Source organism: Desmodus rotundus, chromosome 5 (assembly GCF_022682495.2).
Source record: "Desmodus rotundus isolate HL8 chromosome 5, HLdesRot8A.1, whole genome shotgun sequence".
NCBI lineage: Eukaryota > Metazoa > Chordata > Mammalia > Chiroptera > Phyllostomidae > Desmodus > Desmodus rotundus.
This window is the reverse complement of record NC_071391.1, coordinates 81,897,463-82,020,095: the sequence shown is the minus strand read 5'-3', so window position 1 is coordinate 82,020,095 and position 122,633 is coordinate 81,897,463. Positions and strand designations below refer to the sequence as shown.

The following is a 122,633-nucleotide window of genomic DNA, read 5'->3' as shown; positions in this document are numbered from 1 at the left end:
GATGGCAGTTCCCAAGACAGCAAGAGTGTGCAAAGCCTCTTGAGACCTAGGTTTCGAGTTGGCATAAAGTCATTTGTACCATAGTCTCTTGATCACAATAAGTCACATGCCTGAGCTCAGATGCAGAGAAAGGGGAAGTAGACACCATCGCTTAATGGGAGGCTTTGAAAAGTGACATTGTGCCCTGGCTGGTGTGGCTCAATGGATTGAGTGCTGGCCTGCGAACCAAGGGGTTGCCAGTTCAATTCCCAGTCGGGGCACATGCCTGGATTGCGGGCCAGGTCCCTGGTGGGGGGCGCATGAGAGGGAACCACACATCAGTGTTTCTCTCCCTCTCCTTCTCCCTCCCTTCCCCTCTCTAAAAAAAAGAATAAATAAATAAAAATTAAAAAAAAAGAAAAGTGACAATGTAAAGGGGTGTGGATACAGGCAGGGAAATCATTGAGTCCATTTTGCAAACATTGTACCATGTACCGCAAGGTCCATGCACAAGAGGAGTCCCCAGATGGGGATGATTTTCTGGTTGTGACCTCAGTTTCCCTGAGTTCCCATCATAACAATTGGATGACATAGGCAATATTTTACCTCCTCCCCCCATTTCGCAGAAGAATACACTGAGGTCCAGAGAGGTAAAGTGTTTTGCCTGATGTCACACAGCAAGGAAGAAGCAGAGGTAGGATTTGAACCTGGATATATGGTGATTTCATATAGATGTAATATGGACTCTTCATACCTCTGTGAAAATTTTATTTGCTTTCTTGCATAAGGACAATTTTCTCAGTGTTGCTGGAGAAGAGGATGGTCATCCCCTGGACTTTGGTCATGCAGAGCTACCTGATCATGGGCAGGAGGCTGGCCAGGACTGTGTTGAAGATGGCAGTTCCATAGCCCTAGCCCAGCTGGCTCTGTTTACTACAGTACACAGAGGAGGCTCCGCAGGCTTCCTTTGTGAATGGGGAGGCCAGGCTGAAAGGGACAACCAGCAGACCTACAACAGTGGTGGTGGCTGGAGACAGGAAGAAGGAAATCAGTGTGTTGGTCAGGGGGCTCTGGGCTAACCTTCCATCCCAGGACTCACTCATCCATCATCCTGTCCACCACCCATCTATTCACTCACCCACTTATTCACTTATTTATCAACTTATCTATCCTTTTAAAAAGTTTTCATTAAAGTACAGTTAGCATGCAGTATTATATTAATTTATGCCATACTACTTTATTGTGTTTTCAGATTGAACTAGCCCATCAGGTTTGCTTGGATTTTACATGCCGAACATACTTGGATTCCTTCGGTGTGGTATAGGAGACTTTACCAAATTTGTCTTCTGTCATTTTCCATTTTTGCTGCCTCAAGGTGAAGATGTGGAAAAAGTTTTGGGTGATTGGAAGGAATTTAAAATGGGAGTATCAATATATGGTGCAATTATTCTTGATAAGACACTTGAAAATGTACTACTGGCTCAAGGGTACCTAGCAAAATCAGGCTGGGCATTTAAACAAGGAAAAGTAAATGAAGAAGCAGCATCCTCATGATTTTACTGCTATAATAGTCTTTTAAGAAACTAGTCTTTGATAGCAAATATTATATTTGTAACAATGATTACATTGAACTTCAAATAAGTGACCAGCTTGCTCATTTGTACACCATTCCAGGAAATCCAAAGGACACAAAATTTAATCTGAAAACCAGAAGAGAGATTCAGAACTCTATGTGGTTTTCCACATAGAAATGGCCATGTCATAGAAATGAAATGACTCCACAATTCAAACTTGTTTGGCTCCTAACAACTTTTTATGACTATTCCTTTTATCAGCCCATTAGAGGACTGGCTTTCTCAGAGATTTGGAGATTCCTCAGACTGTGACAATGGATTTTCTTCAGCTAGTAGTGTTACTGAATGAAAGTGGGGCTCAGCTGTCTGCCACCACCCACAGGCAAATTCCAGAGGCAGAGGTTTGGTGAAAAAGGAGAGGTCTTTTAATTCAAAAGCTGCACAACCTGGGAGGAAGGCAGACTCCTGTCTCAAAACCCAGCCCCTCCAGAAAACCCAGAGGAAAACCCTGCCACTCCCGGCCGGACCAGTCCCAGGTTGCTGCCAGAGTTCCTTCTCCCATTCAAAACTTCCTTTGGGAACTGCAGGTGACCCTGAGTCATCCTCCAAGCAACTCAGCTTCTCTCATGGCCGCCACCGTCAGGCCCAAGCTCCCTCCTTTTTGGTTCCACCGCTGGACACGTGGCTTCCAGGGCCAGCTGGTTCTGCAGACTCACAGCCCACGTGTCTGCCTGATGGCCTCTAGAGAAAGCCTGTTCCTCCCTTCTCTCACTTTAGAGCAGCTACCACCGTGGGCCAGGGAAGGTGCTCCAGCAACTGTGCACTTAGGGAGCGTGTAGCCCCGCCCCCTCAACCAATCCTGTCTTTCCAATCCTGGTTGGAAGGGTGTAGGAGGGCTTTTCCCGTAGCCAATCACCCTCCTTAGCCTTGCGCATGCTCAGCGCAACTTCCTCGTGCTGGGTTCTGCCTGGGGGTGGGGGAATCTGTCCTCAGGCCCTCGCCTGGTTTCCTGGGCAACATGGCACTTCCCCTGTGGCCCCTCCCGTTCCCTCCCGCCCGGCCTTGCCAGGCCGCCACATTGGCCACGTTAGGGATTTCAGTGTCATGCAAGCTAAACTCATTGTGGAAAAATGGCGTCAAACCACTTTCCAGCACAGTCAGCAGGGTTTTTTGGGGTTTTTTTGAATATTTTTATTTTATTTTATTGTTATTCAATTACAGTTGTATGCCTTTTCTCCCCATGCCTCCACCCCACCCCATGTGAACCCACCTCCCTCCCCCCTCTCCACCCTCCCCCTTGGTTTTGTCCATGTGTCCTTTATAGTAGTTCCTGTAATCCCCTCTACCCACTGTCCCCCGCCGCCACTCCCCACCCCCGCCCTGGCTATTGTTAGATTGTTCTTAACTTCAATGTCTCTGGTTATATTTTGTTTGCTTTTTCCTTCTATTGCTTATGTTCCAGTTAAACGTGATATCATATGGTATTTGTCCCTCACTTCCTGGCTTATTTCACTTAGCATAATGCTCTCCAGTTTCATCCATGCTGTTGCAAAGGGTATAAGCTCCTTCTTTCTCTCTGCTGCGTAGAATTCCATTGTGTAAATATACCATAGTTTTTGGATCCACTCGTTTGCTGATGGGCACTTAGGTTGCTTCCAGTACTTGGCTATTGTAAATTGTGCTGCTATGAACATTGGGGTGCACAGATTCTTTTCGATTGGTGTTTCAGTGTTCTTAGGGTATAATCCCAGCAGCGGGATTACTGGGTCAAAGGGCAGTTCCATTTTCAGTTTTCTGAGGAAATTCCATATTGTTTTCCACAGTGGCCTCACCAGTCTGCATTACCACCAACAGTGCACAAGGGTTCCCTTTTCTCCACATCCTCTCCAACATTTGTTTGTGGATTTGTTTATGTTGGCCATTCTGACTGGTGTGAGATGATACCTCATTGTGGTTTTAATTTGCATCTCTCTGATGGCTAGTGATGCTGAGCATCTTTTCATATGTCTCTGGGCCCTCTGTATGTCTTCCTTGGAGAAGTGTCTGTTCAAGTCCTTTGCCCATTTTTTAATTGGGTTGTTTGTCTTCCTGGAGTGGAGTCGTGTGAGTTCTTTATATATTTTGGAGATCAGGCCCTTGTCTGAGGTATCATTGGCAAATATGTTTTCCCATACTGTTGGTTCTCTTTGTAATTTGGTGCTGTTTTCTTTAGCCCTGCAGAAGCTTTTTATTTTGATGAGGCCCCATTTGTTTATTCTTTCCTTTATGTCCCTTGCTTTAGGGGACGTGTCTGTGAGGATGTTGCTGCGTGGAATGTCTGAGATTTTCCTGCCAATGTTTTCCTCAAGGACTTTTATGGTGTTACGGCTTATATTTAAGTCTTTTATCCATCTTGAGTTTATTTTCCTGTATGGCGTAAGTTGGTGATCGAGTTTCATTTTTTTGCACGTGGCTGTCCAAATCTCCCAACACCATCTGTTGAAGAGACTGTTTTTGCTCCATTTTATGCTCCTGCCTCCTTTGTCAAATATTAATTGATCATATAAATTTGAGTATATTTCTGGGCTCTCTATTCTGTTCCATTGGTCTATGTGCCTGTTTTTATGCCAGTACCAGGCTGTTTTGATTACAGTGGCCTTGTAATACAGTTTGATATCAGGTATTGTGATCCCTCCTGCTTTGTTCTTCTTTCTCAAAATTGCTGCTGCTATTCGAGGTCGTTTATGGTTCCATATGAATTTCTGCAATGTTTGTTCTATATCTGTGAAATATGTCATGGGTACTCTAATAGAGATTGCATTGAATCTATAAATTGCTTTGGGTAGTATGGCCATTTTGATGATGTTAATTCTTCCAATCCATGAACATGGTACATGCTTCCATTTGTTTGTGTCTTCCTTAATTTCTTTCTTCAGTGTTGTGTAGTTTTCTGAGTACAGGTCTTTTACCTCCTTGGTTAGGTTTATTCCTAGGTACTTTATTTTTCTTGTTGCTATATCGAATGGGATTTTTTTCCTGATTTCTGTTTCTGCAGTTTCGTTGTTGGTGTACAGGAATGCCTTTGATTTCTGGGTATTGACTCTGTATCCAGCTATTTTGCCAAATTCATTTATTAGGTCGAGTAGTTTTTGAGTGGAGACTATAGGGTTTTCCATGTACACTATCATGTCGTCTGCAAACAGTGACAGTTTCATTTCCTCCTTTCCAATTTGGATGCCTTTTATTGCTTTTTCTTGTCTGATTGCTGTGGCTAGGACTTCCAATACTATGTTGAATAGGAGTGGTGAGAGAGGGCATCCTTGTCTTTTTCCTGATCTTAGTGGGAAAGCTCTAAGTTTTTGTCCATTGAGTGTGATGTTGGCTGTAGGTCTCTCATATATGGCCTTAATTATATTGAGGACTGCTCCCTTTATTCCCACTTTGCTGAGTGTTTTTATCAGAAATGGATGCTGTATCTTATCGAACGCTTTTTCCGCATCTATTGATATGATCATGTGATTTTTGTCTTTGCTGTTGTTGATGTGATGTATTATGTTTATTGATTTGCGAATATTGTACCATCCTTGCATCCCTGGGATGAATCCCACTTGGTCATGGTGGATGATCTTTTTAATATATTGCTGGATGTGGTTTGCTAATATTTTGTTGAGAATTTTAGCATCTATGTTCATCAGCGATATTGGCCTGAAGTTTTCTTTCTTCATTGTGTCTTTATCTGGTTTTGGGATTAGGATGATGTTGGCTTCATAAAAAGAGTTTGGGAGTCTTCCATCAGTTTGGATTTTTTCGAATAGTCTGTGAAGGATAGGGGTTAGTTCTTCCTTAAATGCTTTGTAGAAATCTCCTGTGAAACCATCTGGTCCAGGGCTTTTGTGTGATGGGAGTTTCTTGATGACTGCTTCAATTTCCTTTGCTGATATTGGTCTGTTCAGGTTTTCTGCTTCTTCTTCAGTCAGTTTTGGAAGATTATATTTTTCTAGAAATGTGTCCATTTCATCTAGGTTTTCAAATTTCTTAGCATACAGGTCTTCATAGTAATTTCTTACGATCCTTTGTATTTCTGTGGTATCAGTTGTAATCTCTCCACTTTCATTTCTAATTCTGTTTATTTGGATCCTCTCTCTTTTCTTCTTGATAAGCCTACTTAAAGGCTTGTCGATTTTGTTTATCTTTTCAAAGAACCAGCTTCTGGATTCATTGATCCTTACAATTGTGCTTTTAGTCTCTATGTCATTTAGTTCTGCTCTGATCTTGGTTATTTCCTTCCTTCTGCTTGCTCTGGGCTGTCTTTGTTGTTGTTCCTCCAGTTCTTGTAGGCATAGGGTTAGGTTGTTTGTTTGAACTGTTTCTAACTTCTTAAGGTAGGCCTGTATTGCTATGAACTTCCCTCTCAGGACTGCCTTTGCTGTGTCCCATAGGTTTTGGGTTGTTGTGAGTTCGTTTTCATTTGTTTCCAGGAAGTTTTTGATTTCTTCCCTAATCTCGTTCTTGACCCATTCATTGTTTAATAGCATGCTATTCAGTCTCCATGATTTTGAGTGTTTTGGGTTTTTACCCTTGGCGTTGGTTTCTAGTTTCATACCCTTGTGGTCAGAGAAGATGCTTGATATGATTTCAATTTTCTTGAATTTGTTGAGGCTTGCTTTGTGTCCTATCATGTGGTCTATCTTTGAAAAAGTTCCATGGACACTTGAAAAGAATGTGTATTTTGCTTCTTTGGGATGAAAAGCTCTGTATATATCAGTTAAGTCCATTTCCTCTAGGGTATTGTTAAGTGACACAATATCTTTGTTGATCTTTTGTTTGGAAGACCTGTCCATTTTTGATAGTGGGGTGTTAAAATCCCCTAATATAATTGTGTTGCTGTCAATATCTTTCTTGAAATCCTCCAAGATTTTCTTTATGTATTTGGGTGCTCCTATGTTGGGTGCATATATATTTATAATGTTTATGTCTTCTTGGTGGATTTTTCCTTTGAGTATTATGAAGTGACCTTCTGGGTCTCTCTTTATGGCCCTTCTTTGGAAGTCTATTTTGTCTGATATGAGTATTGCTACCCCTGCTTTTTTTTTCCTGTCTGTTTGCTTGGAAAATTTGTTTCCAGCCCTTCACTTTCAGTCTGTGTAAGTCTTTTGTCCTGAGATGGGTCTCTTGTAGGCAGCATATGTGTGGGTCATGTTTTCTTATCCATTCAGCTGTTCTATGTCTTTTGATTGGAGCATTTAATCCATTTACATTTAAGGTTATTATTGATAAGTACTTATTCATTGCCATTATTTCCTACCTGTGTTCCTCTGTCTTTCTCTTTTCCTTCCTTTCCTTACAGCAGTCCCTTTAGCATCTCTTGCAGAGCTGGTTTGGTGGAGCTGTATTCTTTTAGACTTCTTTTGTCTGGGAAACTCTTTATTTGGTCTTCTATCTTGATTGAGAGCCTTGCTGGGTAAAGTAGTCTTGGTTTCAGGCCTCTGGTTCTCATTACTTGGAATATTTTGTGCCATTCTCTTCTGGCTTGGAGCGTTTCCATTGAGAAGTCAGTTGCTAAGCTTATTGGGGCTCCCTTGTATGTTACTTCCTTTTTCTCCCTTGCTGCCTTTAAGATCCTCTCTTTGTCTTGGAAATTTGCCATTTTAATTATGATGTGTCTTGAAGTGGGTCTCTTTGGGTTCCTCTTGTTTGGGACTCTCTGTGATTCCTGGATTTGGATGACTTTTTCTCTCCTCAGATTAGGGAAGTTTTCCATCATTACTTTTTCAAACAGGTTTTCTATCCCTTGCTCTTCTTCTTCTCCTTCTGGTATTCCTATTATACGGATATTGTTACGTTTCATGTTGTCCTGCATTTCCCTTATTGCCTCTTCATTCTTTCTGAGCCTCTTTTCCTTTTCTTGCTCCTTCTGGGTGTTTTGTTCTACTTTATCCTCCAGCTCGCTGATCCGATCCTCTGCTTCATCAAGTCTGCTTTTAATTCCTTCTACTGTGTTCTTCAATTCAGAAATTGTATTCTTCATTTCCTCTTGGCTCTTGTTGATATTTTCTATTTCCTTTTTCATGTTGATATAGTTTGCAGTGAGTTCATTGTAGTTTCCCTGTAGTTTCTGGTAGTTCTCTTTGAGCTCAGAGAGCTCAGTGAGCTTCCTGATGACCATTGCTTTGAACTCAGTATCTGATAGTTGACTTGCCTCTTTTTCGGTTAGTATTCTTTCTGAGACTTCCTCCTTTCCTTTCATTTGGGAATTGTTTCTTTGTCTTCCCATTGTTTGTGAGGCTCTTCTTGTTGGCCTCTGCTTCTTAAATTGCTTTGTTCTGACTCCCTGGGTTTATGATATGAACTTCTATGGTAGAATGCCAATGGGATTCAGTGGTGCTGTCTCCTTACTCTCCTGTGCTCACTGGTCTTGAGCTGACGTTTATGTGTTTAACACGGTCTAACTCTAGTCTTTTCAGCACTCCAGGTTTTGTTGTCTCACCTGTGGGAAAAAGAGAAAGGGGGGGAGAAAGAAAAAAAAAAACACAAAAAACCCCCAAAACAAAGATGGGAAGGAGGGAAAAAGGAAATAGGAAAGGAGGAAAGGAAGGAAGGAGGGAAGAAGGAATAAAGAAAGATCGGAGGCAAGATAAGAAGGAATTTTAACAAAAATTAGAACATGGAAATAGATAAAAGAAGGCAGGAAGAAGACATAAAAATGGTAAAGAATGGGAGGAAGAAGGAATGAAAAAAGAGAGAGGAAGAAGGAATTCAGGGGGAAAGGAAAAAAAAAAAGAAAAAAAATCTTCTGTTGGCTTTAAACTGGTTAGGTTATTTCTGCTGGTGTCCTGTCTGTGCAACGGGAGGGGGTGGTTGGAAGGATTGTTTTCACTTTTCTCCCTTCCTGGGTCACACTCTTCGCTGTTTTGTAGGTGTGGTCCCTGGCAGGCAATTAGTCCGTTGATCATCCAATCCAGCCGCTTTGGCTTGGGACGCGTGCTCGCGCAGCAGGGGAATCCAGCTGCTTTGGGTTTGTGACGCTATTTGTGCCCTGAGCGCGCAGGCGGCCGACAGATGGAGCCGCCAGGGCTTGGGACGCTGGCTCGCAGGCGGCGGGTTCAGCCGCCTTGGGGTTAGGACACTCGCCAGCAGCTTTGTGCTTGGAAAACGCGCATCCAGCTGGCCCAGCGCTTGGTGAGCGCGCAGCCCGCCGAGCCAGAGGCTCTATGCTTGGGGGCCCGATCCAGCCGCCCTGGGCTTGAGTCTCCCGGGCGGGCGGGGCCGCCCTGGGACTGAATCACGCGGCACTCGGTTCTGAGGTTTTGGGCCTGTGGGTGGAGCAGCTAGCCTCAGCTCCAAATGATCTCGGAGGTTTCAGGTGTGGGCGCCCCTCCGGGGTTTCATGTATGGGCCCCGTTTGCTAATCTGCGCGCGTGCGACCGGACCTCAGGTGAGCGCTGTGACTCTGGTGCTGTTTATCCCGCGCTCGCAGTCCAGGGGCGGAGGGGGGAGGGGCGCCAGGGGCCTCGGCTACTACCGAGAGTTCTCTAACTAGCCCCTGAGTGTCTCTATTTTCTTTTTCTTTTTGAGAAATTCCTCCTTTTCAAGCCCCCCGGTCCAATCAAGCACCTGGCTGCTCACAGCTCCGCCTGGCCCTCTCCCAAGACTCCTGCAGCAGCCCCTGCGCCAGGGCTGGTGCTTCTGCTGCCCTTGTACCACGCGGTCCCAGGTCCCGGGGACCTTATTGTCCTTGAGCACTCTTCTTACCGTCAGATCTTTCAATGTCCTCTATCTTTGGTCTCTGATCTTCGTATATGCTGGAATACTGTTGGCTGTTCGCTCTGCTCCTCAGATCAGCTAGGTATTTCCCTGGCGTTGAGGGGAAGTGGATTCCGCTCCCACCTATGTTGCCGCCATCTTCCAATCCCCCAGTCAGCAGTTTTTTTCTTAACGTTTCTTTTGGTGACTAGTGGGGAGAGCACAGGCAACCACTGCAGCAAAATCCATGTGATAATTATTCTGAAATGTCTGATCTTTTAAAAGCCAAGAATCAAATTATGAGGGGAAATGCCAGCAAACAGTATCAAGACTCACCTAATCAAAAGAAAAGAACAAATGGGGTCCACAGTCAGCCAGCCAAGCAGAATCCCTTGATAAAATTAAAACAAACAAGAAACTTCATCTATGGAAACTTCAGGATAATTTTGAAACACATGCATATGACTTACGCACCTCTGGTGAAAACCAGTTGCTAGAACATGTCGAGGGACAGTCTGTGGCATGTAATGGACTTGCAAGTTCCCCTTTTCATCCAGAGCCTTTCTGAGTTTCAGGTTCGACCAGAATGCTATAATGAAAATCTGGGATCTCTGACAGTGGTGGGTGCTTTGTGGAAGTCCCGGGATCAGAAACCTGTTGCATTTGAATGGGTGTCTCTCTGAGCCTTGTCCTGCTCAGGTGTTTTAAAGAAATGCAAGGAGTCAATGATGTCTCTGAAGGGATTGTTCTCTGTACAGGAGAGAGAGTAGAAATAAATATGAGTTTGAACTGTAAATGCAGTTATAAACTTTTCTGTAGATATGCCTTTTCAGTGTTTGGCTAATGAATTTAAGTTGCTTTTTACAAGGGTGAAATTCTGCTATTCAAGTATTCAGAATTCATGTATTGCTTCTCTGGTTTTAATTTTATATTGTGATTGAGAAAACAGTATTTGAGTTAACAAGTAGCCAAGTCAATGGGAATGTTTCATCTACCATTTTCAGGGACTGCGATAATAGTTTCCTTATATTGAAACTTTAAAAGAAACTTAAACAACTGTTAAATGAATGGAAGAGCTGAAATGTCATGGAAATCAAGATAGCAGGTCACCTGCTTTGGTGGCATTTTGCACATTACTTTGTTTCTAACCACTTAGGTTCTTTAATCCTCCCCTGATTGGAATTTTGTTGAAAGGTTTTATTGAGAACCAGCACCTGCTATACAATGTTCATGTTCAAAATGAACTCTAAGCACTTCATGAAAGGACACAGTCACCAGCCTGGAGAGGGACTGAGTTGGTTAGATGGGGAGTTGCTGCTCTAATTTTGTGTCATGCTGAATGCTTGGGGAGGGGGTACAGAGGGCATGGAGGCCAGGACCCAGCAACTGCTTTGGTACTGCCTTCACCATCCTGCACCAACCCTTTAGTGTTGTGCAATGGTTCTGTTCTTGTGAAAATTGTTTCTATATTACGGTTGTCTATGGAATACTGACATTATTAGGTTTTACATTGCATCTCAGTGTGTTGATCCCTGGAAACTGATGTCATAGTTGGTTCCCATTCACAGTAGCAAAGACTGACCTGCTTTTATTAGCATGCCAAGGCCCCTGGATGATAGAGCGAGAATGGAAGGGGTGTGCAGCTTACCCAAGTACCTCGAGTAATAAAGTGTCTCTCGAGGGGAGGGTCAGAACATGAAAGTAATATACATAACTCACACCTAGGAATGTGTTTTGCTCTTTCAGGGTTCTTAAACCCAAAAAAGGATGGCAGAGGGTATTTTAAGTAAAAGGTGAAAGATTTATATGATCTGAAGAGAAACCAGAGTATAACAGAGGATATTTTAAGAAGGACTTCACCTATAATGGAGAACAATTACCAGGGCTTTAAGGGGGCATCAGTGTTGGGGCGGCTTCTGACCTCAACAAGGTCCAGTGTGTTTCTTTGTTGGGGGTGGGAAGCGTGAGCACATGTATGCAGATGCACATGTCGTGTGGGTTTTAAAAATCATTTTTGACATGTGGTATCCACAAAATATCCCTCTGCTTGTAAATGTTATTATGGAAGTCTTTATTTTATATAGATAGCCTATTTAATAGGAGTTCTGTGTAACCCCATGAGACTGTCAAAAGAAATGCTATTGTAAGGGATTCACTTGGTATTACTTTGCTTTAGCTTTTAAAGGGTTTGATTTTAAAGGACAAATTATATTTATCAATAAAAGTGTCACCCTCTTGGTGCTAAGCAGAATTCACGAATACAGCATTGCATTTAGAATTAGGATCTTTACAATCCTGCATCTTTAAATGCGACAAGTTTGTGAACCCTTCTGTGTCTTTATATAAATATATATATTTTTTCAATTCCAATTTACATTCAGTATTATTCTGTAGTAGTTTCAGAGGCACAGCAAAGTGGTTAGATAATCACGTACTTTACAGAGTGGTCCCCCTGCTGCCTGAAGCACCCACCTGGCCCCACACATACTAACTATATTCCCCGTGCTCTCATCTGCATCTCCGCAGCCATTCTGTAACTACTGATTTGTGCTGCTTAGTCCTTTTTCACCCAGTCCCCAAGCCCCCTCCCCTCTGACAGCTGTCAGTCTGTTCTTTGTACCTATGAGTCTATTTTTATTTTGTTTGTTCGTTTATTTTGTTCATTAGATTCCACATATAAGTGAAATCATATGGCATTTGTCTTTCTCTGTCTGACTTACTTCACTTAGCTTAAGACCCTCTAGGTCCATCCATGATCTTCCAAAAGCTAAGATTTTTTTAAAAATGCATTACACAACTGTGTTCAGAGGCTCTTAATAGTTCTTTCCAGAAATACAGCTGCTTTGCTTGGGCTTCCTTGAGTCATATTTAAAAAATTTTAAAAACATATATTTACTGATTTTATTTAAAACATTTAAATCATTTTTATTTTCAATTATAATAGACACACATTATTACATTAGTTTCAGGTGTATACCCAGTGATTAGACATTACATAACTTAATAAGTGATTATCTCGATAAATCTCCCACCCATCTGACACTATGCATAGTTATTAGACTATTACTGACTACATTCTCTATGCTGTACTTTACATCATCACGACGACTATTCCGAAATAACCAATGAGAAAGAAGAAGGGGGAGAAAGAGAGACAGACAGAGAGAAACATTGATGTGAGAGAAACATCCACCAATTGCCTCCTATAGGTGCCCTGATGGGGAATCAAACCCACAACCTATGTGCTCTTGTAATAGGGTGCAACCAAGAGGGGGGCCCCAAATAGGGATTTGTAATGGGGTCCAGAAGAGCTTGGAGATAATTGGCTCCACACCACAGGGCCACTCCTGCCCGGAATGCTGGCAGCTGTGGCCAAGTGTGGGAGGAGCTGGAAATGGGGCTGCAGAGGAAGACTGGCGCTGGGATTTACACCCAGGTGCGGCAGCCGTTTGGCGTCTCTTCTTGGGATCAGGTGTCTTCCCGACCACCCGGCTTTGTCAGAGAGTTAGGACCATGCAGCTTTGGGGTGCTCCCTTTTGCCTTGGGGTGGCTTAGGAAGCAGGAGAGACTTTGCCTGGAAGAAAAGGGGTGAAAGGACTCTTGCTGGTGGGCCATGAGAAGGTGCCGCATGGCTTTGGATTAACTGGAGATCGTGGTGGCGACACAGCTGATGGTGCTGAGAGCCTGAACCACAGACTTCTACTTCTTTCCTGAGATACGGTACCCCAGACCCAGCAATGGGGAGAAGGAAGGACTGTGTGTGTCTGTGGGTATTCTAAAGAACTTTAGTGTGTATTATTTCAAATAAATAGTAATTCCTTTCCTTTTCACCAGTCTCTGGCATTGAAAGACGTCTTTCCTCTGGCGGTGGGCAAAGCGAACCTAGTAGGGGGGAGGAACCCCTGGAGAAAAAGCGGGGGTCTTGGGGTCTTTGTATATTGTTCACACTCTCTCCCCATCTGTTCTGTAACACCCTTACCAGAAATCGAACCCACACCCTTTGGGTGCATGGGACAATGCTCCAACCAACTGAGCCACACCAGCCAGGGCTTTGAGTCATATTTGCAGTTGGTCCCGGCATTCCAGACTTTTGTTTGCCTGACAGGTAAATAGTTTTCACTTGTGTACTGTCATCTAGAAACCATTTAATTTTTAGTAATTTTGTATGTTTTTTCTTTTTTAAAAAAGCAAGTACTGTACTATGGTCAGTCTTTCTGGTTCCTAGAGCTGGATTTTCCAGTTCTCAATACTAAAACAAGAGAGATTAGAGTTAGTTTTCAGAAGCATGTCTTCTAATGGTGTTGAGCCTTTTCCAGAACCAACAAAGGATCTGTCTTCAATTACTCTGGGTAACAATAGTTCAATGTCATTGCTGTTGTGCTGCTTTACTTAGTGCACCGAAGAACAAAATAAGGGATTTTGATAACTTCAGATTCTAGCTATCTCAACAGTTTGAGATAAAAAAATGTTAAAAGACATGAGTCAAAGTTTATGTTTGAGACAAAAAGTGTTGAAAGATGCGAGTTAAAGTTTATGTGTGTGATGTGACTTAATCTGCAGAAAATGGGTTCTGACGTCCGACATAAGTCGGACGTTCATGCTTTATGTACATCTGCTATACTTACTCCCTTGGACCCGTGCATTAGTTTCTCAGTGTTCAGGTTTCCTTGAGAAAGTCCATCTTAGCCTTAGAACTGGATTTCTCCTCGGGGAGATTTTAGCATGCTTTGAAAGATCAAGCAATAAAGGAGTGTGCCGAATATGCAATAATGTACTTCTGTGTGCTGCACTTTAAGAAACTAGATGGGAACAGTAGCTGTGTTGGCTTCATGTCTTTGAGAGACAAATAGGTCTTTGAATTTACTCTTCAAATGTTCCTATATTCTAACCTCCCTCATCTGAGGAGTCCAGGCAAGGATACCTGTGCCACTGGAAGCATGGGCCCAGAACTGGCAAGTGTGCAAGGCAAGCCCATCCAGCATGGGAAGGCTGGACACCCGGTCTACAGCCAACTCCCCTTGTAGCCCTGAAGGTCAGGAGAGAGGGCAGAGGAGAGGACGGTAACTGTGAGGGTACTTTTTAAACCTGAACTGCCTGAGAAATCCCAGTGTTTCAGTGGAATATATTTTTCTGTCTTCAGCAGAAAGGAACAATTGAAAGTGAAATTAATGGAATTTATAGGAAAATAAAGTAAGATATGTTTGCATGCTTAGTTTTGTGGTACAGGTAGTCCACGCCTAGTACAAAGTTTCTAATTGTGCTCCTGGAATCATGGAGTCTTGTGGGAGTCAGGGTCCCCCCTGAGTAGAGAGGAGGAGGAAAGACTTTTTAAGAAACAATGTTTTACAATATGTCTCCGTAATCTCTTGCCTTTATTGCTGACATAAACTCCTAAGACGTAAGTGGTCATATTCTTCCCTGGTTTTGTGCTCTTCCAATTTCTTGTGCACACTGCGGCCATGATGAACTTTCTGAAGTACAACTCTGATCATGTGATGCCCCCTTAAGCCCTGAATGTCTGCCCGTAGCCTTCGGGATTTTGTCATTAAGGGTTTTGACAGGAAACAATTTACTCCAGATGGTTCAAAGTACTATTTGCAGAGGCACAGATAGGGTTAAGGAAGCATGCAAGGAATGGGAAGCCACAGAGGTTAGCCACAGGGTGGAAGTTGTTCCACCCTAGGGCTGAGGGAGGAGGGGAAGGAATAGAGTTACTGGCCCTCAGTGAGAGCTGGAGCTTTGCTGAAGAGGGCACAACTGCTACTGCACATAAGACACCAAAGCAGGAAGTGGGGAAGAAATACCATCACCTTTGCTCCCTCCTGTTCGCAGACCACCCTCTGGAGCTTCCCATTATGCAAACTGTGTGAGAAGCCAGCCTGCAATGGTCAGCTTGCTGGGGCACAAAGCAGAGCAGAATAGATGGAAAATGGATTTGGGCAGGAGTGGTGGAGAGATGTGGCCATTGATGGATCATCAGTACAGGGATTATTAAAAATAATATTTAGGTTGCTAAACAGTATTATTGGGTTGGCCAAAAAGAATTTGTTTAGTTGTTTTCTGTATGATGGCTCTAGTAGTGCTTAGTTGCCTTTAACTTCATTAGAAACAATTTTGTTAGATTGTATTCTGACAGCTGTCATATCAATGTGTATTTTTTAAAAAGTTATCAAAATTTGTGAATTTTGTGCAGCCATTTTAATATTGAAGATGGAAGAAAATATGCAACATTTTCAGTGTATTATGTTTTATTATTTCAAGAAAGGTTAAAATGTAACTGAAGCGCAAACAAAGGTTTGTGCAGTGTATGGAGAAGCTGATGTGACTGATTGAATATGTGAAAAGTGGTTTGCGAAGTTTCTTGGTACTATTGACCTGTTGGCTAAATAATTCTTTGCTGTGGGGCTGTTTCATGCATTGAAAGATGTTTAGCTTCACCCATGGCCTCTACCCACTAGAAGCCCATAGCAGGAGATAGCTGACATACTCAAAATATCCAAACCAATAAAACTATTGGTGAAAAATGAAAAAAAATGTGTCTTTTATTTTATGGAAAAAAACCTAAACGGACTTTTTGGCCAACCGAATATTATGAGGACTTAATGAGATGTTCGTGAAAGTACTTGTCACATAGTGGGTGCTGGGTGAGTTAATATCGTTTATCACATCCCAGTCCCTGGTTGAGAGTGTTAGTGAAATGTCGGTTAAAGTAGTTTTAGCGTTCTCTCCATGCCACTTTATTATTATTATTTCCTGTAGCAGAAACAGTGGGGGTTTTAAGCTTCTCTCCCTTACCCCCCAAAAGAAGAACTTCCTTTTTTATATATATATTTATTGATTATGCTATTACAGTTGTCCCATTTCCGCCCCCACTTCACTCTATCCTGCCCACCCCCCTCCCTCCCACATTCCCCCCCCCCCCCATAGTTCATGTCCATGGGTCATACTTATAAGTTCTTTGGCTTCTACATTTCCTACACTATTTTTACCCTCCCCCTGTTTATTTTCCACCTATCATCTATGCTACTTATTCTCTGTACCTTTACCCCTCTCTCCCCCTCGCACTCCCTTATTGACAACCCTCATGTTCTAATTGTTTGCCTAGTTTGCTCTCGTTTTTGTTTTATGTGTGGTCATTAATAACTGTGAGTTTGCTGTCATTTTTACTGTTCCTATTTTTGATCTTCTTTTTCTTAGGTAACTCCCTTTAACATTTCATATAATACGGGCTTGGTGATGATGAGCTTCTTTAACTTGACCTTATCTGAGAAGCACTTTATCTTCCCTTCCATTCTAAATGATAGCTTTGCTGGATACAGTAATCTTGGATGTAGGTCCTTGCGTTTAATCTTGGGTAATGTAATTATGATGTGCCTTGGTGTGTTCCTCCTTGGGTCCAGCTTCTTTGGGACTCTCTGAGCTTCCTGGACTTCCTGGAAGTCTATTTCCTTTGCCAGACTGGGGAAGTTCTCCTTCATTATTTGTTCAAATAAGTTTTCAATTTTTTGTTCTTCCTTTTCTCCTTCTGGCACCCCTATAATTCGGATGTTGGAACGTTTCAAGGTGTCCTGGAGGAAGAACTTCCTTTTTTATTAGGGTTGGAAACCTGTGTATTTTTTCCAACCCTTCCATTCTTTTCATTAAAAAAAAAATTAAATGGAAACTTTCAAATATACATAAAATAAATACAGTGAACTTCTATGTGTTTCTCATTCACTGGTTGATAATCGACAGCTTGCCGATGTTGTTTTAACTCAACCCCTCTGTTTTTTCTTTCCAGTATATTTTTAAACAGATCCCAGAAACCAGGTCATTTTACTGTATTCCTCTTTATCTTTTACAATAGGACCATTTACCTTTGATAAAACCACTGTGTCATTGTCAGTTTTGGTGAAGACAAAGATAAATCGTTAATTTTATCTAATGCTCAGTCCATGTTCAAATTTTCCCAATTGTCTCTAGATGTCTTTTTTGTTTGGTTTGTTCACATCAGCAACCAAACAGTCCCCAAATCTTTAATTCTTTTTAGTTAAAATTCCAGTTCCATCTGAAGGAAAGTTCCATCTGAAGCCCTGGAGGAAAGATGTGGCAATGACATGGGTGTGGGCCATTTGGGGCCACCCTCCAAGGCAACATTCCCTCCTATGTTTTCTTTATCATGCGCACAAAAGAGGCAGCTCCACTCCCCACCCCTCTCTAAACTGCTGACAGCCCTCCAGCCAACCCACGGGGCTGAGTTTCTTCTCTGCATCTCAGAAAGAGATATTTGGGGTGAGTTATCTATGAAGTATGATAACTTGCAGTGCTTTCTGTTCCAGCTCAGTATATTTAAGACTTTTATTCATTGCCTTGTGGAATAGGGTGCAGGATGAAATGGTGAAGAGGTATGTGGCATAGGGTGGGGGCCTGGGGCAATTCCTCAGCTGATCTTCATCTTTAATAAAATTATCTGTTAGAGATTCTAGATCCTATCAAAGAAAAAGAAACATTACCATCAAGCTTCTTTCCCTCCTTTCCTTTTCCAGTTCTTCAGGGTCAAAGGAAATGGCTGCAATTTATGCACTGAAAGAAAGAGGGATGTTACAGGATTTTTAAAGACTACCTTCCAACCAGCAGGAGACCCCTCTGGTAATAAGAACTAACACCTATACAAGCAAGTGGGCAAGTGACTCAAAACTACATCTTGAGGCTCCAAATCCTACTCCCTCTAGGGAGGCATGTGGCCTCTGTGTGCCCTTCTTCAGGGAAGACCTTATAATTCTCGTTTTTAGCAGGCATTCTGTTGCATTTCATCAAAATCCCCCTCTCTCTGTTGGGAATTTTGCCTTCTGTTGCTCCACACAGCATCATGATTTTGGGGAGGGGAGGACATGAATCTATAATAGCTGGAAAATGCACTTTAATTTGTAGTAGAAACAGTGTTGTTGCCTCAGTACAATTAGACTGAAAGTGCACAGAGCTAGCCCTGACTGCTGTGTCTCTGTTGGGCATCGTCCTGCAAGGCGAAGTGTAGCCGGTTCAGTTCTTTGTGCCTGGGTTCTGGGTTTGTTACCTGGTTAGGGTGTATGTGGCAGGCAACTGACCGATGGTTCTCTCTGGCCTTGATGTTTCTCTTCCTCTCTGTCTTCCTCCCTTCCCTTGTCTCTAAAAATAAAATCTTTTAAAAAAAGTATACAGAGTTAATAACTAAAATTAACTAGTACTTATCACGTGTTGTATATTTACCAGGGCTGCTTTAGCAAAGTATCACAGACGGGGTGGTTCCAACAACACAAGTGTATTGCCTCACAGATTTGGAGGCTGGAAGTCTGAGATCAAGGTGCTACCAGGGTTGGTTCCTTCTGAAAGGCTGTGGGGGAGACTCTTTCTGGCTTCTCAGCTAGTTTCCGGTGGGTGGCAGTGATCTTAGGTATTCCTTAGCTTGTGGAAGCATCCTCCCAATCTCTGCCATCTCCTTCACAAGATGTTGTCCCTGTGTGCATGTCTCTGTGTCCTAATCTCTTTTTATAAGGACACCAGTCATATTAGATAGACTAGGGCCCACTGGAATGGCTTCATGTTAACAAATCACACCTGCAATGACCCTATCTCCAAATAAGATGGCAGTTTGAGGTACTGGGGGTCAGGACTTCAACATATGACATGGACTTCAACCCATAATATGTGGCAGTGCCTTGCAAATATTTTGTGATTTTATTCTCACAACAGCACTCTTAGGTAGATAATGTTACCCTCATTTTGAAGATGAAGAAATTGAGGCTTAAGTAATTCAGTAGTTTGTGATTGCACAGCTAGTAAGCGGCAGAAACAGGATTCAGAATCTAGACACTCTAACTCCAGAACCCAAATTTTAAAAAAGACTATTTATTTATTTTAGAGATGAGGAAGGGAAGGAGAAAGAGAGGGAGACAAACATCTACCAGGTGCCTCTGGAATGCGCCCTAACCAGGAATGGAACCAGCAACCTTTTGCTTTGTGGAACGACATCCAACCGAGTCACACCAGTCAAGGCGCGGAATCCAGGATTTTAACGACTTCTTTATACTATCTTATTTGTCCTTATAACATTTTTTACTCCCTACTCCCTTCCGGGCAGGAAGTTACTTGCCAGATGCTAAGGAACAGTAGTAGGAATTTCTATGGTATCCTAACACTGCCACCTGTTGGTGAAAACGAAGCAGTTTCCAACTTTCTGGCAAAAGTTGCATTGCATTGATGGATCTCTGGCCTTTCCCCCTAATTAGACCAACACAGCCAAGCAATTGTAAATTCTGCTTGATCTTGCCTTGAGCCAAACATGTATGTGTTTCATATGTGAAAAAATAAGAACAGAGCAGCACAAATTTTGAGCTGTTTGAAAGGATCTAAATTTTGCTGTCCCTGAAGGGATCTAAATTTTACTAATTAAAAGATGTAACCCACCGTAGAAAACACGAGTAGTTATTTTGTGATACCATATATTGAACAGCTTCATACTTTCAAAACCTATGTGTTTTTAAGACCTAACCTGGTTGTCTTCTATTCTGAAGCACTGGTTTCCCCTGATGCCCTTGTTTGGACTCATTCAGACACCATTTCTTTCTGCTCTTCAAACTCAGGATTTAAAAATAGCTCAAGATTTATTGGCAATTATTAACCATTAACTACTGTTTGAGAGAAAAAAGAAGCTGGCTGTGTTGCTTTTCCATCTCTGGATGTGCAGTTTCCTAGGCCGTCATTTGGCACTTTTCTACAGGGTGCATCCACCATGCGGTGTGTCTTACCACAGGTTTGGGTGTCAAGTGGCATGACACGCTCAACAATAAGCTAGAAAAAAATCATATTGAAATCAACCAGTTTTAGAGACACTTAGACACTTCACACTTAGAAAGTGTCACTTAGAAAGTGCTGAAAGACACTTAGAGCTTATGTAGTCTAGATCACATATTTGTGTTCACAGGGGAACAAGTTGAAATCTTGTTCCCCTGTGAACACAGAGGGATGGCTGAACTGACTTTTGGAGGGTGGTGGTCCTAATCAGAAAGTATTCATCATGGCTCCCTGTACCTTCAAGGACATGAACGATGTGGGGTGTGGGCATTGAGCCTGAGCTGGGGTGCAAGGGGCAGCAGAACACTGATTGAAAGCTTTAACAACGATTCATTTTTGTGTGGATCAAATGCTTTCAACCATAACGTCAGCATACTGCCAGTAATATGTTACTAATACTTACAGTACCACTGTTTGCAAATGTTTTCCCTCAATTTCAAACTAAGTAATAAGTTGCAAGTACAGTACAAAGAACCTTCCCCCTGCAGAACCATCTGAGTGTAAGTTGCCAACCTGATGTTGCATCATCCCTTAACACTCTTATGTGTATTTCCCACAAACAAGGACGTCCTCTGAGATGACCTCAATTCAACCATCAAAATCAAGAAGCTAACACCAATATATGACTGCTATCTAGTCCTCAGACCCCACCCAAGATTTGCCAGATGTTCCAGTAATTTCTGTAATAGAAAAAAGGGCTCTTCAGAATGAAACAGTGCCTTTACTATTTAGCTCTCTGTAGTCTCTTTCACTCTAGAGTAGTTCCTCAGTCTTTTCTGACTTTCGTTACCTTGAGACTCAAAGTAGGCAGTTATTTTATACAATGTTTTTGCATGATGCTTCCTCATAATTAGATTCAGATTATGCATCTTTGGCAGAAATATTACAAATGTGATGTTGTGTTCATTTCTTTGTATCTGAGTAGGTGGTATGAAATTTCAATTTGTCCCATTATTGACATTGTTCATATTGATCATTTGATTTAAGATGGTGTTTGCATGCAGTGTAATGAGTGAGCATTTTGTGGGGGAGATGCAGTGGTACCATGACACTGGTCATGAATTTACCCTGGAATTCCTGACGAGTGCTGAAACCAATGAATACCAAAAGATGAAGCATTTTCTCTCATGGGGCGTATTATGACTCATACAAATTCTAGCAAGTGCCATGAGTCCCGAGCAAGTGTTGACTGCTGAAATAACTTTTTCTCCTCAAAATATGATGAGTACAGGGTTTGATGAGTTTTGAAGTTGACAAGGACCGAGGTATGACTGTGCTTTGAAACCATGTAAATTCCATACCTCATCAAAATGTCAATTTATTCTTTTTTTATTTTTTATTTATTTTATTTTTAAAAATATTTTATTTATTTTTATTCAGTTACAATTGTCTGCATTTTCTCCCCTTTCCTCCACCCCACCCCAGCCAGTCCCACCTCCCTCCCCCACCAATTTATTCTTTTATATCAGTGTGGACTCATGGTTTCCTGTTTACCCAGTAGGTTATAACCCATCACTATAATTATTTATTTCGATGCTCAAATTGTCCCACATTGGGCCAGTGTGGGCCACTACAAGCTGGCCTGTAATACAGGGTCAGGCAGAAGTAATGCCTGCTTGAATGTGATTGGTAGGTTAATAGTATGGATGTAATAATTTATAGTTTTAAGTTGAACATTTCCCCTAAAATGTTTTATGGTGTGCTTGAGTGTGATGTTATGTTACAGAATTACTAATGATTTTGTAATAAAAGATTTTGTAATAAAATGGGGCATTATTTGTGCCAGATGTTGCTGAGCTAATCTGGTATTTTTCCTGTTCCAGCCAGGGAATCAGCTACTTTTTCTAATTCTGGTTTCTTTCCTTTTCTTTTTTTAATTTTTGTTAAGATTTTTTTTGAGCCACGCTGATGACAATTGCTGGGAAGCAAGATCTCAAATGATCCTTAGAAGGGTAGTTTACATTTTTTAATACATTTTTGATTTAAAAATTTTTTCAATTATATTTTATTCATTATGCCATCACAGTTGTCCTGATTTTTCCATTGCTCCCCTCCACCCAGCAATCCCCACTCCCTCAGGTGATCCCCACACCATTGCTCATGTCCATGGGTCATGGGTATAAGTTCTTTGACTGCTCCATTTCCTATACTGTACTTTACATCCCCATGGCTATTCTGTAACTACCTATGTGTACTTCTTAATCTCCTCACTACCTCACCCATTCCCCGACACCTGCCTCCCATCTGGCGACCATCAAAATCCTCTCTGTATCTATGATTCTGTCTCTGTTCTTATTTGCTTAGTTTATTTTTAAATTCAATTGTTAAATATGTATTTATTGGCATTTTATTGCTCATACTTTTGATCTATTTCTTTTTCTTAAATAAGTTCCTTTAACATTTCATATAATAATGGTTTGGTGATCATGAACTCCCTTAGTGTTTTCTTGTCTGGGAAGCTCTTTATCTGCCCTTCGATTCTAAATGATAGCTTTGCTGGGTAGAGCAATCTTGGCTGTAGGTCCCTACTTTTCCTGACTTTGAACATTTCTTGCCAATTCCTTCTAGCCTGCAAAGTATTTTTTAGAGAAATCAGCTGACAGTCTTATGAGAACTCCCTTGTAGGTAACTAACTGCTTTTCTCTTGCTGCTTTTAAGATTCTCTCTTTATCTTTAACCTTTGGCATTTTAATTATGATGTGTCCTGGAGTGGGCCTCTTTGCATCCATCTTGTTTGGGACTCTCTGTGCTTCCTGGACTTGCATGTCTATTTCCTTCACCAAATTAGGGAAGTTTTCTTTCATTATTTTTTCAAATATGTTTCCAGTGACTTGCTCTTTCTCTTCTCCTGCTGGCACCCCTATAATGCAAATGCTGGACCTCTTGAAGTTGTCTCAGAGGCTGCTTATACTATCCTCAATTTTTGGATTCTCTTTTCTTGTTGTTCTGATTGGTTGTTTTTGTTTCCTTATGTTCCAAATCATTGATTTGATTCTCGGCTTCATCCACTTTACTGTTGTTTCCCTGTAAATTGTTCTTTACTTATTACTGTATCCTTCATTTCTGACTGGATCTTATGCTGTGGAGGGCATCACTAACTTCCTTGAGTATCCTTATAACCAGTGTTTTGAACTCTGATAGATTGCTTATCTCCATTTTGTTTAGTTATTTTTCTGGAGTTTTCATATTTGGGCCATGTTTCTTTGTTTCCTCATTTTGGCAGCCTCCCTGTGTTTGTTTCTATGTATTAGGTAGAGCTGCTTTGATTCCGTGTCTTGGTAGTGTGGCCTAACGTACTAGGTGTCCTGTAGGGTCCAGTGGCACAGCCTTTCCTACCCCTCAAGCTAGATACTCAAGGTGTGCCCTTCATGTGGGCTGAGTATACCCTCCTCTTGTAGTTGAACCTTGATTGCTGTTGGAAGATCAATAGGAGGGATTTACCCACCAGTCAGCTGCAAAGTTGGCCACAATGAGATGGCCACACAGTACATATCCTCACCCAACAGCGTCTACTGCCTCCCCTGACTAGTACAGTGAGGTCATCATTATTTACACATGCACATTCCAGTCCACTCTCCTGGGCTGCCAGTTTACACTGATGTTGTGCAAACTATTCTCGTTACATTAACAATGGCTAGACTTTTTCCGGACAGACATCGTATATACTCTGTATTGAAAACTATGAGATCACACCAATATTTCTAATTTTAATCTAATACCATGAATTCCACTCCAGTTTTCTCCCTTTTTGTATCTGCAACTTTTGTCTCTGACAGCAAGACACCTGGCTCTTACCCTTAGTATGCTTACCTATTTTTCCAATTCCCCTTTGTGCAACCAACCCCCCACTGTGACTGCTGCCCCATGCTCTGCATGGATGGCCTCCTCACCTACTCAGGCCACATCTGAGCCAGGTCTGCCCTCTGTATGGATACCTTTTCCACCCTGTTCATGCCTGGCACCCAATCATGAACTACCAAGTCCCTGCACCTCTCTGGAAATGGATGCCCACCTCCCTCTGACCTACCTAATAGCCTTAGGACTGAAGTGTCCAGCAACAGACAGGAAAGAAAGGGAAGGGGAAGGAGAATAGAAAGAGTTGCACACAATTAAAAACAAATTATATCAAATTCTCTTTCACTCATTTATGTTCTGATGTGTCTTCTTTCCTCACTAGAATGTAAGCTCCATGAGATGAGCCTGTGTCTGCCATATTTATCGTCACATGCATAGCATTTAGCGTGTTTCCTGACACAAAGTAGGTATAATTAAAGTTTGTGAATACATGAATGAAGAAATAACATGAGAGGGGGAAAATCTTTCTAGTTAGCATGTTGAGAAAAGTATGTAACCTATTTTACAACTCAACTTATTCAAGCCTTGGCCTGTGTGCCACATCTAACACAGTGTATGGCACAGAGTAGACATTCAATAAATTCTTTTTAAGTGGAGAGACCCAAGGAATTATTTGATAGCTACATTTCATCTCTTGTGTGTATCAGAGTTGGGGGGTGGGGGTGGGGGAAGCCTGGGAACCATGGTTTTTAAATGATGAAACGGGTTTATTAAATTTTTAAGTGATAACTAGATAAACTCAATGTTCAATTTGAACAAAAACATTTGATAAAAGTTTGTTACATAAGTGAAGTGCAATTATTAGAGATAGTAATGGAGTTACTAGCCTGGATAAATTCAGGCTAGTATATCTGAGGAGGAAAAGAAGTTGAATAATTTAAATTCAGGGTAAGGCTGGCTGCATGCAAATCCAGAGGAAGAAATCTGTGGGTTCCAGTGCAGATAACACATGAATGACAAAGAGAAGATGCTGAAAGGGTCACTGAGATTATAACCTTAAGAATGGGTCCTCATTTCAAGTTTAAGTGATATAATTAAAGCAAGTTGTTAACAACTCACTAGCTTTGTTTACTTGTCACTATCCTTCCATCTTCCTCTGTTGGTGGGAGTGCTTTTTGAACTTTAATAACTCAGTTACCACCCTCACCCAGGTGGAGTATGAAAAACAGGTCTTATGAACTTTTGAAATATTTAGGCTATTTTAGATCAGTCTGAAAGATGAATTGTTCATCCATTCAGTGAGTGTTGACTGACTGCTCTGTGCAAGGTGCTGTCTTGGGTGTAGGAGGTACAGTGCTGACAGGGCCAATGGGACCTCTGCCCTCCCGGGGTTCTCAGCTATTAGTGGCCAGAATTGAGGGTCACAGGGGAGGATAAAGGGACAGATCACAGAGCCAAGATGTGTGAAGCAAGATGGGGACTTCAAATTTTTAGAGCAATGAATTAGTCCTTCAGACCACGTGATCACTGTTTTTGCTTGAAATGTTGTAACTCCACCAAATACACTTGCCAGAAGCAGGCATAAATGATGTTTTTTGTGGCCACCCTGTTCCCTGCCCCTGCCCCCTGTCCCCCAGCAGGACAGGTCACTGGGCAGTGGTTACAATCCACTGCATTTGATGCGGCCCTGACCCAGGCTAGTTAATTTATCTCATTTGGGGCTCCGCATGTGAGGCAAAGCTACAGACTCTAAAAATAATATATATGAGGTTAAAATAATATTAAACTGATAGAGAGGTTGCTCATGATTTAAATAATGGCCTTCAGACCTTCAAGTGGTAAATGACTGACATGAGGCCATGAAACCTTTCTCTGGACTTGAGTCCAAAAATATTGGAAATATGTTTCTGAAACAAAAGAGAAGAATCATTATTGTCATTATTATTAGCAACATTGTGTTAATGCTGCACTAAAACAAACACACCAACAGAACAATGTGCAGTGTCAGGGCTGGAACACAAAAAAGCCTAAAAGCCAAATTCAAATTTCATTTTTGCCTCTGAAGTATTTCCAAGTTGGGATGTCAGGAGAAAGAAAAGAGGTCCCATGAGGCCACATGCAGAGGAAGGGCTGCAGACACAGACTGACTAACATTCTGCTTCCTGCTTTTGATTTGATTTGATTCTTTGAAAAAAACAGATACAAGCATTGCTGATGTGCAGGCCAGCCTGATGCTGGCACCAGTAGGCTTCGAAATCTGTTGTAATTTCTGCCTCTTTGTGATTACGTGGGCTGGGAAGAAAAATGGAACCTGGGATGGGTGTCCCAAGTCCCACAGCCACAACCTTATCCGTGCCAATGAAAGCACTGTCCCTTGCATGTCGGCTGTAACCAAACAACTGACATTGATTCTCTACTATGTCCAGATGCTGGGCAAGGTGCTTTCTCATAAGATAGACGGGGGCGAGAGGCCAAGAAAAAGGGATATAGCCACAACTTGGGGATTCAATAGGGACTGTTTGGGATCACATGCTCACCCCCTAGGACTTGGTAACAGCATTTTCATAGGCCTTTTGAGTGTTTTCCTCATAGAAAATAGGAGAATTTTGCTTCTCTTTTCTTTCCCATTCTTGTAAGTTTAAGTGTGTTTCATGTGTCCTAATAACCATATATTTCATTTTCCACCCATCCAGACTCCTTGCTCCTCCCCATTCGGTGGGGAGAAAACTCATAAATGTCATTGGTCACAAAGCCACTCTCTATGCTAGCTAGAGTGATGAATCCACTTTCCGATGGGTTCACAGCTATGTTGTCATAGTCACAAGACATGTCATCGGGAGTGGCTTCTCCCGAACACACTCGGAATGAAATGTTCTTCAGGTCTGGCCGGGTCTCGGCTAAATCAGCTTCGCTTTGTTTTCGTATGACGTTGTAAACCTCCAGGTCCGGTCTATGGTGAGGAGATGGCCAAATGGTGTGCTGTTCCTTTGTGCTGGGGCCGGGCTGCTCCCGATTCCTAGGAAAGAAACCAGGGCTGAGCAGTTTAGACAGGTGGACTGAGAATATCCCTGAGCCTCCTGGTGGGGAGGAGGAGGTCATCCTGGGCAATCACTAGCTGCACTTGTCACCTGGCTAAACTTAACATGTCAGGGCTTCAGGGTGGGGTGGGGTAAAAAACAGGAAATGTTGTTATGTTTAAAGTGATTGTCTGTTCACTGCTGCTAGAGCACAGAACAGAGATACTTATCCTGGGACTCCCAGAGCCCCCAGAGGGTCCGTGAATAGAACTGGGTGGGGGCAAATATCACAGTAAAAAAAAGCTTTTCTCTAAGTAAAATTTAGCATGTCATTCAATTCTAACTATAGGCAATAAACCAGAATAGAATTAATAATATTTTGGACTTGATCAACAAAATATTAATAATATTTTGGATTTTAAAGGACAAAAATCATAAATATTTTCATATCACATCACAGTTATAATAGGTAAATATTTTACTCATCTCTACTTCAAAATTATAATTATACCCATTACTAAATAAAGAAGCATTAATAAAGAAGTACATGTATTACTGTATTACATTAATTTTTTGAAATATTTTGCTAAACTCTGTATTAGTATAATTGTTTCCCTTGTAATCCAATGCATTTTAACTTATGCATTTAAAAATATTCTTCTGGGAAGGAGTCCATAGATTTCACTAGACTGCTACAGGGGTCTGTGGCACAAGAAAAGTGAAATAGACTACAGCTTCAGAGTCACAATTTCCAAATCCTGGTGAGGTGCTAAATACATAGATTAAGGAAGGGAAATCAAGAACCAACTGCAACTTCTGGCCAAGGTGGAGGCATAGGTAGACACATTGTGCCTCCTCCCACAACCAAAAGAAGGACAACAAATTTAAAAACAAAAAATAACCAGAAATGCCAGAAAATTGAACTGTATGGAAGTCTGACAACTAAGGAGTTAAAGGAGAAACATTCACCCGGATTGGTGGGAGGGGTAGAGATGGACAGCGGGGGTGGAGGAGACTCGTGGAAAGGCAGTGGCTGCAGGACTGGGTGAGGTGGTATCTGATAGAGTGTGTGGTCCCACATTTGCTTGGGGATAAACTAGGAGGAACAACTGGGGAGTGAGACAGACCACGCAACCCAGGGTTCCAGTGCAAGGAAATAAAGCCTCAAAACCTCTGACTGAAAAAACCTGTGGGAGAAGCAGTAGCGGGAGAAACTCCCAGACTCACAGGAGAGTTTGTTGGAGAGACCCATAGGGTCCTAAAACATACACAAAACCACCCACCGGGAATTAGCACCAGAAGGGTCCAATTTGCTTGTGGGTGGTAGAGGAAGTGAGTGAAAGCCGGCTGAGAGCTGAGCAAGGGGCACTGTTCTCTCTCAGACCCCTCCCCCACATACAGCTTCACAATGCAGTGAAGTGGGTTGCCCTGCCCTAGTGAACACCTAAGGCTCTACCACTTACTGTGTAACAAGCATGCAGAGACAAAAAAAAAAAAAAAAGCCCAAATGAAGAACAGATCAAAGCTCCAGAAAAAATAGAACTAACATATGAAGAGATAGCCAACCTATCAGATGCACAGTTCAAAACACTGGTAATCAGGATGCTCACAGAATTGGTTGAGTATGGTTGCAAAATAGAGGAAGAAGGGAAGGCTGTGAAAAGTTAAATAAAGGAAAATATATAGGGAGCCAACAGTGATGGGAAGGAAACTGGGATTCAAATCAATGGTTTGGACCAGAAGGAAGAAATAAACATTCAACCAGAACAGAATGAAGAAACAAGAATTCAAAAAAATGAGGAGAGGCTTAGGAACCTCCAGGACAACTTTAAACGTTCCAACATCCAAATTGTAGGGTTGCCAGAAGGAGAAGAGGAAGAGCAAGAAATTGAAAACTTATTTGAATAAATAATGAAGGAAAACTTCTCCAATCTGGCAAAGGAAATAGACTTCCAGGAAGTTCAGGAAGCCCAGAGAGTCCCAAAGAAGTTGGACTCAAGGAAGTACACACCAAGGCACATCATAGTTACATTACCCAAGACTAAAGATAAAGAGAGAATCTGAAAAGCAGCAAGAAAAAAGACAGTTACCTACAAAGGAGTTCCTATAAGACTATCAGCTAATGTCTCAAAAGAAACCTTGCAGGCAAGAAGGGGTTGGGAAGAAGTATTCAAAGTCATGAAAGGCAAAGACCTACATCCAAGATTACTCTAGCCAGCAAAGCTATCATTTAGAATGGATGGGTAGATGAAGTGCTTTCCAGCTAAGGTCAAGTTAAAGGAGTTCATCATCACCAATCCCTTACTATATGAAATGATAAAGGGACTTAACTAAGAAAAAGAAGAAGATCAAAAATATGAAGAGTAAAATGACAACAAACTCACAACTATCAATAACCAAACCTAAAAAACAGAAACAAAAACAAACAAACAACTAGAACAGGAACAGAATCACAGAAATAGAGATCACATGGAGGGTTATCAGCTGGAAGGGGGAGGAGGAATGGGGAAAAAGGTACAGGGAATAAGAAGCATAAATGGTAGGTACCAAATAGACAGGGGGAGGGTAAGAATAGTATGGGAAATGGAGAAGCCAATGAACTTACATGTATGACCCATGGACATGAACTAAGGGGTAGAATGCAGATGGGGGGTGCAGGGTGGAGGGGAATAAAGGGGGGAAATGGGACAACTATAATAGTATAATCAATATATATTTAAAAGAAAAAAATAAAAAATAAAATCCTTTGGAATATCCTAAAAAAATAAAATAAAAGAACCAACTGCAGCATAAGCAGTTATAAAATGCATTTTCATCTGAGTTCTATTTTCAGATTAAAAGGAATCAGCTAGTAACAATAATCATAGTAACAGCTAACATTCTTAAGTGCTTACTATATACCCATTCTGCATATATTAACTGCTTTAATTCTAATAATTCTATAAGGAAGTTGTTATCAAATGAAGTCAATTCTACATGGAATCTTACTAATTATCTTAAATTGGTCATCAAAGGGATGACCAATCTTAAACTGGACCTTGGTTTTCCCATTGTAAAGTGGGCATGCCAGCCTTCTTATGTGTACCGTGACAACGGGGAATGGCAGGGGCACTGAGAAGAGCTCGGGGCATCTCAAAAGTGTGGCACACGATCTGTGAACAGTGTTGCCCTAGGCTATTAATATAGCTGTTTTGTAGCATTCTACAACTGTGTACTCAATTGAAAGAAAAGTCAAATGTGGCTACTTCATTTTGAATAAATTGATTTGGTTTCAGATGTTTGTCAGAATGCTTTGAAAGAGATGTTTTTCATGTGGGTTACTATGCATTCCTTCACTCACCCAGCAAAATTTTTAGAGTGAGAGCATGCATTTATAAGAGTACTTCAATGACTGATGAGTGGTTATAGAATAAGACAGTTTCACCTCTTAAGTCATTAAAAAAAATAAAGAATTCAAGATTACTCTCAATCACAACCAAGCACAAATGCCTAGTACTTGCCAATTAGTTGAGCATGGTCAAGAATTTACTCTCCAATCTGCTGTGGTATCTCTCTTGGAGCTGGCATGGATTTTAATTAAGTAAACAGGGCAATGTTCAAATTGCAGAGTTCAGAAGACGCAAAGGTTTACACGACAAAGGTTTTACTTGCCTCCTCCTCCAGATCCAAACCCAACATACAACTGTGGTGACCGCAAGGAGGAAGACAAGGGAAATGCAGGGGATTAGGATGTAGGCAATGTTCCAGGCAGCTTCTGAAAAGAAAAATGCACTTTATTAGCATTAGTGATGTTTTTATATGGTTCAAAACAGGCTTAAAAAACATAATCAATGTAACCAACATAGAGTACTGCAAAGAGCATCTAGTTTAAAAAAAAATGAGCATTTTCTACCTGTCCTATTATTCTAGATAATAGAGAAGAGAGGTTTAAATTTGGGGGCTTCCTGTACATATCAGAAGGGAAGTTTTAACTAATTTTTTTCCCCATACGAAAGATATTCTCTCTTCTTGTCCTTCCTCTCCCTTAATGAAGAAGAGGCTGCTTGGGCAGCACCGATGTCTTTGACTCTAAAGATGGAAATGGGAAACGGTAGTTCCCACGGTGGGGCGAGGGAGATGGATGGAAAAAGAAGGAAGCCAGAAGTCAGAGTTATTACCAGGAAAGAGCAAGTCCCATGGAGCATATGAATCAGACTGCAGAACCTTCTGTCAGTGAATTATCTTTCAAGGGACTTGGGGAAGAATCAAGGATTTGGGACTGACCCCTTTCCTACCATCCAACCAGAGGCTGTTGCTTTGTTTTTCTATGCAGAAACACACACACACACACATGCCCAAAATAAAACCGACTTTAAATATTACCATAATAACAAAGAGCAATAAAAATGGAACTCATCTCTGCATAGCACTGTGTACTTTTGTACAAATATTTTCACACATGCGTATTACCTGTTGTAGAATAACAAATTTGTCCTGGGTTCCTGGGAGGGGTGCTAAATCTTTGGAATTTGTTAGGTAATAAGAGTGACTGCTACTCATGAGCCCCTCAGACCATATCGGTTTATGCTGACAGAGATGTTTCAGGATGGGGGCTGGTGGGGAGGGACTGAGGCCTAGAGAATGAGTTCAAGTACATGGCCAATGGTGAAATCAACTATGCCCATGTAATGACACCTCAATGACACTTCTGCACACCAAAGCTCAATGGCGCTCTCTGGGTGGTGGACACATTGATGTGTCAGGAGCATGATTCTACAGGGACAGGACCCAGAAGTTCCCCATCTGGGACCCCTCCAGACCTCACCTTATGTGTGTTTGTCATTTGGCCGGTCCTGATTTATATCCTTTATAATAAAATGTAGTCATAAGTACAGCATTTTCTTGTGTTCTTTGAGTCCTTCTACCAAATTAATGAACCTGAGGGGGTTGTGGGCACCCCCTGGATTTAGAGCCAGTTGGTTAGAAGTGCAGTTGTCTTGGAGACCCCGGAACTTGTGGCTGATGTCTGAAGGGCGGGCGACTTGATAGGGTCTGAGACCTTAACCTAGGGTCTGTGCTGACTTGGGGTGGCTAGTGTCAGAACTGAATTGTAGTACTGCAATATCCTGTTTTATTTTATGGACAGTTTCTCAGGCAGGTGAAAAATCTATTATTACTTCCATTATGTAAATGATTAAGTTGAAGCACAGATTTTAAGTGGTTCTTAAAAGTTGTTCAGTGACAAAAACCTAGCTTTTCCTCTTAAAACTCAAGGTTGAAATTCCATTAACATTCCAATTTATCACCCATTTCCTTTTATCTTTTATGATTTAACTTTTAAAATGTTTTTGCCCATTTCTTTTGTTTCATAAATGAGTATTAAACATGGATGTTATGCATCATGGTCTGGGTCTTTCTGCTCTTACTTTTCTACATCCATTTTCTCGGTCTCTGCCCCAAGGCTCTATCTTCATGCAGATAATCTCCCCAATTGCCTTAAAATAGCTCTATTTGCATATTTCACTGATGAAATCTAACATTTAATGCAGTTTTGCAAGGTCACACATGCCCTGTCTAGTTCCATTGTTAAGTAGCTGTGGAAAGAAGAAAGTAGGAAATGTAACTGTGAGTAGTTTGTGATCAGGAGGGTCCCATTATCAATTTTTCCCAAGAGACTTCTCTACATACCTTTGTTTTCTTTAAAGGTTTCTTCGGCATCTTCTTTCTCTGTGTCTTCTGGAAATATGGGTGTGGCTGGCTCTGTTCTTTCACCTGGAAACAGACACATGGACTTGAGAACCTGGAGAAAGGAAGGCATCATAATCCAGATATTCTCTGAGGTCCTACCAGGTTCAAGGTGGGGTGCCAAAAGACAGTAGCAATTTGATCAGTGCCATTTATAAACATAGAAAAGCAAAGGGTAGAATCTGCTGGCATAGAGGCTAATTTGTCTTTACCTTTCTGGTGAGACTCATGTACTGGATCATGTCCTGAAACAACCAGCCGGGTGGCTGGAATCAAGGCACATGCAGTGCCCAGCTGCCTTATAAGGGGAAGAGTCCCTGAGTCACTTCTGGGACCATCGATACTCAGTTTGGCTCACTTGTTTAATTAGATGGAGTTATTCCTTTCATATTGTCAATAATGACAAGTAACATCTCAAATTGAATTTGCAACTATTTCTTTTCAGCTTTGAGAGAAATAGACAATGCTAGACAGTGAGATTAATGAACTATTTATTATGTCTGTATGTGGTATATACCTGTTTAAATGTTTGGTAATCTTTCTGTTGAATAATCTGGTCTAAAGATCATGGTTCTAACCCTGTGAAGAAGGGCTGTGAAATAGCCCCAATTAACCTAAATCTCAAAGGACAGGCTTACCTCCTGGCCCCACGGAAGGAGCTGTTAGTTCCTCTGTAGCAAAAAGAAACAAAAATAAAAACAATAATTAAATTTCCATGCCATCTGAATGAAATTGGCCAGATCGTAGATTCCATTTATTTGCTCATTTGATGGTAGGAATGGAGTTAGTAAATCAAAAGGATTACTTGTGCACAAAGACTAGCCTTCCCCCAAATTTGCTTGGGCACGATTTTCTTTTTTAAAAAGGATTTTGAAATTTTTGAATATGAGAATTTCCAAATATACACAAAAATAGAAAGACTGGTAGTAATGAATCTTTATGTACCATCACTCAGCTGCAACTCTTATCAACATACGGCTACTCTACTTTCAGCAACAATCCCTACTCCCCCCCTACTACGCTCAGGCCAGAGTTTTTTAAAGCAATCCCAAACATTTTAACAATTCCTATCCGGATGTTTCAGAAAGCAACAAACACTGATCTACAAGCTGTGGAAGTAGTTGGGGGGCTAAGTAGACTACTGGCCAGCCCCTCAGTAGAGACCGGTGATCTAGAACCCTGAGTCATTTCAAATATTTCAGAGAGCCTCGGGAAAGTCGGGTTGCACAGCTACCCTGTAACTAATGTTTTCACTTTTGGCTGGGAGTGTGCCAACCTCTTGTATTGGCAGTCACTCTCTCATGCTAATCAGATTAGCATGATTCATAGGGATCATGCTGGGGTTCATAGGGATGAGGGCCTTACTGGCAAGATTTTAGAATTCACAGTCCTAAGGGCAGGATGTCCAAGCTATTCAGAGAGAACACTTTTAATCATCTTCTCATAAGTTCATGAATTTGTAGAGATGATGCTAATCCGTTAGTTTAATAAATGTATATAGTGCATGTTATATGACAGAAACATCATCATGTTCTAAGTGGTTTCTAAAAACAAACACAATTTATCCTGATTACAGCCTTTTGAGATACATGCTATTATTATCCTGATTTTGTACATAAGCAAACTGACCTACATGGAGATTAGCTGACCAAATCTCTCAGCTATTAGGTAGTAGCTGATCTGGGATTTGAATCAAATGGTCCCTGGCTGGGTAGCTAATTAGTTAGAGCATCTTCCCAACACACCAAGGTTGTAGGTTTGATCTCTGGTCAGGGCACATACAAAAATCAATCAATGAATGCATAAATGAGTGGAATAACAAATCAATGTTTCTTTCTCTCTGCCTCTCTCAGATCAATAAATAAAAATTAAAATAAAATAAATTCAAATGAAAATTAAAATCACAAAAAGACAAACTCTGTGCTAGGTAACAGAGATAAAATAGCAAATGAGATATGGTCCCATTCCTCTCAGGCTCTTACACTCTACAGTTTGGCCATAAAAATGGAAATATAGAACAATATTAATATTGATTTTGTGATATTACATTATAATACTAAGTACATTCAATAACATTAAGTGATCTGTTCATTTTCTTGTCCCTCCATGGTTCAGTCTACTGTGTAAACCTGCAGTAATCAGCATGTTAGCACAGCATTCCCTTCAGTCCTGCAGTGCATCTGCAATGCATTGCCTCTGATGACTTGTCTCTGATTTTCACTGAATCTGCCTGTGCTGTTTGCATATGACAGAAGTAATCAAGTGTTCAGATCTGGCTAGCGTGCCACCTACTTACTCTATGTGGTAATAGGGTCAAATCTAGTTTAAGATGTTATTCAACCAGTCCTTTGACGCTCTGGCATAATGGATGGCATACCATCCCGTTTGAGCCACACTGGACGACCTTACCCTAATCGATCAAGTGCAGGGGCTAATTGGTCAAACATGTATGTTTCCAGATCTCACCAACCATGTAGTGAAGGGGACAAACTTGTAAATAAGCAGTGACAGTACTGTGTGTGTGAGGTGCTACAGTCCTCAGAGGAGGAACACATAGTCTAGTTTTGAGGGTCCCTGGAAGGTTACCCAGAGGAAATTTTTAAAAATTTCTTATTTTGATGTAATTTCAGATTTATGAAAATTAGCAAAAATAGTACAAAGAATTCCCATATAATCTCCACCCAAATATTACTGCATTTCATTTATTGAATTACTCTCTTTAATATCTGTCTTTCTGTCACTGCCCTGAAAGATGACCCACTAAGACAGCCTCTGTCTTTGCGATCACCCTGCTTACAGCAACTTTGTATGGCGGGGCGGGCTGGGTCTCTCAAGCATAGCAGTCACTTCAGGGGATGGGAAGAAAGAAACCTTTTAGCAGCAAAAACTGCAGCAAAAGCATAGTCAATTCAAACAATTTAAAAATGATAGAATTATTTAATTACCAACTAGATATAACCAGTCATTGTACTCCTGTCAGGAAAGGATGCAGAATTGGAGCCAAGCAGTTGGCTTCGTGGAGGGGAGGAACATCAGGGACAGAACAAAAATCATGCCGAGTTTAGATTCAAGTCAGTTATAGTGGAGGAGTTTGGGAAACTCCAGCAGAATGTGACTACATTATCATAGACTCTATACTCTTAACAGATCTAGAAGCAAGTGCCAGTTGAACTTGCAAGGTTTGTACAAAGGGTGGCCTGGGAGTTTCAGCTCATCAGCGTGTCTGCTCTTTGCATAATGCCAGTGAAAAAGGTGTGTTTTATCATCTACTGCCTCTGGTCATTATTTGGTTTCCTTAAAGTCCCGGCAAATGATCTCACAGGGCTCTTAGAAGACTTGTAGTAACAATGGCCAGTTCCCTTTCATATTTTTTCTTTATTCCAAGATCCTACAGACAACATCACATGTGGAAAGAGTAAGAATTTGTAATTGTCCACTTAGAGGGCTTTTTATTGCCTGAAGTTCTCATAATTCTTGGTGTATTCTCTATAAATTAGACCCTTTCTTTTCTTCATCCCTTCTCTTAGCATCTGATGCCCCTCTCCTTTGCTGGAATTACTCCTCAATGAGGAAGGGTCATTACACGTCCCTTTACAAGAATTCTCAGAGTTTACCATTGCTGGCATTGGCAACAAGCTTTCTCAGAGACCACATAGCAAATGCTTGGAACTAGCAGCTGCTTATGAAATGAGACAGGAAATTGAGATTCAGCCACATAACTTGGGAGAGGATTCATTACCACTGGAATATTTGCAAATGAAATTGTTCTTCATGTTACATCGGTCGTCATTCCACTGGAACATATAGGGGCCCCCGATGCCGGTGGGTGCTGATGGCTGATGGTACATGACCACGCAGACCTCGCTGCCACAGGAAGGTTCATCCACATACCAGTTCCTGTAGGAAAGGGGCCAACAGTGGAGACAATGGCAGAAGGATACCACCAAACCTCAAAGTCTGTGTTTTCCCATCAAATTCCACGGAGCCATGAACTTAAGATTCTGCTTCAGAACAAGAAACAGAGAGGGAGGAATTGAAGTACTGCCAGTAGGAACAGTCTCATGCTTTCTAATATGGACAGCACGATCAATCATCTGACATTTGCCATAACCTCTTTGCAGGGAGAGAGGAATATATTACCCTATGATGTCTGCAAAGTAATTATTAGAAAAGGCAGCTAGCAGCGCCAGTCTGGACAATCTTATTTCTTTCTTGCTTTATGATAACTGGGTTTGTTTTTCTTTGTTTAGAAATCAGATGCATTGAGAAGAGGCATGACTTATCTCATCCAGACCTTGCCCTGCTCTCATCTCCTCATACTTTTTAATTGACTATAAGCACCATCCTAGCCCTGGAAGACTTTCTAAAATGTAGAGGCTGTCAAAACAGATGAGGGAGGAGGGACACGAAAGAGCAGGAGGCCCGTGTAGCCTCTTCCAGTGGTTTCCAGTTCATCAGGCCCCTCTGTCAGCTTCTACTACTCATTTTCTCTTCCTTGTCTCCCTAACTCCTGGATGAGGTGCATTAGCAGCCTTAGCTCCACTATCCAGTAGTACTTGGAATTACGTGGTACTGCCACCCAGTTGGATATGTAGGTGCCAGGTTGTAGATTCCATAGAGAGTCTAAGTGCTGTGAGCAGTACACCCCATGCACTGAGCCATGGCTGGGCTCTAGTCTGCCTGGTAACCCACCTGAGCTGTTTGCTTCCAGAATTCAGACATTGCCCTGATGCTCACATTGTTAGCCGGGCCCTGCTGCTCTGCCTACTCTTGTCAGAGCCCCTCCTTAGGAGACAGCTAATAGACAGGTCTGCTCATAGCACCCCACTACAGCTCTGCTTGAGTACTGTGTTGCCACCCACCAAAACCCTTTGCTGTGCCCACAGGGTTTTATGTGCCTGGATAACATCTGACCTTGCAACACTGCTTGGACACTCTGCCTGGGCAACTGGGGGCCCTATCTGGGGCTGGGACCTGCACCTCATTGGTTACCTCCAGGCCATTCTGCAACTCCATTGAGGGACTCCTATACTGACTGCCTTCTCCTCCCCACTGGCCTTATCACTTCAGGTTATTTAATTTCACAAATGATAGAATAGATGGAATATTATACCTGGTACCTATTTTCTGGTCTTGAGCCAATTTTCAGGCTCAGAACTCACTGATAGAAGGGAGAGGCTAGGTTCCAAGGACCCTGCAATACCACGGCAGGTGCATGTGGTAATAATTTCCCCCGTTCTCCTAAACAGACCTATGGCCATTTACTCAAGTAACCATACACTTAGAAAAGAGGAATACCCAACTATTATAAAGACTATTGGACACAGGTACAAATTGACACTGATGCCCAAAAACCTGAGTGTTATCAAGGCTACCCATTAGAGTGGGAGCATACTGAGGCCAGGTATCAAGTGGAATCCTGGCCCAGGGCCAGCTAGCTCACAGTGGGACTCATCCAGTGGTTATCTCCCAGTCTCCAAATATACAAATTGAAAGCCTATAGGGTAAGAGCTATAATAGTGGAGAAGGTCAAGTGGAAGCCTCTGAATCTGCATTCTTCCCCACCCTCTTCAAGATAATAAATAAAAACAATATCTTACCCAGGGGAAGATGACAGAAAGTAGTGCCCTCCCTAAAGACCTAGGGCATGCAACAATGGCATTCCCCATCATATCTCTGTTTAATCCACTAGTCTGGCTCCTGAAAAAATAAAAAAAAGTCAGATCCTGAAGGATAATACTGAAGTGGCGTAAACCGAACCAAGTAGAAGCCTCAATTGCTGCTGCTATGCCATATGTGGTATCTTCGCTACAGCACATTAACATGCCCTTGGTACCTCGTGTGCAGATCTGGTGAACATATTCTTTTCCATCTTTATCACAAAAAGAATCAGAAACTGTTTGCATTTATTTGGAATGGACCACAGTACACATATATAGTCTTCCCTCAACCCTATACTAATTTTTCTGCCCTCTGTCCTAATATGGTGTGAGGAGATCCGGACTGCCTAGACGTCTTGCAGAAAATCACACTGGTCCACTATATTGCTGGCATCATGCCAATTGAACCAGATGAGCAAGAAGCAGCTAGTATATTGGAGGCCTTCTTAGTGAAATTTGTGTGCCCCAAGGGTTGGAGATAAACCCTATGAAGATTCAGGGACCTGCCACTTCATGAAAATGTGTAGGTGCCTTTCAAATTAAAGGATTTCGTGAAGTAATTTAAAGCATCTTGCAATAACTTGAAGGAGGAAGCATGGCACCTGGTAGGTCTCTTTGGCTTCTAGAGGTAGCATATTCCACTCCTGGGAATATGCCTCTGACCCTTATACCAGCTGACACAAAAGGCTGCTGGCTTTGAGTGGGGTCCAGGGCAGAAAAGGACTCTGAAGCAGGTGTAGGCTGTGGTGCAAATGGACTTGCCACTTGGGCCATAGGATCAAATAGATCATATTATCAGAGGTATCAGTGGTGGAAAAAATAATGCCATATCGAATTTGTGACAAGCCCCAGTGGGAGAATCACAATAAAGACCCCTAGGATTCTGTAGCAAGGGCATGTCATCTATAGCTGAGAAAGAATCACCTGGCTTGCAACTACGCAAGGAGCACCAGACCATTCAATCCAACTTGCCTATCATGAGTGAGGCACTGTTAGACACACACAGTCACAGGTTGGCAGGCCTGGAATTAAGCCACTATGAGATGGAAGAGGTATACATAGAACTGAGGGGCATTGTGTGGATAGGACCAAAGTGTAGGTAGAGCAGACTTTCATGACATCTACCACTCTTGTACCAGAGCCTCTTCCTCTGCTGACACCTACAGCTGTATAAGGGATCCCTCATGACTAGCTGAGAGAAGAAGCCCAAGCCTGGTTTGTGGACAGGTCAGCCAAGTAAGGGAGTGTAGCACCAAATGGACAGCTGTACTCCAGCCCCACTCAGAGGCGGCCTTGAAAAATCAAGTGTTAAGGAGACATTCTCCCAATGTCCACAGCTTACTTGGTGGTTATTGGAGGTTAGAATATAAAAGGACTCAGAGGCAGAATGGAGAGCTTGGCCAGCTGATCAAGAGAAAAAAATCTTTCTAAAGGGAGAAAGAGTAAAAGATTGGGGACAGGAGCTATTGGATAGAGTATATGAAAAGACATTATGAGAATAGGCATAGAGTATGAGACTCTGTCATGTGTTAAAGCCCACCAGGAAGCTTCTAGATGGAAGGGGCCCTAAACAACGAGGGGGACAACATGGCTAAGCCAGTTGATGTCAGCCAACCTGTGAGCAGCTGCCCCAAGTGCTGGCACAATAGATATCAGAGTAGCCATAGTGGCAGGGATGGAAGCTATGCCTGGGCTCAACAACATCAGTCCCCACTCTCCAAGGGTGATCTAGTGACTGCCAAACATCCAGCCTCCAGCAATAGAGACCGACGCCAAGTCCCTGAAAGAGTATCAGCTCTAGGAGACCAGCCTGGCACTTGGTAGCAAGTTGACGACATTGGACTCCTTCCAGTGATTCACTTTGACGGGAATTGACACACAATCTGGATATGGGTTTGCCTTTCCTGCCTCAGGGCCTTAGTCAGCATCACTACCAAAAGCTTGATCTGCTAACACAGGATCCTGAGCAACATCTCATCAGACCAAGGGACCCACCTTACAGAAAAGGAGAAGAAGGAGGAGGCACTTGGCCATAGGTTTACTAGTCCCATTGTATGTTGCAGTATCCCGAAGCTGCCAGCTTGATAGAGTGATTGATGGAAGACTTGTTGAAAACACAGCTAAAGCACTAGCTTAGAGGCAATACTTTGTACGAACAGGGCATCATCCTCCAAGATGCAATGTATACTTTGAATCAATGACCTTAGTATCACCCTGTGTCTCCAAGAGTAAGATTACATGGGTTTGGGAGCCTAGGGGTGGAAGCAGGAATAGTCCCGATTACTGTCACTTGGGGAATTTGTACTTCCTGTCTCTGCAATGCTGAGCTCTATGAGTTTAAAGGTCCTGGTACCCAAAGGGTACCCATCACAAGATATAGCAAGAGCCTTATTGAACTATGAGCTATGGTTGTCACTTGGGCACTCTGGGATCCTTATGCCCAGGGACCAGCAGGCAATGAGAGGACTCATTAACTTGACAGAGAGTGACTGACCCTAATCATGGGGAGGAGGAATGTCTGCCGTTACACACATGGGCAGAGAGAGATAAGTTTGGAACCCAGGTTATATACTCGGGTGCCTGTTGGTACTTATATGCCAATTTTGATGGTAAATGGAAAAGTACAATCACTTTTCCAGCCTGAGGAGTGCAAGGTGGCTAGGGCCTCCCTCTCCCTCAGCAGAGGGCGAGGGGAATTGGACTAGATAGTGGAGGAGGGAAATGAGTAAGTGTCTGTTGTGGCCGTGGGACCAGCTGCAGCGGAGGGGAGTGCAGATCATCTTATTAACCTTCCTTTTTAAAGGAATTTCTCCCAGGAGGAGATGCCCGTGAGAATCCCAAAGGAAGTACTCCTGGAACGCAGAGGAAGATGGGGATCGGATCAGCATAATGGGTGCGATAGATGCTGACATACTGTCTTAAATGTAATTGGTAAAAAAGATATATTTCAACCTTCATTATTTTGATTGGTAATGAGTTTAAATGGTTTTTCCTTATGATTGTTTACCAGTCAGATTTTGTATTTTCTGAAATGTCTGCTTAGGTTCTTTGCCTCTATCTTTTGGGATTTTATTACCTTATGTAAACTTTTAGTGCTTTATTGACTTAGATAAACTCATAAAAAGACACTCTGTTAAATTTGTTACAACATTTTTTCACTGTTACGTCTGCCTTTTAATCTTATATTTTTGATGTTTGTCCATGTCACTGCATTTCCTGGGGGGTGGGGGAAGGCGATGGCGATGCCGTGGTGCTGGGGTCAGGCATGAAATAAGTGAGTCCTGATGCTGTGGGTTTGGGAGGGTTCTACAGACTGCAGCCTTCCTTAAGTCCTCTCTCGGCCAATCCATAGAATCAGATCTTGGCTCTGATTTCTTTTGCATCATTCTGATTCCCCGTGGTCTGGAGCCCCACAGACCTTCAAGCTCTCAGTGGAGTTCTAGTCTGAAAAGCCAGATAGCCAGAACCATTGACTTGAAGCATTGCATGCCGCTGAAACAATCCCTTCAGGTTTCACCCTGCTGAACGGCGCTCTGTGGATGGGTCAAGGCTGATGCACCTTTACCACACCGCTCTGGTCAGTGCTAATCTGGTGCAGCCGTCTCTTCAGGGCTGTTGCCAGGGTCGGCCTTCTCCTCTCCCTCACTGACCTGGCACCATGGATCTAGCCTGCCTCCTTTTTTAGTCATGTCAAGTGAGTTAGCCACTGTGGGTTCCACACACTTACCTGAATGTTGATGTGCTGCCATCGGTCCAAGTGTAAAGGTCCTGGCAGGCCGTGCTGTTGCTTTGCTTCTCCTCGCGCCTCCTGAGCCCAATCCAGAAATCACCATCAGATGCCAGGAGATTTTCGATGAACTTTTCCATCAGTCTCTGTTCACCTTCAGACTCGATGCTGACTAGCTGGCCCCCATCCCTCCGGCAGGCTGCTCTGGCTTCCTCAAAGTTCAGTCTTTGAGAAGCATCATGGAAGTAAATGACTTTATAACAAGGCCTCTGTGTTCCTCCTCGGCAGACAGGCTGCCCTAGAGAAAAAAGAAGCCAACCTATTTCAGGGCTCCCCACGTGCACCAGGGCAGGTGGATGAAGCCATCCCTAGGGCAGGAATTCTGATTCCTCATCAGTGGACTGTTGTAATGTCAGTTTGGGTTCTCAGAGCAAATTAATACCCCTTCCAGCACGGAGATGCAGGCGGTTAAACTACATTGTGTAGGAACTCCACGTTTTGTTCCTTCCATTACAGATCTCGAACAACAGACATTTTGGACTGTCCTTTAAAAGAGGGGTAGATGGCCCTGGCTGGGGCTCAGTTGGCTGGAGTGTCCTCCTGTAAACTCAAAGGTTGTGGGTTTGATTCCTAGTCAGGACACATGCCTGGATTGTGGGTTCAGTCACCAGTTGGGGCACAGACAAGCAGCAACCGATCAATGTTTCTCTCTCACATGGGTATTTCTCTCCCTCTCTCTCTTCTGCTTTCCCCCTTTCTCTAATTAAAACAAAGAACCAAAATTTAAAAAAAAGAGAGGTATATGAAAACTTACAATTTCACTTAAAAGCACAAAAATCACTTTCATGCAATTATGGAATGTCATGGGATAGTGTGGCTCTGAAAGAGGTATCTCTGTTTGGTGCTTCCTCAGGTGAGAGAGGCATTCTGAAATTGGGTGTAGGCTTTTCTACCTTGGAGCTCTGTGTCTAGGGGCAGGACTGAGAATTCACGCAGTCTGTGATATAAGCAGAAGCTATGAGCCTCAGATCCATGTGGTGTTCTGCTCCTGATCTTTCCTAAAGATGGCTAAGGCTCACTGAACTCCCATTATGTGCCATGAGCTGTGCTAAGGTTTTTTACATTTACACACATTATTTATCTCATTGAACTTTCATAGCAAGCCCCTGATGTAAATAGTGTTTATGCTCCATTTTACAGATGAAAAACCTGAGGCTTAGAGAAATTAAGTAACTTGGCTAAGGTCAGCTAGTTATCAGCAGCACTGCCCAAGTCAGAGCCCAGATCTCATTACGAAGTCACGCCGGCAACCAGTGAGCCACACTGCCCACTCCCTACTCCACTCTAGGCGCAGGTTGCACTGGGAGCCCACGCAATGTGTTTCACCTGTCTGACACATGAAGGGCGGAAGATCATCTTAGACAAATAGGTGGGAATCTACTGAGGAGCAAATAACAAATTGTTCACCATTACACACGCCCCTCGCTTGTGCCTGGGTGCCTGAAGCCTTGCTGCACCTGGAACATTCGCCTAATCATTCCTTTGTTTAGTCAACCTGTATTGAGTGCACAGCCTGTGCCTAGCACGGTGGTAAGTGCTGGGAATATGGAAACAAATGCCAGTTCCCAGCCCGCAGGAGCAGACAGCATTTGTTTCTGGATCCAGATGTACAAAGTGAAACCCAAATTTCAGCAAGGGGAATACCTTGCAGTGGAGAGCCAGACTGTGGGCTGTGGGTGTGAATAGCTGTCATAAAGCAACAGATAAAGGGTTTGGGTTTGGGAACGTCTTCCCAGCCCTCACGGAATGTTCTCATGGTCCTAACTTGTTCTGCAGCTGTGCAGGGAGCCAGACAGCGTTCACTGTTCTCGATACTGTCTAGAATACAGTGCGAGTGGGAGCACAGCACATACAGACAATCCAGAAAGCTCCTGTGATTTCTTTTTTCTATTTCCTCTTTCATTGCTTTGGTAAAGAAATTCTCACTAAGTAACAAGTTATAAGAGTCCTGCATCTTCTTTTCTGTGTCATTCTGCTATTGCTAAATAAACTCTAATAGGACTGGCCCACCAGAGAAATAGGAGGCAGGCCTCAGACATGGGACATTTTCACTAAAGGGGTATTCTAGAGAAATTGGCACCCCTGGACGGAGGGGCTGTGGCTGGGCTCCTGCCCGGGGAGGAGGAGCCTTAGAGATGGCTCCAAACAGCTAGCAGAGCACAAATGCAGGAGCCCCAGGACCCCCCAAACTGGTCACCAGCAAAACATACGTTTGAGTTGAATTTACTGGTAGTGCCCACTGAACACCGTTGGATTATCAAGGGAAAACATAACACCTTAAAGGCATTTCCTGTATGGTCCAGCCTGGCCACACATCCCAAGTCAACTAACTGGTGAGTCCAGAGAGAGAGCTGGAGCTGGAGCTGGAAGGAGGCCCAGGGGCACATTTGGTTCCCCTGCCTCCAGGAAAGGTCTCTCTCTCTTCTTATTTGCAGGAAGGGGGAGGGCGGGAGGACTTCTGTCCCCCACGAAAAAAAGCAGAACCCAAGCAGCCCAATTCAGCTACACTTCCCACACCCACCCCATCCTGAAACCAACTTTAGATTTTTTTCAATCAGTTGCACAAGCACGATAACGGATGGAGTGCAGGCTTTCATTCTCCTCCGTCCCTCTGGGCCAGTCTGTCGCCTGCGAGGCCGACCTGAGAAAGAAAGGAGCACGGACCTTCTACCCTCGACGTGCGGAACGAATGCAAGAGGCGAGAAACCAAAGCACAGTACCTCCTCTGAGATCCAAGTCCGAGGCTTCAGAGATTCAACAGGAGGAAGGAAGCAGAGAGAGTTATTCTCCGAGTCAGGCGGGGATTGTCCCGCGCAAACTAGGCTTCTTTCCGATCTTTAAGCGCTTTTATTCCAAGTGCTGGATTCAGCCATCCCTCCTCCTCCCCGCAAAAGACCAAGAGTGACAGGCACTGCCGATCCAGAATCCCTATTGTACCCGCCGTCTCTGGGGTCAGAAGACGTCCCGGGGGCGGGGGGGGGGGGCGACAGAACGAGGGAGTTGGCGAGCCCTACCTGCGTGAGGGTCCCGGGGTGTGCTGCGCCGTGCTCAATGGAAGGGGTGTCTACTAGGGCAGCTTTGCTCACTGTCCACCTAGCCCACGTCCCCCGAATTCCCGGGACCCTGGGGCGGGAATAGACTTCGAGCTACCCAGGATAGGCAGGGAATCCTCGCGGGTCTCAGCCACGGGGCGATTGCTCCCTAGAAACAGGGTGCACTGAAGGGCTGGGTCCACCAGTAGGGTTGGGGCGCCACCCCCTGCCACCCCCACCCCTACCCCGCGGCGGGCCAAGGAGGCACCGTGGCCCTGAAGACAGCGGAGGCTGGTGTGCAGTGGGTGCATCAGCCTAGCCCTCCCGGGAACCGGACTCCACCCCAGCATACTCACCACTTAGCAGGCGACCCATCGCCCCCCGGAGCCCCGCCAGCAGCCGCGCCAGCAACACGGCCTGCAGCGCAGCTCTCAGCTGCATGACCTGGCTCTAGTGCGCCCTTGGACACCCGGGCGCTACCACGGTGGAGAGGGTGGACCTTCAGCTGTGTGCACAACTGCCACCGCGGCAGCAGCATCTCCGGCCCACGGACCGACACCCGGACGAGGCCGGGAGGGCGTGGAGCCAGCCAGTCTCCCTTCCGCCCCCTGGGACGTCACTGCGGGGAGGGCAGCCCCTCTGGCTGGCCCGCCCCCATTGCCTGCTCCCGCGAGCAAGGCTCCAGACTACGGCGCCAGAGGGGAGCGAGCAGAGGAGGGGAGGGAGCTTCCCAGGAGATCCTGCATTTGCTTTGGGCTCAGGGCTGGGGGAAAACCTTAGTCTGGCTTCTCTGAAATCTAATGAAGAGAGCACTGTGGCTAAAAACTGAACTACGTCTCGCCCCAACTCCTGAGGACACAGTCGAATTCACTCAGCGCTCTAGGCTCTGCAGAATGGGCCGGTTGGAGAGGCAAGGCACTCAGACCTTCGGAAGGCTGGGTGAAGTACAAGTGCAGGCTTTCAGAGCTGCTCCTGAGAAAGGAACGGTAGATGCGGAGAAGAGATGCTGAGGGAGGCAGTGTGCCACAGGCACACTACGGGACAGTGTGGATAGCGTCCAGAGAAGGAGGCCAAATGGAGGTCTGGCTGAGAGGAGAGCCGCTCCACCAGAGGCCAAAGGGTGCCTCCAAATTCAGCAAGGAAATAACGTACTGCTTTTGCAGGGCACATGTTGGGATGCGGGGGTGATTGTTCAGCCCTGGACTTGTGACGGAGTGACCCCAGTTCCTCTAGAAAAGCTTTCCTCAACAATCTAGCCGTCATTATGTCCTCCTTCTTCTGAACTCCCACAGCAGTTGTGTTTTACATTTGCTTCTTATAGTAAGCAAAATGTTTTCAAATATATTCAGGCAATAATAACATGAGCCTCCTGCCCCAAAACTACTGCAGTAGAAAACAGTAGCATCAGCAGGAACTTATGGCAAGTTCACTTACAGACAGTCTTTATGTCCGAATTAGAACATCTCATATCGAACGTACATTCCAGAAATTCCTGATTATCCAATCAATCAACGGGAGAGCTGCTATGGTGAAAATCAGCCCTTGAGTTGGCATCTGATATTGTTTCCAGTCCTGCTTTTCTTCACTTAATGTCTGTGTGGCCTTCAAGATTTTTATTTTTATTTTTATTTTTGCCTAAGTTTCAATTAAATCTTGGTAACACTAAAAGTTACCCTGAGTTTTGTGAAGGGTTAATAAGGCAAATAAATATTCAAGTGTGCAGATAGCTGGTCACTTAGTGTCAGTTGCAAAAGATTTATCTCCAGTATTACAACATTTATTGCAACTTGGAGAAGCTGTTACCTTGGCTCAATTAATTAAATTGTGCCCTGAGTTCTCCCTTTAATACCCTGGCCCTTGTCCAGATAGACTTTGTTAAGGTATGTGGCCAACCTAATACGTTAGATTGCAATAATGACCCCAATTCTTCACACACCCTGTATCTATACCCTTTACTACGTGACTTTGCAGTTCTTCTTACTAAAGGAGCAGAATATATTTCCCTACCTCTTGTCTTTGTGTTTGACCATGTGACTTGTTGGCCAACAGAATGAACCAGAAGTTTCTGAGCCCACACTGGAAAAGGCCTCACATGTTTTTATTTGTTCTCTTGCTTCTCTGCCAGTCTCGGAAAGGAACATAGCTCAGATGTTCCACTGGTCCATGTATATCCCAAAGAAGATACAAGGAGCAGAGCTGCCCCAATCAACAGAGTCGTGGTGAAAACCAGACCTGCTCTGGTGCTGTAGCCTGAAGCGCAGCTGTCTGTCCAAGTCTAGATCAGCCAAAACCCCACCTGACCTACCGATGTGTGAGCAAGAGTAAATGTTGTTTTAGATCACTTTGTCACACAGTGTTACTGCAGTAATACCCAACCATTACACCTGGTGATGCAGACAAATGTTACTGGGGGAAGGCTGATGGCCAAGAAAGCTCACAAAGTAGAATTTTTCCTGGTTTAATTATCTTAGTCCAGGGTCCAATCCTTAGTTAGATGAGCTCAAACCCAATCTAAGAGACTAATATATTCACACACTGAGAAATATAATCATCAGGTAAACTGACATTTGCATTGGCCTGCTGAGCACATTAAAAAAAAGATTTCTCTGTGATCATGGAGTCACAACAAAGAGAATTAGTTACATGATTGAAAGTTTAGGCTTTGATAGTCTGCTATGTCCATCTTCATTATAGAGATTTATCTGGCAGACAAACACATCACCCTGATAGGGTACCTTTTAGTCTTAATAGTGCTGAGATGAGATTCCCATTTTATAACTTCCTAATCTTCCTTTTTCCTAGGTCTGACTACCTTCCTTCTGTTCAAAGCAGTTTTCTTCAAATAGTGTGGCAGAAACTACTAGTTTTCCACTACTATCCGTTCTCTATTTCCTTTCATGTTAGAGTCCTGAATTTTAACTAGGCAGATCCACCCCCACCCTCCATTTAAAGCCTGTTTCCTGGCCTCCCCTGCAGTTTGGTGTGTCCCTGTGATTAAGTTACGTTGTGCTGTGGAGTAGGAGTTGCATCTAATGGAGGTTATGTCCAGGAGTTGCAGGTGGAGGCCAAGCAAAGTGAACAGTGGTCATAAACAGAGCTGTGAGCACTGGAGCAGAGTGCACAGTTCTGAGCAAGAATGCCTGCTGGACAATGTGGAAGGGATAGGTACTTAACCTTCTCTTTCCCAACATACACCCAAGGGAGGGAGGGAGGGAGGCACCAGGTTGTACATGCGTGTAAGACATAGGAATGCTAAGGCAGCTCATCACAGAACTAGAAACAATTCATTTCTGACTTCAGACATGTTCCAGAAACCGAAGAAAACAAATTTTGGAAAACAGATTTTTTCTTTAACAGCAAGATGGCTTTGTAGGACTGCCCTTTCATTCTTATTTTCTTGTTGCTTTTGCTGGTGGTCTATACGTTGGGACACATAAAGCCCTGTTTCTTGTTTATCTGATATTCACGATACAGATCAAATCTAGCAATTCTGGAAATAACAAATGAAAACAAGGTGAGTAGGAGTTTGAGACTGTGAAAGATGAGATAGTTAGTATTGTGTGCTGTCAAATACAGTAGTTCCCAATAAGTAACACAGATAAAAGATTTGATAACTGGCAAGGTTTCTAGAAGTCTACATACTTAACTTTTATTTCTCTGCCTATTTTAACTAACGACCCCAATGATCCTGATGTAAGAGCAGGTTGTTTCAAAAGTGATGATCGAAGTGAGCCATCTGCTACTATGTGTCCATCAAATTAGTTCAAGGCTTTGACTTCTTCCTGTTCTTTATTTGACTCTGGAATCACTTTCCTGTTGGCAGTAACATGAGTTAGTTCCAATACACAGAACTCTGTAGTTGTGAACTCAAAGTAGCATGAAAACAGCTTTTAAAAGTTTCCCGAATGAAGATTTGCTGTTTTAGATTCTGACTACGCATTAGATTTTGCAACCAAGTGTAAACTTACGTGCGAGAGAGGTGGTTATTCTACTGGGAAGTGTGACTTGAAGGGCATGGGAGAGGAACTCCTAACCCTAAACGTGTTTTGCTCACCCAAGAGTCAAACTTGGGAGATTTCATCATCGGGGATTGATTTCTTTGGATTGCTCATTGTTCCTTCTAGTAAGCCCTCTTTACAATGCAAAATATTCCTGGGGTGGATAATAAACACTTTGCTACTCAAATCTTACTCTGTACATACTTTCTAGTTCTTTCTGACAGAAGGGGACTTGGATTATCTTAAGGTCTGTTGGAGAAGGGACAGCAAAGGTGTATTTGTGTACCTGCAGGGGTTTGGGCAGGCAGGAAAGGATGGTGAGAGGGAAAAGAGGGCAATAATATTTGATAATGTGTCTAAAATATTTCAAAATTTAAAAAGTTTACATACTAACATACTGTATAAAACACCACTTTCTAAATTAGCTAATATCACATATTTTTAAGCTAATTTTTTCCATTACAAATATTTTCTGAATCCCTACAGGCAGGCAGAGTGCTAGGCACTTTGGGTGACCCCATTTCTAACAGAGCTCACAATACCATCATAGACAAATTAGATATGTGACAAGTTAAATAACAACTCACGAGATAATAAGAGTAGAATAATCATAAAGTATGAGCCCAGAGTAGTGCTTGATCAATTGCCAAAATATGGTAACAGTATAAGAGGCTCAGGGGAAGAAGATATCACAGTGAAATGGGATGAAATTCAAGGCTTCAGGACAGAGGAGGGAGAATTAGCAGGCTGATACACAAAAGAAATTAAGTAAGAATTTAAATCATTAAAGGTATTATCTGTTTAAGCTGCAAAATAATGTTTTACTCTTAGGGAGGTCCCCATGGATGGTAGCAGAAATGTTCTGACCAGTCCTGCAAAAGCGCGCACAGAAATCGAAGGCCCTCAGAGGTACCTGTTCACGATACTCAAGGAGCAGTCTTCATGCATTATTTGAATCAGACAAGTGGATCTTTTGATAGAACTAGTTTTGTGTCATCCTTAGAAGTTAAATTTAATCATCTGGCTAAAATGAGAGTAATTAAGTTGCTGAGCATTATGTAAATGTATAGCCAGATGATCGAATGATCTTTTCATTTCTTCAAAGTTTTAAAGATTAGGGTAGATGTATTAATTTTTCTTTAATAACATCTGATAACATTAAAGGGAGTCAGCTTCAATACCAATGAGACAAGGACAAAAATTACTTTCTAACTATTCTTCCCTGAAGGTAGTATGCAAATAAATACTTGTCAAATTGATGTTGAGTTGACCACATTGGTTTTCAGTCATAATATCAAAAACTGAGATTTTTAATTAATGATTAACTAGTGGTAGTTGGTTTCCTTTAAACTCTTCTGAACCATGTGCCTGGTCCTGCTCTAATGTTATTCCAGGGATAAGACTTTTCACCCATTGCTGTGAGGGTAAAGCCCTTGCTATGTGAATTTAGATTTAACAACTTTACATATGCCACTGGTGATATCAACACTTCTAATCTAGAAAACCTGCTGATTTTCCAAAGATGGTGGGTCTAGGTGTGGGTAGGGGAGAGGGGAGCTGAGAGGCAAGAGCAGGTGAACGCATAACCCAGGTTGAGAAAGGAGGGGAAGATAATAGGTACAGAGATACAAGGTTGATTTACTTTTCTGTTTACACCAATTTATGCTTGCATATATCACGGGCTTTAGTGTAGATGAGGGGAAACTTTATTCAAGGCAAGAAATCCCTAAATCGTGGGAAGATTTTTAGAAATTTGAGTGTAGAGGGCAAAGTGAATAAGAAAAAAGAAATGCTTCCTTACGGGGAAAATAGAACAGTGAGAATAGTTGACAGAAGTATACTTACTTTGCTTTGTGTACTTTGGTCTTTGGTTTGTGAGGAAGGGAGACAAGTTCTTTCTAAACAAAACAAAAAAAAATAAAAAAGGAACCGTTTTATGTCTTGCACTGGCTGAAATTTAATAGATAAAAAAAATCTGAGGTAAAATTATCACAGAATTTATACGGACTAGCTTCTTGCATCTGGAGACAGTGAGGTCAGAAATGTTCCAGATTAGGGATTTGGGTTCTTTCAGGAGAGTGTGTTTATACATTCATAAGTTTACGGGGTGCTATTATTGTTTTTATTAAGTTTGCTTTCTTCATTTAGCATTTGCTTTTGCATGATCTAAGTAAGAGCAATCACAGTGAAACAAACATTACCACTGCAGTAGCCCATGTTAGTACGGGACAACTTTACCCTGGGTGAAATAAGCGCACGGACAATAACACCGAACTTCTCTGCCAGCAGAGCTAGCACACTCTGGAGATGTCTTTGGTTTATCAAGCATTGACAAGTTATCTGATGTCTACACCCTGCCCACCTCGGATATATAAATGGCTCTGGACCATGTGTATCTAGATTTAAGGGGTCAATCTCTGAGAATTTGCCATGGTTCAGCCCCACCCCCAGCAGACAGATTTATCCAAATCTCTCAGTATCTGTCTCACCGAGATCCTCTCTTCTCTTTGTTTTCTTAAGAGTTGGAGAATCTCATCTCTCCTTTTAGCCTGTTTAAAGGGGGGGAAAAAGAAGGAAGCAGGTGAGTCTTTTACTCATTAATAAAGTTTCATGTCCACCAAGGGTAGAATTTTTTCCATTTTTCTTCTTGTATTTTGGGGCTGAATTTAAAAATATTTTTCCATGATAGATTTACACTTTTAATTTGTAACACAATGCAGTTTTTATTTGAGAGGATGCTGATCTGCAAAACAGTTTGACTTTGATCCCCAATAAAAGGGGGTTTCTTATGTATCTAATAATTAGCTCTTAGCTCTTATTAATACTTTAATACATGAACTATGCTAAGAACTTCATATATATTATGTCATTATTTTCTTATAATAACTCATAAGTTTGATGACTATTATCCAATTTTACAGATGAGGAATCTGAAGCTTACTAAGGATAAATAGCTTACCCAAGCTATTAAGTGCAGAATGGGATTTGATACCAGCTGTATTTAACAATGAAGCCCAAGCTGTTGACCACCACACTAAATTTCCATTAAATGGTAGTAAGATGCAAAATCAGCAAGCTCAAACAACATGCCACCTCCTAAGTCCATGACCACAGGGCTCATTATAGCAGCTTGCCTATGAAATAGTCTTATTCTCTCATCTCTCCTGTCTTAGATATTGAGATATGCACATTCTCAGGTAAGTTCTCCTAAGTGTAAAAAACTAATTTAATGCAGTCATGAAGATTTATCAAGATATAGACTATATAAAAAGAGGCAAATATAGGTACTTAAAGTTATTTCTCATAGAATCCAGTTATATTCAGTTTTGGAGATAGCCAGATAGAGAATACATCTGGAGAATTGGAGAATGAAAGAAAAACTGGAGAATATGGCAAATAAAACTTGTAGCTTCAAATGGCCCAATAAAATGAAAGAAGTTATTTTTAGATCAAGGCTAGAAGTAAGAGGTTTCCAGTCCAGATGTCAGCGAAGGTTATGTGGTACTCACATCCTCCTACAACCACATCAAAAACACAGCTAAACTACAGAGCAACCATCATTCAGACTGCCTGAAATCTACCTGAAAGGAAGTCCTACAACTAAAGTTGTAAAGAAGCCTCATGAGACTGGCAGGAGGAGAGGAGACACAGAATGGGCTGGTCCCACATCCAGTGGGGTGGTTAAAAATCAGGAGGGTTATCTTGGCTGCTAGGACCCCTTGAGGATCAAGGGTTCCCAGCCCCACCGCAGGCCCCATAGCCCAAGGGTTCCAGTACCAGGAAGAGAAGTCCCCATAACTTCTGGCTGTGATAATCAGTGAGGAATAAGTATAACCAGTGAGGAGTCCCAGGTATTCCTCTTGAAGGGCCATCACATGGACTTTCTTGGACTCTCTGTGAGTCATTGTACTGGGAAAGAAGCTTGAAAGGCACCAGGGATATATAGGAATGAACTGAAGTGTCTGGCATTAGGAACAGAGTTGGAAGTGCAGTTTTCTCCTAGACAGAAGTGCTGGCAGAGGCCATTGTTCTTTTTCTGAGCCTGGCCCCCCTGCCTCCCCCCCACCAAACAGAGCCAGCAGGCAGGTGCCAAAATTGATTCTCTAGCAACCTGGCTATCACTGTTCACCCAGCCCTAGCAATTCCCTGACACCCTGCCCCACCCCACCCAAGGTGTTTCCAGTGGCTTTTCCATACAAATGGCTTGTCACAATTCATCCTTCAGACTTTTCTGAAGTCTCTCCAATAAGCAACATCTGGCCCCAATATGCCCTATACCTCTTGCTAAGTGCCTCCAGGCCTGATACTACTAGCATCCAGCCTTGGTCTCAGCTTGGTCTCTCCTGCATGACTCCAAGCCCAGCAGCCAGCTGCAGATTGTTTTGTAGCTTATGCTGGTGACCCCAGGCAGAACACAGGTGGTAGTTGACCTTGGCCTATGCCTCCTGGGAGGCCCCAGAGCTAGTGCACCTGGTGGACATCTTCCGACTATGTTGAAGCACCACACAACTACATCCACAAGTGACAACCTCAAGTGGCAGAGTCAGTGGGCACCAGAACTCCACTGAAATAAGTACTGCTCCACTAGGCAGGCTCTGGCACAGCTGATCCTCCCTGGCGGTCTCAGCTAGTCCTTGCAGCCAATCAGTCTGCAATTAAATACCTCTCCTTGATGTGCCAACAGCAGTCAAGGCTCAACTACAATAGGAGGGTGTACACGGCCTTCATGGGGGTTGGTGGTGTAACTGGAGGGCCCAGCTTGAATGAATGGTGAGGCTGTGCCACTGGACCCTGCAGGATACATACTACATGAAGCCGTTCTACCAAGCCCAAGAAATGCAGCAGCTCTACTTAGTACATAGAAAGAAACACAAGGGGGCTGCCAAAATGATGGCACATGAACACATGTCCTGAATGAAAGAACAGAACAAAACTCCAGAGAAAGGACTAAACAGAATGCAGACAAACAATCGACTAGATGCAGAGTTTAAAACACTGGTTATAGGGATGCTCAGTGAACTTAGGGAAAGAGTAGATGAACTTAGAGAGAACTCCAAGCATAAAAAAGGACATGAAAACCATAAAAAATATCCAGTCAGAAATGATGGATACAATAACTGAAATGAAGAATAATTTACAAGGAATCAACAATAGAGTAGGTGAAACCAAGAATTAAATCAGTGATTTGAATATAAGGATGCAAAAAACCCCAATCAGAACAGCAAAAAAAAGAAAAAAGAAAAAAGAATAAGGGTAGTGTAAGAAGCCTCTGAGACAACTTCAAGCATACCAACATTCATGTCATGGGGGTGCCAGAAGGGGAAGAGAAAGAGCAAAGAATTGAAAACCTGCTTAAAAAATGACAGAAAACTTCTCTAACATGGTGAAGGAAATAGACATACAAGTCCAGGAAGTGCAGAGAGTCCCAAACAAGAAGAACCCAAAGAGGCCTACACCAAGACACATCATAATTAAAATGACAAAGGTTAAAAACAAAGAGAGATTCTTAAAAGCAGCAAGAGAAAAGCAGTTAGGTATCTACAAGGGAGCTCCCATAAGACTGCGTGTTGATTTTTCACAGAAACTTTGCAGGCTAGAAGGGGTTGGCAAGAAATATTCAAAATGATGAAAAGCAAGGACCTGTAACCAAGATTCTCTACTCAGCAAAGCTATCATTAGACTTGAAGGGCAGATAAAGAACCTCTCAGACAAGAAAAAGCTAAAGGAGTTCATCACCACCAAACCAGTATTACATGAAATGTTCAAGGGTCTTCTATAAGAAGAAAAAAAGGTCAAAAGTATGAACAATAAAATGACAATAAATACATATATATCAACAATTGAATATTAAAAACAAAATTCTCAGAACAGAAACAGACTCACAGATACAGGGGACATTTTGGTGGTCGCAAGAGGGGAGGATGGTTGGGGGTTGGGGGAAAAAGGTGAAGGGATTAAGTACAAATTGGTAGCAGCAGAATAGTCATGGGGATGTAAAATACAACATAGAGAATATAGTCTGTTTGCAAACAGTGACAGTTTCATTTCCTCCTTTCCAATTTGGATGCCTCTTATTTCTTTTTCTTATCTGATTGTTGTGGCTAGGACTTGAGGGACAAATACCATATGATCTTACCCTTAACTGGAACATAATCAATAGAAGAAAAAAGCAAACAAAATACAACCAGAGACATTGAGGTTGGGAACAGTCTAGCAGTGGCCAGGGGGGAGTGGGGTGGGGACAGTGGGAAGAGGGGATTGCAGGAACTATTATAAAGGACACATGGACAAAATCGGGGGGGAGGGTGGAGGTGGGTGAGGGAGGTGGGTTCAGCTGGGGTGGGGTGGAGGGATGGGGAGAAAAGGCATACAACTGTAATTGAATAACAATAAAAATAAAAAAGTATATTTTATTGATTATGAAAAAAAAAGAATATAGTCAACATTCCAATAATTACATATGGTGTCAAATGGGTATGAAGTTTATTGGGATGATCACTTAGTAAGTTATATAATGTCTAATCACTGGGGTATATACCTAAAACTAATATACCATTGCATGTCAACTATAATTGAAAAATAAAAAATGATTTAAGAAAAGACTAGCAGCAAGAAATAACTGAGCATAGACATAGATTTCTCATCACCAGGTAAAAATTGTAACTCATCCATTGGTCCCTTCAAATTTATTGAACATGGAACTATTTTCTCAGGGCTGCTGTAACAAAGTATCAAACTGGGTGGCTTAAAACAACATATTTGTTGCCTCACAGTTCTGGAGGCCAGAAGTCCAAAACCAAGGTGTTGGCAGGGCCACGCCCCCTCTGAAACCTGTGGGGGAGTCCTTCCTTAGCTCTCCCTAGCTTCTGGTGGTTTGCTGGCAGTCTGTGGCATTCATTGCCTTACAGCGGTGTAACTCCAGTCCCTGCCTTCATTGTCACATTACTTTCTTCCTGTGTGTTTCTGTCTTCACATGGCCGTCTTATTAGGACACGAGTCATATAGAATTAGGGGCCCACCCTACTCCACTATTAACTTCTTAACTCATTTTATCTACAATTTCCAAAAAAGGTCACATTTTGAGGTACCATGGATTAGTACTTCAACATGACTTTTTTTGAGGCACCCATTTCAATCCATAATGAGCACATATGATGTCACATTACTGTGCAAGGGCTGAACAAAACACAATTCCTTATTGCAGACTTGTGGAGAAAAAGCAAATAGTTCCAATGTGCTATGATTGGGTTAATATAGAGTGCAATTAGAGAAATGAAGAGGGACCCTTAATTTCAGACTGTCAAAGGAACTCAGGGAAGATGTCCCACAGGAGGTGATATCCAAGCTTGGACCTGAAAGCAATAACAATGGAGACAGGATAGAAAAGAAAGAGCTTTCGAGGCACAAGAAACAGGGTGTGAAAAGCCCCAGAAGCTGCTGCATTGCTGCATTGCTAAGTGATTCCTCGAGATGAATCTTCAGTCCTGATACCTGCAAGAGAAGCTTCAACCCTCAGGCACGCTCAGAGACACCGGAGGGGAGGAGCCCGTGCAAGGGCAGGAGTATCAGCAGCCAGACCAGAATACTGGTGGTTTGGCTTTGCATCATTCTGCTCAAGTTGTTTTAATCTGATGTTTTATGAGCCTACAAAGTTTTAATTTTATTTATTTTGGGACAAGACTTCTACTTTTTATTTGAATATTAGGTATCACATATCATAGTTATTGAAAGAAAATAAATTCAGGGTATTTTTAAAACTAAGCTAAATTTCATACCTGTCAGCTTGCTATGGACTGAATAAAATAATGTCTGCAGATAAAGACCTGGGTTATTTTCAATGTCGGTATTAAATATTAGTTTTATTTTCAACTTTTCCATTGCACATGCACTCAGTTAGAATCAAGTGCTCCCATACAGCGATTACACAGCACTTTATATCTTTATTATGGTATCGATCTTGCTTCCCCTGCTTTATCTCATAGTTGCTACTGTGTCTCTTTCAGAGTCTTACTCACCTTCTTATGCTTCCTTAGCGCTTACCAGTGCCTTGTATGTTATATTCAATGACTTTTTTGTTGAATTGAATTTGAATTGATTCAGTCATGATGCCTGAATGAAATCATTACACTGTCTAATACACAATTGGTAGCCTGAGAAAAACAAAAAAGTTTTCAAAAGTGATATTAAACAGGGGCATGTTTAATTCTTAAAATCTCTGTGAACAAAACTACATGATTGTTTTCTGTGCAGCCATAAGCAAGTTATGTTGTTATAATGCTTCTAATATCAAAGCAGACAATATTTAGTTACAAGATTCTAAAATAAGAATAAAAAGTTCATTCATTTTTTATTTTTATTTCAGGTCCTTTTGTATTAAAATGGATTTTAGTGACTAATAACTTTTATAATATAATATAATGCACCAGAAACAAAGCTTTCAAACATGATTTGATTTCTGCTTCCTGGACATGTTTCCTGGGAATGAACAATAAAACTATTATAAATAACTGTGTCATTGCCCACTAGTATAGGAAATCTCTGCCAGGATAACTAAATACACTCACTGGTGAAGGAAATATCCTTAAAATTACCTTATTATTAGGGATAAATGATTTACTTGTTAATTTCACAACAACAAAAGAATTCTCATTTCTAATCATAGTGTTTGTGTTGTGTCCATTAGTGGAATTTTATAAGATATTTTAATGTATTAATTAAAAAATAATATAAAACAGAGGTGAGAATTTATAGTTATAATATTTTAATATTGAATATTTTCTTATTATATTTATATACTATTTTTGAAAAAATAAATATCTAGTAAAAGTTGATTCCAGGAAATTAGAATAAGATAATTTATAAATTTAGTGTCTCCTAGAATAATAATGAATTTTAGTGTTACTTCTAGAGTTAAATTGCTTAGTTCTCTATTTCTGGCTATTGAAAGACAAATGACTGGGGTGGAAACATAGATTACTGAAGCCAAGTCCATCTGGGTTTGACTCCCAGTTCTGCTGTGTGACCAATGGCAAGTAATCTCTTCACTATTCCTCCTGGTTCCTCCCTTCCTCCCTCCAACTGTAATCACTAACCCAAGGGTTAGAAGTTTGTGATCTTGGGTAAATCAAAGAACTATTTCTCTGAATCTTGGGCCTCTGGTGTATAGGAAAAGTTGTTGTGAAACTGGAGGTAACACAAACATTGCTTAACATAATGCATGGCATGTGGTGGATAGTAAATGGTAGCTATTATACTGTGGTGATGATGATGGTGATGAAAGAAAATTTTTCTTTCAACGTTTTCAAAATGTGGAAGAGAGGGAAAAAGGAGAAAAGGATGAATTGTCCACCTCCTTTATACAGGCATGGAGGATTTCTGATGATTCGACCTTTGACCAATGGGTGAATTGCTGAATAGACTTTGAAGGAAAAATGAGAAATAAGGAGTGATATCTAAGCTATTATTTGCCTTGAATTACGTAGTGAAAATTCCTCTGTCCACAAATTCTCCCGTGCATCACAAACTTTCTCCTCAAAATCTTCAGGTATAAAAAAAGCTCTTAATACACACAAGACTTTAAAAGAAAGGTCCTTTCTTCTTAAGACCTGGTTCTCATATGAAAAATTCATTTCTTCCTTGTCTATGGTTGACTTTTTTTGACTAAAACATTCATCAAAAATATTATATGGTAGTGTTTATTTCTCTGATTACCTATCTACATTACCAAAAGAAATTTCATTTTGATTACTATAGTTTAAAAACTAATTTACTAAATTTAATCCTATCTTACAGCAGTATTGAATTGATTCCAAAATCAGCTCTTTGCTTAGTTACTTGGCAACCATCCCAATACTTAGGATCTATAAACTCTTGAAACCAGTATGACATAGTAGTTAAGCACCTTGGCTCCATTGTCAGATATGCCCAGGTTCAAACCATCATTACCATATTTTAGATGTGTGACCTTGACAAAGTCACTTACATATTTCAGCTTCAGTTTCCTAACTGTAACAGAGGTAATTTAATGCTTCTCCAACAGAGTTTTTCAGAGAGTTAAATGACAATGTGAGTAACGGGCTTATAGTTTATATGCTGTATAGTTAGTTCTCAAAAGTATTATTATATAGTGAGAGAAGCAGATGGTCTGAAAGCAAAAAACATGATGAAAACAGACTAAGAAGCACTGGGGGAAATACATTAATTCAAATGGGAACTTTTCAAAATTCTTCATGCCTTTCATTGAATATAAATGTAATATACGCTGCTGGCACAGACACCAGGAAATGTGAAAGAGAGCACACGAAGGAATATAATATTTACACAAACCCATGCTGAATCTTAGTATAAGTTTAAAATGTTATAACATGTAAAAATTTCAGAACCTCAGAGAAGCTCCAAAATAAATAATCTAAAGATTTAAAAATAGTGAATCCAAGGGAGAAATCTAGCAAAGCAGTGGGCTGGTTTGATTATCATAATACAAAAAACATGCTCAGTGATGAAAAGAAATCAGTCCAGTTAAAAATAATTGAAGAAATGGAGGCTGGGATGAGCTTAAAGCTGGTGGTAAACCTGGCCTGCCTGGGATGGAGGTATACAGCATAGGACAGTTGAATGGCATCGTGTTGAGGATGTTGACACAAAAATAGCTGTGTGTAAACTTAATTTAGTAGAAGTTAGGAACTGTTTCTGATCTCAGTGTAAAAATAAAAAACAGATAATTTAAGAAGACTTCATGCATTTGAAAATTAAGAAGTATAATTTAAAAATGCAATAAAAATGAACTATAGAAAATAGATAAAACAAAGAATAGAAAAAATAAAATAACTTCTCTAAAAAAAGGTGTACTTAAAAATAATTCATGAGATAAATTTTAAGTCAAAATATGAATTTATAAATACTTAAAATGGAATAAAAATGAAATCACTAGCTTATGATATGCAACCAAAATAATACTTTGAGAGATAATAGCTGTAAATTATTATATTAGAAAAGAGATAAAATGGAAAATTAAGAAACAAGTAAAAAGACAAGAAAGTAAGAAGGAAAAATAAGAACTAACCCCAAATTGAAGGGAGAAGTAATAAAAATCAGTAACAAATGATATAAAACCCAAAAACATGATAGAGGATAATAAAGCTAAATGCTGGCTTTTTTGAAAAGAATCTTAAAATAGCTAATCCATTGGCATAGTTACTTAAGAAAAGAAGATACAAATCATTAAATATATAAAGGGGTAATAAGTAGAGCTAGAGCAGAGATTAAAAGGTGATTAAAACACTATAAATTCTTTATATCAAATAAACTTGAAAATGTAGGTAGAATGGCAAATTTCTAGAAAAAAAAACGATTTCAAGAAATACAAAATAGTTCTTCTGGTCAAGATGGCAGAGTAGGTAAACACAGTACTCATATTCTCCCATGACCACATCAAAATTACAGCTAAACTACAGAACAACCATCATTGAGAACCACCTGAAGTCTATTTGGCTGAGCAGAAGTCCTATAACTAAGGTTATACAGAAGAAGGCACGTGGAGACTTTAGGAGGGGTGGAGATGCAGAATGAGCTGGTCCCATACCCATGTGTGACAATTAGAAATTGGGAGGGATATCTTGGCTGCAGAGTGCCCTCTGAGATCAAGGGGTCTCATCCCCATACAAGGCTGCTCAGCCCAGGGTTTCAGTGCCCTGAAGAGAAGACCCCATAACTTTTGGCTGTAAAAACCAGCAGGGATTGTGGATGAGTGAGACAGAGGGTTTTAGAGTCCCAGGCATTCTTTTTAAAGGGCCTAGCGAATGGACTTACTCACACTAACTTGCTCTAAGCTCCAGCATTGGGGCAGCAGCTGGAAAGGCTCTAGGAACTGAATTGTCTGGCCTTGGGACAAGAGCTTGGGGGCAGCTTTCTGTGAAACAAAAGTGCTGGCAGAGGCCATTGTTCCGTTTCCAAAGTCCCCCCCAACCCCCTACAGGGCCAGCAGGTGAGTGCCATATCTGAGTCAGCAAAATATTATCAAATCAAATCCAGCAATACATTAAAAAGGTCATACACCATGATCAAGTGGGATTTATTCCTGGGATGCAAGGTTGATTCATTATTTACAAATCCATTAATATGAGGCACCACATAAACAAAATGAAGGATAAAAATCATATGGTCATACGAACAGATGAAGAAAAAGCATTTGACAAAATCCAGGGTCCATTTATGATAAAAACTCTCAGAGAAGTAGGGATAGAAGGAACATACCTCAATACAGTACAGGCCATATATTACAAATCCACAGCTGATGAAAAGTTAAAGGTGTTTTCCTTAAGATCAGGAACAAGACAAGGATGTTGACTTTCACCACTTTTATTCAACATAGTATAGGAAGTTCTAGCCACAGAAATCAGAGAAGAAATAAAATACATCCAACAAAATGGAAAGGAAGAGGTAAAACTGTCATTATTTGCAGATGATGTGATACTATATCGAAAGAACCATAAAGATTCCACAATAAACTATTAAAACTGACCAATGAATTCAGCAAAGTAGCATGATATAAAATTAATATTCAAAATTGGTTGCATTTTATATACCAGTAATGAACTATCAGAAAGAGAAATTAAGAAATCAACCCAATTTACAAGTGTATTAAAATATTTACGAATAAATTTAACCAAGGAGGTAAAAGACTGGTGCTTGGAAAATAATAAGACATTGAATAAAGAAATTGAAGAAGATACAAATTAATGGAATCATATAGCTTGCTCATGGGTGGGAAGAAATAACATTGTTAAAATGTCCATGGTACCCCAAACAATTTATATATGCAATGCAATCACTATCAAAATACAATGACATTTTTCATAAAACTAGAATAAATAATTCTAAAATTTATCCTGAATATCCAAAACAATCTTGAGGAAGAAGAACAGAGTTTGAAGATTCATGCTACCTAATATCAAACTATACTACAAGACTATAGTAATCAAAACAGCATAGTACTAACATAAAAAACAGGTACTTAGATCAATGGAACAAAATACAACCCATGCTTATATGGTCAATTAATCTATGACAAAGAGTAAAGAAATACAAAGAGGCAAAGACAGACTATTCAATAAATGGTGTTGGAAAAAATTGGATATATATATGCAAAAAAAGAAACTTGACCACTTTCTTATGCCATATAAAAGAATAAACTCAAAATGGATCAAAGACTTAAATGTAAGACCTAAAACTGTAATACTAGAAGAAAACATGGACAGCAAACTATTTAACATTGCACTTAGTAATTTTTTTTTTTTTTGGATATGTCTCCTTAGGCAAGGGAAACAAAAGAAAAATAAACAAACTGGCATATATCAAACTAAAAAGTTTTTGCACAGCAAAGGAAGCCATTAACAAACCAAAAAGATAACCTACTGAATTGTAGAAGATATTTGCCAATGATACATCCAATAAGGTGTTAATAACCAAAATATATAAAGAACTTACACAACTTCACACCAAAACAAACAAACAAGCAAAAAACAAAACACCCAAACAAGTGATTAAAAAATGGGCAGAGGACCTAAACAGACATATCTCCAAAGAGGACATACAAATGAAACATATGAAAAGATGCTCAATGTTATTAACAGAGAAATACACATTAAAACCACAATGAGATTCTATCTCACACCTGTTAGAATGGCTATCATCAATAAACCAACAAACAAGTGTTGGCAAGAATGTGGAGAAAGGGGAACTCTTGTGCACTATTAATGAGATGGCAAATTGGTGCAGCAACAATGGAAAACAGTATGGAGGATCCTCAAAATTAAAAATGGAACTACCATATAACCCAGCAATCCCACTCCTGAGTATTTATCTGAAGAAAACCAAAACACTCATTTGATAAAATATATGCATCCCTATGTTCATGGCAGCATTATTTACAATAGCCAAAATATGGAAGCAACCCAAGTGCCCATCAATAGACAAAGGTATCATGCTAAATGAAATAAGTCAGGCAGAAAAAGACAAATACCACACAATTTCACTTATATGTGTAATCTAAGAAATAAAATAAACAAAACAGAAATAAACTCATAGATATAGAGAACAAACCCATAATTGCCAGATGAGAGGGGATCTTGGGGGCTGGGTGAAAAAGGTGAGGGGATTAAGAAGTACAAATTGGCAATTACAGAATAGTCATGGGGATGTAAAGAGCAGCACAGGGAGTATAGTCACTAACATTGTAATAATGATGTATGGTGTGAGGTAGGTACTAGACTTACTGGGGGGTTCTCCTCATGAGTTATATAAATGTCTAATCAATATGTGGTGCTGAAATGATTATAATATTGAATGTCAATTGTAATTGAAAAATAATAATATTAAAAATGGGTAAAGAATAGTTGAATTACAATGGTACTTACAAACTGATGAGCTTTCCAAGATCTTATTTAATGTAAGCTAAATATCTATGATAGGATTTTTACTACTAATTAACTATAAAATGGGAATTGTGTTCTAAATTTAGAAAATTACCTAAGAAGAATCAAGGTTCTATGACTTTATAGAGGTTGAGAACATTATCTGATATTTTTTCCTCAAGGCTCCTGAATTTAAATTTTAAATCTATGCCAATGATTGGGAGTTAAATGTCCCATAGGATCACTAGGGAATTTAAGTTCTTATTCTACACAGAGTCTTAATTCTTAGGAAGTTCTATTTCTATTCTATGTTACAAATGAAATCATAAGGAAACTGAGAATTTTTCTTGGTTTGTGGTAAAGCTATGTATTAGTAAAAACTCTCACTTTGGGCTTGATTCCAAAAGGCAGTATGCACCTCTTACCTTGTTGATTCTGATAAGAGAATGTTTCAGCTATGACTATTCTATGAATTAACTGCCATCCCCTGTGTCTACTAATTGAAATCTGCTATGTAGATTCTCTAATTTCCATTTAGTAAATGTATAGCTATTATAATAAGATACAGAACTGTTAAACCTCAACTTATCTGCAATGTACTTTAAAAGATAGCCTGAATGATAAAATAAATAAAAACACATTCTCTAGCACTAATCTGATTTTTAGAAGGTAAACCTAACACAGTCATCTATCAGAGTGGACGAAAGATGTTAGAGGACTATTAATCAGAGAGAAGAAGAATGCTAACTTGCAGGGAAAAAAATGCATATCTAAGCACCTTTCCATACTTCCTGGAAATTGCTCGATCCTGGCTCATTTCCCAGCTCTGACATATAAGTTTCATTTAAAAAAATGACAGCTTACTAAAATGAGAAAAACATATTAGTCATTACATAAAAGAGAGGTGATAGATTTTTCTTAAATGTAGGTTTCAGTAAAATATGAATTTATCTGTTTTGAAGAAGAAAAAATGTATTTTCTTGGTTCTGTTACATATTTTTTCTTAGTTCTGTCACATATAGTTAATGGAAAACCAATAACAATTACTTGAAGAATGTAGCTCTCTTTTAAAACATTTACACAAAACAGCAGGGGAGGGAGGTGGGTTTGGCTGGGGTGGGGTAGAGAGGTGGGGAGAAAATGTAGACAACTGTAATTGAACAACAATAAAATAATTGAAAAATTGAAAAAAAAAGTCTTTGATTAAGCAGTAAAAAAAACCCCCAAAACATTTACACAAAACACACGCATCACACAGGAAAGGAATACAACAAAACAAAAAGACAACCCACAGAATGGGAGAACATATTCACTGATACATCTGATAAGGGGTTAATATCCAATATTCACAAAGAACTTACAAAACTCAACACCAAAAAACAAACAACAAAGTTAAAACGTGGGCAAAGGACTCAGATAGACGCTTCTCCAAAAAGGACATACAGATGGCCAATAGACATGAAAAGATGCTCAACATCAGTAATCATCAGAGGATGCAAATTAAAATTACAATGAGATATAATCTCACACCTGTCAGAATGGCTATCATCAATAAATCGACAAACAATAAGTGCTGGCGAGGATGTGGAGAAAGGGGAACCCTTTTGCACTGTTGGTGGGAATGCAGACTGGTGCAGTCACTGTGGAAAACAGTATGGAGATACCTCAAAAAATTAAAAATGGATCTGCCTTTTGACCCAGCAATCCCACTCCTGGGAATATAATGGAAGGAACCGAAAACACTAATTTGAAAAAACGTAAGCACCCCTATGTTCATTGCAGCATTATTTACAGTTGCCAAGATATGGAAGCAGCCCAAGTGTCCATCAATAGATGAGTGTATAAAACGACTATGGGACATTTACACAATGGAATTCTACTTGGTCATAAAAAAGAAGAAAATTTTACCTCGTGTAACATTATGGATAGGTCTGGAGAACATTATGCTAAGTGAAATAAGCCAGTCAGAGAAAGACAAATACCATATGATTTCACTCATACGTGGAATCTAATGAATTGAACTAACAAGCAAAACAGACAGACTCATAGATGGAGAGCAGATGACATCTAGTGGGGGTAGGAGGAGGTGAGGGGATAGAGGGATTGAGCAGAAAGGAAAAAAGACTGGTGCACATGGATGACAGTGTGGTGATTGCTGGGGGGAGGCAGGTAGAAGGGGGCTAAATGGTAATGGAAAAAAAAATACAATAAAGATTAAACTTAAAAAACAAATGCATGAAAGTAGAAGTGTGTGATTTTAAAAATTGCTTTAATGTTGCTTTAAAAGTCACTTATTTTTTAAAAAAGCAATAAGTGAGATCTGAATTTTAATGTTGAGAAAAATGTGAACATAAATGAGCATTAGACTTTAAAATTTAATAAACTATAGATATATATTAAGGATACTTCTATATATGACTGATTTACATACTACTGATGGTTCAATCTGCAATAATTATCATGACTTGTCCTTAGCGAACAAATAATTAAGGTTTTCATCATGTTGGTAGTTACGTAGATATGATGTGTTGGTGAATGGGACTGACTCCATCCTTCAGGTATATCTTTCCCACCTTGCCGTTGAGGATGTAAGAAGGAGGGGGTGGGAGATTTCCCTTCCATATGACTCTATCTCATCTCTGGCCTGTACTTCTCTAGCCCATACATTCACAGGCCTATTTGACAACTCATATTGGCTTATCTTTGCTTATCTCAACGGTACCTCAAACTCAGTGGGTCCAAACTGATTGTTTAACCCCTCACTTCCTCAAAAATAACTTCAACACTTGGCCATCATTTAATGTTCCTTGTTTCAGAAAATGGCACCATCCATGCTGTTAAGCAATCCAGAAAACGATGAGCTATCTTTGATACCTTGGTATGCCTCACCTTCCGTATCCAATATGTAACTCAAACCCTAGTTATTTTACTTGCTCAATATGTCTCAAATCTCTCTAATGTTTTCTAATCCAAGCCGCCTTCACCTCCTGGCTGATGATTGCACTGGCCTGTACTCTGGTTTCCTCTCTTCTGCTCTGCCACTTTCAACCATTCTCCATATTACAGTCTCCTGAACGTTTTCAAACAAACCTGATATTGTCATCCCCTTACCTAAAACCCTTCAATGGCTTCTTACTGTTCTTACTATGGTCTAACCTTCACATTACCACACTGGCCTTCAGCTTCTGAAACCCTTCTCGAAGCACAGGGTCTTTGCATGGCTGTCTCTGCTGCCTGCAAGGCTCTCCCAATGGTCCCTCCACCCGCATCCTTCTGGCTTAATTAATGCCCATGCCTCTTTCCAATCTCAGATTAATGTCTGCAGAAATCCTCCCTGATTCCCTTGATTGGATTAATGCTGACTTATTAAATGTTTTCCTAACATTGTATATAATTATTTCATAAAAATCTCTCTTCTTGATTAGATTGTAAATTTCATATAAGGAGAGTTTGTATATTTAAAACATGGGTTTTTTTTGTGTGTTCGTTGTTCTGTTCCAGTACCTAGCAAAGCTTTTTTCTTTCTATTTGTACTTACCAGTGCTCTGAAAATGTATCCTTTATAATAAAAGTTTCAAAGTTTAGATATACAGTAGTCCCACCTCTTACTCATGGTTTTGCTTTCCATGGTTTCAGTTACCTGTGTTCAACTTTGTTCTGAAAATATTAAATGAAAATCCCAGAAATAAACAACTCATGAGTTTTAAATTTCATGCCATGCTGAATGGTACATTGAAAACTCATAGCCTCCCAATTTGTCCCACCTGGGATGGGAATCATCCCTTTGTCCAGCGTACCCACGGAGCATACGGTAACCCCCCCCCCCCCCCGTTAGTTACTTAGGTGTCTCGGTCACCAGATCCACTGACACGGCGTTGCACTGCTTGTGCCTAAGTAACCCTTATCGCTGCCTAATGCCTAATGCCTTACAGAATCGTGATGCCTACACGTTCACCTCAGCTTATCTCATCACTTAGGCATTGCATCATCTCACAAAATCACAAGAGGAAGGGTGAGGACAGTACATAATATATATATTTTTTGGTGCCCCTTCCAAAAAAATAAGATATATTGAGAGAGGGAGAGACCACATTAACATAACTTTTATTATAGTATATTATTATAAATGTTCTATTTTATTAATAGTTACAGTTATTGCTGTTAATCTGTTACTGTGCCTAATTTTTTAATCACTCTTTATCATAGGGATGTATATACAGGAAAAAACAGTATAGATAGGGCTCAGTACTATCTGTGGTTCCAGGCATCCACTGGGTGTCTTGGAATATATCTTCCATGGATAAGGAGGGACTACTGTGCTGTCTTAAATAACTTGTAGGGTTTTTTGAATAAATTACTGAATTACTGTTAAATGAAAATTTACCTTTTTAAAAAAAGTTATTCAATAGAGTTTATCTCAGTAACAGAATCAACTGTTTGTAAAATGATTTTTGAAAAATATTTTTTGGTTTGTTCTTTCCCCCCACCACTAACTACCAATCATGTCAATTTGTTTGTTTTACATATTGATGGCTCTAAAGTAGTTTTTAGGGAATTAGACAACTGTTTCGCCATGTGACTGTAGTTTGGGGGAAGAATATATACTTCTAGGACTTTGCTTTCTTTCATATAAGCCAAGTCTCTCACTTATACCAAAGTTGTAGTATATGGAATGTTCTATTCCTTGTCTTGTGTTCTTGTCCAGTACCCCAGCTACTCTGTGACAGTGGTCCTGCCTTATTTTCTGTGTCTGACCCTGTATCCTAATCCCCATAACAAGGTTTCTTTTTTGTGCTGTTGAGACTTGGCACCATGACCTTAAATTTCTAACTATTGCCTTTCCTGGTATCATTTCCATAAAAGAACATACAATGTTCATCTACTGTGACTTTATTCTGCGACCTACAGACTGTGTTTTCACTCTTGTTTGTTGCTTGAGCATCCTTTTGTACAACTGACTATGTGTCTGTTTAGTACTTACGAGTCTGTGAGGCCTCTGGGCCTTGGTCAATCCTGTCTTGAACTGTCTTCCAATGAAATGAGTACCTCATATGCTGTCTAGCTCGAGGAACTGGGCTATCATGTAGGATCCTTGCCCAGACAAGTTAAATCATCCATTTATTCATTCATAAGCATTTATTTGGCAGGTTAGGAGATCATCTACAATTTGACAGGCCCTATGACTATAAAGTCAAAGAAGTAATGATCCCTTTCCTTAAAGAATGCAGAGCCTCCAGGAGAAATACATCAACTACATCACAGCACCGTGTCAGGAATGCACAGAGTCCTGGGGAAGCACAAAGGAAGGGGCCTTTGTTCATTCAGACTGGGGAATATGTGAGGGTGAGAAAAGACTTGAATGTGAACCTTGAATAGTTTTTAAGGAAAACTAGGCATTAGCTAAATGGAAAGGATGGGAGAAAGGCATTTCCAGGTAGAAGAAATAGGAGGCTCAGTGTCACAAAGGTACAAAATACCTTGGTGGGTTCTTAGAAATACAGGGGGTTACAGTGTGAATTGCACTTAAAGAGAGGGTGGTGAATGAGGCTGAGGAGATGTGGCAGGAAGCAGACAGTGAAAGACTTTGTGTATTAAACTACAGTTTAACCAATTTTAGTACAGTCAATTCTCATTCACAGTAGCTATGGTTTATAAAGTTGCTGCCAACACTGAATTAGCAAATACTGAACTATTGATCTTAGGTTTCTGCCTGCCTTTGGTCACGTTTCATCAATGGATCAATATATAACTTTGTTTTATGTGTCTTTATATTTAAAGACACCTTATTTAAAATACATTGTTGATTCATCAATATTGAACTTGTGACCAGCATTACTTATAACTTATGTCTGAACAAAGCTTATCTAATGCATATACTTTTCCCATTAGACACATCACAACTTCCTGCACTTTGGAACACTAGACAGCATTTCAGCACTTGGAGACTTTTTTTTTAACAGCAAAATTATTTTTTAAAAAGCTAAAAATGTGGCACTAAATAAGCTGCAAAAAGGAAATCTGTTTGTAGTAAAAGAGCTGAAACAAGCATCATCACCTCATTCATCCTCAGCTAGAAATGTGTTCATTAGGGCAACTCTAAAACTCACTGTTCCATGAACGTCCATCATGGACCATGAGAGCCCCATAAGTATGGATTTTGATGTTACAAATAAATTGTAGGTAGTAAGTGAATGTACAAATTTTACCAACACAGTGACTTAGGGAGACTAAAATCTCAAGAGCCAAAAAGACAAATGAGTGCACCACCTCAGATTCTGAGGGCATTCCTGAGTACACTTCATGTGACTAACATGACTTATCACAGAAAAATGATAAAATGATGAAGTAAATATAGATACATAAATTGTTTAACTTAATTATCTGGCTACACTATAACTTGCCCATGATTTTTCATCTCACCTGTGATACAGACAAAGGGAAAAAAGAACGTTATATTTTGGATTTCAGGTTGGCATGATTCTTTTCTGAGTCACATGATCCATAGAATAATCCAGTTCTTTAATAAATCCTATTTGATTTGCCCTGCTGCCTTTAAGGTATTTACTAATTCGAACAATAAGACTTTTGTAAATGGAATCAAATTGATATTTCTGCATTTATTTAAAAAATACATGATCCTAAGCTGGCCAGGAGGCTTAGTTAGTTAGAACATTGTCCAGTACACCTAAAGGTTGCAGATTTGATCCCTGGTCTGGGCACACACAGCACACGGGAGGCAACCAACTGATGTTTCTCTCTCACATTTATGTTTCTCTCTGTCTCCCTTCCTCTCTCTCTAGAATCAATGGATATATCCTCAGGTGAGGATTAGAAAAAAAGAAATACATGATCCTTTTTAAGATTTTATTTATTTATTTTTAAAGACAGGGAAAGGGAGGAAGACAGAGAGGGAGAGAAACATTGATGTGTGAGAGAGACATCAATCGGTTGCCTCTCCCACACCCCCAACCATGGACCTGGCCCATAACACAGGCTTCTGCTCTGACTGTGAATCATGCCTGTGACCTTTTGGTTTGCAGGGGAATGCCCAACCCACTGAGCCACACCAGTCAGGGCTATGATCCCCCTCTTCTTTTTTTTTTTTGCTTCATTCTTCATTTAGTAGTTTAATTCAATCATTGCAAACATAATTAGTATGGGTCCCTGTCCAATTGTACCTTAGGGTTTTTAGTTCTTAAGGTGAATATGTCTAGAAGATAAAGTATACAGATCTTTGGGGAAAAAAGGAAGAGATGCATCTGGGGACATGACCTTATCCAATGGCTGGGTCTGTCTAGGGCAATAAATTCAATTACTTGATCCCAAATGTAACTCCTTCTCCAAGTATGTTTCCGTGGACTACAGGTGTTATTAAAGAAGATTAAGAGGAGAATCTCATCTGTCAATGAAACACATTCTCCAAGATTAGATATGTTTGAAAACAAAGTAGTACTGTAGATAATATAAAAGAGCAACTAATATTTATATTGTATTATCTTTTAACTATCATTTGCTTGTTATTGTGAATGCACGGTCTGTTTTTGTGATTCTTCTACTTGCATTCCTTGATAAAGTAAGAACGACAAGAATTTAAATGACTAGATAGATTTTGTTGGTGAAGGAGAAATCCACTACTTCCTAATGGTATTTGTTTTATGTGGGGAAAGGGACTCTGTTAACATTACATTAAGGTGGGATAGTAAAACAAAAACAAAGCCAGACAACACTGTTACTGAGAAAATTTGTTTGTCCGGGAAGCCCAACCTGATCAATTTGACACCAAAGAGGCTTTTCTTTACCTGAGTCCCCTACATCTTTGGTTTCGCTCTAGGACGTTGACTTGGAGTGATTCTGAGTGTCCCACTTACTATCGTACATTGAAAATTTAGGATAACATTAAAGTTTTGTATCCATTTTCATGATTCAGTGCCTAAAAACACACCACATCAACCTTCTTAGATTCTTCTTCTAAGAATGTCCTTATCATAGTACAATTTGTTTCTGGATCACAGGCGTGATGTATAGCAAACTCACTTTTGATTTAGACTTCCATTATGGTCCATATTGGTTGATAGGCTGTGTGACAGGACATATTAAACCTCATTCCCAATAGAGGATTTATTTAGATGTTGATAATGTAGATTGAATAATTTCCTTGTAAAATATTGTATATTCACTCATGTTAAAATTTTGATTCCAGAGGAACATTTCCAAATATGTCATTTATAAATATGTCTTAAAATACTGCTCTGATTTCTTCTTCCTTCTCCCAACAAATGCATCATTTATAATTCTTTTCATACAGATAATCATCTAAAGAGCTTTCTGAAAGGTGGCAAAACTAGAAAGCAAATTAGTTTTATGATTTCAAAGAATGAGCTGACTATTCATTTATTGTAATGTTTTCAGACTACTTTAGAACTCTCAAAGGAAGAATAATGGTCCTGTATTGTGCTATAAGGTTTCCTTTATGGACAGAGTAAACCATCTAATCTTGACAGACTCAATTGTTTTTGATTTTCTGCCATGGATATCCATCACAGAGATAGAAGCTGTGATTAATAGCATTTTGTCCCATAACCAAAAGCATTTATAATGTATACCTGGAAAATACTCCAAAATGGAGGGTAACATTAAAGTTTCAAAAAATTTCAACAACTAAAAAATCAATATCAGTTGAGGAGAGAAAGCTATAAATGCACCTTTAGAAGAGATGGAAAATAAATTTTTAGATTTTTATTAATTTTAAGGAGATAGCGGAAGAAAAAGAAAACCTTTCAGAGAATTGATGGGAAATATTTTTCCTATTTTAAAAAGAAAATTATTCCAGGAATTTATTTATCATGTAGGTGTTCAAAACATATAGAAGATTCTCTTAAATCAAATAGATTATTGTAAATGTTTTATTAGTTAAAAAGAACCACTTCCATTTATTTTCTGCCATCAAGCTAAAAATCCTAGAATAGTGGTGGCAGCAATGCAGAGACAGTACTATAGGCTTAGAAAAACAGCGGTACCCCAAACTGATTCTATAGTTCAGTAATTACAGGGAGCCACCCTTCCTTTCCTCATAAATAGAGCCATGAGACAAAAGCACACTTGAGAGGAGAGGTGATGTGCTAGAATGGTCCTAAGGCAGACCTGCAAACAGGTTAGCTTTTGGGAGTATTCTTGCAAAAATTATCAGCTTACAAATTTTCAGCCTAGAAAATTTGCTAGATGGATATATATGGAAAGGTGAAAGAAAATGGAGCTATTATCATAGAGAGCATACATTATCATTCATTAATTCAATTATGCATTTATTTATTCAGTCAACAAATTTTTGAATTGCAGTAACTGGAAAGGCATGGGGGTTAAGTGAGTAAGAAATGACCTCTGCACTCATAGAGCAGAAGAAAATTAACATTTGTTAAGGGGAAACTATGGTCAGATGCTTTATATCTTATATCAACTTTATGAGGTGGATATTTTTACCACTCCTCCTTTTATAGCTGACAAAGCTGAGCCTCACAGGTGTTTAATAAGTTGCTCAAAGTCACACAAATAGTAAGTGGCAGAGTTAGACTTCCAAACCCACTTTGTCTCCATAGCCCATTACACTATGGCACTTGTAACCTAGTTGGGAAGATGGAAACCTACTCAATTACCTGTAATCCAGATAAGAAGCTGTGATAAATACTAGGAGAGAGGTAGATGGGACATGCTATGGGAGCACAGAGAAGGAAGCTGTTCATCTGCTAGTCTGTAGATCACCTCCAGAAAGGCTTCAGAGAGAAGGTGGCATTTGAGCTTGGTCTTGAAGATAAATGCAGAGCAGCATTATAGGTAGAGACATACAAGTGCATTGCAGGTTGAAGAAACAGCTTATAGTTCTGCAGGGCTGGGAAGCTGTTTCTCACACTTGTGTTCATACTGCAGTTTTGAGTTTTAGGATATTTGGCGCCGTATATGAACAAGTCCATGGCCAGCAGTCATTACAACACAGTGAGTCTCATGGGCTCTGGAGTTAGGGTACAGGCTTTGAATCTAGGCTCTGCCACTTCCCAGGTGTGGGACTTGGAAAGTCATTTATGCTTTGTTTGATTAAATGGGGATAAACATCATGAGGCTGTTTTAAGGAGATTATGAGTAGACGTAAACTGCTTAGCAGAGTAGTATATGAGCACATGGCCTGGACTCACTGACTTGGCTGTTAGGAACACTACATCACAGTAATATGCGAGGGTATCTAAAGAGCATTGAGTTATTGCAGGGTTCTCTTGGTTGCTATTTGCACCATGTCATTGTTTGAAGATAACTGACTAAACTCTCCTATATACTCACAAGGCACAGTTTTGATAACATTCTCTTTCTTTTCTACTGGCTTGCTGTTTTGTTAGGCCTCTTCTACTCTCAAAAAAATAATCTTCTTCTATACTGCATTGCAGCACCCACTTGACTTAATGTACAATTTGGCAGATATCACAGAATAATGGGTATGTTTAGTTTAGCAAAAACATATTTTACCCATTCAACTTTCGTAGCACATATGGGGAGGGGTACACAATGTGGCTTAGCCTAGTGATTGTGAACCAACTGTAGAGGGTAGGTTACATTGAGGGTGGTGTGGAGTATACGGGAAGGAAGAGAGTGGTAGAAGTCAGCTGCATCACGGTCAGATTGCAAAGGAACTTGAATGCTATGTTGAAGGGTTGGTCTTGATCCTGCAGAAATGGAGAGCCACGGGAAAAATGACAGTAGGTGAGTGGACTGAACTGTATTCCCCTCAGATCCCCAGGTTGAAGCCCTAACCTCCCAGTGTAACTGTATTTGGAGGTAATAAGGTTAAATTAACTTATCAAAGTGGCGCCCTAATATAAGACCAGTGTCCTTATAATAAGAGAAAGAGATACCACAGCTCTCCTTCTGCCATGTCAGGACACAGGGACAAGGTGGCCATCTACGAGCCAGGCAGGGAGGCTTCATCAGAAACCAACTCTGATGGCACTTTGATCTCAGACTTCCAGCCTCCAGAACTATTAGAAAATAAAATTCTTTTGTTTAGGTCACTTACTCTGTGGTATTTTGTTATGGTAGCCCCAACAGACTAATGTAGTAGGAGAGCAGCATAATTGGATTTGGGATTTAGGAAGAGAACCAGTGCAGTGGAGAATTGCTTTGTATATTCTTTGTCTGGTCACCTCTATACATTCTTTGAAACCAACTCCTTTGAGAAGAGTTCTTGATTTTGAACTCTTGACTTATTGACCTTCAATATGTTCCCATAGTATCACGTGCATACATCTATCATAATAGTGTATCACAGTTCTTGACTTTAATTGGCTATCTCCCCCACTAAGTTGTAAACTCCTTGAGATGAGGAACCACCTCTTATCTTTGCATTTCCAGCATCTAATACAGCACTTTGACAATGAGCAGGTTCTCAGTAAATATCTGTGGAATTAAGCAGTTCATAAGTTTATAGAAGAACCTGAGACAAAGAAACCAGTTCTAAGACTGATGAATAATTGTCCATTAGCAGAACACCCACCTGTAACTCATGCCATATTGTCTTATCTGTTTGACAAAAGATAAAAAAAATTGATAGTAGTTTATCTTTAATCTTTTATTTCTGACCCCTTCCAAAAATGAAATTAAATGAAACTTTAACTCCAAAAGTGCTGAAGAAGTTGATTTTGAATGACTTTTGCCTCACTAAAAATTAGGCTGCTTCCCTCCTTTTAAGTCCTGGCATAAATATAAAGTACCTAATACCCTCTTGAGAGAAGAAAATGCTGACTATTTCTAATTACCTAATTTGTTTGGAGGAATCACCAATAGTCTACAAAGTGAATTAATGTAATCAGCAAACTCAAATGCATTGTTCTGTAATTTATGCAGGATTCCCGATAAGTCTTTCAGAGTTTGCCAATATGTGCTATGATTAAAGATATTTAGGCCAAAGTGAATCCTCTGTCTTTGCCTTTATAGTGCAGAAACAGTCACAGAAATGGAATTTATCCATTAACGAACAAAACATTTCTATAAATCACCGCATTAATTGCTGAGTTAAAGGCTGTGGCTGCGTCATGAAAAGCAAACAAAGGATATTGCAGAAAAGAGACATATTCAGTTGATTCGACACCACCAACGTGTTTAATTTCAGCCCTTCGTGAAAAGGCTTTGGATGACAGACTCATTCCTCCGATCATTTAATTTTGACCTATTCAAATGGTCAATTATATTTAACTTTTCCTGATCTTATAATATTTCTGTTCTTAGAACATTGTGTGTGGTTTGGGGCCTTATTGTGTGGAAAGTATGTGAATCCATTTTTCTCCATTTCCCTTTAATTCTGTTGTTCCTCTATATCCTTGGGCTTCTGCAGAGACTGAGAACAGCCAAAGTTTAATAGAATTTCTTCATCTTCAATTAAAATTCTAATAAAGGTTTTCCATTTGTTCAAGCAAACATACCAGAAATAGAAAATTTTTATATACATATGTTTAAAAAGAATAATTAAGATTATTCAGGAAAGTTTACTGAAAATCAGATGACCTTCTGAAATGTTGGCCTACCTTTTGGAGATACTTTTCTTTCTCCTCAATCTTTAGAGTCTCAGCAATGTCATCTGTAGCCTCTAAAGAAAATAAAGTCAAATTAATCTGAAATAATTTTATGTGATTTTTACAATAATGATTTAAATGATTTTACAATAATATTTATATAAAATTGCATAAAGATGGAAAGTGGGAAGGTAAGCATAAATACATACTGTCTTACACCTTTATAAACCAGATTCATAAACAATAGGAGATGGAATTAATTAGCTATGGCTGTAGGGAACCTCTAATCTTTTTAGAAGGTAAGTGAGCTTGAGTCCAGAGACAAGAAAAGGTCTCTAAAGAGAACATATTTGCAGCATCAGAGATTCCAATTTCCACATTCCTATTCAACATGCTATAGGAATTTAGACATTTTTCTCCAAATAAATAGGGTGGTTCCTGAAGCAAATCAAAAAGTTTTTGATACCTGATTGATATGCAATTCAGAAAGTTATGCCAAAGTGTACGGTTGTATCCTTATGCTTACTATCCATTTTCTGAAGAATCTTGGAATCAGGATGTTGAAAGGAGTAAAACTTGGTACTTACTCTTTTTTTCAAGGAAAGAAGACTGCAAGTAACTTTTCTCTAAAAATTACAAAAGAATAGAAATAATTAGGAAACCATAGCATTAAAAGTATTTAATCTTTTTATACCTATAAAAATTACATAGTAACAGTTTCCATATCTTAGGCCTTACTAAGGTCTTACAGGCCAGGGAACTTGGTTCCTAATGCTGACGCTGCCTTCAACTTTCTCCAGGGATTACATGTTTGAACTTGGTTATGTAAAGAATTATTCTAATAGCCTTTAAGCCAAGATATAACATTTCCCCAGATTATTCCATACCCTTTGTCCAAATAGATGCATTGCCTAAGGGATACTTTGAGGTGTACTTTTAGATGTAACAAAGATTTTGAGTAGAAAGATTGTTGAGAAGTTTTAAGAATTATTTGTATAGGTTTTACACATTTCAAATGAAAGATTCTTATTTTAAAATTAGGTTTGACAGATAATGAATAAAGAAGATGTGATACATATATACAAGGGGATATTAGCCACGAAAAAGAATGAAATCTTGTCATTTGTGACAACAGGGGTGGACCCGGAGGGTATTGCGCTAAGTGAGATAAGTGAGACAAGTCAGACAGAGACAAATACCACGTGACTTCGCTTACATGTGGAATCTAAAACATAAAACAAAAACTACAGAAACCAGCTTCCAGATCCAGAGAACAAACTGATGATTGCCGGACGGGAGGGGGTTAAGGGGATGATGAAAAAGGTGAAGGGGTTGGTAAGTACAAATTACTAGCTATAAAGAATAGTCACAGGATGTAAAGTCCAGCATAGGGAATACAGTCAATAATATTGCAATAAGTGTGTACGATGGGTACTAAACTTATGGGGGGATCACTTCATAAGCTATATAAATGTCTAATCACGATGTTGTACACCTGCAACTAAACTAATATTGAATGTCAACTGTAATTGAAAAAAATTTTTTAAAGGATGTTTGGCAGTTTCTCCTGGGAAGGGCTCTAGTGTCTTCAGTGTTGGTCATGGTGGAGGCAGAAACGATCACCAGGAGGCAGCTACTCACCAGCCGCACTGCTCTTGGAGACCCCGGCCACCGGCAGACGCTGAGTGCTGCCTCCAGACAGCACCAACTGGGATTCATTAGGAGGGTACATTGACGCTGTGATCCAAAATTGCTTGGCCAAGTTTGTGTCCCGTTCTGAAGAGCCGCTGAACACCAGTAATCCCTGGGGACAAATTTCACAGGCCTCCTTTCCACTGCCAAGGCTAGCTCCCGGCCTCGTTTCCATGGCAACTCAGGACGCTTCTACGAGCTCCCCGGCCCCTCTTCCAGCCCCGCCCCTCGGTGAACCGTCAAGCTGGCAACTACCCGCCAGAAGCCCTTAGTTTCCTCCGCACATGTTGGGGGCCATCGCACATTGGTGGGCTCCCCGAGGCCCACTTCTGCAGTGATCACAGGCTTCGAGACCAGCCTTAGTCTTGGAGTCCAGATATGGGAGTCAAAACATCAATTTGGGGGCGTGTCTTGTCTTGTTGGAGTCAGTGGGAAAGCACTTCGGCTCTGTCTCAGTCAGCCTTCTACCTGCCTCCCCCATTCTCCAGCTTCCAAACCCCAAAAGATACGAGTAAAGCTTTCAATCCTTCGCCCCACCGCCCCAATCCCTCTTCCACACCGGATTGCCATTCTGGGTCTGCTTTGGTTGGAGAATTAAATAGAGCAGTTAGCATCCTATTGGGGAGCCAGAGGTCTGAACTGGACGGACAGGAACCCATGCATATGGTTTTTGTTATATCTGCCTTCCCCCCACCAGCCCAATCCTTTAAGACAAATCTTGGGAAAGAAGCCGGATTTATATTACAGCTGCGTGTGGCAGTGGGCCCGCTAAGAGCTGCCTACACTGCAGCAGTCTGAATGATGGCTTAAAAGAAGGGGTACATCTGATAAGTGGAGTCAGTCCTTCCGTGAAAAATATTTTAAGAAAAATTTTGTTAATGCAGTCTTATAAAAATATTAACTACTTATTAAAATATTAACAACTGCTTATGAATAGCTTTCCTGGGAGATTTTATATTAATTGAGGAACAATTTAACCATTTTGGCGAAAGGGAAGTTGTCATTTTTGTGTCAGGAATTGAGATGATCCTCATAATTTAGGAAATGAACACATGCTAATAACCACAGTTTATGATGTTATGGCATTTTATTCCTTCAAAATATTAATAAAGTCTCATAGAAAATATACTTCAAAAGTTGATAATAAATTTATACAATGACAGAGATCAGGTAAGGGAAAAATCTGATTCCCCAATCTATCTGAAGTTTTTCTGGCTAAGAGTCTGAAGAAATACTGAAAAGGTATATATAAAAATACATATTCATGACAAACGTCGTATGTTTAGCAGCTAATAGGTTGACTTTTTTTTTTTTTTTTAGCTGAGCTATTGATAAATAGGCATTGGTTACTATTAGTGTGTTTCAATCCCGCCTCTCCAAACACACTGAGGTGCACAGGCAGCTCATCTGGACGAATTCTCAAATCTTTTTACCTGGCCGTGTGGTTAGTGATTGGTACTATTAGCAATCAGCTAACTACACTGCCTAGTAACTAGACTCACAGAAAACAAGTTTACTTTCGCCACAAACTGCACTCTGAGGTAGGCGCCCCCATACATTGTGACAGGTAGATCGTTGATTCCGCTACAGCTCACGTTGGTTGCTGGGTTAGTGAATGCCCTACTGAAGGATGAAAAGATGCAAAATGAACCACAGCTATACAGCATTAAACGTTACACAGGGGGCTCCTCCCCGCGGTTTAAAAGTCTGTATCTTACAATTAAGCCGTTAACCCCCCATATTTCGCTTCCTTAACACGGGACTGCACAGTCTTGCTGTCGCTCCTGGAGAGGGGCGCAGTTTGAGCGCGTCTGGAAGCAGCAGCACGCCGGGACCGCCCGGGCTTCACCCGCACTGGGACGGCGCGCCGGCTCAGCCCCGCGGGCCCGCAAACTGCTGACGCGGCGGGTCACCGCGCGCAGCTTTCCGCTCCCAGCCGCTCCAGGTGGGCCTTTGGCCGCCGAGGTGGCGTCCTCTCCCCGCGGGGCGGCGGGTGATGCCGTGCCTTGTTTTGATGGCAGTGGAGTTAGTGATTGCAAGGACGAGAGTACAATCAGCTAATTACACTGCCTACAAACCGAGCACCGGGCGCCCGCGGGCGGCAGCTCCCGGACGGTCCGCAGAGCCGACGCGGTGTCCCCAGCCGGCGGGCAGGGTACCGGGACCCGCCTCGCCCACACGCTTCACCCGGGACGACGCCCGCAGAGCCCGGGCGCGGTGCCCAGGGAGAGGGTCTCCGGAGGACTCCGCCGGACCCACCGGGGGCCCTCGCCCGGCCCGCAGCCCTCGGCGTGGCACGGCCGGCGGGCGGCGCTCCAGGGGGCCCTGCAGCCCGGGGGCCGGGCCCCCTCGACCCCAGGTGGCTCCCGGGAGCTCCCGCCCGCTAGCTTCACCTCTGCCACCGAGCCCCGGCTTCCGGCCTCCGCTGCCCCGCAGCCTCCCGCACCCCTCAAGCGCCCCCCGCCCCCCTCAGGTTCCCTTCCCTTTTCCTCTCCCCTGAGCTTTCTCCAGCCACGTTCCCACCTCCCTCACTCCCAGGCGGGCCGCCCCACACCACTTCTCTAGTTCCCACACCAGTTCCCAGCCCAAACCCTAGAGCCGGCTCTCTCAACCCCGTGCGCCCCGCAACTCCGAGCGGCCGAGTGACCGTGACCGCGGTGAGCCAACGGCCCTTGGAACCCCGCGGGAGGAGGGGCGGGGCGGGCGCGAGCTGGGCTGGGGGGAGGGGCGGGGTGGGGGAGGGAGGGAAGCTAGGAGAAGGGGCGGGTAGGGTAGAGGCCCCGGAGACCCGGGCACACAGTCTCCAAAGGTTTCTCTACCTGATCTGACAGGAGGGACAAAGAGCTCCTTCTCCCGTCACCCTCCCCAAGAGCCCCACAAGCCAACTTTTCATGCCCACCCCCATTAGGGAAGACAGCTTGCCAGGCACCAAACTGTGCTGAATTTTCCAGATGGAGATGGGCCTGGATACCCTGCGACCTGCGGAGAGCTGACTTTGAGAGTTTCATCTGCACTCCTGCGTTCCCCTTACACTCTTGGAGGGCCAGGTGGTGAGGTGGGAGTCAGATCGTGAGCTAGCCAGCTTGTCAGCTGGATCCAAGTATGGCCCTCCTGAGATCAAGGCCACGGTTTTGTACTCTCAAGGGCTGCTGTAAGCAAACTATTCCTACTTCCAGCACATATTTATTTAAAAGCCAACTATGTGTTCAGCACCTAAGGTCATTCATTCCACCCTCCATATGTACAATGTAGGTGATAACAAAAACGGAACACATTATTTACCGTTCGAGACTGTACAATAAATTACTAAACAGGGTAGAGACGGAAGGGGGTAGGTTGGGACACTGAGAATCGTAATTGGCCAGGGAAGGTGACACTGGGAGCAGGTGACACTGAGGAGGTCCTTGACGCAAGACTAAATTTGGACATTCAGGGTGAGAGCTGTGAAGGATGGAGGAACAATGTTTGTGACCAGGTCCATTTTCTTATTCTCACCATTTCACGTTTGATGTCGTAGATGAGTTTATACTTGTGTACTTGGAGTAGACTCGGCAAAGAGAACACTTGCAGAGGATTTCTGGGAGACCGCTACTAACAATTGTTTCCTTTAGTTACTCCTTCCCCCCTTTCCTTCAATGAATGAATCAGAAGAGGATAAAGAATATTCTCTGATTACACACTTTGTGGGACTCAAATGGAAGTAGCTCCTGCTCTCCACCCCCCCCCCCATAGTCTTCACGAACCCAGTACAGTGCACTCATTGTTGACCCTGAAAGCTTAGTTGCCAATTATTTTCCACAAAAGAAAGCTTCCCAGCTATAGATTGATTCCCTAAACCTGGCAAGTGTTCTCGCAGATGCCACTAGTAACACAGATGGGGCAGGTAACCTAGATCATTGAACACAAATTCCATGTTCACACTATTAAAACACCAGAACAACTTCCTAAGTATAAGCTTGAGTAAGTTATAGCATTATCCTTGAGTATAAAAGCATGTATTTTGCCAGATTCATCATTTGTTCTGTGAACAACAAAACGAAGAGTAAGAAACCCAATGAAGTATAAAATGTATAGTACAGAAAACATTAATGTAAAAATTAACTCATAAAGTCAAGTTGCAAAAGGCAGTTCATTTACAACTAATTATAATTTCTATTCATCTTTGGGAGAAGCACAATATTGTAGAACACATTACATAAATTCCTTATACTCCTTTAAAACATACAATAAACCAAGCCATACCAGGCAACCTGCTGAAATCAGAGCTAATTAACCTCTGGCCTCTTTAGAGATAACTGTAGAGCCAATTTTGTATTTTATAGTTAAATATACATACCTAAATAAAATCAGGAGCAAAATACCTTCCATTCTATTTAGCATTATGTTAACTTTTAAGTCTTGATTAGGGCATAGTTACAAAAATAATTCTGTTCTTTCAAATTGTTAGTCACTTTTACCCAATACAAGATTTTAATACCTCTCCTTGCTTGATGTTTTATGATGGTCAGTTTGCATCTTGCATGTCTTTCCTGAGTTGGATTGCTTCCCATGAAGGCTGCAGTAGATGCCTTGAAATTTAGATTTTTAAAACGTTTTTTCAGGCTCTGGCAGGGTCGCTGGGTCAGTCAGAGCACTGCCCTGACACACCGAGGTTGTGGGTTTGGTCCCTGGTCAGGGCACGTACGGAAAGCAACCAGTGAAAGCACCAATAAGAGAAACAGCAAATCCATGTTTCTGTCTCTCTAAAATCAATTTTAAAAACTCTTTTTCAAATGTAATAAAAATAAAGAAAACATATGTAAAAGTCACTGAGATGCATTGCCTGCTGAAATGAATTTTTTAAATGAAGTTTATTTTGTAGGTAATACAACTAAAAAAAAAGAAACAATGAGAAAAAATGTATGTGGCCTAGTTCTGTGGGGCTTTTTTTGTTTGTTTGTTTGTTTTGTTTTTTAGAATGCTTGTTCTTAGGGTTGCTGTTGATTCGGCCTGCAGTTACTAGAGAAACTCCAAGGATCTCAGTTGCTTTATGATTCATGTCTAGGCATGTCTGGAGACCAGGGAGACCCGTGGTTTAATCTAAGTAAGAATGCTTGTGGTGTGTGAAATGCCCACACAGAAGATTGTGTCTGTTTTAGTCAGCACCAGGAAGGCACCTTTCAGGGGAATTATTTACTGTTTTACTTAATTTCTGAGTTTAGATGAATAGGGAGATGGGGAAGGAGCACGAAGGAAAGGAGTTAGGGATTAGAAGGAAACCAAGAAGAGTATAGAAAACAAACACCTTCTGGGTGAGCTTTGGCAAATTTATATTGGCTAAATTTACCACTTCTGAATAAAAGACTAGAATTGATGGGAGTTGGGAATTAGAAAAGATGGAGACAACTTACTCCTTTCAACACACATTAAACACACCAGCTGAACTTTTCCTATTTCCCACAGCTTTTGAAGCATGTTGTTAGGGAGGAAGAAATGAAGAATCACATTGATTAGAAATTGTTGGAGTTTATCAGCTTCTTTTTAAAGTTGTCTCTTTAAATGCACATTATCTCTTAGGAAATATACAACCATGTTTTGATTTTTATATAAATCAATAAATGTCATTATCTTATTAACATTCATGATACTACATTTAGGAACTAGTTTATGTGTTGAAGCAAGACAAGAGTGAAGTCAGCTCAGTGCCTTTGAAGGACCAGACATCATCGAATCTGCTTAATTATGAGAGATTTTCTTTCTAGCTAAATGAACTGCCAGCAGTTTTTATAGTCTTATGCTTCTGATTCCATGTCATTGTACTCTCATTAGTAAGAGTACATCAGATTCTTAATTAGCTTCTTTTATGTATTCATTGATTGATCAGTAACATTGCTTTCAATATGAAAATGTTAAAATAATCTTTTACGAAATCAAAACCAATCTAATAATAGGCTTTATAATCAAAGGTGCTTGAGCTCTTAGCAGTAGGAGTCAACATGCTGCATATTTGCCATCTTCAGAGAACAGAGTCTGGGGATTTGTGGCCCAGCTGGAGACACACACGGTTTGTATGTGCAGATGGCTGAGGTGGTTATAGCATGGTCATCCCTTGCTGTGCCCAGGGGATTGGTTGCAGGGCCCCTGACAGATACCGAAATCTGCAAATGCTTAAGTGCCTTATGTAAAATGGTTTAGTATTTGTATATAACCTACATACATCTTCCTGCATACTTCAGATTATCTCTAGATTACCTAATAGACTGTAAGTGTTATGTAGGTAGCTGTCATGCTGTGTTGTGTAGGGAATAACGGCAAGATAAAAGAAATCTGTGTGCATTCAGTATAGACACCACCGTCCCAAGTCCACATCTGCAACAACATAACATTTTTTTGAATATTTTTGATCCATCGTTGAATCTGAAGATGTGGAACCGGCAGATATGGAGGGCTGACTGCATATTAATTATATTAATATATACAATATAATACTTTTTATAATGTATAAAACACATTATTTATGTGTTTATGTTACATATGATTATGTTAAGTACCAAGGTGGCACTTAATTATGATGCGTTTAAGCTTAGGCATGTTTAGTTTTAGGTAATAGAAGGACAGTGTGGTGGGATTAAGTAGGTGGAGCTGGAATTCTGAAAAGAGACCAGATCTGAAAGGAGAGATTTCACAGTCCTCTTAAGGTTTAATAGTTGAAGTTGTGAGGACAAGAGAACTATATTGTCTTATTTTTTATTGATCCTCCAGCACCTGCTATGTTTCACTCAGGACAGAGAAGGAGACTAACAGCAATGTGTTGGCCTTGCAGAAAAGGGAATAGAATGACGAAAGCAGAAGGCTCATGACCAACTTTGAGAGCATCCATCTCCTGTTTAGGTGCTGGCAAGAGGAAGTAAATTTTGAGCAGGATTATTAGCCCACAAGGAGAAGCAGAAGAGAGGTCGCTCATTTAAGTATCACTCTGTATCTACTTATTCTTGCTCTTATTTTCACTCTCCTTAATTGGCACTGAATCCTTTTTTTCTAGGTAGATTTATACTTTTTAGTTTTAAAGTTACATAGCTCTCATTTGTTACCTTTATTTCCTTTATATCCATAGAATGCATCTCAAAATTTTGACATAATTACATTTAGTACAGTTAACATTGTCTTTCCCCTCTCAGCTCATCTATAGCTTGTTTCAATCTCAAGCTGAAATCCTACTTTTTGGGTAAAATTTCCCTTCATGCCTTTAGCTTATGTTGATCCTTCCCTTCTCTAACTCATTTTGCACTTAGTCTATTTACTCTACAATTAGTATCTTCCATTAGTAAAAGAACATTATTCTCCAATATCTAATTGCATTTTGAAAAAAAAGCATTTTATTGTAATAGTAGAGTGTGCTGGTATATATAACACACACTTATTACATTAGCACAGAGCACTGTATATACATTTTCTTGCACCCTGAACTATTTTTAGTGGGCTATCTTGGTTTTCAACTTCATGTATGATACATATGTTTGCATTCTCTAGCACAATGCCACTTATGTTATGAGTGCTCAATAATTCACATAGAAAATACAAATAAAGTCAGAAAAATGCGTGTCATAAGTAAAGCATGTGTAGAGTAAATTGATGAAAAAGAAGCATCACATAGTTTAATATTCATTTATTTTAGGCAGCTCTAAACTTAATTTCTTTTGGCTTCAAATCAACATTGTACAACTCTATGATTTTACTAGGTAATAGTTTGGCATGTGAATTTTGTTTCCATGATTAATGTAACTTCCTTAATATGTGGTTTGATAATAATGGGACTGAGTTCGTGCCTGGGTTGTAGAATAGTTCATCACTATATAAAATGGTGCTACTTACTTGCTTGTCTTAAAAAAGCATGCTTTCTATCAGCGGTGGGGTTTCTGGCAGCACGTCTATAGCTTTCCCCTCGTTGGCGATGACACACACTTGCAAGTGATGGATGAGCCTCGGGATGCAATTTGCAACTTAAGGAAGGGAGGCTAAAGAAATCAAAAGTCCAGTGAATTTAATGTTCAATTTAGATGATATTTAAAATTATTTTGCCTATTTTATGCTGTTATAGGCAAAAATATTTTTATTTTATAGCTGAAGTTTAGCTAAAATCAAGAAGACAAATGTAGCATGAGATTTTCAAGGTTTACCTTTATTGATGAGCCTTGTGGGGCTTGACAATACTTTAGCAATCAAATTGAATTCATGTTAAAATGAAGAAATGCAATTCTGAAAACTGTTACTTGTACAAGGTCATTTGGGTCATTTTCATGTTTTGTACCATTTGATTTTCTGTTAGAGAAAATAAAGTATCCTGGATGCTCCCCTTGGTTCTGCTCTTCATCCCCGTTCCTAATGGCCAGAAGCCTCCTGTTTCCCGTTTTCTGGGGTGCCTCCCTTAGCCTTCCTCCCCTAGTCCAAATGTCTCCAGAGGGAGTACGATCCTTTTGTTCTACTATGGAGAACTCATTTGGTATTTTAAAAAAGGAAATCCTGGAAAGACAATGTCTTGATTTAGGGCAGGGGTGTCAAACTCATTTTCACCGGGGGCCACCTCAGCCTTGCAGTTGCCTTCAAAGGGCCTAAATAATTTTAGGACTGTGTAAATGTAACTACTCCTTAACTGTTGAGTTGAAATTATATTCGGTCCTTTAAAGGCAACTGTGAGGCTGATGTGGCCCCCGGTGAAAATGAGTTTGACACCCCTGATCTAGGGAATAAATGTCTTATAACGGGAATTTAAGATACCACCGAAAAGTAGTAAAAGAGCTGTTTTTTGGCTTCAAATTTCAGCAGCCATTTTGTACTCTAGTTAAGTATGAGGCTGGCTTAGGTTGGCCCAGGCTAGACCTTCTGCTAAATTCTAACATCCTTTCAATGGACATCACAGCCTGGGTGTTTCATCGCCATGGAAAACTCAGTATACTTCATCTGAACCAGCCATTGTTCTTCTTATACTGGCTTTTCTGCTGAACTTGATTATTTCAGTGATGACATTATTGTCTTGGTTACTAATGCTTGAAACCTGGAATAATTTTTCAGTATCCTATTTCTCAAACTCTGTATCCAAACAGCCACTTGTGTACATATCTGATTTCCTTCTCTAGATTATAAACCTCTTGAAAGGCAGGGTTTCCCCCCCACCCCCAACTCCATCACTCTTAGCAGTGTCTAATATGTAGTACATAGTAAATCGTCATGAGCAAATGTTAACTATAACAGAAGACATAGTTGTCATTAATGTGTAGGAGGTGATTTATATAAGGTGGTCATAAACAAGTAACTGAAGGAAGTCTTGCTTGATGTTTAGTTTCTACTTGATTGTTCTTTCCTGAAATCTAAGTACATTGTTACCCTACTATTCTATTCATACTTCCAAGGCCTGCCTGGGCCTGTTGCAGAAACTAATGCTAGGAGAGGGTTTAAAGCCCTATCAGCTAACGTGATTCACTAACTTAAAAGTCCAGTAAAATAGTAGCTATCTGGGAAGATGAAATAATAAAAGCATTATTAAATACCTGACACCACTTTAATATTATAAATACAAACACTAATCACTTGAAAAGGAAAAATTTGAGTGTGTGCATATGTTGTCTTTAGTTCTGAAGCAAATTTTATTTCAGTAATATCTAAGTAGTTGTCCTCATTTTCAATTTTGTTATTTCCAATAAAAGTTTAAAAAGTAATCGTTGCAAAAATTATCCCAGCAAAGGCTAGATAAGATGAGATGCAAATATTTTATAATAATCTTTGTTAGGCTTAAGGCATTATTAAGCAATCAAAAGGGTAAAATAAAATCCAAATTTCTTTGATAACTAGGAGAGATCTATGTTGATGATCTTCCACCTTTGCTGCACGTTAGGACTACCTGGGCAGCTTTTAAAATCCTGGTGCCTGGGTTGTACTCCTCCCCAATTAAATCAGAATGTTTGAGGGTAGGAGTCAGGCATCAGTATTTTAAAAAGATATTCAGGTGATTCCAAACTGCAGCAATTTGGAAACCTGTGCGGTTGAGTAAAGGGAATAAGAAATATATCATGGAAAGCTGAAATAAATAAGACACTGTGGACGTGAAAGATCATTAGGGTCCTAGTCACACCTTTATCTTCTTTTTATATGTTCTGGATATTTAGTAGATACTTAAATACTTACTGAATTGAACTAGCCTTATTAAATCATGTCATTATTAGATGACTCAGCCATCCATTTCCATAGTCCTTCTATTATCATTTTCATATGTTAAGCGTCAAACATATTACAATAGCCAATGTACCTGCTGATATCTGTACTTCATCTCCATCATTGATAAGAGTTTTAACAGTCACGCCTCTCCAGCTGCCAGAAACCATCCATATCCATATTCTACTACCACTAGCAATGAGGTTTTCATTCTAGCCAGCACGTGAGTAATCCATCTCCAAAAATCCCATTTTAGAGTCAGCTTCCTTAAAACATTCCTGTTAGAAACTGTATTAGCTCGGGTTTCTTTGAACCAGACTCTGAGATGGGAGTTGCATGCGGAAAGTTTACTGGAGCGTCCTCTTGAGAGAGATACTCATAAGGGAGTGAGAAAGATAGGACTGGGCAGAGGGAGAGATGGACCAGTGAGGTGATTGCAGTTGAGGCCTCACTCGGCCTACTTTACGAGAAGCTCTGGAGATAGATGGCCCTTCAGAGTTGTTGCAAATTGAGGGAAGACAGCCAGGTTTTTGTGTCTCCATGTTAGCCTGTCAGCGGGGGGAGGGGAAGATAACTTTACTCTGAGGTAGTTTCTCAGAGCAGTTCCCAATGAGGGATGCAGCTGTGAACCAACAGCATCTGATCCAATAGTTCCATCATGTTGGAGGATAATTGTGTTGACCCTGAAGAGGGGAACAGGTTGAAAGACCAAAATATCTATTATAAAATTCCAAATGACTTATCTTTGACCGTTGGGAGTGCTTTGTGTGGGCTTTTGTGTTTTTTGACATGACCATTGGTTTTGTATAGTTTCCTTGCTTTCTGGTATAAAAATTCCAGCCTCTTATAGTATATTACCTGAAGTAGAACTGAAATCTGCCATTTCTCCAAGGATTTTCTTTAAGGTGTATTTAGAGACCACAAAATGAATGTTTGGATTATTTATTAATTCTAGGCCTTTTCAATGGACAGAACTAAAATATACATTTTTAAAAAGAAAAAAAAATCACAAGTTCATATTAATCTTGCCATTTCAAATTTAACATATGGGATTTTTTACTTCTTTGATTTTACACTTTTCTTTCCTTTTCCTTACATTAAAAAGCTTAGTTCAGCCCTGGTTGGTGTAGCTCAGTGGATTGAGCACGGGGGTATGAACCAAAGGGTCACTGGTTCTATTCCCAGTAAGGGCACATGCCTGGACCAAACCTTGATGTTTCTCTCCCTCTCCTTCTCCTTCCCTTCCCCTCTCTCTAAAAATAAATAAAATCTTAAAATAAAAGCTTAGTTCATAATACTATAAATTAAATATTTGTGTTCCCCTAGTCTCTCCCCATATGCTTCAAAATAGTAATACTACTGTTACTGTAAACAATTAGACTACAAAATACCTTTAAAAAATATATCCTTGAAGATCTTTCTGGAATATATTCCAATGTGTTTGAGAGTCACTAGATTTTGTGAAAGCACACTGCCTGATTTTATCCTCTTCAACCTTTTAACTCACTACTTATACCAGGATACATTCTTGTCATATTTACAGATAACAGGAAGCCAAAAAGATAAAAGAATCTATTAGAAGACAAAAATCAGGGTCGCAAATAATCTCAATTCTTTATCATGATGGTCTGAGTTTAATACAATGAAATATGATAGGTATAGCTGCAATTAGGTTTTATATTCCACTTAATCCATAAAGCATCAGAAAAGACATAATAAAATGATAAATAGAAACTTACATTTATCAATAAGAAAGGCTATCACTTTTTGAGCACATACTATATGCTAGGCCCTCTGCTAAATGCTTCATATAATTTTTAAATTTCATCTTGACGAGAACCTCATAAGACAATAGCAGTGCCATAGTATGAAAATTATACTACAAGTACTAGTAATATCTGACATTTACAGGGCTTGCCTTGAGTACCAGGTTCTAGTCCAGGTAGTTTACACTTAATTCTCATAACAACTCTACAAACTGGGTCCTACTGTTATTCTCTTTATATAGATTAGGAAATTGAGGCACAGAGAAGCTATAGTAACACAGTAACTGGCTAAATTACACAGTAGATTGAGGTAGGATCCAAATCTGGCTGTCTGGTTCCAAGGCCTCAGGTATACTTCTCCCTCCTTTTACAGATGAGGTTCAAGAACAGAGAGGCTGAGAAACCTCCCCAAGTTTCTAGTAAGATAAGGACTGGGATTCATCCATGGTGCTTGATTTTTATAGCTGATTGCTTAACTGCTAGGTAACTGATAGGTAACTAGTAGTTGGATCAGTTGCTATAACACATTAATAGTTGTATCTTAGTAACAACCCTGGGAAGTTGCTACTTCAATGACAGGAAGTATAAAGTTCAGGAGGTTAAGCATGTGGCTCAAGGTTACAGATAGTGAGCTGTAAAGTTGCAGCTCACACCCATATCTGACTCCAAAGCCCATTTTCTTGAACATTATACCAAACAAGAAAATAAAGACGTGACAAAACAACAGCATTAGTAAAAAAAAAGACTATTTGCAAGTTCAGTGTGAGGCAGTGGTATGATGCTACTGCCACCAAGGTAAATGCAACCTGAAGCTGCGTTGTAGAAACAGAGTATTCAGGGCAAGGGAGGTGGCCGTCCTGCTCTATTCTGTAATGGCAGAGGACACCTGGAGCACTTTGTGTGATTCTGGGCTCCACACTTTAAAAGAGGGTCACTGACACACTTGAAGCTTAGCCAGAGGTGAGTAGCACTTTTAAAAGAACTGTTAGAAGGTGGGAGTCACCCCCACAGAGGAGACTCAGAGATGGTTGAAAAACTAGTATTCATAGTGTCTTCATGTGGTGGAGAATTCGATGCAATCTAGAGGGGAAAATTAGGACACATATGTAGAGAATCACAGAGCTGGATTTGGCTCCTCAGAGGGAAGAAGGACTGCCTGGTGTTTGGAGTCTGTTAGAAATGAAATGGGCTTCCTTGTAAGAGAATGAATACTTTCTCACTGACAAGAACTTAAATGACCACTTGCTGTGGGTGTTAAAGGCTTACATGTCAGGTGTGATGGTTCTTAAGTTTTAGTGGGTATATGAATCACCTGGGGAGCTTGGTAACTACTGGTTTCCAGGCCCTGCTTTTAGAAGTATTGACTCAGTAGATCTGGGATAAGTTCCAAGAATTGGCCTTTTTAACAAGTGGCATGGTAGATCTAAACCGGTGGTCAGTGACCCACACTTTGAGAACTAGTGAGATTAGTAAACTCTGAGATCTCTTCCACTTATTTCACGAATAAGCATTTTAGTAAAAAAAAAAGTGTGTAGTCAACATATGACTGCTCAGAGAAAATTGTCACAAGTTTTATAAAAGATTCAAGACAAAATTCTTTAACATGTTGACAGTTACAATTAGAGATGAAATTGTTGGAATGTAGAATATTACAATATGGAAGGAGAAGGCTTGATTCTTAATCTGTCAAAAAGACAAGACTTTAAAAGTAAAATGGAAGGTATAAATCCAGTTTGAAAATCTTTGAACACTTTAAATAAAGAACCCAGTCTACATATGACTAGAAGCAATTTCATGGAGACCTCAAAAAAGCTAATTATCCTAAATGACAGCACCTGTGCCAGGTTAAACACCTATCAGGCTTTGGGGCCCAGGCTTGTATAAATTTCAGCCCCAAACTGACAAAACAGGTGAGGGTGCGAGTTGGAAACCTGAAGCATAGTTGGTCTTCTAACTCTCACCCACTTTTTGTTGGGGCTAAAGGATTTCTGCTGGCAAGTGTAAATGTTTGATTAATATGAACTTTTACTTAAAGTGTGCAACCTGACAGCCACATTTTAAAACTATACTGTATCCTGAAAAGTTTTTGCTCTCTGTAAATATGTTTTTAAAGAGTGGTGCTTGGTGTAATTACTGTCCTATTTCAAGACTTTTTCTTTTACTTAAGTTGCATAATATTTCATTTGTTAAGTATATTAAAGTTTAAAAAGATGCTTTTCCTTTGAAAATTGTTAAAAACTGTCTAGGTGAGAAAGTGACATTTTGTTTTGTTGATGGATAGTATTAATGTGCTTATTTAGTTCATTAAGAACTAGCAAATAATTTGTTTTAAATTTAAGGTATCTACAATTTCCAAATAGCAATTACATGTTGGTAAGTTAGGCCCTTGTTTCTGTTTAATTTCTTCTTGCTTCCTTTTAATGGTTACAGACCTCCTCATAGGTTGTTTTTCTCCTTGAATCATGAGAGATGAAATTGCAACAACAGTTTTCTTTGTCACAAGATTGGTGAAAAAGCATGATAAATTGAGTAAACAACAAGTAGAAACCTTTGCAGAAAAGCTGATGACCGTCTTGTTTGAAACCTACAGAAGTCACTGGCACGCTGAGTGTCCTTCCAAAGGGCAAGCCTTCAGGTGAGGCCAGTGCGTGGTGTGAAAGGAAAGTAACAAGCATCGACCACGATTTTGTGGGCAGTCTACATGTAATGCCAGTTTTATGGATCCACATTTATTCGTTTGAATATGGGCTTGAAGGGAAGAGATGCCTAGGTGATCGAGCAGTTGAATATTACAGTACACACTTAAGCAATTTCTAACTTGTGTTTACCGTGAAAGACATACAGTGAACATTTGGTGAACTAATTGTGTGACTTAGTGATACAATTCACGTTCTGAGCTGCTGTGAGAAAAGTCGATGTTTCACTCTTACGTGTAAAACTGGAGGGTGGGAGGGGCAGGGGTGAGGTTGGAACTGTGTGTATTACAGCAGTGTGCCTACAACATGCTTCTCCTGCTAAAGCACCTGTCACCATGCCTTTGTTTCCCTTTCCTTGTTTTTAAAGGTGCATCAGGATAAACAATAATCAGAATAAAGATCCCATTCTACAAAGGGCTTGTGCTGAGAGTAATGTGGATTTTGCTCACCTGGGACTTCCAGAGGAGATGACAATATGGGTAGATCCCTTTGAAGTTTGCTGTAGGTGAGTGGTCTCATTGGAAGTAAGAGTTTGTGTTCTCTCTGACACCTGGAAATAGGTTGTTTGGTCAATTCTGTACACCTTTGTGAAAGATGATGCTCCAAAGCCCTGGGTTAGCAGAGACGGCAATGCTGGGTTAAGATTTTAGATGCAAACTTTATTAGATAACACAGATTTCCAGTAGGAGTGGGAAGCACAAAGATTTTGCATAATATTTGAAATTTGATTTTAATCCCTGCACCCTATTGCCAATAGTAGATTATAATATCTAAGTATTATAGGCAGTATCAAGGAGGAAGAGGAGTTCTTTATCGTGGGGCAATTCAGTCCCTTATTTGGATCAAAAGAAACTAGTCTTTGTCTTTTCTGAGCAATTAATGGGAATAGTTCTTACAGAATACCCCCACTAATTACAACAGTGTTGTAGTTGAAGATTATAATGTCTCTCTACTTACTTTGCTACTAAGTCATTGCAATTTGTTTTTCAAAATAACTTTTTGTTAAGTTAGTGAGTTGTCTCCAGAAAAGATTTGAGATAAAACTGTGAGACACTGAATCCCCAAAAATACTTTATTTTCCTTTCTTACTTAGGTATGGTGAGAAAAATCATCCATTTACAGTGGCTTCTTTCAAAGGCAGATGGGAGGAGTGGGAGCTCTCCCAGTGGATCCTTGACGCCGTCAACAGAGCCACACTAGACAACTCCTCCGGCACTTCCTCCGATGAAGAAGGTTGCCACAAAGAACCTCAGATAATTCCTAAAGTCAGCAATCCAAGGAGTGTTTATAAGGTAAGGTGTATTCCAGTTCTTCTGTATGCTTTTATCCCAATTCCAACTCTAAAAAGAATATGCTCACTGTAAAAGCAAAGAAACAGCAATTGGGAAACATGGAGAAAACAACACTACAAAGATTAAAATCATGATTTTAAGATTCTGGCAAAATGTTTTTTTTTCTTTTATAGGTATTTCCTCCCTTGGCCGAATGCTCAGGATCTGTACCATCTTTTGTAGTCCCATTTTCTGTGTAGTACTTGAACATGAGCTTTCTTTCACCTAAATTTCTTTAGAATTAAATATTAAAATTAGTGGGCATTTTTGACAACAGAATATAACATACCACTCGTAGGTAATTTGGAAAATTAAGAAATAACCAAAGGTCTGCAATCCCACCACTAGAGCAGTTTTTTGAACCCCCCCCCTTTTTTAAAATATCATAACACATAGAAAGATATGCACTGCTTTGTATTAGAAATAGGTTTCATGAAACAATGCTTAACCTTACTAGGTACAAGTCTCCCAACACTTTGTATTAAATTAAATTGATTTCAACCACCTGAGTTGATTTCACGGTTCACTAATGGTGGTAACCCACAGTCTGAAAAATTGTGGTCTAGACAGATCTGTGTTGACACTTTGTATGTATATACTTGTTGGTATTTTTTCTTAAAATAATCACTTAATGTATTGGCCTGTTAAAGCAATTTAAATATTTAAAATTTTAATATTCATTTGCCTTCCTAATAATTTACTTAGTTAATCTATTATTGGTAGATATCTAGACTACATTGTTTTACATTGTTGTGATATAAAAAAAGCTGATAATTTATACTGAGATGTTTAAATTTTAAATTATTTCTGGAAATGTGATTCTCAGACATGGAATTACTAGGTCATTGAGTATGGACATTTCACTCATTCTCAATATACAGCCGAAGCACCTTCTAGAAAGTTGTGTTTATTTGTAGTCTAACCAGCTTTATGTGAAAGTGTTTACCATTTTTTCCTACAATTGTGTATTCTCAGTTAAAAATAGTTCGATAATAATACTATTACAGATATTAATTAAATTGAAAATGAAAAAATCCTCATGTCCCTAAATGTTTAAGATAGTTAACATCTTTTGAATTTTCTTTTTCATCCACTTATCATTGGAAGTCTGAATGTATTGGGTTGGCCAAAAAGTTCGTGTTGTTTTTTGTAAGATGAATCTCTAGTAGCGCTTACTTGTTTTTTTTTTTAATTCCTCTCAAAACAATTTTGTTAGATTTTATTGTGACAGATGTCATATCAGCATGCACTAAAAATCTTATCAAAATTGGTAAATTTTTGTGTAGCCATTTTAATATTGAAGATGTAAGAAAATAAGCAACATTTTTTTGCATGTTATGCTTTATTATTTCAAGGAGTGTAAAAATGCAACTGAAATGCATAAAAAAGGTATGAATAGCGTATGGAGAAGGTGCTGGGACTGAGCAAACATGTTGAAAGAGGTTTGTGAAGTTTCGTGCTGGAGATTTCTCGCTGGACAATGCCCCACGGTCAGGTAGACCAGTTGAAGTTGACAGTGGTCAAATGAGACATTGAGAACAATCAATGTTATACCACATGGGAGATAGCTGACATACTCAAAATATCCAAATCAATAAAGTTACTGGTGAAAATGAAAACATGTCTTTTATTTTATGGGGGAAAAACCCCCCACATGAACTTTTTGGCTAACCCAGTATTACTACAGGCTCCTCAAAAAACTTTAGAAGTATTTTAACTCCTTGTCATGTTACTAGAAAATATTTTTTTCTTTAGCTTGTATAGTTTTTGAAACTATACATATAGTTTATATGTAGTTATATATGTATAAAAGTTTAAAATTATATAGTGAAATACTTGCCCTTAATTCTATTTTTATGCTTAGGTCATCTTCCATCTAAGGACCAGATCTGTAGTCAGCTATATTCTTCTAGAGCAGTATCCTTTCAAAGGATAGTCTGCAAAACATTTGTATTGGTCGTCTGGGATGTTTAAAGCGGGTATTTCTAGACCTCAGTCCCAGACATTAATATTAGGCAGTTTTGAGTTTCGCCAGTGAGGCAGGGTGAGGTAAGGGAGAAGTTAAAAATATGTAGACATTTGCATAAATGTGTTTTAAAAATTTTTGGTTGGAATAAGAATTTCATTAAGTATGAAGTTGACTTTGTTACATCCAAAATGCTAGCCATTTTTTTTCAAACATAATTATCTACTTTTATTTCTCTTCATTTGTAATTCCTTTACTTTCGACAGGTTTAACTTGAGTTATTGGTTTTATTTAATCCTTACTAGCTTATTAGTTTATAGAAGATCTTTACACTACCCCTTTTTCCTTCTTTTCCTCCCTCAGGTTGAAAACTTGAAACAGCCCTTTCAATCTTGGTTCCAAATCCCCAGCAAAAAGAATCTGGCTGATGGCCGTCTGCACTTCCTAGGAGATGCTTGTCATGCCTTGCGAAAGAACCCTAAGGGTCATAGGCCTGCAGCTCTGTGCCGGGTGGACAGGTACCACTGGGTCAACACAAACCGATAAAGCAGTGGCTGGGCACTCAGTGCCACAAAGCTCAAAGGAGCCATTTTATTTTCCCTAAACTGAAACTAGTCTAAGGTGGAGGGGCCCGTGAAACAGAAAAAATAATGACATTAGGGACCAGCGTGCATGATGGTGAATCCTCTCACACAAATCATGACTCTGTTCTTAGCTGTACTTTTAATTCTTATTTAATTTCATATAAACTTTTATGTAACACTAACAAATGTACCCAATAAGGTAATAGAATGAAGATACTAACCTGTGATAAGATTCAATGAATTTTGAAAAGTAACAATTTAAATAAATGTATTGTTTTTAATATAGTCCTCGTTCAGTTTGTTACAAGAAAATCTTAAAAGTTTGTGTTTCTTCTTTAGCCATTAAAAAAAGAAGTAGATCATCATTTAGGGAAGAGTGGTCCTCATGACAGAGTTTCCCGTTCTACTTGATTCCCTGCCGTCACTTCTATTTCATAAAGCCAGTGAGAGCTTGTTTGAAATTACTCCTTTAGAAAAATACTTCCTTTTAAAAAATTAGCTTATTTCTAAACCTTTTAATAGACTCAATCACTATGACTTTTTTATAAGAGTGGTATATACTTATCACAAAGAATTCAAACTAAGCAGAAAAACACAGCACCAAGCAAATAAAAATCGATCACATCCAGCCAGAAATTACCATCACTAACATAAGTGGTGACCACCCTTCCAGTCACCCTCTTATATTACAGATGTAAGAATCTATCTACAGACAGTTTAACAACACACTCATACTACAGGAGCTACTTGTTAAAATACTTGGATTTAACTTTACTTATCTTAGCAAAACGAAGAAACCTAAATGAAACAAAGAATTGTTGAAATATTCAAAAGCTTTTCTATTACAAAGTATTTTATTTCCTGAAAGACTGTTTGTTTTTTTTTTAAAGGAAAATACCAGGAGGCTGGAGCAGTCTTTAAAACTTAATTTTTTATATACATACAATATTGATTATTTCTTGCTATGTAAGCTGCAGAAATTAGAACTCTTCATTTTTTCCCTATCCCTTACTTCCCATGTTCTTTTTTAAAAACTGAGGTATAATTGATAGTTAACATTATGTTATTTTCAGGTATACAACCTAATTTGGATATGTGTATACCCTGAGAAATGATCACAATAATTCTAGTTAACATCCACCACCATACACAGTTACAATTTTTTTTTCTTGTGATGAGAACTTACAAGATTTACTCTCGGCAATTTTCAAATATGTGTTTTTTAATGTCAAGGTTTAACATTTATGTTCTGTCCTAAGACAATTATTCTTATAGTTTTTCTTAGTTGTATGTTTAAGCTGATTCAATGCTCATCAATAACCTTATCTATACATGAAATTTATTTTCATCTTGGTTAGCTGGATTTTATTGTTAAACAGCTTTTCTTTTTTAAAAATTAAACTTTTTGAGAGAATTGTAAGTTCATATGCAGTTAAGAGAGAGACAGCCTGTGCACCCTTTACCCAGTTTCCAAGGGTAACATTTTGTGAAACTGTAATGTCACGATCTGATATTGGCCTTGATGCAGCCCAGATACAGAACATTTCCATAACCACAAGCATCCCTCTTGCTGCCCTTTTATAGTCACACCCGCTTCCCTCCCACTCTCATCTCTCCCTTAACCTCCTTGACAACTACAAGTCTGTTCCCCATTTCTATAACTTTGTCACCTCAAGAATGTTGCACATGGACTCATATGTGCAACATTTTTTTTTTACTAAGCATATAGTTCTCTGGAGATTCACCCAGGTTGTTGCACGTATTAATAGTTTGTTTGTTGTTACTGTATTTCATGGTATGCATATAACAAGATTTGTTTAACCACTTACCTGTGGGAGGATGACAACTGGGTGGTTTCTAGTTTGGGGCATCATGTATAGAGCTGTTACAAAACATTCATGTACAGAGAGTGGGTACCTAAGATGTTATTTCTCTGGGATAAGAGCCTAAAAGTGCAATTACTGGGTCATATGGTAGTTGAATGTTTAGATTTGTAAGAAACTGCCAGACTGTTTTACAGAGTTGGCTGTACCATTTCATATTCGCACTAGCAACGTATGAGTCATGTAGTTTCTCCATATCTGTGCCTGCCTTTGGTTTTACCACTTCACACTTACCAGATGGCTTAAACAAAACAAACAAACAAAAACTAGTGTCACCTCACTGTAGTTTTAATTTACATTTCCTTGGTGGCTAGTGATGTTGAGCATCTTTTCCTGTGCTTATTTACTGTCTTTATATCCTCTTTGGAAAAATGGCTGTGCATGTCTTCTGGCCCTTTAAAAAATTGGGTTGTTTGCTTTTTTAATCATTGAATTTGATTAAAAAATTATGAATCTTTACATAGTCCAGATGCTGGCCCTTTGTCAGATATTTGGTTTAAAAATATTTTCTTCCAGTTTGTAGCTTGTCTTTTTATCCTTTTAATAGGGTCTTTTGCAGAACAAAACTTTTAAACTTTTAAGTCTATTTCATTAGTTTTTCCTTTTATGGATTGTGCTTTGCCATCAAGTCTAACATCTCTGACTAGCCCTACATCCTGAAAATTTTCTGGATATTTTTTTCCTGTAAAAGTCTTATAGCTTTACATTTAAATCCATAATCTACTTTGAATTAAATTTTGTATGGGTAGTGAGACTTCAGTTGATGTTGTTTTCTGTGAGTATCCGTGTGCTCTAGCCCCATTTGCTGAAAATTGAATTTTTTTTTGCACTTGTGAAAATTCAGCTAGGCATGCATGTATTGGTCTACTTCTGTCCTTATCAGATCCGTGTTCACGGATCTGTGCTTGTGTTCTGCCGATACCACAGTCTTGGTTTCTGTAGCTACATAAGTCTTGAAATTGGGTAGGTTGATTCTTCCTACTTTATTTTCTTTGTAAAAATTCTTTTAGCTCTTCTACTTCCTTTGCCTTTCTATAAAAAATTTAGAATAAAGTTTTGTCTATATCTATAAAAAATCTTGCTGAAATTTTAAAAGGAAGTGCTTTACACCTGTATATCAGTTTAGAGAAAATCAACATCTCTGCTAGGTCAAGCCTTTCAATCCAAGAACATAGTACGTCATTTATTTAGATTATCTTTGATTTCTTTCATCAGCATTTTGTAGTTGTTAGCATACATTTTATACATGTACTTGAGATTTATACCAATAATCTAATTTTTTGAGTAGTTATAAGTAGTGTTATTTTAAATTTTGATATCTATCCATGTGTTCACTGGTAATATTTATAAATACATTTGACTTGTTTATCCTTTGTCCTGTGACCTGAATTAATTCATTAGTTTCAAAACATTTTTTATTTATTAACTTTTTGTAGATTCCTTGGGATTTTCTAGGTAGACAATAGTGATATCTGCATATAGGGACAGCTTTATTTCTTCCTTCTCAATCTGGATGCCGTTTATTTCCTTTTCTTGCCTTGTAGTGGCTGGAACTTTCAACACTATGTTGAATGAGGGCAGTGAGAACAGACTTCCTTGCCTTGCTCCAATCTTAGGGGAACACAGTTTTTCACTATTAAGTAGATATTTACAATTTTTGTAGATGTTCTTACATCAAATTGAGGAAGTTCCCCTCTATTCCTACATTTCTGACAGTCGCAATCATAAATGGGTCAAAGTTTGACAAATGCTCTTTCTGCATCCATTGTTATAACCTTGTGAGTTTTCTGCTTTAGCTTGTTGATATGTGAATTACATGTTTTTAAAAATATTGGACCAACTTTGCATCTATGGATTGTGGTGTGTAATTATGGTATCGCTGAATTTTATCTAATATTTTAAGGTTTTTTTTTCCTCTATACTCATGAATAATATTGGTCTGTAGCTTTTCTTTTTTGTTGTGTTTGGTTTTGGTATCATGGTAATAATATAAATATATTTATAAATTATATAATTTAAATATTTATTATAAATATAATACAATAATATCTATATATATAAATATAATATATACATATACTACAAACACTACATAGAATTACTACAAACACTACATAGAATAATTTGGGAAGTAACCCCTGTTATTCTGTGTACAACTAGTGTTCACTCTGTTTTTAAATGTTTGGTAGAGTTATATGGTGAAGCCATCTGGGCTTTGGATTTCTTCATTGGCTTTTAAAATTATGAATTAATAGTTCATAATAGTTCATAATTCCTTAATAGTTATAATGCTATTCAAATGATTTATTTTATGTTTGATGAGTTATGGTAGTTTGTGTTTTTGAGGAATTGGTCCATTTTATCTGTTAACTTTATTTTTTGTAGAGTTGTTGTTTGTTTCCTTATTATCTTTTTGATGTCTGTAGTGGTAGCTCTGCATTGATTCCTAATGTTGGTAATTTGTGTTTTCTTTCTCTTTTCCATTGTCAGTCTTGCTAGAGGTTTGTCAATTTTATTGACCTTTCTAAAGAAAAGAGCTCTTTGCTTTATTGATTTTTTTCCTATTATTTTTCTGTTTTCAATTACATTGATTTCTGCCTTTTAGTACTGTCTTTCTTCTACTTGCTTTGGGTTTACTTTGCTTTTCTTTTTCTAGTTTCTTGAGGTAGGAGCTTAGATTATTGATTTGAGACTTTTCCTATTTTCTAATGTATGTGCTATAAATTAGTGCTATAAATTTCCCTCTTAGCACTGCTTGAACTATGTCCCACAAATTTTTTTTTTTAAACTCACTGGGAACATTTTTTCATTGTTTTTAGAGAGAGAGGAAGGGAGAGAGAAAAATCGAGCCTGCAACGCTTTAGTTGGTAACCAGATGGCGCTCCAAACAACTGGAGCACGGTGGCTGGCCAGGGCTAACTTTGATAAGATCATTTTTCATGGTCATTCATTTCAATGTATTTAAAAAATTTTATTTACTTTCAGAGAGAGGAGAAGGGAGGGAGAAAGAGAAGGAGAGAAAGATCAACATGTGAGAGAAACATCAGTAGGTTGTCTCCCACAAGCCCCAAAACGGGGACCTGGCCTGCAACCCAGGCATGTGCCCTAACTGGAAATCAAACCGGTAACTCTTCAGTTCACAGGCCAGTGCTCAACCAACCCAGTAAGCCACACTAGCCAGGGCTCATTTCAATGTATTTTCAAAAAGTTTATTTGAGATGACTTATTTGACCCTTGGATTATTTAGAAGTATATTGTTTAGTTTCTAAGTATTTTGAGATACGTCCTATTTTTCTGTTAGCGATTTCTAACTTGATTCCATCCTGGTTTGAAAATATACTCTATATGTCTTCAATTCTTTCAAATTTGTTCTGTACCCCAGAATATGGTTTATCTTCATATATGTTCATTAGGGATGTGAAAGAATGTGTTCTACTGTTGGTTTAGGACAGTGTTTCATAAATTTATTAGTGCTATTGATTGATAGATAGTATTGAGTTCTTCTAAATCCTTGATGATTTTCTCTCCAGTTCTATAAATTGTTGGGGTAGGTGTTGAAGTCTCCAACTATAATTGTGATGTATGTATTTCTCCTTTCAGTTCTGTCACTTTTTGTTTTACATATGGTGTATCTCTATTGTTTTATGAATACACATTTAGGACTGCCACATTTCCTTGGTAGATTAACGCTTTTATCACTAATGTTCCTCTCGGTCTCTGGTAATTTACTTTGCCCTGATGTCCCTTTATCTGATATTGATATAGCCACTCCTGCTTTCTTTTTATTAATGAGCACATGGTATATCTTTTCCCTCCCTCTACTTTTCAATCTGCTTATATTGTTATATTTGAAGTGAGTTTCTTACAGACAACATGTAGTTGAGTCACATTTTCTGCCAATCCCTGTCTTTCCATTGATGTATTTAGAATATTTATATTTATTATAGCTATGTTAAATCTTAAGTTTGCCATTTAATTTTCATTTTCTATTCTGTTTTGTTGTGTGTTCGTTTTTTCATTGCCTTCCTATGGGTTACTTGAACATTTGTTAGAATACCATTTTGGCTTACCTGTAACATTTTTTCCTAAAGAACAATTTTGTTTTATTATCATGATTTGTGAAAACAAACAGGGTAGAACAGTTTAAGGATGTACACATAGACAGTGCCCTGCTTTAGATCCCAAATTTCTTTTTTGATGGGCAGTGGGAGCTGAGCAATGATGTCATCCAGAGCCCATTCCACAGCTACCAGTATTCTTTCATCCAAAAGATCAATGAAGAGTAGGAGCTTATATATCTTAGTAATTTTAAAGGCATGGATTTTGTGCCTCCTGATGACATCTGATTCAGTCATGGAAGGAAGTGGATTGTACAGGTTTTGTTATATGGAAGAGGCAATGACTTATTGACAAGGCTGAACATGTAGGCAACATGGAGAAGCATGTGCATTGGTCTCTTGGGATAAAAACTGATGTGTGTGGTGGGAGTATGCCTTTAGAGACAAAAGTGATGAAACACCTGTGTCTGGATGGTCTGGCTCTATGCTATATACTGTCTAGGATGCTGTATTCAAATATCTGCTGGTCAGAATGAGCAGTAACGACGTTGTTGAAATTGGGGGCGATGGCCAGAGCAGTCACAGGAAAATTGTAAGCGGGCACTGTAAAGCGGGCACAGTGAAGTTTTAGATGTTTTACTTGTACACATGGACTCCAGCACTGGTACCTGATGCAGCTATCCAATTTCCACCTGGACTGGCTGTCAAAAGACCTGTGGACTCCACCATCCCTGAGCGAGGCTGGAAAGTATGTAGGTGCTTAAAACCTGATCCCACAGCTGAATGATATGTGGAGCCCCTGACTGGACGCCACAAAGAGCTTTGTTGAATCTCTGGGAAACAAAATCTGAAGCAGAGTGAGGAAATGCTGGCATTTTGGGAAAACCTTTGGAGGCTTACGTTGTCATGTTCATAATTTAACTGATAGATAAAAAACCAAGAAGCTGTAGAACAGGCCATCCAATTTCCACATGGGGAGATACAGCTGCAAATAATGTTCTCACAGCTGCAAATAATGTTCTCGGGACACTTCTCTTGAGGTGGAGTAAATGATCTGCATCTTTAGAGAGTGGAAGGATATCCCCATGCCTTCTTGTTGCATATGTAGAGCCCAGTCGCCAAAGATCCAAGTGATGAGAAAACTGAAAGAGCAGAAGCTGCCTCTTTTGAATAGGAGAGACGTTGATGGGGAAAAGTGATATTTCAGAGAGCAGCGTCATTTCCTTATCTCCATTTTTTTTTTCCATGAGAGAATGAGTGACTAAGTGTGTGTCAGGGCTTCCAAATATCAGTGCTGTAGGGCTGTGGGCCACAGTTTGCACATTGTGAGTATGATGCTGAAATAGCTTTGTTCGCACCCATTTCTTCTCATTGCTGTTGGAAGTCACAAAGACCACCTGGAAATGGATACTGTCCTCTCAGCTGTGTTCACTGTGAAATTGTCTTCTTGATCAGATAGGGCAATGGACTGCATATTAGCATTCGTGATGAGATGTTTTTTCACAACCATCCTGGTAGCTGAGTCCCAGAAGTGCACTTTCCAGCAATACCATCTGACAAGAAGGCCACACCCCCATATGATACACTTCTGCTTAGACACACCCATATACTGCCTACCCACAGGCATCTTATGAATACCACTACCCGATTTGACATCAAATAACAATAATGTAGTCTATGGAGCCAGTGCAATGTGGGTACCAGAGGAATGCCAGCTGGGATTTTAGATGTGACTTTTCTATCAAAATTTCTTTCAATCTGGCTATTGTCTGGGATGATCTGAAATAGTTTTGCAGATCCATCTTCACAGCCAACCAAAAGTTGAGAGCCAGTGGGGGCTGGCAGCTGTGCTCCAAATAGGTCCTCCAAAGGCATCCACAGAGTACTTGACGTTTAATGCTTGCAAATCATACTTGGTAATCTCCCTGTTGAGTCCAGTACTAAAGAGTCACTGACCTTTTGCCCACCACATAGTTTCTGTAGCTCGAGACTCATGAGCTGGGAAAAATTTCTCTTGAAAGTAGTTTGCTAACAAGTTGTAAATTTCCACAGTGCCATCTGTTCTCAAAACAGCCAATCTATTTGGTTATTGTAAGCTGCATAGCAGATCCCTGATGGAACATAATTAAATAAATTAACTCAAGGTATGATAAACTCATCCATTTCTGTGGATGGGTGTTCTCTTCTTTCTGCCCCAGCCCCATGTGTGTGGGCATTCCTGTGGTCTTCCTGGAAGTGCATGCAGGGTCTATATATAGTATTTTTTAAATATAGATTTTTGAATGTATCTCTGTATAGCTTTTTTAGTGGTTGCTAGGTATGACATTATGTACATAACTTGTCATGGTCTACTAGTGTAGTCATATTATCAGTTCACATGAAGTATAGAAGCCTGAATTCCCTTTATGTCTTATTATCCTCCTCCCTTTATAATATAATTATATTAAATATTTCCTCTACATATATTTAGAGTCACATCAGAAGTATTATAACTTTTATTTCAATTGTCAAACATAATTTAGAAAGTTGATTGTATTTATCTTTATTTTTTTCTTGCCATGTTTTTCCTTCCTGGTGTTCCAGAGTTCTTTCATTTCCATTCCTTTTAAAGAATTTCCTTTAGCCTTTGTTGTAGGTTAGCTTGGCTTGTGACATATTCTTAGTTTTTCTTTATCTGTGAGTGTATTGATTTTTTTCTTCATTCCTGAAGAATATTTTCACTGTATTGACAGTTCTTTTATTTCAGTGCTAGAAAAATGTACTACTTCTTCCTGACTTCTATGGTTTCTAGTGAGAAACCTCATTCAAAAATTTTTTGACTATAGATAAGGTATCATTTTTCTCTGGCTGCTTTCAAGATTTTTTTCCTGCTTTCAGTTTTCAGAAGTTTAATTATGATGCATCTTGGTGTGGATTTTTGGGGGTTTATCCAGTTCAGAATTCATTCAGCTCTTTGAATCTATAGGTTTATAGGTTTATGTCTTTTTCCAAATTTTAATAGTTTTCAGCCATGATTTCTTTGAGTAGTTTATAGCCTGCCCACTTTTTCTTCTCTTTCTGAGACTTTGACTTGAATGTTAGATCATTTGTGTAGAACACAGGTCCCCAAGGCACTGTACACTCATTCGTTCAGTCTTTTTTCTCTCTGTCGTTCAGAATGGGTAATTTCTATTGTTCTGTATAAAAATCCACTGACTCCCTCCACCCTATTCCTTCCATTTTACTGTTAAGCTTGTCCAGTGAGTTTTTTATTTTGGTTTCTGTATTTTTGCATTTTAATTTCCATTTGATTCTTTTTTTGTCTTCTATTTCTTTGCTTGTGGTTTTATAGTTCCTTGCTGAGACTTTCTATTTTTTCATTTGTTTTGAGCATGTTAATAATTGCTCTCAAAGCATTTTTATGATGACTCCTTTAAAATCTTTGACATATAATTCTAATATCTTTGTTATCTTCATGTTGGCATGTATTTATTGTCTTTTCCCATTCATTTTCTTTCTGGTTCTTAGTATGACAAGTGATTTTTGACTGAAACTGCTACATTTTTGATATTATAAGACTTGAAATCTTATTTAAACTTTGCGTTAGCTGATTTCCTTTGGCACCTTCCAGTGCAGCACACAGGGGGACCCGAGGGTACTGCCTTGTTACTACCTGCTGGGAGATAAAAAGTCCAGGTTCCCCGCTTGGCCTCCACTAACACCTCAGGAAGGGGTTCTTCATACCTGCTGGGCAGGTATGGGAGTTCCAGCTCCCCATGAGCTTTCACTAATACTTAGGTGAGGGTGGCCTTATTACCCATGGGCAATGGTGAAAGTTCTGACTCTTCATTTGGCCTCTGCTAATGCCACTCCAGCAGAAAGGTAGTAGTGAGGGGGCTCATTACTGCCATATGTTTGTAGATGTCTAGATTTCCCATGTGGTCTCCAATGACATGAAGGGGTAGAGGGGGTTTTGTTGATGATGGGTGGGGATGAAAAGGCGAACATTCCCAGCTCTTTGCTTGGTTTTTTCTGGCATTACCACAGGAGGAAGTTGGGCGCCTTGTTACAGGTTGGCAAAGGGGAAGTCTAGATTCTCCACTCAACCTTGGCTGTGTGTGTGTGTGTGTGTGTGTGATGTTTGGCTGGAGTAAAGCAGCCATTATCTAAAAGTTTTCTGTCTTGCTAGGATGCCCCTTTCTCAGTCCTTTGGCTGGATAGAGCGGCTTTTGTGGAGCTCCTTTGGCCTGTGCTCATTGGTGTATATAGGTTGTTAGGTTTTTTGTTTTGTTTTGTTTTGTTTTCAAATTTCTAAGTATGAAATAGATGAGGAAAAAAAGAAGCTGTGGAGCTTACCACCATATTCTGGCTTAGGTTCTGAGGTCTCTGGCTCTTCTGTTTTCATCTCTATACCTTACAGAATTTTATTGTTTGTCTTTACATATAATGTCCAGGGATTTTAGTTGTATTTGTGGGAGGAGTAGGGAAAAGTATGCCAACTTCAACTTCTTGGAAACAAGTCTATGTACCACTTTTGAAATTAAAAACCAAATCTTAAAACAATTAAGTATATTTTTGGGAAAGGGTTCTTTTTGTTAATAGTTGGTGAAATATGGCTTCTATATCTACTGAGGTTTCCTTATCCTTTATTCTGGTCAGTGGGATATTATTGTGTGTGTATATGTGTACATACAAGTTAATTCCTTAAAGATAACTAGAATCTCAAAACTTAAAAAAGAAATTGCTGTTCATTTCATTCAGCAATAAATACGCAATGCAACAGGAAGGAGAACATTATCCCTTCCCTGTAACCTGTGGCATTTTAATTAAAAAGCATGTGTTTACTAAAAGCTTATAGCTGTTGCCCTGGCCAGGTGGCTCAGTTGGTTGGAGCATCATTTAATATACCAAAAAGTTTGTGGGTTTGATCCCTGAATAGGGCACATACTTAGGTTGTGTGTTCTATCCCTGGTTGGGCACAAGTGGGAAGAAACTGATTAATGTTTCTCTCTCTCTCTCTCTCTCTCTCTCTCTCTCTCAAAAAAAAAAAAAAAAAATCAATAGACATATCCTTGGGTGAGGATTTAAAAAAAAACAACTTACAGGTGTTAATGTATTAATGGAATCAGGTGGCGGGCCTAAGAAGTGTTTTAATAGGTGCCTTGCTCAGCGAAGACTAAGACCACGAAAGAATTATCTTTAATTTCTGCACAACATTTTCTATTTTTTAAAAACTTTTATTTTTAGAAAGAGTGGAATGGAGTGAGAAAGAGAGGGAGAGAAACATCGATGTGAGAGAAAGAAACATTGATTGATTGCCTCCCTTATGCACCCCAACTGGGGACTGAACCAAAATACAGACATGTGCCCTGACCAGGAATAAAACCAGCAACCTTTTGCTTTGTGGGATGATGCCCAGTGAACTGAGCCACACAGGTCAGGGATGCATAGCATTTTCTTCACTAACTTCCTTAGATACCCTGGATTTTTGGCCTAATGATCCTAAATAGTCTTGTCTATCTGACACAATCTTCACTTTACTTGCTGGGAAATTCATTTAATAATTTATGTAAATAGCTCAATAAAGTTCTTGAGGGCACACATTCAATATTTATCGTATCATCTCAAGTACTGAAGAAGTCTTTAATCTTATAAGATTACTCATTGACTGGGGGGTGTGCTTTGCATAAGAAGTCCCAATTCATGAAAGAGACAGGAGAACAGTTGCCTCATAGGCTGTTCTTCAGGCAACTTATCATTTTATGTGTATCTGTGCTACAAAGGCAGCCGGTGATTTTAACTGAGATAGAAACTAAATGAGTTAGTTTTAAGGTTGACAAATTTGGTATTTACTCTGCTTGATGGCAAATCTACTAATTTAACTTGAGTGGCTAATTAAGATGACTAAGTGACCAACCTCTAGCTGCAAAGAAAGGAGAACTCAAGGTCAATGTAAAATGGTAGAAAGAGAGGAGTTAGGTGCAGTAAGTTCATTCTGAGCAGGGATAATGTTCTCTTTCCTCTTGCATTAAATCAAGCATCTTCTCATAGCTTGATTTAAAATATTTTGATAACCTTAATTGTGAATCTTATTGCTATACTGTCTCACAGTGTTTAATTTATTTTCACTAAAGTAACTTATCATTAGTATTTTGGTTGGATTTAGAATTAAATCCTCAGCCATGTGTAGACATCTCTTAATTATGGCCAAAGACTTGTAGGGCTAAAAAGTGTTGAATATGAATTGGACACTGCATTCTAATAACTAATTAGTTATTGTTCATTATCTACCCACAAAGTATTTGTTTAAAGTTTTCTTTACTAGCATGTCTTCCTTGCATTGCTTGAGAGAATCAATAATAATTGTCATATTATGTTTAAAAATCCCTTTTTTAAATTATATAAAACCCTAATGAGAATAATCTTGAAGCACAATAAAGAGAATTATCCTTGTGAGAAGCAGCTTGAATTGCTGGCATTGGATTTATAATTTGAGCAGGTTTTGATTTGGAGTTTGTCTTTAAAAATAACTTTTTGGTTTACATTGATTCATGTGATGGTTGTCTCCCCTGATCAGCACTCAAACCCACCCTAAAACTTTAGTTTCCCGTGACTGCTAGTCTCTTTGGGGTGTTCTACCCAGCGCCTCCAAAGTGAATTTGTGTATGCCTCATGGACTGTATTTTATGTACTTATTCCTGGTCACCAGATATTGTGCGAGCTACTTTGTCTGACGAAGTAACAGATAATTTTAGTTAGCCAGAAAAATGATAATATGTACAAATTTTATGTCTACAAAGACATTCAGCCAATATCATTAATTAATGAATGTTTTATAAGATATGTGATCTAATGATCTTTTAGTCATAGTGAAAATGTTAGTATGTTCTTAATCTTCTGTGCCAAATATTATACTTCACTTCCAGCCAAGATGAAGGTGTGGGTAGATACACTGTGCCTCGCACAACCAAAAGAACAACAACAACAAATTTAAAAACAAACAAAAACCAGAACTACAAGAAAATCCAACTGTATGGAAGTCTGACAACCAAGGAGTTAAAGACGAAACATTCATCCAGGTGGGTAGGAGGCAGGCGGGGTGGAGAGGATGCGCAGCAAGGCAGTGGCTGGAGGACCTGGGCAGATGGGGTGGCAGCTGGAAAACCAGGCAGTTCCACATTTTCATGCAGATAAACCAGGAGGAACAACTGGGGAGCAACACAGATTGCACCACCCAGGGTTCCAGCATGGGGAAATAAAGCCTTAAAACCTCTGACTGAAAAAACCTGTGGCAGTTGCAGTGGCAGGAAAAACTCCCATCCTCATAGGACAGTTTGTTGGAGAGATACAAAGGGTCCTAGAATGTACACAAACCCACCCACCTGGGAATCAGCACCAGAATGGACCAATTTGCTTATGGATAACAGAGGAAGTGACTGAAAGCTTGCTGAGAGCCCAAGCAAGCAGTATTGTTCCCTCTTGGATCCCTCCCCCACATACAGTGCCACAACGCAGCAATGTGGGTTGCTTTGCCCTGGCAAAGACCTAAGGCTCTGCCCCTTACTATGTAACAGGTGCACCAAGACAAAAAAGTATGGCACAAATGAAAGAACAGATCAAAGCTCCATAAAAAATAGAACTAAGATATGAAGAGAGATAGTCAACCTATCAGATGTATAGTTCAAAACACTGGTAATCAGGATGCTCACAGAAATGGTTGAGTATGGTTGCAAAATAGAGGAAGAAGTGAAGACTATGAAAAGTGAAATAAAGGAAAATGTACAGGGAACTACAGTGAAGGGAAGGAAACCAGGACTCAAATCAATATGTTAAGTGAAATAAGCCAGACGGTGAGGGACAAATACCATATGATCTCACCTTTAATTGGAACATAATAAATAGAAGGAAAAAAAAAAGGAAACAAAATATAACCATAGACATTGAAGTTAAGAACAATCTAACGATGGACAGGGGGGAGTGGGGAGGGGACAGTGAGGACAGGGGATTACAGGAACTACTATAAAGGACACATGGACGAAATCAAGGGAGAGGGTGGAGGTGGGGGAGGGAGGGGGGTTTGGCTGGGGTGGGGTGGAGGGATGATGAGAAAAGGCACACAACTGTAATTGAATAACAATAAAAAATTTTTTAAAAAATCAATGATTTGGAGCAGAAGGAAGAAATAAACGTTCAACCAGAGAAGAATGAAGAAACAAGAATTCAAAAAAAATGAGACACTTAGGAACCTCCAGGACATCTTTAAATGTCCCAACATCTGAATCATAGGGGTGCCAGAAGGAGAAGAAGAAGAGCAAGAAATTGAAAACTTACTTGAACAAATAATGAAAGGACAACTTCCCCAATCTGGCAAAGGAAATAGATTTCCACGAAGTCCAGGAAACTCAGAGTCCTAAAGAAGTTGGACCTACGGAAGCACACACCAAGGCACATCATAATTACATTACCTAAGATTAAAGATAGAGAATCTTAAAAGGAGCAAGAGAAAAGGAGACAGTTACCTACAAAGGAGTTTCCATAAGACTATCAGCTGATTTCTCAAAAGAAACCTTACAGGCAAGAAGGGGCTGGAAAGAAGTATTCCAAGTCATGAAAGGCAAGTACCTACATCCAAGATGCTCTATCTAGCAAAGCTATCATTTAGAATGGAAGGGCAGATGAAGTGCTTCCCAGCTAAGGTCAAGTGAAAGGAGTTCATCATCACCAAGCCCTTATTATATGAAATGTTAAAGGGACTTATTTAAGAAAGTGATAAAAACTATGAACAGTAAAATGACAACAAACCCACAACTATCAACAACTGAACCTAAAAAAAAAAAAACCCAAAACTAAGCAAACAACTAGAACAGGAAGAGAATCACAGAAATGGAGATCACATGGGGGGTTATCAGTGGAGAGGGGGAGGGGCCAGAAATGGGGGAAGGATACAGGGAATAAGAAGCATAAATGGTAGGTACAAAATAGACAGAGGGAGGTGAAGAATAGCATAGGAAATGGAGAAGCCAGAACTTATATGTGTGACCCATAGACATGAACTAAGGGGGAGAATGCTGGTGGAAGGTGGGGTGTAGGGTGGAGGGGAATAAAGGGGGGAAATGGGATAACTGTAATTGCATAACCAATAAAATATATTGAAAAACTGGCAAAAATATTATTCTCTGTTATGTTTTGTCACCCAATATTTTAATATACATTTATGTGATTCATACATGAATATTACAGATATTTTTTTAAAGAGTTTATTTTTAGAGAGAGGGGAAGGGAAGGAGAGAGGATGAGAAACATCAATGTGTGGTTGCCTCTTGCGCGCCCCCTGCTGGGACCTGGCCTGCAAGCCAGGCACGTGCCCTGACTGGGAATCGAATCACCACCCTTTGGTTCATTGGCCCATGCTCAAGCCACTGAGGTACACCAGCCAGAGCAATATTACAGATATTTAAAAAAATCCTTTTATCAGCTTCAATGGATATTGTCTTGACATATTTAATGCCATTTAATCATGAAGACTGAAATGAGATCACCATTTTTTCTAGATCTAAAAAAACAAAAAGAGAACATGTGAAGTTATTTTTATATAAAGACAACCCATAGAATGCATAAAAATAGTTCCAGAATAAAGAATTCATATCAATTACATAGGCAATGCAATAATAAAATGGGCAAAATATCTGAACAGACATTTCTCAAGAGAGGCCATTCAAATAATGTACAAATACGTGAAAGATGATCAGTTTCACTGACCACTAGGAAAGTGCAGATTAAAGCCACATCCAAGAAGAATGGGTAAAATAGGAAAAGATCAAAGATACTAAGCTCTGGTAAAGATGGAGAATGACCAGAACTCGTATTGATTGCTGGTGGCAGTATATATTTATACAATCACTTTGGAAGTCTGATTTGTAGTATCTATTAAAGCTGAATATCTCCAATATTTGTTGTTTTTAAAATATGTAACATTTTAAATGCTTATGATTAAGAAAAACCTTTTATAAAACAGCAGCATATATCATTATGGTATAGAAGAAGAAACCCTGAATTAGAAGGCAGTGAACCCAAGTTCTAACTACTTTTTGTTTTCTTCCAGCTGGTTGAACTGGGCAAGCCTGAGACTCCATTTCTGCCCTCTGGGATTAATACTTTACCCGCCTGAGGGCAGAGGGGTAAACTCTAATTGCTTGGGTCCTTCTAACTCTTAAATCTAGGACCCACCATCTGTTGGTACTGTCAAGCTCTTAAAGTGCTGACGATCTCACTTCTTCATGCCACCATTTATTTCCATCCTTTGCTCTGCTTACATGGTCAATTATAAATATGGCACCAAATACACAACAACAACTTTCAATGTATGTAGCTGAGTACAATCTCAATGCTGTAGCTCATAAAGGTACTCACCTTCTCTTTACCCCCAAAATGATCTCTTGGTTTTCTTGGGGTTTGTTGTTCTGCAGCAAGGATGCTTTTCAGGAAATGTTCCATATTGGTGAAGAGGAGAAGATCTTCGTTTTTCTTAATATACTGTAGAGAGTGTGGAGGACAGTCCTTAATACTTTTGCTCCTATTTCTTTTAAGTACTTTTGGATCTTAGCCAGAATGTGGACCTGCTAGTACCATATATAGTTCTGCTTTTAAAATAAAACAAGACTTCTTTATAAGTGGTTGCTGGCAGAGGACTAACATTCCAGCTCCACAACTATTGCTATCTTGGCAAGTTGTTTCTATACTTCTAAGACTTGGTTTCCTCATCTGTAAGTTATGTATAAAAGTAATGCCTACATTCTAACAGCGTGGGGAAGATGAAATGAGATGATGTATGTAAACCTCTTAGCAGAATCTCTGGCAAGTGGCAAGGGTATAATAAATGTTTGCTATTATCTGCCTTGTAGTTAGCTCTGGTAGGTTGGAATGTGAATATTTAGCATTAGGATCCATATAAATCTATTTATTCATTAACATAGTAAGTATATCAAAACCTACTATGAGCTCGGTACATGGGCTTAACGTATCAGGAAAGAGAACAAACGTCTCTGCTCTTGTGGAGCTTACATTCCAGAGGGGAAGAAAAGTAATAGGCAACAAGCATACGTAAGTAAATTATGTAGTATGTTAGGAAGTGATACAGAAAAAAGTAGAGCAGTGTAAGGGAAAGCTGATGAACACAGGATAAAGGGGACTTGAAATTAAGGTAGGCTTGTCAGAGGAGGCCTCACTGAGAAGGTGAACAAAGACGTGAGGGAGGTAAGGGGCAGGCATGCTCCAACTCCTTAGACCAGGTGTTCTCAGCCTCAGCACTATTGACATTTTGGGATGGATAGTTTTTCTTGTTGTTGTGGGGGCTATCCCCTGCACTGTGGCTGTATGCCAGGCCTCTACCCACTAGGTGACAGTAGCAGCTCCCTCTTCAGAGTCAGGACAATCAAAATGTCTCCAGACATTTCCCAGTGTCCTGTGGGGGAAACATCACTCCTGGTTAAGGACCACTGCCTTAAAGGAAAGAGTGTTGCAGGCAGAGGGAACCCTTAAGAGGGGAGTGAGGATCCCTGGTGTATCTGAAGAATAGCAAGGAAGAAAGTGTGGCTGTAGTTGAGTGAATAAGGGGAAGAGTAGTCAGTGAGGGGGTGGGAGACAAGGGGACTGGGCTTTTTTGGCTTTACTATAAGCAAAATGGGGAGCTACAGTAGGATTTTGAGCAGATCTGATTTTTGTTTTACAAGAATTACTCTGACTACTGTATTAAGAATAGGCTGGGGAGAACCAAGATGGTGGCGTAGGTAGACACACTGCGCCTCCTCGCACAACCAGAACTGACAGAAAATCAAACAGCAAGGAAGTCCGACACCAAGGAGATAAAAAATAAACATTCATCCAGACCAGTAGGAGGGGCAGAGACAGGTAGCCGGGATGGAGAGGACTCACGTTGCCATCACAGGACCAAGACTTGAGGGGTGTGGTATGAACGGGGCAGGCAGTCTGACCACTAGCAGACCCTGCGGCCCCACATTCGCACACAGATAAACTGATAGGGCCGGACTCAGAGTGGCGGAGAACGGGGCAGGCAGAGCGGCGGGTAGCACCCTGCAGCCCCACATTTGCGCATAGATAAACCAGATGAACGGCGGGGAGCGAAGCAGACCATGTAACCCAGGGCTCCAGCGTGGGGAAATAAGGCCTCAAACCTCTGAGTGAAAACACCCGTGGGGTTTGGGGCAGCAGCAGGAGAAACTCCCAGCCTCACAGGAGAGGTCACTGGAGAGACCCACAGGGGCCTAGAGCGTGCACAAGCCCACCCACTCGGGAATCAGCACCAGAGGGGCCCAATTTGATTGTGGGTAACAGAGGGAGTGACTAAAATCTGGCAGAGAGTGGAGTGAGCAACATTGCTCCCTCTCGGCCCCTCCCCCACATACAGCATCACAGCCCAGCTACCAGCGTTACCCTGCCCAGGGGAACACATAAAGCTCTGCCCCTTTAAGTAACAGAAGCACCAAGACAAAAAAAAAAAAATGGCCCAAATGACAGAACACTTCAAAGCTCCAGAAATAATTCAACTAAGCAGCGAACAGATAGCCAACCTATCAGATGCACAGTTCAAAACACTGGTAATCAAGAAGCTCACAGAATTGGTTGAATTTGGTCAAAAACTAAATGAAAAAATGAAGGCTATGCTAAGAGAGACAAAGGAAAATGTACAGGGAACCAATAGTGAGGCGAAGGAAACTGGGACTCAAATCAACGGTGTGGACGAGAAGGAAGAAAGAAACATTCAACCAGAAAAGAATGAAGAAACCAGAATTCGGAAAAATGAGGAGAGGCTTAGGAACTTCCAGGACATCTTGAAACGTTCCAACATCCGAATTATAGGGGTGCCAGAAGGAGAAGAGGAAGAACAAAAAATTGAAAACTTACTTGAACAAATAATGAAGGTAAACTTCCCTAATCTAGCAAAGGAAATAGACTTCCAGGAAGTCCAGGAAGCTCAGAGAGTCCCAAAGAAGTTGGACCCAAGGAGGAACACACCAAGGCACATCATAATTACATTCCCCAAGATTAAGCAGAAGGAGAGAATCTTAGAAGCAGCTAGAGAAAAAGACACAGTTACCTACAAAGGGGTTCCCATAAGACTGTCAGCTGATTTCTCCAAAGAGACCTTACAGGCAAGAAGGGGCTGGAAAGAAGTATTCCAAGTCATGAAAGGCAAGGACCTACATCCAAGATTTCTCTATCCAGCAAAGCTATCATTTAGAATGGAAGGGAAGATAAAGTGCTTCTCAGATAAGGTCAAGTTAAAGGAGTTCATCATCACCAAGCCCTTATTATATGAAATGTTAAAGGGACTTATCTAAGAAAAAGAAGATAAAAAATATGAACAGTAAAAATGACAGCAAACTCACAGTTATTAACAACCACACCTAAAACAAAAACAAAAGCAAACTAAGCAAACTAGAACAGGAATGGAACCACAGAAATGGAGATCACATGGAGGGTTATCAACAGGGGAGTGGGAGGGGGAGAGAGGGGGGAAAGGTACAGAGAATAAGTAGCATAGGTGATAGGTGGAAAATAGGGGGAGGGTAAGAATAGTGTAGGAAATGTAGAAGCCAAAGAACTTACAAGTATGACCCATGGACATGAACTATAGGGGGGGAATGTGGGAGGGAGGGGGAGAGCAGGATGGAGTGGAGTGAGTGGGGGGAAATGGGACAACTGTAATAGCATAATCAATAAATATATTTTAAAAAAAAGAGAATAGGCTGAAGAGACAAGGCTGGACTCAGGGAGAACAGGTAGTATTATAGTAATACAGACAGATGAAGGTGGATTGTGCCAGGCTAGTAACAGTGTTGGCAAGGAGAAGTGTTCAGATTCTGCATGTATTCTGAAGGTAGGGCAACAGGGCTCCTGGTGGGTTGGTTGTGGGATGTATACAACAGAGAGAGACAGAGGTTTCAAGGAATACATTGACCTGAAAAACCATAAGAATAGAGTTTCTGTTAACTGAGACAAATAACCACAGGGGAGGGGGGAGGGGACATTGGGGGGAAAAGTTTTCAGGAACTACTATAAAGGACACATGGACGAAACCAAGGGGGAGAGTGGAAGCAAGGGAGGGAGGTGGGTTTGGCTGGGGTTGGGGGGAGTGGTGGATGGAAAATGCAGACAAATGTAATTGAACAACAATAAAATAATTTTAAAAAAAGGTTTTGAGTGGAGCAGATTTAGAAATAAGATAAGTTTGGGGCACATTGAGGTTGAGATACTTGTTGGATGTCCGCGTGCAAATGGCTAGTAAGCATTTGGAAATATGAGTGAGCTAGAAAGTTGGGATGGGGCTGGAAATAAAAACTGGAGAGTCATTGACCTATGGATGGGATTTCAAGCTGAAGGCTAGATGAGATCCCTTAGGGGAATGAATATAGGCAGAGAAGAGAAGAGGACAGGACATAACCCTGGCCCTCCAACGTTAAGAGGCCAGGGGGAAGAGGAGGGATCAGGAAAGGAGACTGAGAGGGAACAGCCAGAGAGGTAGGAGGAAAAGCAGAAGAGGCCTGGTGAAGAAAATGTATCGGGTGAAAGTGATCAGATGTGTCAAGTGCTGTTGTTAGATGAGGACAGAGAACTGACCATTCTCTGTGACTCGTGGGAGTGACGGTGTAACAGAATCCATGATCTGGGTGACCAGCAACGCCATCAACATCGACAAGCACAGAATAAATTTCTGACTCAGTAACTGACGGAGATTTTGTTATACACAAATATATGTGGAACATTTGCGTAGGAGTCAGGAGATGTAGAACCTAGATCTACCACTACAACAGCTTCATGATTTGGGGAAAGTTGCTGAATCTCTCCTTTAGTCTGAAATGTGACTAAAAATATGTTATGTTACCGATTTTCCAGGTTTTCTGGTTGGGTCAAATGAGACAATATACGTAAAAGTGCCTTGAAATTTATAAATTTTTGTATAAATAATCAATAAAGATATGTTCTTGTTTATAACTCTAGAATGAATTGACCTTTAATGAAGGATTATATTTTTAAAATCAGATTTAAATTTTATATTTCATTTTTAATAGTTAAAAATAGTTAAAAAGCTGAGATGATATCTTCATAAAAGTACTTTAAATAACAGTATTAAGAATACCATTGTGCAGTTTGCATAGAAAACAGCACACACTATAATTTTGGGTAAATAGGTTATACTTGTGCATTTGAATTTAGTCTCTGAATCTCTGACTTTTACAGGTAGAATTCTATTTACTGATAATGTGTTAGTGGGACATAGTTAAGTAACTGGAGCCATGTTTGCAATCAATCCCTATGCACGATTCAAAGAGCCAGGTACCCACTGTCTTCCCTGTAGAATACAGGACTTAAAAAATATTGTCAGATGTGGTTTGAGGAGCAGGCTGAGTGTCAAGGCAGTGTACTGCCTAGGGAGGCCAGAAGTATTTGAAAAGGTCGTGCGCTGAGCCCTTTACTCTATGATGAAGTCAGTTTTAATCAAGACTGTGTGCTGTACAAGTTAAAATCAGTTACCTCTTCTGATGACTCTGGCTCCAAGTGAGACTCATGCTTCCTTTCTATGAGTTTAGAAAGAAGATCACTTTCTCTTTCAGAGATGGCCTGCTCTCCCAGAAGAATCGCACTGATGCTTTGGTCCATCTCACTGTCCCAGGAAACTGCTGACATTTGCAGTGTGGTAGAGAATGCTTCCCTGAAATAGGCCTTCAACCCCTGATCAAGGAGAAGGTGAGGGGGGCAGTTCAGTACTGCTTCTAGGCCATTGCTATTAAAACTTAAAATAATAGTTGAAAGAAAAATGGGGTTTGGAATTTTTCATCTTGTCTTCACCATGGGTTACTATTGTCACTTGCAATTGTGGTGAGGGTTATGTGTTGACAATGAAATAGCCACAGAAAGCTGTCCTCATAGGAAGACAGCTTCTCTCCAGACTTCGTGCAGAGTGGTGAGTGCCTTTCGTCAGATGCTGCCACAGGAAATTTGTTCGTGAAAATCTTTTTGGCTTGGCAGTAGGAATCAAAGCCCACCAATAGGACTTCAGTAGATTTGAAATGTTGCAAAGCTTATAGCATTTATTATCCTGGGAAATGGAGTCTGAGTCACAGAGAAAGAGGAGCAAAAAGCCCTGTGCACGTTATGAATACCTTGTAAAATGACCTCAGAAAGGCAGGACTGGAGTCCTGGTGGAAGTCCTCGGCAGTGATGTGGGCCAGGCAGTGAATCAGCAGTAGAATGAAGCTTCCCACAGATGCCAAACACTCTCTCTTAACAAACAATGTGTTTTCATCATTCTGAGTAGAGAAAATACCCAAACACAGAGATATCAACCTCAGGGAACATTTCCACTGCCTCTGTTTCTCTAGTTTTATGTAGTCTGAAATAACTTTTGAAATCATAAAGTCAGAGACTCCTGGGCTTAATGGTAATTCCTGAAGTGAATATTCAGAAGACAAAGGAAAAATTATTTTCAGCTCAACTCTCTGAATAAATCATTTTATCTGCTGTCTCCCAAATTTTCTTTTACTTAATCCATCTTATAGAAAACAAACTATTGGAAATTCAGAGCAAAATTACTCAAGTATCTCTTGTTTTTTTTTTTTTTTTTAATCAGTGTCCTCTAGTCACTACTTCCTTATGCAATGGTTCTCAAACTTCAGTGTGAGTAAGAATCACATGGTCTGAGAGTGATTCTATTCTTGGAGCCCATCCCAGAATTTTTGGTTCTGTGGGCTTTAGCTGGGGCCTTGGCATTTCCATTTTTACCAAGCTCCCCAAGTGGTTGATGCAGGAGGCCTAAGGACCACAGTTTGAGGATCATTGTCTTGCAGGGCCCTCAGGCTCTTTTTGTCTTTTGTGCCCATATTGTAGTCAGGTTCTCCTAAAGGATTTGAAATAACTCCCTCATTCATTCTTTTAAGAGGCAGTAGGTTGCATGGAAAAGCCTTAGGTGGTTTGGAGTCAAGACAGTCTGAGATCTGTCCCTGATCCGCTGTGAGTGGCAGCAGACTAGCAATTAAAAAGCTAGTTTGGGTCAAATATACCTGGCCTTAAGTTTCAACTCTTGCTGACACTGTGGACAAGTTCTGGGCCTTAGTTTCCAAATTCATGACGTGTATGTAATAAGAGTACCCACCCCTGAGGGGTGACTTGCTATAAGTTGTGAATGCGGTAATGCATGTAGGCACATGGCCAATTGCATGGCACACAACACTCAGGAAACCCCATCGGTACAATGGAATTCAAGTCTCGCCTACGTCAGAGACAGCTTTGAGGATCACAAGAAGTAGTGCCTGGAGAGCACCAGACATGAATAGGTTGGGATCTTACTAAGTCCCCTAACAACCTACTAATCAAACATAAGCCATTTCCTAGTCCTCTAACACTGATTAGCAGTTCCTCCTCTCACAATCCTCATTTACCAATGTTGTCATCAGTGTTTAAGGTCTGTATACACCGGCTTAGCATTTACACCAATGCACTGCCAATCTGCACCTTTGATTAACTACCAGGACAGGAACAATTTAGATCCCTTTATGTGGGAAGGTGCTGATTGTGCATGATTACCTGAAGTTGGAACCATGAATCTTACGGGAAACATGCGGCTGGAACCACTGGCTTTAACGATGATAGAGATTCATTAATAGGCACAAAGCCATTAGGATTCCCTGGGCATAAGCCAGGATATATTCAATTCAGTGATTAGAGAAAGCTCTTAGTGGTGACATTTATTATGCCTTAGCTAAATGACTTATTACTAAGGGAGAATGCAATATGTCAAAACTTGAGAGAGAAAATGTTTTATAAATTTTTTTCTCTGTCTTTACACTATACCCTAGAATTCTAAAACCCTACATCTGGGACTCAATTTGCAGCACCTGATAGAAGAAGGAACCTTGGAAGGCATTGTCTGAGGCTTCCATGGCAGGAAGGCGAGAAGCAATCTGCAGGGTGACTTCTGGAGTCTGAAAAGAATAAAAGGCAGAAGAAACAAAAATAAAACCCATCATTTTGCTAAAAAGTTCTCATGCAGTTCAGCTACATAACACCACCAAATCAATAGGAAGTAGATACATTGAACATCAATTTAAATTGTAACAGGATAAGTCGATTCAGTATACACGATATGAAAGCGGAAATAATATTTAACTATGTGTTAGATATTTACACTAACTACAAGAATTAGTTTACTACTTTTGTAGGTAGAGGTCGGCTAGAACGGCATCAGGGCTCTCAGACCATGATGCCTGGATTCTAACCTGGCTCTAACCTTTTGGTTGTGTGATCTTGGGTAGGTTTACTCAACCACTCTGTATCTTTCCCCCTCAACTTAAAAATGAGAAAAAATAATAGTATCAATATCTATGTCATGGAGTTTTTTGTGAAGATGAAAAGAATTAATTCATGCAAATCATTAGAACACTTTCTGGCATGTGCAGAGTGCTTAATTTATTGCATTACTAATATCATTTGAGAGATTAGACTTTAGATTGGTAAAATAACTCCTATCTCTCTTGAAGGAGAGACTAGAAAATTCCCTGCTCTAGGTGCTTAATCCTAAGGAATATCCATCACCTCAAATCCTTCTTCCTGGTCACCCTGGCTTTCTTGGCTCTGATGGTGACTGCTCCACAGAGAGGCCAGAAACCACACTTACATGAAGCTGGGGGATGAGGAGGTGCAGGATAGAGAGGCCATACTGGTAAACCACAAACTCCCTGGCAGAAAGGTCCATGGGCTGCACAGTTATCAGCTCTTCCTTTTGCATTATCTCAGGTTTTGGAAGATCTTGCAAAGGGCGTTTTGGGGCTATAGAGATCAAGAGAAATCAGCAATGATTTCACTGACTTCTATACAGTAATGATATACTAACAACAATGACCACAACCCTGTTCAGCTTGGGAAAAGTTCTATGTCCGTCCACCCATTCGTCCAACCACCCGCCCATCATCCTATAGTACATGTGCACTGTAACTCAGGCTCTCCCACCCATCTCCATGGAAAGGTGGTTGAGTCTCGTTCAATAGGAGCAGAGGAGCCAGAACAACAGAGTGAAGGTTCCAAAAAAGTGGGAACAGATTTTCTTCAATTTCATAGGGTTGTTTGGGGCATTAAAGGTACTGCATTCAGAACAGCGTCTGGTGCACAGCAAGTACGCAGTAAACGTTCGCGGTATTGGCAGTCGTCTCCACAAAAGTGTCTCCTATGGGCCTTGGTCCTTAAACATTTTTTGTTGTCATTTTGTTTTTGAGAGGACAATGACAAAAGGCTTGGGTAGCATGGCATAGGAAACAATGACGAACGATGAATCAGAAGACGTGAGTTTAGGTCTAGGTTCTGTAAGACCCTGGGGAAGCCACTTAACTTCTTTGAACATCAGTTCTCTTATCTACTTAAAAACATAAGTTAATAACCTTACACTGTCTTACAAGGCTTCTGAGAGTAAACAAGACAGTGTATTTAAAATTGTTTTAAACATAATAAAGTCACTGTAATTGTAAGACAAAGAAGGTTGAAGTGGTGGTGGGAGCTCTCGAAGGAGAGGCTATCTCTATGCCCATCCTCTTACTAGTTTCCTCCACAGGTTGACAGAATTAATTCCAAGATTGGTCATGTTCTGGGGACAGCAAACTCTTTCAGTAAAGAGTCAGAGAGTAAATACATTAGGCTGTGCCAGCCAAGAGGCAAAATTGGGGTTTTTTGTTCCCTATCATTATGTCACCTCATTACCCTATAAAACCTTCCCCCACTTCTCTGATACAGAGTGATCTGCCTTCCTGGGAACTCACCAGAATACGGGGTCGGCATCTCCCTTTTGGCACAGCCTTTATAGTGTTGGACAGTTTTTCCTATGGGGAAGCAGGTTGAGAGCACAGGCTCTGGGGTAAGACTCCTTGGGATTAAATTCCAGCTAAACTCCTCAATAGCAATACAATTTTGACTATGCTCGAGTTATTCAGAAACTTCATTTTTCTTATCTGTAAAATGGTTAATAGTACCCAGTTCACTGGGTTGTTGTAAAGATTAAATGTGCTAACATATCCAAAGATATAGAATAGCACGTGGCATGTTGTACAGCACTCCATAGAAATGTTATTCTTCTTTTGACTTTTTTGTTTTGCAATTATGTACAAATGTGAAACCATTTTTAGCTTGTGGGACATACAAAAAACCGATAGCAGTCTGGAGTTGGCCTGTGGGTCATAGTTTGCTGACCCCTGGTCAAGTTCAAGGATGTCCATGGAGCTGTGCTTAGTAGTAGCCTGCATCATAGTCAACTGAAAGGAATGTACTCATTTTCTATTACTCCTCTTTTACTTGAGAGATGGGTGAGTTGGAATAGGCCTGACTCTCCAGGGCAGGCCAGCCACATTCTGGTTTGACTCAGAATTCCAAAGGGTAC

General features: G+C 40.1%; 4 protein-coding genes and 2 pseudogenes across 13 annotated transcripts in view; 2 read left to right on the top strand and 4 right to left on the bottom strand.

Moving 5' to 3' along the window:
• The first annotated feature begins 1,183 nt into the window (after positions 1–1,183).
• Positions 1,184–9,890, top strand: LOC112314251 (m7GpppN-mRNA hydrolase-like; annotated as a pseudogene).
• A 16,054-nt stretch (positions 9,891–25,944) lies between these two features.
• Positions 25,945–46,102, bottom strand: LAYN (layilin). Of its 6 annotated transcripts, XR_006656922.3 has the most exons (9): positions 45,456–46,102; positions 44,788–44,811; positions 42,008–42,305; positions 36,360–36,517; positions 33,259–33,291; positions 32,564–32,647; positions 30,548–30,650; positions 26,225–26,895; positions 25,945–26,190 (listed from the first exon to the last, which is right to left on the bottom strand). XR_006656922.3 is itself a non-coding variant. In XM_045204111.3 (8 exons), the coding sequence occupies exons 1-8, from the start codon at positions 45,538–45,540 to the stop codon at positions 26,538–26,540; spliced, it is 1,143 nt and encodes a 380-aa protein (XP_045060046.2). In that variant the 5' UTR covers positions 45,541–46,102; the 3' UTR covers positions 25,945–26,537. The 6 variants fall into 6 exon arrangements, 5 of the variants coding, with proteins under 5 accessions (XP_045060046.2, XP_045060048.1, XP_045060047.2 ...); XM_045204111.3 differs by having other exon boundaries at positions 25,945–26,895; XM_045204113.3 differs by lacking the exon at positions 33,259–33,291 and having other exon boundaries at positions 25,945–26,895.
• Positions 46,103–48,776: 2,674 nt separating this feature from the next.
• HOATZ (HOATZ cilia and flagella associated protein) lies at positions 48,777–78,150 on the bottom strand. 2 transcript variants are annotated; one of them, XM_045204116.3, is made up of 6 exons: positions 77,698–78,133; positions 76,644–76,682; positions 76,069–76,130; positions 51,587–51,646; positions 50,943–50,995; positions 48,777–48,912 (listed from the first exon to the last, which is right to left on the bottom strand). In XM_045204116.3, the coding sequence occupies exons 1-6, from the start codon at positions 77,921–77,923 to the stop codon at positions 48,858–48,860; spliced, it is 495 nt and encodes a 164-aa protein (XP_045060051.2). In that variant the 5' UTR covers positions 77,924–78,133; the 3' UTR covers positions 48,777–48,857. The 2 variants fall into 2 exon arrangements, with proteins under 2 accessions (XP_045060051.2, XP_053781258.1); XM_053925283.2 differs by lacking the exons at positions 48,777–48,912; positions 50,943–50,995; positions 51,587–51,646 and adding an exon at positions 72,305–74,214 and having other exon boundaries at positions 77,698–78,150.
• A 2,108-nt stretch (positions 78,151–80,258) lies between these two features.
• BTG4 (BTG anti-proliferation factor 4) lies at positions 80,259–96,574 on the top strand. Of its 4 annotated transcripts, none has more exons than XM_053924764.2 (5): positions 80,259–80,405; positions 92,130–92,334; positions 92,763–92,900; positions 93,489–93,687; positions 96,056–96,574. In XM_053924764.2, exons 2-5 carry the CDS (start codon positions 92,162–92,164, stop codon positions 96,236–96,238), a joined length of 693 nt encoding a protein of 230 aa, XP_053780739.1. In that variant the 5' UTR covers positions 80,259–80,405; positions 92,130–92,161; the 3' UTR covers positions 96,239–96,574. The 4 variants fall into 4 exon arrangements, with proteins under 4 accessions (XP_053780739.1, XP_045060026.2, XP_024426772.3 ...); XM_045204091.2 differs by lacking the exon at positions 80,259–80,405 and adding an exon at positions 84,507–84,682; XM_024571004.3 differs by lacking the exon at positions 80,259–80,405 and adding an exon at positions 90,612–90,659.
• Positions 96,575–102,268: 5,694 nt separating this feature from the next.
• Positions 102,269–104,380, bottom strand: LOC123480796 (U3 small nucleolar RNA-associated protein 4 homolog pseudogene; annotated as a pseudogene).
• Positions 104,381–111,596: 7,216 nt separating this feature from the next.
• The window catches only part of LOC123480797 (uncharacterized), a 17,694-nt gene continuing 6,657 nt past the window's right edge, over positions 111,597–122,633 (bottom strand). Inside the window, exons 10-15 of the mRNA XM_045203975.2 lie at positions 120,888–121,039; positions 120,109–120,195; positions 118,378–118,524; positions 117,749–117,946; positions 112,607–112,729; positions 111,597–111,749 (exon numbers count right to left, since the gene is read on the bottom strand). Coding sequence (XP_045059910.2) covers positions 111,744–111,749; positions 112,607–112,729; positions 117,749–117,946; positions 118,378–118,524; positions 120,109–120,195; positions 120,888–121,039 — 713 coding nt within the window. The 3' untranslated portion in view covers positions 111,597–111,743. The remainder of the gene's footprint in view (positions 111,750–112,606; positions 112,730–117,748; positions 117,947–118,377; positions 118,525–120,108; positions 120,196–120,887; positions 121,040–122,633) is intronic.

Bases quoted from the DNA above. Each gene is read 5' to 3' on its own strand.
- BTG4 (XM_053924764.2), top strand. From the start codon at position 92,162: ATGAGAGATGAAATTGCAACAACAGTTTTCTTTGTCACAAGATTGGTG. The intron at 92,335-92,762 runs GTGAGGCCAGTG...TTGTTTTTAAAG, and splicing joins TCCAAAGGGCAAGCCTTCAG to GTGCATCAGGATAAACAATA. The intron at 93,688-96,055 runs GTAAGGTGTATT...TTCCTCCCTCAG, and splicing joins ATCCAAGGAGTGTTTATAAG to GTTGAAAACTTGAAACAGCC.
- HOATZ (XM_045204116.3), bottom strand. From the start codon at position 77,923: ATGGAAACGAGGCCGGGAGCTAGCCTTGGCAGTGGAAAGGAGGCCTGT. The intron at 50,996-51,586 runs GTGAGACAGATA...TGTTTTGTTTAG, and splicing joins AAAGAGAAGAGAGGATCTCG to AAAGAACTTGTCTCCCTTCC. The intron at 48,913-50,942 runs GTAAGTATACTT...TACTGCCAACAG, and splicing joins ACCAAAGTACACAAAGCAAA to GAAAGTGATTCCAGAGTCAA.
- LAYN (XM_045204111.3), bottom strand. From the start codon at position 45,540: ATGCAGCTGAGAGCTGCGCTGCAGGCCGTGTTGCTGGCGCGGCTGCTG. The intron at 42,306-44,787 runs GTACTGTGCTTT...TTTTTTCTCTAG, and splicing joins GGACTTGGATCTCAGAGGAG to GGCAGCCTGTCTGCCGAGGA. The intron at 33,292-36,359 runs GTAATGAATCCT...TTTTTGCTACAG, and splicing joins CATTTGCAAATATTCCAGTG to AGGAACTAACAGCTCCTTCC.